General features: G+C 34.0%; 2 protein-coding genes, 1 non-coding gene and 1 pseudogene across 3 annotated transcripts; 3 read left to right on the top strand and 1 right to left on the bottom strand.

Annotated features, from left to right (window-relative positions):
• The first annotated feature begins 52,626 nt into the window (after positions 1-52,626).
• Positions 52,627-106,698, top strand: LOC145335072 (transient receptor potential cation channel subfamily A member 1-like). Its single transcript, XM_080180777.1, has 30 exons — positions 52,627-52,778; positions 69,502-69,560; positions 74,706-74,753; positions 76,171-76,225; positions 76,411-76,512; positions 77,339-77,414; positions 84,481-84,545; positions 85,075-85,151; positions 85,799-85,882; positions 86,410-86,541; positions 90,851-90,914; positions 91,692-91,805; positions 94,155-94,202; positions 94,759-94,850; positions 96,595-96,653; positions 97,241-97,344; positions 97,636-97,765; positions 98,402-98,583; positions 98,902-99,066; positions 99,474-99,526; positions 99,752-99,943; positions 100,324-100,416; positions 100,623-100,748; positions 101,234-101,344; positions 101,547-101,688; positions 102,191-102,262; positions 102,701-102,773; positions 103,181-103,290; positions 103,810-103,891; positions 104,750-106,698. The coding sequence occupies exons 1-30, from the start codon at positions 52,659-52,661 to the stop codon at positions 104,866-104,868; spliced, it is 2,949 nt and encodes a 982-aa protein (XP_080036903.1). The 5' UTR covers positions 52,627-52,658; the 3' UTR covers positions 104,869-106,698.
• A 3,807-nt stretch (positions 106,699-110,505) lies between these two features.
• On the top strand, positions 110,506-111,214 carry LOC145335134 (ras-related protein Rab5 pseudogene; annotated as a pseudogene).
• A 2,285-nt stretch (positions 111,215-113,499) lies between these two features.
• Positions 113,500-128,165, top strand: LOC145335181 (uncharacterized). The gene is made up of 14 exons (XM_080180911.1): positions 113,500-113,776; positions 114,395-114,526; positions 115,351-115,402; positions 116,626-116,682; positions 117,240-117,293; positions 118,182-118,298; positions 119,273-119,372; positions 119,765-119,910; positions 120,708-121,087; positions 121,557-122,356; positions 122,473-122,620; positions 123,391-123,445; positions 127,556-127,664; positions 128,034-128,165. The coding sequence occupies exons 1-14, from the start codon at positions 113,554-113,556 to the stop codon at positions 128,130-128,132; spliced, it is 2,472 nt and encodes an 823-aa protein (XP_080037037.1). The 5' UTR covers positions 113,500-113,553; the 3' UTR covers positions 128,133-128,165.
• Positions 128,166-136,761: 8,596 nt separating this feature from the next.
• TRNAR-UCG (transfer RNA arginine (anticodon UCG)) lies at positions 136,762-136,834 on the bottom strand. The gene has a single exon. It is a non-coding gene; the product is annotated as a tRNA-Arg (tRNA).
• Positions 136,835-141,255: the final 4,421 nt, after the last annotated feature.

The following is a 141,255-nucleotide window of genomic DNA, read 5'->3' as shown; positions in this document are numbered from 1 at the left end:
AAGCATATTCGCATGTTCGGAAGTGAATGCAATATCCCAGTGTAGCTTTGAAACCGATTAATATCCGCAGGATTAGATCCGGTTCTCAGCCATACAATCCGCGGAAATGTGTCTATAATACTATGCGATAAATAACTATTCTGAATTAGAATATTAATTGGTAAATTGATAATGCTTTATCTGCCTCAATAATTTTGTTCCTGACATGGAGGAGGGAGGAGACATTTGACTCTATATTGCACTGGTACCCAAAGTTTATAACCTTATTCGTTGGCTTAAAAACTTTGGGTACTTTTATTGAATTTTGATTGGTTCGTTCTAAACTAATAATGTCTGAACTCTTACACAAAACATTTTATTCTACTAATGAAGAATTTATTGGTTCACTATTTTAGGGATGTACATAAATTTATAGTCCATTGTCTTATCCCTTAAGATTCCTGGTTTCTGATAAAGTTAATCTAGGACAGGTAAATTATTTGCCTAACAAGGACAATTACAAATGTCAATTAAAAGTAGCGCAGTTATTTAGAAGTAACAGGATATCTATCTGTCTATGTGTCTGTCTGTGTGTACAAAAGGATATAGCTCTAACTGCTAAACCGATATGATTCTCCTTTACAGGGTAGCTTCTCATATTTCCTGGGAAGGTTTTAAACTATTTTGGATGGAGGGTACCATTACTCTTCTAATAAAAAACGCCCCTAGAAAAAATGCCCCCCCCCCCCTCAAGAAAAGAAATAACATTTGCTATCCTGTAGCTTTTAGATACTAGATTATTTTTAATTCCTTTTCTTATAAATCTTGCGTGTTATGACCGTTTGATGTGTTGCTTAACCTTTCGCTATCTTATTTTCTCGATTTAAATATATGTTATTTCCCCTAAAGCCAAAGTAAATAGAATATTTCTGCAAGGATCTAAAGGGATAAGACAATAATTAATAATGTACAATTACATTCCCAAAGATGTTTAAAGATTACAATAAGTGGTTGAAACGTTTGGAAACTCAACTTAATAAAAAAAACTATCAAAATTTAATGAAAGCCCCTAAAGCTGTTAAGCCAACAAATAAGAAAACAATATTATAAAACTTTTGGGACTAGTGTAATAAATATCCCCTATCTCCTTGATATTTCTGTTTTGATTTATGAAATGATAAAGAATGCTGCTAGCTCTATCTGTATAAAGCAGTGAGATACACGAAAGTATTACTTTGAATTGGGATAGCTAATAAACTATTTTATTCTGTCTGAATTGTTTGAATATATAAAGACTAGATGGACAATTACTTAATTGAACAAATTAAAGCACAGTCTCCGAATAATCCGTCTATATTTTTATGCATAAAGTGCAATGTAAAATAAGCCAATAAACAAAAATATTCCTTAGAATTAAGATTTACTTATAGAGATTCTTTTGTTTAAAATTTAAAAAAAAAATTGAGTAACAGAACTTAATTAGAAAATTAGAAAAGAAATTACTAGGGAGAGTGGCTTGCAAATGACTTTGCCAAGGGGGGTTGCGTAAATAGAACTCCACATTTTGACAACCTTCATGGATTTTTTTGGGGTGTGGACTACTAGAAAGGTGTATCCACCGTTTAATTTTACCCTCCTGTTGATGTAAATCAGTTAAAAAATTGCTTCAATACAGGATGCTTAATGATATAATCCATTCATTAACCCAACCAAGCCTTGCTTGTTTTATATAAGATCTAAAGGTTAGGGCATCATAAATTTTTCATGCTTTCACCCCCATACAGTATTTATACTTCACTTCTTATCGATGAGTGAGTACAGTACAGCAAAACAGATTTTTGGGGCAAAGTAGACAGATCTATTCATAGAGCTGCAGAACTGATTAGGATTTATGTCGTTTATTGTATGTATGTAGATCCCCAACAATATTTAAGATTAGACAATTACACTAAACAAAAATACAGAAATGATATAAAAATGTTAGGATCATGGAAAGAAAACAAAGTCATTCCTAAATTAGGACAGAAGTCACCTTCCTAGGAAGGACATAAGTAGCCTTCCTTAAGTGAGAATTTGTTAGATGAAGGGCATAACATGCCTCCCTTAACAAAGATTTTGTAAGATTGAGGACATAAGTAGCCTCCCTTCACCTCACAAAACCTAGCTTTTTGATTCTTCACATAGCAAAATCTTGCATAAAATTGGTTTTTGGTCCATCACATAGCAAAATATTGGAAAACTTAGCTTTTCTGTCCTTCACATAGCTAATTCTTGCAAAACATAGCAAATTCTTACAAAACATAGCAAATTCTTGCAAAACATAGCAAATTCTTGCAAAACATAGCAAATTCTTGGAAAACTTAGCTTTTCTGTCCTTCACATAGCAAATTCTTGCAAAACATAGCAAATTCTTACAAAACATAGCAAATTCTTGCAAAACATAGCAAATTCTTACAAAACATAGCAAATTCTTGCAAAACATAGCAAATTCTTACAAAACATAGCAAATTCTTAGAAAACTTAGCTTTTCTGTCCTTCACATAGCAAATTCTTGCAAAACATAGCAAATTCTTACAAAACATAGCTAATTCTTGCAAAACATAGCAAATTCTTGGAAAACTTAGCTTTTCTGTCCTTCACATAGCTAATTCTTGCAAAACATAGCAAATTCTTACAAAACATAGCAAATTCTTGCAAATTATAGCAAATTCTTACAAAACATAGCAAATTCTTGCAAAACATAGCAAATTCTTACAAAACATAGCAAATTCTTGCAAAACATAGCAAATTCTTGGAAAACTTAGCTTTTCTGTCCTTCACATAGCTAATTCTTGCAAAACATAGCAAATTCTTACAAAACATAGCAAATTCTTACAAAACATAGCAAATTCTTACAAAACATAGCAAATTCTTGCAAAACATAGCAAATTCTTGTAAAACATAGCAAATTCTTGGAAAACTTAGCTTTTCTGTCCTTCACCTAGCTAATTCTTGCAAAACATAGCAAATTCTTACAAAACATAGCAAATTCTTGCAAAACATAGCAAATTCTTACAAAACATAGCTAATTCTTGCAAAACATAGCAAATTCTTGCAAAACATAGCAAATTCTTGCAAAACATAGCAAATTCTTGCAAAACAGAGCAAATTCTTGCAAAACATAGCAAATTCTTGGAAAACTTAGCTTTTCTGTCCTTCACATAGCTAATTCTTGCAAAACATAGCAAATTCTTACAAAACATAGCAAATTCTTGCAAAACATAGCAAATTCTTACAAAACATAGCTAATTCTTGCAAAACATAGCAAATTGTTGCAAAACATAGCAAATTCTTACAAAACATAGCAAATTCTTACAAAACATAGCAAATTCTTACAAAACATAGCAAATTCTTGCAAAACATAGCAAATTCTTGCAAAACATAGCAAATTCTTACAAAACTTAGCAAATTCTTACAAAACATAGCAAATTCTTGCAAAACATAGCTAATTCTTGCAAAACATAGCAAATTCTTACAAAACATAGCAAATTCTTACAAAACATAGCAAATTCTTGCAAAACATAGCAAATTCTTACAAAACATAGCAAATTCTTGCAATAAGGGTCCCAAACTCAAACTTAGCTTTTCTGTCCTTCACATAGCAAATTCTTGCAAAACATAGCAAATTCTTACAAAACATAGCAAATTCTTGCAAAACATAGCAAATTCTTACAAAACATAGCTAATTCTTGCAAAACATAGCAAATTCTTGCAATAAGGGTACCAAACTCAAAAACGAATTTTCAGCGCGATCCGACCACTGGTTCTTGAGATAGGGTGACCTGGTGTCCTTGGTACCGATGGTAAGATTTGGGAAATGGTTCGAATCCTTAGTAAATTTGGCTAAGTCCAAAATTTTTTTGACACTTTGAATATTTTCGACCTGGTGTCCTCTCAGTAGGTACGCTTGGTGTCACCTTGGTATTTTTTCTTCAAAAATTTGACTAAGTGTCAAAATATTTTTGGACTTAGCCAAATTTACTAAGGATTTGAACCATTTCCCAAATTTTACCATCGGTACCAAGGTCACCAGGTCACCGTATCTCAAGAACCGGTGGTCGGATCGCGCTGAAAATTCGTTTTTGAGTTTGGGACCCTTATTGCAAGAATTTGCTATGTTTTGTAAGAATTTGCTATGTTTTGCAAGAATTTGCTATGTTTTGTAAGAATTTGCTATGTTTTGTAAGAATTTGCTATGTTTTGTAAGAATTTGCTATGTTTTGCAAGAATTAGCTATGTTTTGTAAGAATTTGCTATGTTTTGCAAGAATTTGCTATGTTTTGTAAGAATTTGCTATGTTTTGCAAGAATTAGCTATGTGAAGGACAGAAAATCTAAGTTTTCCAAGAATTTGCTATTTTTTGCAAGAATTTGCTATGTTTTGTAAGAATATGCTATGTTTTGCAAGAATTTGCTATGTGAAGGACAGAAAAGCTAAGTTTTCCAAGAATTTGCTATGTTTTGCAAGAATTAGCTATGTGAAGGACAGAAAAGCTAAGTTTTCCAAGAATTTGCTATGTTTTGCAAGAATTTGCTATGTTTTGCAAGAATTAGCTATGTGAAGGACAAAAAAGCTAAGTTTTCCAAGAATTTGCTATTTTTTGCAAGAATTTGCTATGTTTTGCAAGAATTAGCTATGTGAAGGACAGAAAAGCTAAGTTTTCCAAGAATTTGCTATGTTTTGCAAGAATTAGCTATGTGAAGGACAGAAAAGCTAAGTTTTCCAAGAATTTGCTATGTTTTGCAAGAATTAGCTATATGAAGGACAGAAAAGCTAAGTTTTCCAAGAATTTGCTATGTTTTGCAAGAATTTGCTATGTTTTGCAAGAATTTGCTATGTTTTGCAAGAATTTGCTATGTTTTGTAAGAATTTGCAATGTTTTGCAAGAATTTGCTATGTTTTGTAAGAATTTGCTATGTTTTGCCAGAATTTGCTATGTTTTGTAAGAATTTGCTATGTTTTGCAAGAATTTGCTATGTTTTGTAAGAATTTGCTATGTTTTGCAAGAATTAGCTATGTGAAGGACAGAAAAGCTAAGTTTTGCAAGAATTTGCTATGTTTTGCAAGAATTTGCTATGTTTTGCAAGAATTTGCTATGTTTTGCAAGAATTTGCTATATTTTGCAAGAATTAGCTATATGAAGGACAGAAAAGCTAAGTTTTCCAAGAATTTGCTATGTTTTGCAAGAATTTGCTATGTTTTGTAAGAATATGCTATGTTTTGCAAGAATTTGCTATGTGAAGGACAGAAAAGCTAAGTTTTCCAAGAATATGCTATGTTTTGCAAGAATTAGCTATGTGAAGGACAGAAAAGCTAAGTTTTCCAAGAATTTGCTATGTTTTGCAAGAATTTGCTATGTTTTGCAAGAATTTGCTATGTTTTGCAAGAATTTGCTATTTTTTGCAAGGATTTGCTATGTTTTGTAAGAATTTGCAATGTTTTGCAAGAATTTGCTATGTTTTGTAAGAATTAGCTATTTGAAGGACAGAAAAGCTAAGTTTTGCAAGAATTTGCTATGTTTTGCAAGAATTTGCTATGTTTTGCAAGAATTTGCTATGTTTTGCAAGAATTTGCTATGTGTTGCTAGAATTTGCTATGTTTTGCAAGAATTTGCTATGATTTGCAAGAATTTGCTATGTGAAGGACAGAAAAGCTATGTTTTGTGAGGTTTTGCAATGTGAAGGACAGAAAAGCTAAGTTTTGCAAGATGAAGGACATAAGCAGCCTTCCTAATGTAAGAATTTGTCAGACAAAGGACATAAGTCACCTCCCTTAAGTTAGATTTTGTTAGATGAAGGACATAAGTAGCCTTCCTTAGATCAATTTCCAGTGACTTCTGTCCTAATTAGGAATGACTTTGTTTTCTTTCCATGATCCAAATGTTATATACTATCCTTATATGTAAAGTAACATGATCTCTATCTGTGTATCTGTTTGTCAGTCTTTGTGTATCACACTGTTAAAAATAAAAAAAAAATTAGCATCAGATAATACTATATATTCATTTCATTACTGTATAGCATCATCCCATACGTTCTAGCAAAAAAACCTCATTACGATATAAGGAAGATTCCAATACTGTATTGAGTATTTCTTAGTGTTCTATGGAGTAATTTGTATTACTAAATAAAGAATATGCATTTTATAGTATTATCTGATACTCTCTATGGAATAAAATTCAATACGCTAGAAGGAAGTTTTTAATACTCTGGTTAGTAATTTTTGTTACTCTGTAGGGTAAGAATTGATACTAAAAACATAATATCTCTGTATATAATAGTTATTACGGTATATAGTACTACATGGTGTTATATATTCATTTTTTTTAATACAGCACACGTACAGGTCCAGGTCTAATACAACCCCAGCGTATCAATTGATACTAAATAAAAAAATTATTTTTTACAGTGCAAGGAAACTTGCTTACTACTGAACTGATATGGTCCGGGGAAGGTTTATACCTTTTTTTTGTGGTACAGTACCAGTCCCCCAAAAAATTGTATTCTTTTGAAAACTAAAATGTAAAGTGAATGTTTATTTCCCCCCCTTTCCATTATGTGCCACTAGAGGCCTGTAGGAACATAGCCTCTAGTAAGTGGTAAGGTTTTTTTTGTCTGTCTATTAAGATCTAGCAAACCATTTACAGAAAGTTTTACATAGTTACTGAGATGGTTTCGTAAAGCCTGGTAAATACAGAGAAGCAGCTTGTAGTGCCCATAATAAATTTATGTCATACAGTACAAATGACCATTGATAGGCCATTACACATTAATATTGACCGATGATAAATGTATGCTGGCCTATCCTTGGTTTTTTGTATTAGATGGCGTCATTTTTTACAGGATTTATGGATTTTTTGAGCTGCTTCAAGTTGGAACTGGTTATACAAAACTAATATGTTTACAAAAACAAGATATGCTAAACGATCTTTTTGCTGAAATAAACCCACTCCATCATATTTTCTCGCAAGTGTAAACAAGAAGATGTGTGAAAAGATGTTTTTGCTGAAATAAACCCACCCCATTATATTTTCTCGCAAGTGTAAACAAGAAGATGTGTGAAAAGATCTTTTAGCTGAAAGAAATCTTCAATTTTAAAATATATATTGTACGTTTTTACAGTATAGCTTTTCTATTATAAGGGAAGCAGCTTATAGTGTAAAGTAAAAAATGACGTCATACAATACAAATGACCAATGATAAGCCAGTGTACATTGTAATTGACCAATGGTAATTTTTTTTAAGGCACTAAAAGCTACTTCTTATAAGGGTCGGTCAATCTGTCTGTCCATAAATGATAGCTCATTAAATTGATCTAAGTATGTCAGAATTGTGATATCGATTTTGAAATTAGCATAAATATTCCTGTAACAGTTAGGTATGATTTAGAAAGCATCCCTAATAACTCTATTATTTATTTTTGCAATAATGATTCCTATAAAAACAAGGTACAATGTTATAAGCAAAGCATGCTGTCATCATTGTTTCTTTTTGTGATTCTTAGAACAACTAACAAGTATGTCTTTGAAAAGCTTTTCATTAAATTTTGAAAAAAGATTTACTGATTTTAAAAAAATCAAAATAATATTCTGTTTCTTTAAAAGTTCCTTCACTCTACAACTAAAATAGTTAGTTTATCCATCTGTCTTATTTGCTTTAGCTAAGATTTTGTGGATGTTGACATCCTAACATTTACTGCTTTTTTAAATTAAAATTTTTGGACTTCAACCAGCCAAATTGTCTGTTTGAAATTAACTCTAAGTTGCCATGGTCAAACTAATTTTAAATAAAACAAGGATTACACCATCCACAAAAGTGGAGCACTAAAATTTGTAGAAAGATAAACGAACAATAACTCTTAAAACCTAATAAGCAGAATATTAATTTTTAAGTCTAAACAAAATCATATAAAATTTTGTTGGTTTTCGTGTAAATACATAATGCGAGCAAGGACATACTTTAATTTTCTTATCTGATTATAGAGCACAATGCCATCGAAGGTGATTTGACTTTTGTGTCAGAACCTGAATTGGGACATAGTGCATTTCATTACCCTAGGTTAGGTAACTTCATTTCACTTTTCAATAAAATCTAAAATGCAGCCGTTTTTGCAGGAGGTACCATTTTCTGTGAAAATTTTAGAGGAAAATTAAACAGTTTTTAGTTAATTTCTACTTCTATTTTCAACTGAAGAAAAAATCCTTTTGTGTATATACAGAATCATTGTTGTTACTTAATCTTATCAAAAAAAAAAAATTAAAAACTAACCCATAATAGCCGATTTTTCATTTTGTTCAATATGGGTAAAATAAAAATATTACCATCTCCAAAGGGTTAAAATCAAAATTTCAAAGCTCTAAAATGTTGTCCATCAAAAATAAATAGCAGTTTATAAGGACTTTTTGCATCCATCTTCTCATTTAACAGGAAAAAAACCCAAAAATAGAATCTGTTTTTTCAGTGTTGACATAAAAAAAGCATTTGATTGAAAATATAAATAATAATTTTTTAGAGAAGTGCTAAAAAGTAATACAGACTATTCAACCTTACCTCTGAATTTAATTAGATGTAAAAAAAATCTATTTATTATAGCAGACAATTATGATAATTTGTTTACAAAATTTTCACCAAAGAATTACTGATAAATCAAGGACTTATTAGATAACATACTAAATGCTCCTTTGTAAAAAGATTCTTTAAAAAATGTATTCTATAAGAAAATCATGTTTTCAAATGGACATTTAAAATTATAGAGTAGCTTTTAAAAAGTAGAATCTATTTAATCTTTAAAGAATTAAAATAAAGAATAAAAAAGTTTTTGAATTTATATTGATATATATATGACTAGCATGGCAGTATATAATTAGAAATGTAGATTATTTTATAAATAGTTCTTGTTTAAACTCTTGAACTTGAAAAGTGTCGCTTAATTTAAACTATGTTATTCAAAAGTTGGATTCAGTAGAAAATGTGATGAAAGGTTTTATTCTACTAACCTTTCACTAACTGCTTTTACCTGGTCCCGGAATGATTTTAGAAATTTCCCCATCCCTTTGAATTAAAAGCTTCTAGATGCTAGTGGCGCATCCCCTAGTTTTACAAAATATGATTAAAAACAATGTTTTTCTGTCCGATTTGATCCCAAATAAACATAATTTAGAAATAGTCATAATTTTAATAATGAATGTAGAATATACAATGATACATGGATATTATGACAGGGGGAAATTGTCGTCAATTAAGCTTGCTAACACGAAACCCATGTATTGGTCAGTTTGTTCATCCAGAAAGAGGGGAGGATATAAATGTGGTAGAGGGGGAAATGTTAATTTAGCCTTATTAGAGAACATGAAAATCCAAATAATAATATATCCATTATTAGTAGCGAAGCTACTCTATAATTCCAATATCCGTTTATCTTTTTATATTTTTTAAAACTGGTTTACTTTAGCAATGTATATAGAATACATATATATATTAACAAGGGAAAATTTGTCGCCAATTTAGCTAGCTAATATGTACCTCGTTTATTATAGTTTGTTCATCCAGGGGTTGGATTGGGGTATTGTAACTTTAGCTGGCTGTGAGAATTACTTTATTAGAGTACACGAAAATCTGGTGCAACATCTGCACATGGTAGAGAAAGGTACGAATCTTAGCCTAAACAAATTTCATATCTAAAGACAAAATAAAGACCTACTGCTGCTCTGTCAGATGAGCGGTATCTATAGTAAAAGTAGGGGAAATGCCTTCTCTCAAAAACAAGTGCACCCCATAAACATGATCATGTTGGAAAAAGGGTATGTTACAATATAGTCTGCAATATTTTGGATCATAAGCATGCAGAAGGGGATGTATACAACCCCATGAAACAACATTTTATGAAGAACTGCATTTCCCTTTCGTCACCCTTGACTACAGAGAGAAAGAGATAGAGAAACAAAGAGAGAGAGGGAGATTGGTTGAGAGAGATAGAGAGAGAGGGAGCATAAGAGAGCGTGAGTTAGAAAGACAATTTTACCTATAAAATATACATTAAACATTCAATCTTGTCATTCTAATATACATACAGTACTAAGGTTTTTTGTCTGTATCCAAAATTCTCGGAAATCGCTGGTCCAACTTGGTTGCACTTTTATTTTGGTGTGGTTTTAGACTATTTTTAAGATCAATATCGCCCTAAAGCCAAAGGGTAAAACAACTCATGAATCTAAAGGGATAAGACAAAGGCCAATAAATTGATGTACATCCCCAATATTGAAACACAAAACTACCTTCTTTGGAGCTTAAGATTAGTGGTTGAAACGTTTGAACAGTCAACTTAATAAACTAACCAATTAAAAAAGTCCTCAAAGTTGTAAAACCAACGAATAAGAAACATAATTGTAAAACTTTAAGGACTAGTGTAATAAACATTGGTATCTCTCACTATGGGAACAGCTAATCACTTGAAGCTACTCTTTAATTTGAAATGTCCGTTTCAAAACATGAGTTTCTCATAGAATACAAATTTTTACTGGAGCATTTAGTATGTTATCCAATAAGACCTTGGTTTATCAGTAATGCTCTGATGAGAATTTCCATAAGAAAATTTATTTTAATTGGCTGCTACACTAAATTGACTTTTTTTACATCTATTTCAATGTCAGAGGTAAAGACTGAATAGTCTGTATTACTTTTTAGCACTTTTAAAAAAGAATTTTTTTTATAGTTTTTTATCAAATGCTTTTTTATGTCAACACTGAAAAAATAGATTCTATTTTTGGTTTTTTCCCTGTTAAATGAGAAGATGGATGCAAAAAGTCCTTATAAACTGCTATTTATTTTCGATGAACAACACTGTAGAGCTTTGAAATTTTGATTTTAACCCTTTGGAGATGGTAATATTTTTATTTTGCCCATATTGAACAAAATGAAAAATCGGCTATTATGGGTTAGTTTTTAAATTTTTTTTTTGATAAGATTAAGTAACAACAATGATTCTGTATATACACAAAAGGATTTTTTCTTCAGTTGAAAATAGAAGTAGAAATTAACTAAAAACTGTTTAATTTTCCTCTAAAATTTTCACAGAAAATGGTACCTCCTGCAAAAATGGCTGCATTTTAGATTTTATTGAAAAGTGAAATGAAGTTACCTAACCTAGGGTAATGAAATGCACTATGTCCCAATTCAGGTTCTGACACAAAAGTCAAATCACCTTCGATGGCATTGTGAGAGATGCCTCAATTATAATATTAAACCTTGTTGTACTAGGAATCACATTAATAGGATAATTATTTATACAAAATCAGAAAACAGTAAAAGTGTCTAACTATGACGTCAGAAAAAAATAACAATTAACCAATAAGAAGCCAGTATTCACTGTGGTAAAATATATAGCGGCCTCTTATTGGTTAATTGTTAATTTTTCCTGACGTCATAGTTAGACACTTTTACTGTTTTCACAAAATCAGCATGTTCTAAATAAGGACTTCCTGGTTACGATTATACAGCTGTTATAGGAATCACCATACAAACCTAAAATCGATAAGACAATTCTTATATGTCTAAATTAATTAAAAGAGCTAACCTTTACGACGGACCGACTGACTTAATTATAGAAAGCTACGCTTTTAATCAAAGAAACATAATAATAATGTCATAAAAAAATTATAAAATGAATAATTATTTACCATAAAATGACAAGCCCAGGGTCCAGTTGATGTAACTTCTAGTTTAAAAGGACATCCAATTTAGACAAAACTTATGTAAGCGCTTTACTCCTTTTTCAGGTTTCAGGACAAACGCAAACGTCGGAGTAGACAAACACAGGAGTGTTAAAATATTAATTTAATTAAGTATTTCTATGCATATTAGTTTAGGTTAAGATATTAATGTACAAATAAGCCCCCCGCAGGGGTTAGGCATTTAAAAAACCAATAAGATTGTATAAAATAGGTTAGGTTAGTGTCAACTCATGCGTTTATCCACTTCGACGTTTTGGGACCCCTGCGTTTGTCCTAGGAGCCTTTTTCATTCTCATTAAAGTCGGGTCCTATTTTCTCAAGGTCTGGAATTTGCTAATTGGCAGCAAATTTGTTTTTTTGCCGACCAAATTTCTTTTAAGAGTCAAGTCAATCTTAAAGTTGGGTCATACAATCCTTATTGAAAAGTAACAGGAAAGATCTCGCTATAACCGTTGAAACGATATTGTTCTCCTTTATAGTGTAGCTCCTCATAGGTCCTATTTTGTTGGAGGATACCAAAGAAATTTCGCCCCTGAAAAAAATTCCCCCACCCCAAATTATTGTATATTTTCTCTTTAAAGCCAATATTAAAAATGGGAAGGGGTCTACTTCTCGAGACCTCTAGGGGCGTAGTCGCTACTAAAGCTAAAATTTATCAAAAAGTATAGATAATATTAAAAACAAGAGTAAACAGTAGTAAACAAGTGATCTAAGTTTTATAACCATGTTATCTTATTGTTGGCTCAAAAACTTAGGGTACTTTTACTGAATTTTGATCCAAAAAAGGGGTAATTTTGTTTAACATTAATCCGGATGGATATAAAATTTATCCTCCATTGTCTTATCACTTAAGATCCTTGAAGGGAGCAACGAGGAATAAGAAAGAGGGGGGGGGGGGAGTAAAGTCTTGCGCTTTGCAATGCAATTTAGAGTGTGTGTTCATATCCACATATGTACGATATTATTATTCATTTGAATATCCTAATATATATTAAATCAATATGGTTTGTGTCTGTTTGTACCGAAGAATATCGCCAACAATATAGGTCGTTGGAAGGTTTTCAACTATTATTTAGGCGGGTAGGTATCTTAACCCACCTAATAAAAGATGACCACGCCCCTCCCAATTTTTAATTTTAAAAAAATCTTAAATTGCGAATGGTTGAAGTCGAATTTTCCCCCTACAAATTTTGAAAAATATTCTTAAGAGGATTCCACCCAATGTTTATGTGTGAAGACATGCGTAATTGATAACCCATCGTATTTATGCCCCCCGTCCTCCCCGCGACAACAACAATAGTCTCTCTCAGGCCGTTTTTCAACAGCTTCAGCCCGTTTTGTCGGATGTTGTTGCGCTCGAATATTACGCGAAATGATCCCCGCCCCCCCACACTTCCTAATAATTTTTCTAATGCCTAAATTCGATTCCCCCTTCCCTCCCCCCTTCTTAAATATGTTCATTTTATATCAATGAGAAATGCAACTTTTGCCTTCCCATTTTTATTACTGCCTTTCTCTCTCTATTTCTCTCTCTCTCTCTCTATCTCTCTCTCTCTATCTCTCTCTCTCTCTCTCTCTCTCTCTCTGTCTCTCTCTCTCTGTCTGTCTGTCTCTCTCTCTCTCTCGTATCTTCTCCCTATCTCTATCCTTTCCTTCTTCTCTGTCCCTCTTCTTTACTCTTTTTTTTTCTTTCATTCTAAGCCTTTTAGTCGCTCTTTCTCTTTATCTATTCATCTTCCTATTTTTTTCACTCTCTTTCTCCTAATTAATCTCCTTCTCTCTACATTTTTTCTTCTATCTAACCCTTTTTATTTTTTTTTTGTCTATTTTATCCCTTTTTCTCTATTCTTTCACTCTTTCGCTGTCTTCTTCTCCCGCTCTCTCTATTTATCTCCCTCTATCTCTCTCTCTCTCTCTCTCACTCTCAATTCCCCCCTCTTCCTCTCTCTCTTTCAAATATCTCCTTCTCTCTCTCTCTCTCTCTCATTCTCTCTTTCTATCACTCTTTCATACTACCCCCTCTCTCTTTCTCTATCTTCTCTCCCTATTCTCTCTCTCTTCTATCTCTCTTCTCTCTCTCTCTTCTTTCTCTTTTTGTCTCTGTCTCTTTGTCTCCCGCTTTTTCAAAAAACTCATTCTCTCCCCCTCTCTCTCTCTCTCTCTCTCTCTATCCCTCTCTTTCTTTCTCTCTCTCTCTCACTCTATCCCTCTCTTTCTCTCTTTCTCTCTTTCTCTCTCTCTCTCTTTGCAATGCCGCCAAGAAACGTCACAAGAAACAAAATCTTAGAAACACACACAACAATTTTAAATTCACATCTGGTCCAAAAAATGTTATTTTGCCCAATCAGACAAGGAATCTTACATCCTTGCAGCGAGGCTAATCATGTTATTGGTGAATAAAAATAATAGTTATGGCCTCTATTGTTATAAGTTATTTGTGATAAAGTGCAATTAAGATATAATAGTGTCTCATATGTAATAAGCTGTATAAAAACTTCTTTAATGGATATATAATTACTTGGATGTTACATAGTATTTTCATGTCTTTAATAAAGTGAAACTCACAGCGGGCCCAAATAATGAAAACCTTATTCACGCCTTTACCCCATCCTCTCCTTTCTTAGTGGATGGACGAACTGACCAATGCATAAGTTCCATGTTAGGAACCTAAATTGACAATTTTTCCTAATATCCACGTATATATTATATCTATTATTTTTATATACATCTTGTTATATATTTTGGTGTGTTATTCCTTTTATGGTTATACCATAAGTAATGCAATATGTATGTGAGTTAGATTTTTTCTTAGAAGTGATATCAAACCATATTTTATAGTTTTTTAGTGACTTGTTACTTAAAAAAAGTGATTTCTATGAAAAGTGAAAATGGTTATACGTATTTTTTATCTAAAAAAATCTAATTTCTGCACAAAAAAAGCGGCAAAAAATTGCAATAGAAAAAGTGATAAAAAGTTACAAGAAAACTTTTTAAAAAGCAATGAAAATGATTTAATAAGTTATATTTATTAAGTTTATATTTTTTAAGACTGACTAAAAATCAAGCAATCTATTATTTCAAATATTAACTAGCGGATGCGCTCCTAGCATCTACGGGCTTTGTATTTGAATGAGTAAGGAAAGTAGAAAAATAACTAAAACCAAACTAAGAATCAAATAGCCTAAAACCATCAAGGGACCTAAAAGAAGCTTCCTTAAAATGAAGAACTCAATCGGTTAATTAGTTATCGAAATCTTAAGCTACAGACAAAAATAATCACAATTTTTGAATATTGGTATAGGATGATTAAATCTAGATTTCTGAGAAATACTTAAAAATCATGCAAATTATTAACTGAAAATTGAATGCTTAGTTTTAAAATCAAATTTCAATGATATGAAACATTCTTAAATTTAAACAATTTTTAGATTTTATAAAATTTTCATAAAATATATTTTTTAAATTTCAGAGAAATTATTAAATATTTGTCTTATTTAATTTTTTGCAAAAAGATTTTATAATAATTTCATAAAATAATTTTTAATTTAAATTACAGAGAAAATTTATTAAATATTTTTTTATTTGCTTAAAGATTATGATATTTGGTTTTATTCAACAAATATACTTTGTTAAAAAAAACATTTGAATTAAGAAATATTTGGTATCAAAATAGCAGGCCTAGGGGGTGAGAGATAAGTAGCTATTTTATTTCATCATGTCGAATTTAAAATTAGGTTTTCAAATCTAAAATCAGCACCTTACTTTATGTGTCTGACCTCTTTAGGAATTCAATATTTTTTTAGATTTAGTACAAGATATTTTCTTAGTATTTTTTAATAAGTGTCTCCTTATATTGGATTGTTATGTTATTTGTTACAATTGCTTAATAATTTATATATTTTTTTTGCTTTGACTGTCTTTGAATATGATTTTAATTAATTTAATTAAACGTATTAAATGACATATTTTTTTCTCATTTAGATTCTAAACCCACAAAAAATAACATAAAACTATGATAATAGGGGTTCAGATGCAGTAAATAGGATTTATTTTGTTGGTTTTATCTCTGTTAAACTATAATTTCATCAATTATAATCTAAACTTTCAAATATATTTAGCGTGAGAAAAAAATTTTTGTCCAAGATTTTTAAAAAACTTTTTACGCAACGGGACAGTAAGCAGACTTATTAATTGCTATAAAAAAAGTTAAAAATCAACATGTTTTTTAAGGACGTACGGACTTTCTTTTTAGCGATAATAGAGATGCTACACTTTCTAATTCGTACTCCATCTGTTATTAGAATCGTGTTTGGCAATTTGGCAATTGTAAAATTTCTAAACTAACGTCAATACCTATCTGATCCGTACGGACTGACGTACAGGCCTGAATTATGAAAAAAATTGCTTTTAAATGAACTTTTTCGTATTTCCCACTTAATCCCTAAAATTTGATAAAATCTGCGTGAAATTGCAAACATTTTTGTTTTGCAAAATTTATAACGATTGACAAGATTCCATATTCAAAATATGTTTTAAAAGAGTACAGATTTATATAAATTCAGCTTAATACATAAAAGTTATTTAAAATAGTTACATGTCAGGGAGGGAGGGGACAATAGACAGTAAATTACACTTGTACCCAAAGTTTTATAACCATGGGCTCTTTTTCGTTGGCCCCAAAATGTTGGGTCCTTTGAAATGTGTTTGGTTGATTCCAAACACACAGTGCTCAAATGTGTCAACCAATAATTCTAATCATCAGAGAGGGTTATTATGTTTCTCATAATGGGAGTGTATATTTATTTATGATTTTATCTTATTAACCTTTAATATCCCTGGACACAAGTAGATAAATTATTCCAGGAATAAGGTATAGCCAACAAGCGAAATAAATCTTATGTTTTTTTTTTTTGGGGGGGGGGGGGGGAGATGTAAAGGTCGGAAATTCTACTATGTGTACATTTTAACACATTTGGGTTTTTTTTCTATTCTAAGACAGATATCCTAAAGGCGAGTGGTAGACCATCCCCATTTTAATTTTAGTTTTAGTTGGAGGGGGATATTTTTTTCTATGGGCGATTTCTCTTAAGATGGTTGTGGTTCCCTCCCCCAAAATAGCTAGAAACCTTCTCTGGACATATGAGAAGCTACACTGTAAAGGAGAACCATATCGGTTCAGTGGTTAGCAAGATCCTTTGGTACAAACAGACAAACAAACAGAAAGATAGACATTCTGTTACTTAAGGATTAAACGTATTTTGTTTAATGTAAAATTTAAACAGACATATCAATATTTGTTTAATTTATTATAACCTAATGTCTAATTTGAATTAAAATAAGCTTTTAGAATAACATTAACCATATATAAATAGCAACATTTAACAAGTAAAAATATATTTATATAGGACATAGGATGTCTCTCTATGTGTCTGTCTTTGTACCGAATTTTAATAAATGTACCCAAAGTTTAAAAGCTTAAGAATAAGATATTATAAATATACAACTTTGGGTACCAGCGTGATTTACAGTCCAATCTCTACCTATGATATATATTTGCTACTTTATATAATGAAATTCCAATATAAGAGGCACTTGAAATTTAGATTCAATTTGTAGTACAGCTACTCTATAGATAGGATGTATCCGTTTGAACATTTATACTTCGCTAACTATGGACATGACTATACTTATTTTTAGCAGCGAAGCTATTCTATAATTCCCTTTGTCTGTTTGCCAGTTCGTCACTCTGTCAGTCTGTCAGTAACGCTATGGACTGAAATGGGATTTTGAAGATAGACAGCTGCAATTTTCAGTGTAGAGTCCCATTACATATGCGCATTTATATATTGTTTTATCCGTCTGTCTGTCGGTAATGCTTTAAAAGACACAGATTCTTTCCTTTTCTTTTCTTTGTTTTCATCTGATCTATAACTCACATTTCCATTTATCCCTTCCATGATTATTTGTGCTACGCTGCTTATGGCTGTTTTCATCCTTGTTTTTATGAATAAATATTGCTTTGTTTACAGTTGACAATGTTGATGCTGTTACAAAATCTTAAAGTTTATTAAGCTATTTATTTATCAGGGCTCGGCAGCCGCGCTTAAACTATACTCTTATCAGGGCATGGCAGCCGTGAGTAAGCCACATATTGCAACTCGTTTTGGTGCTTACATCGATTTAATGTTTAAAACAGCGGTACATCCAGCTGACTTTTTATATAAGGTCGATTTTCCAGCGGTTTTGCTAGCTTACGCGCAGCTGCCGAGCCTTGGTTGATATTGTTAGAAAATCTCAGGGAACTAAATGGATAAGACAATGGCTTATAAATTGATGTGAATTCCCAATGATGATCTTAAAATTAGCCCTTATGTAAATTAAAATTAGTGGTTGAAACGTTTGGACACTTAACTTGATGAACCAACCAATTAAAATTCATTAAAAACCCACAAAGTTGATAAGCTAACGAATAAGAAAACGTATATATATAACTTTAGGCCTAGGGAATAGTGTAATAAGCAGCACAATGTCCCCTCCCACCGTGGAAAATCTAAAGATTTAATTTACTATTTATAATAGTACAATAAGTTTTTCTAAAGCAATATATGAGTTATTTTGTAAGAGTGAAGCTTTTTTGTATATATAGGATGTGTTTTTCTAAACTTCAGCCAGTTTATCCTTAATTTCTTAATTCAAACATATTTTAATTGAACATGCATGAAGATTACTAGGACAATAAAGCAAGGGTAAATGCATGATTTTAACCTTAGTTAGATAATTAGATAAGATAATAACAAAATTTCATACAAATAGACCTTAAAATTGGTTTTTATCCTTATATAAAAGTAACAGGTTGTATGCGTATGTGTGTGTGTTCAAGGATCTCGCCAGCTGGTTCTCCTTTGGAGCAACTCATAGTTCCAGGGAAGGTTTATATCTTTTTTTGGGGTTGGGTACATTCACCCTTCTAGGTCAATTGACCAAAGAAAAATTTCCCCCGCCAAGTTCTTTTGGTAACTTTTTTAGTTTTTAACTAAAGTTGAAAGTAAAGGTTAGATCTACCCCACTTTCTCTCAAGTGCCCCTAGAGACATCAAGGGGGCATAGCAGCTAGTTTTATCAAAAGCAAATAGATACATATTATTCAGGGATCTAAAGGGATAAGACAATAGCCGATAATTTGAGGTACCTCCCCGATAATGATACACAAAATTACCAATTCAGTAGAAAACAATTAGTGGTTGAAACGATTATTAAAGCCAATGAATAAAAATTGCTATTGCAAAACTTTTGGGACTAGCGTAATAAACAGCCCAATGTCCCCTCCCTCCCTGCATATTATTAATGAGTTTTGTTTGAGTAAAAATGTTTCAGCATATTTACAAACAAAAGTTGTTAAAAGTCATTAATTAACAGACTTTCTATGAGAAAATATTGTCAGAAAACTTTAACCTAGGACAACTATAGCCATTAGTAGCGCAGCAATAAGCAAGCTAATATTTTATATTTTTCAAAGGTAAGCTATTCTACATTTAGGATGTTTGATGTCTATTTATTGGATGTATAGGAAAGAAAAAAGCTGCATGTCAAGTATCAAAAATTAAAACAGTTCTGTTGTTTTAAATATTTTATTTCGAGATGAGTATGAAACAAACTATGAATTTATGGATTTTTATACATGCATATGAGATACGAATTACGTACTAAAGGATTGAGATAATAAATCTGGATGGTCATGTATCAGATCATTGTTAATAATTGGTATATTGGTAATTTTCTTTACAAATTGGGAACACATTAAAAGTGTCGGACTGATTATGACGAAACAAAAAAATAGCCAATGAGAGGCCATTATTGACTAATGGTAAAATTTATAGTGGCCTCTCATTGGCTAATTTTATTCTTTACGTCATAATCAGTCCGACACTTTTACTGGGTTCCAAAATAGTAATAGGACGGGGTATTTATCCTATGGCTATAACCTAAGCACTCACCCAATATACTTTTATTTAACCTGACCTAAAAACAAGCAAAAGAATCGTTTCAAATCATTTCACAATAATATTTCATTTATATTTTCTTGGAGGTCCTTTGAGTATTTTCAAAAAAGATTTATGTTGTCATCCTTGTTGTCTTTATTGCGGGATCTTATTAAAGATTTGCCCTAAAAAGGTTGTATAGTATAATGACTCGGCGAATATAATAATAATTTTTCAAGCTTTTCACTCAAGTCCTTCAAAGTAGCGAAGCTACTCACTCACTCTGTCCGTTTGTCTGTTAGTCTGTTTGATGTTTATTTTTTCTTATCAATGAGAAATCTAACTATAACTTTTGTATCTTGTGGGTTGGTCTTTTGAAGCCAATAGATTTCTGTAGAAAAAATGTGATTTTCTCAACTACTATGTGGGATATACCCTTATTTTTTGGTACTTTCACTCAAAGTACCCTATTGAGAACTGAAACCCCATTTCCTATTTTTTTAAATAAATCGAAAATATGTTTGTGGAGAGGGGGGGCATAGGAAAATAATTATTCCCCTCCTCGTTTTCAGTTTATTAAAAAAAATAAGAATGGGGCGGGGGGGGGGGGGTGGGAGATGTATCACCAATTTTCTAAACTTTGCAGTTTAAGTTTCCTAATATTTTTCACTTTGTATGTCCGTTTGTTCGTTTTTCTTTGTTATCTTTTTACCTTGCTACACAATTAAGCTTCGCTTCAGTTAAATGTTGTCATACTTGTTTAATTTTTATTGATAAAATAGATAAAATTAAAAGATAATTTCTATACTTAGATGAAAGTAAGCCATAAAATATTTTAAACCTCGAATACATTAAAAAAAATTTTTTTTATCAGATTGAGAGACACTTGGATGTCAAAATTTACTAGGTTTTTAACTGTTTTTTTTTTGGTTTTTAAATAGGGATATATAAAACAGCATAAAAAACAAAAATATATTTCAAGATTAATTAATAGAAAATAAAATAGTTTTATTTTCTTTTCTATTTTATTTTAATCTATTTATAATTTAAAAGCATGATTTTGATTAATCCCCACTTCAAATTGGATCGTGCGATCGTGAGCCTTTAATCAAATGGTGATACGAAAAAGCTTTTGATTCATTTTAATTGTGTATAGTTTTTTATCACCTCGCATGGTTTCCCGCGGAAAGTAAAATAGAAACTTAAAAGATTAAATCCACTTTTGTAAGTTCGTTTGCTTCCAAATTTAGGTACTTTTTGTTAAATGTCCAAACGTCCTACAAGAAGTGTCTACACAAGAGGTAATTTTGTACATCATCATAGGGGATTCAGATCAATTTAACATCCATTGTTTTATCCCTTTAGATCCTTGAACAGAACCTTTGAACTTAAAATTGATTATTGTTTAACACTGCCGCCTTTAAATCAATTTCTGCGAATCTAAGAGGAAGTTATAAAAAGGTTCCTACAATTTTATTATTCAACCAGGGATCTTAAGGGATAAGACAATGGACGATTAATGGATGTACAATGTACATCCCCAATGATCATATACAAATCACCCCCTGTGTAGATATAAATTTTTTGAGATAAAGAATAAGGCAAAACGTGGTTTTTATACTATGGGTATTTGTGTAAATTATAAACCAATGTCCCCTCCCTTCCTGACCAAATATATTTTTAACATGGGTTGATTTCTTTTTTCTCTATCCCCTAAAATATTTATGAATTCTCATACGACTGTAAGAAGCTTCACTGACATTGAGAACAACTTTTGCTCAGAGTATAGCAAGATTCTTCAGTACCCACAGACAGACACACATCCTGTTACTTTTATATAAGAATAGAAAGGTTTTTCCATTAATTTTATTATGTTCCACCTTCAGTTGGAGAGAAAATTCCATAAATTTTCCTAGAATACAATATTTTATATTATTTATTCATAATTTTAGATATATTTGTGGTCAAATATTGAAAATATATTAGTGTGTATTCACTTCCGCACATGTGTCACATTATCATATCATCATACCTGCATATTATTACAACAATTAATAGATTCAATGGAGTGAAACAAAACTCTTTTTATTCACAGTATTTATCTTGAAATATATTTTGGTGAACACAGCACCCTCATCAGACTAAATGACAAAAATTAACTTATTTTGTTTGCCCGTTGATAATATGCAGAAGTGATTGAACACCAAGATATTGATAGTTTAGTAATGACAACCTTTATAATTGATTTATTTATAAGCATTAAAATATTTATATAAATTTTATATGAAATATGGTTTAATTAAAATTCATAATAAGGAAAGTTGAATACATTTGTAGCTTAATCATAATAGAAAAGTCTTTTGCTGACAAAGATTCTCAATAAGTACATATGAAATATTTGTTTAATACGTGAGTTAAATGATTTAGTAAAATATAAGTTTACTTCTGATGCTATTGAAAATAGATATCTGTTCTTTGTTTTAAAATTTTGGGGAAATTCTTTGTTTTGACAATAATAATATTTTTCAAATACATCACATTTTCTTAAATATAATTAATTTTGAAGGTTAATAACTTTTTTTGGGGGAAGTGTACCATTACCCTTCCAAAAAAAAATTACCCCCAGAAAAAATGTACCCCATAGATTTTTATTTTTAAAATTAAAGTTCCTAAAGGCCTCTGGGGGCGTAGCCGCTAGTGTTTACATTAAGCACAATATAAGGATATATCCATATACCACAAATTAAAGCCTTTTTCTCACCCACCCTCTTTAAGGCTCTTACTAGACGCTTTTTATCATATGAAATCCCCTCTGGAGGGCAAAAACTGATAAGACAATAATCCAATTGATCGTGCCAGCCTAAAAGCATATGGACTGGGTAAAATATAGCAAAAACAAGGACGATTACGACTTATAGTTGCCATCATAAATAGATACAGGGGTATAAGTTTAGAATCTTTAGATTAGTAAAAGTAACAGGATCTGTGTCTGTCCGTACCGAAGGATAGGTTATAACTTTTTTTATAAATCACCATTAGAAATTTTTTTTATAAAAATAAGTTATAAAAAAAAAGGATGACAACATCCATAAGTAGCGAAGCACAAAAATATGTATAAGAATTTAGATATTAGTTGTCAAAACCATGTATATTATGAAAAAAATCACGAAACCTTTTCAACATTTGTTTTTAATTCCCTAATTTTTATATTTCAGTTCTATGACTAACAGACTGACGGTCAAAGTAAATTACATACTGGATGCTCAAAACAATGGGAAATTTAATTTTGATATTTTTAAATACAAAAATTTTAAAAATTGGACCATAAACACCAAAGATATGAGAAAAATGTGAAAAATATAAAAAAAAGCCAGAAACCTGCTAAAAAGCGGTTCTACCGCCATTCATGTTTTATAGTTAATTGTGGTCATGAATAATGGGAATGTTGTCAAAAAATTTCAGCTTTTTATCTTTTATATGAGCCGAGAAAATTACGTTTCCCCCAAACTAAGACGGACATACGGACAGATGGACATTTCAAATTATAGAGTAGCTTCGCTACTAAAAATAATAAAAAAGGGGGGGGGGGAGTCGAATTCAACCCCCCAAACACGTTAAGTGCTTTAGAGTCCTATGGTGGCGTAGTTTCTAGTCTAAACAAAGAGATGTATATATTTCGCAAAATCAAGAGAGAGGGGGGGGGGGGTTGAAAAAAAGGGGGGGTTTTGAAATACAGCATTTAATATTCATTATAAAATCGTCGCTAATTAAACATTACATTTACAACTTTACATTCAATGCTTAAATAGTCAATTTTTTTAAAGTATACATTCTTAAATATTTTTTGTAATTCCTTGTCGCTACTTGCAACTCAGAATAAACAATTAAATATTATTAATTAAATTTTTGGCTGTTAAAATATTGCTTGATAAACCCAAACTGAGAAACTGCAATTGTAGATTGATCAAACTTAAAAGCTTTAATAGGAAATAATAAAACCAATAATAGATTTAATTTAGGGGTAAAAAAACAGAGAGAGAGAGGGGACAATGGGCTGTTTTTACACAAGTCCCCAAAGTTTTATAATAACGTTTTCTAAGTCGTTGGCTTAACAACTTTGGGGGCTTGAGTAAATTTTGATTGTAAGGTTAATTAAGTTGAGTGTTCAAATGTTTTAATTACTAATTCTAATCTACAGGAGGTGTAGTTTTGTGTTTCATCATTGGGGATGTACATAAATATCGGCCCTTGTCTTATCCCTTTAGATCCCTGGTCAAAAACAGATACAGGGTGCGGCACATAAATCCGGACTTTTTCTAATTTTTAAACAAATGAACATAAAATCGTCAATTTTAAAGATTTTATTGAATTTTAAAAACTGAGAGGCAGAATAGGTATTTGACTAATAGGTTATTTAAAAAAATGGCTGCTAGTCTCATTCACCGCCTCTACCCGCTTCCTCAACCGCCGGCAGGCCCAGGTCAAAATGAACCTGTCCAAGCTGGCGAAGTTCTCCTTGATAGTGGCAATGAGAGAGGTCTTTGTGATATGGGCACGTGTATTGGTGCATGCTTCAAAGTAGCTGTAGGCCCAAAAGTCCATTGAATTAAGATCAGGCTGCTGGGAGGCCACATTTCCATAGGAATGTGAGTAACCGCAGGATCCAAATTAACCCAACTTTCGAGCTACCTTAGACACGGAGGCTCTCATTTGGACCACAGTTGAGCTATAACGACGTTTTTTACCTTTTTGAAATTGGCATAACAATTCAGCTAGGGTTGTCAGCGCAACCCATAGTCTAAAATGAGTTTTTAAGTTCCATATGGGTCCCTGAAATCGAGAACCGAGAAATATTCACAATTTTTCACGGTTTTTGACGTTTTTTACATCTCAAAATCTGCTCCATTTCACTTTGCTGGAGTACTACGGCCAAGCCATTTTAGATAGAGAGCTCTAGTCTTTTCAAGTGTCTTACTTGTGTATCTAACAATATTTCCAGCAAGTTACATAACTCTACCTCACCTACAGATGGGCTGAGGTCAGATTTAGTGGACCCTAGTCGAGAATCAAGATTAAACCACCTGCGCATTTCGAATCTGCCTTGCTGAACATATGCGCGGCCAGCTCGGAATACACGTCCATTTTCGTTCAAAGATTTTTTTGTGCTAAAAGGTCATTACCTAAGCTTTTTATAGTGGGTTTAAACGTCCTGATTGGTCGAGTAGTTTTGACTCTATGGCCGTTTTAAAAAAGTCCGGATTTATGTGCCGCACCCTGTATATAATAAATTTAATGCATTGAGAAAAAGTAAGAATTTATATATAATATAAAAAAGAGTTTCTTTGCTTTTTACAGGATGACTTGACTATGACTAGGCCAGTCTTAGGTCATTGTCCCTCGAATCCAGTCATCAATCCTTATAAAAAATTAACAGAATGTCTGTCTGTGTGTACCAAAGGATCTCGCTAACTGCTGGAGTCATATGATTATTCTTTTCAGTGTAAATTCTCATAGGTCCTGGGAAGGTTCATAACTATTTTTTGGGTAGGGTAACACAAACTTTAAAGGAAATTCACCCCTAGAACTCCCTCCCCCAACCAAAAAAAAGTTTATTTAACTATTTAAAAAAATAAACATGAAGTGGGTGAGGTTCGACCCCTCCCCCATTCCTCTAGATGCCTCTATTGGCATAGCCGATAGTGTCAAAGTCAAGTTGTTGGCTAAGATAGATATTGTTAACAGGCAGACACAAAGACTTCTAGGCACTTTGCTGGAATAAATTTTGTACCTGCTGTTTATACAGTGTGTTGGTCAAATCTGCTTCCTGTTCTTTCCAGCCTCTAGTCCTCTAGTCCCGGGGTTACCACTGTGGTGTCCAGGCATATGTTTCTGGATTAGGTAGGTCGTGGTAGTAGGGGGCAGGTTGATGTTGGTTAGCTAAAAATATTAAATTTTAATAAATGAACCAAAATCTTAAGCCTAAAGCTTTATCCTAGCTACCAGCCTTAGTTTTCCCTCCCCTTACATTAGGTACAATAAGGGGTTAGAATACAGTGTTAATACTTTATTAAAGAGAAATGGCAGCTCTACCTGTATATTGGATAGTGCCAGCCTAGATTTCTCTTAAGAGCCGGCGGACATTATAGATAGACAGTCTGAAAAAAGTTTTGTTTTTGAATAAATGGAAAAAAGAAAGAACCGATTATTTATAATATTTGCCGCAGTAGACTGAAAGCAACCTTCTGTTCTGGCTCGACCTAAAAATGGACAGCCGTTAGATTGGACAGCACACTCCGGGGAGGAAAGAAAAGAACATAGGGTTGCAAACAGACCACTGCATATTTTACAATATTTTGTTAGTGGGGAAAGGGGCGATACAAACCGGTCTTGAATACTTAAACCTTACAATATGAACAGTAAGGTATGTTTTAAGTTATGTTTTGTCTTACTTTGTCTTTTCATGCCAATGTATATGTTATTGTCATTTTTTTTTGAAATTTAACTTTGTGTTTTTTTTTTAGTATTACATCCATACCCGGTTACATATAAGTCTGAAAAAAATAGAATTGTGGAGCATTTAAATTTTAGGCAGAAATTTTCAAGTTTTAAAGCCTCTATCTCTGCCTTGGCTGTTGTCATCTCTGCCTGGACCTGATTGGCTCGTTTCAAGGCCTGCTTGGAGTTTTTTTTTACCTTCCTAAATTTCGTCAGTGAAATCTGTCGCCAGGGGGTCACGGCCTTAGGGCGTCTCCACGCCGGGGAAATGGACCAGTAAAAAGCCTCGACAGCCGGGCCCATCTGCATTGTCAGCCTAAACACTTTGTCCCCTAGGACATTGACCTCATACCTGGCCATTTCCTCTGGCATCCGGGGTGCCCAGTAGACCCAGCTATCCAGGTCCTCCTCTAGGCTGGAGAACTGGCAGGCATGGCTGTTCAGGTACCTTGCGTTCTTTTTATCCTCTGGGAATAATTTGGCATGGTTCTCCAGGCCACGATGGATCATCTCCATGGCGCCTTTCAGGTCTTGTACCTCACATTTTATATATTTCATATGATTATAAGGCAACTCAAGGGAGGACAGCATATGGAATGGTAAACTCATTTTTTGTTGTTTTTGTTCTGAAATAATCAGAATTAATTGCAGTGGAATAAAACTTAAAATTTAAAAACGGGATATGGAATATACATTTTTTTATAAAGATAAAAACACATGAAAAAACTATTATTTTTTTAAAAATCATGATAAAACTATTGTATGTTATATTTTATTCTTACTTTTAAATGAATATCTAGGCCGCTTGTTGGATGGTATCCTGCCATAGAAATCCTCCTGATATGGGTATTCTTGGCGGTCACAGCAGTCCTCTGGATACTGGTGGCAGTCACAGGGTGTGATCTATGCTGGGCCTTCAAGATGAGATGAATGGCCTAGAGTTGCGATTGAGCAGTTTTTGCCTTTGGATTAATGCTTTTTTAGTTATAAGGATTTTTGAAGCGCGCAACTCAAACGGGGTATTAACCTTCCTTTTGGTCACAATAACCCTTTTAGGCGTACGCCGGCGATGTACAACAATTGCAGAGTCAGATTGTGTACGTGTATTTTGTGGAGGGATGGGGTGGTTAATGGAGGGTAGGTGAAGGGTGTTATGCCTTGAGCTCCGGGCGGTTTTGTGACGAAAACTTCCCTCATTCCCCACTATGGATAGTTTTATTATATTTCTATATACTACCTTTTTGATGGTGATTATGTTTTGTTATTATTATCTAGGTACTGGTTGAGCAGAACCATCAAAGCTAATAAACAGGTGGGTCTTGCAAGTACCAGATGAAATAAAAGGGGGGGGGGGAAATGGATGCCTTTATCCAGACCATCCCTAAGTATCATACGAATCGGCTATATTGCAGAAAGAAAACATGTAAAGACTGCAAACATAAGTCAAACCCAACTCTGGCAACTTATGGTCTTCAAAAGAAGTCGTTAAAATTTGTAATCCGGCACCTAAACCAAAACCAGCACAGCGCCAAAGATCACTGTCCACAGAGAGACCATCACGGTGTCAAAAATCAGTGTCTCCAGAGCGTCCACAACACTATCACAACGCTGGACAGCACCTTCACCAGAGTTTAGGCAACCCTCATCACCCCCCAGAGAGGTCCACTATCAAGAAGAAGCTCAGTATTGGGCTGATTACTATCATCAACAGGAAAACCACCGTGAAAACTCTCAGCAGATATCCGAGTTTTCATATCAGTCGGACCACCAGCCTTATGGTCGTAGGGATTACCCAACGACCCATGACCAATATCGGGAGGAACATTATAACCCCAGATGTGAAGTTAGCCACCAATATCCTGAGGACCGATATGACCCCCGTGACCGCCGCCAATATCTTGAGGACCGATATGACCCCTGTGACCACCACCAGTATCCAGAGGACCGCCCCAGAATACCCATATCAGGAAGATTTCTATGGCAGGATACCATCCAACAAGCGTCCAAGATATTGATTTGAAAGTAAGAATAAAATATAATATACTATAGTTTTATCATGATTTAAAAAAAAAAAAAGATGAAGTTTTTTATGTGTTTTTATTATTAAAAAAGTGTATATCCATATCCCCTTTTTAAAAATTTTAAGTTTTATTCCACTGCAATTAATTCTGATTTTTTCAGACCAATAAAAAGCTAACAATGAGCATCCCGCTGAATGTTATGGCAGCCATGAACATGCCCTACCACTACGGTAATTTTTTAAGCTCACAAATCAGTGATATCCGCGGTACTCTCGAGACGCTCCGGCTCGGTGTAAAAACATTCTACACAAACTTCCCTGACAACTAAAGAAACAGCCGCTACCTGGCCACATTAGCCCGCCCCTTTTATTTGTTGGAAAATGCAGTAGATAGCTGGGAGGAGAGCATGGGCGATATGTCAGAGCAGGAAGTCAAAGCAATGCTAATGACCTTTAGAGCCAAGGCCTTTGAGCTGGCCACAAAAATGGGACCAGCCGCTGAAGCCTACAAGGAAGCTGCGGACCCCAGCTGGAACCAGCCAAATTAGCTTGTGCCATGGCGCCGAATTTCGGATAATAAGCTTAAAAAGCTGAAAAAACCTGTTGTCACAGGCCTGGGATGAGCTAAGACGCATGCACCTCATGGAAAACATGTACTTAAACCTGCTGGACCAGTCAAACCTGGAGCTGGCCAACCTGGCTGTAGCCAAGGAAGTGGCCCAAGCCTATAAGGAATGGGCGCAGCATGCCATACAGCAGCGGGACTGGGCTGAGGCTCGAGCCCGCCTGGCCGAATACCAGGCTGAGCAGGACACTGAAAGGTATGAAGACCAGCTGGCAGCTGCCAACCTGGCCTCTGAACAAGCCGTTGCAGCCAACAACAGGATCAACCAGGAGCAGGAACAGCTTCATCAGCGCCAGGCAGATATAGCCATTGAGAATTTCTGCCTGAAATTCCAACTATTAAAAATTTAAATGCTCCACTATTCTATTTTTTTTCAGACTTATATTTCATCATGTATGGATATAATAAAAAAAACCACAAAGTTAAAGTTAAAAAAAATGACAATAACATATACATTGCATATACTGTTCATATTGTAAGGTTTAAGTATTCAAGACCGGTTTGTGTCGCCCCTTTCCCCACTAACATAATATTGTAAAATATGCAGTGGTCTGTTTGCAACCCTATGTTCTTTTCTTTCCTCCCCGGAGTGTGCAGTCCAATCTAACGGCTGTCCATTTTTAGGTCGAGCCAGAACAGAAGGTTGCTTTCAGCCTACTGCGGCAGATATTATAAATAATCGGACTGTTCTTTCTTTTTTCATTTATTCAAAAACAAAACTTTTTTTAGACCGTCTATCTATAATGTCGCCGGCTCTTAAGAGAAATCTAGGCTGGCACTATCCAATATACAGGTAGAGCTGCCATTTCTCTTTAATAAAGTATTAACACTGTATTCTAACCCCTTATTGTACCTAATGTAAGGGGAGGGAAAACTAAGGCTGGTAGCTAGGATAAAGCTTTAGGTTTAAGATTTTGGTTCATTTATTAATATTTAATATTTTTAGCTAACCAACATCAACCTGCCCCCTACTACCACGACCTACCTATTCCAGAAACATATGCCCGGACAACCACAGGGGTAACCCCGGGACTAGAGGACTAGAGGCTGGAAAGAACAGGAAGCAGATTTGACCAACACACTGTATAAACAGCAGGTACAAAATTTATTCCAGCAAAGTGCCTAGAAGTTTTTGTGTCTGTCTGTTAACAATATCTATCTTAGCCAACAATTTGACTTTGACAGATAGTATATGAGAAGACATTATAGTTTTTTCATACTATTATCATGTAAATATGTCTTAGTGAACTCGTCCCTTAATTGAATTACTAATGAAATAGGCAAATAATAAAAGTTATGTTATGAATAATTAGGCATGAAATATCATGTCATGGCATCCCCCCCCCCTTCTACCCTAGGCTTCCCTTATCATTCCCTAATATAACCTCCCTACGGTTAAGATGATGGGTAAGAAAATGCCATTTCTTTAAGTAGTACGCAGTCATACGCATTATTAGAAGGGTGACTCAAATTTCAGATATTTGAGAAAAATGCATCTTTATAACTTAGCAATTTTAAAATTCTTGCATGCATCGCTTTTATCTTTTAGAGAAAATAAGTTAATTAAATAATATTTTACCGCGAAAATTGATATATTAAATTTGAGTCACCCTTCAAATATTACGTACGACCGCGTACAACCCTTAAAACAGTATTTTCTTACCCGTCACCCTACAGTTTATGTAAAATTGATAGAGCTTTAATCTTGCCAAATAGCACTGGTGTTGAATTTAACATGCTCAGCAATTGGTGTGCTCTCACGTCCACAAAACGTTTTACACTAAGCCACTAGAGGCCTCTAGGGACACTTAAAGGGGGGTCGGGTTTGGAGGGGGAGGGGGGTCCTCTAACTTCAATTGTATTTTTAAAACGAAAAAGTAATAACAATTTTTGGTTTGGAGAGTGGAGATACCCTCCCCCAAATTAGTCAAAAACCTTCCCTGGATATATAAAATGCTTCACTAAAAAGGAGAGCAGAATCGGTTAAGCGGTTATGATATTCTTTGCAGAAGCCAAAAAAAAGCTTACTTTTTTAATAGGATAATTTATAGCTACAGCACAAAACTCCTCTCCCTCCTTGTTTTAAAAACTATCAAGATGAGAAGCTACACAGCAAAGGAGAACCATATCAGTTTCTCAGTTATCGAGATCCTTTGGTACAAACATACAGATAGACTTCCAGTTTTTTTTTATATAAGGATTTTGTAATCCTGTACTTTGGACAATTTGCGGATTTGAAAGCACACCAGCGCAGTTTAATAACTAAGTGTTTGATTTACATTTTTCAAACTCAAATAACAAATCTTTTTTACGTTGCTTTACGAATTTTAATCAAATCTTGGAAAATTACATATTATTAGCAACATTATCAATTTATCATAATAGTCATACATGTTTAACGTCTCCATATATTGTGACCCTATTATAAGAATGTAATTTAAAATTAATTTAAAAAAGAAATAGTTTGAATTAGTCATGCGTTATGTTGATAGATTACATATACTAGCAAAGTTCTTATAATTGGAGTTCTCAATTTTTAGTAGCGCAGCTACTCTATTGTAAGCGTATGCCAGTACGTCCGTTTAGCTGTCTGATGCAAAAAGATTATTTAACAAAATTGACTGTGTAAGTTTTTGCTACTGTCAGATTTGACGTCTAATCTATCATTTTGTATAAAACATTTGTGCTAAAGTCAATATACTATACTACAGTATAAAGTTGTAAGGTTTTTTTTTGTTATTTGTTCTCAATCGTCCAGCATTTAGCGAGATCTTAAAAGACAGACAAACGACCATTCTAATTTCTATAGTACAATACAATTTAGTTTCTACTTGATTTTAAATAATTTGAAAAGATTTGAATCTAAGGAATGCCGAAAGTATTTAAGATAAAATTGCGTGAATTTACCTTTAAAGAAAGTTTTAAGACGATTTTTATTTAAAGGGAGTGTGAACATAACAATTTCTCATCTGATTATCAAATCTTAACATTTTCTAAGCACATTTCACTACATATGTAGCTACAATATGTATTGTAGCTACAATGATCAACCAAAAGCGTCCTATTAACAAAAATATCCAGGAATAATGCCTTGATTTTATGGTATTTTGGGAGGGAAAAATGAAAAAAACAGGGAAAATCTGAACGTTTTTGTTTCTTATAATGTTTGTAGGGATATTTAACTTGTCATATATAGTTTAAACAATTTACTTACTGTCAAGAATTTATTTTATGATATAAAATTGCCAATTATTTTTTTTTATAACGTAGTAATTAGGTAATAAAGATCTATTTTAAATTCGTATTATTGACAAAGAAATATTTAATACCTCACTGTATACAAAGGGTTGAATTTAAGAAGTTATTTAAAATAATAATATTCTTTTTTATTGTGTTGGACAATAAATAACCCACTTTGCACCTTTATTATTTACAAATTTGTAACTAAAGGTGGGCGATAGATGGGTAATCTAAAGTTACTTGGATACTAATAAAAAATCTGTTTCTAGCTTTGTTATTGTATTTGATTTTCAATAAACAAGGATGACAACATCCATAAAAGCGAAGCACTGAAACGGTAGGACAAACGGACATTAACACTTGTATAGTATCTGAACTGAAAAATCAGAACATAAATGTAGAATCAAAATTGTAGGTAAATTTGTTGAAAAACTGTTTAAAAACAGGATAATGTTTATGGACATACTTACATTTTTGGACTTGATTATAGAGTTTCTTCGCTTATACTATTGTTCTTTGTTGTCCCAGGAATCAATATACCAAAAATCAGATCAAACGGATAATTAAAACACTTGAAAATTTGTTGTTAAAAAAGTAGAAAAATCAACATGTTTAAAATGGACGTACGGACATTCTGGTAATGATTATAGAGTTGCTACGCTTTCTAAATCGTACCCAACTACTACAGGAATCATCATGCAAAGTTTGAAATCGATAGGACAATTCTAACATGCCTAAATTAATGAATAAAAGCTATCTATCTCAGACGGACGTACGGACGGACGTACGGACGGACGGACGTACGGACGGACCGTCCCTAATTATAGAAAAGCTTCGCTTTTAAAAATGTAGCTTATTTTATCAATTTCTAAGTAATTATACATTGGTTTAAAGCAAGGAATATGTTAAAAGTCAGCTTAACCGTTAGGAAAAATAGAGAACTATGTCAAAAAGTTTAGTTTTAGCTATAGAAGGAAAAAAAGACAATTAACTGCACATTTATATAGTCCGGAAATTTTCCCCCAATCTTGGACGTAATAAAAATCGGCGGAAAAAGCCGTTTTTTAAGGAAACGAGAGACAGTTTGCCCTATATTTGAGATTATATGAATCAGATGATGTTAAGATTTGATAATCTGATGAGAAATTTTCTCATTCACAGTCCCTTTAATTGTGTATGTTTTGATTATATCTTATAATATTTTTACTTGTAAAAGTAAAAAAAAATGAAAGGATGAAAAATGATCAATGCTATATTAAAGATTTATTTTCACTTAGTGAGCTGGAAATAAAATCTTTGCAGTATTTTTCTCAATATACTAACTACAAGGACATATAATCTTTTTTAGGGGGATTGAGGGGTAATCACCCCTTTACCCGGATTTTTATATTATGCAATTTCCATCCAGCATGATGTCAATCACAAACAAACATTTTTTTTTGAAATTGAAAAGTACTATTATGTTAGAACAGCCCAGTAGGGATAAAGCCACGTAGAGCTAGAGCCCATTGGAGGGAATAGAAACGTATTTTAAAAATATTAATTGATTTTGTTGCGGGGGGGGGGGGGGGTTGATAGGCCACTTAAAGCAACAAAAATTATTATCTTGATATGATTTTCTTTCAAATATCTCTCAAAGAAGAAAATATACATAAATGGAAACATTATGAAAGGAAAGAAAATATTATTTCTTATATTTTCTTTATACATTATTTTGCTTTTTAATAAAAAGAGAAGCTTTTCCATAGTTAGGCTCTGTCAGGCCGTAAGTCACAGCTATATTGTCGTTGAATTTAACATGTTAGAATTGAACTAACAACTTCAAACTTTAAATGATGACTCCTTAAACAGATAGGTACGATTTATTAGCAACTCTATAATCGTTACTAGAAAACCTGTAAGTCCATATAAAACATGCTGATTTTTTACTTTTGTAAAAACAAATTTTTGTGTGAACTTTATCCTATTCATCTGATTTTTGTAATATTGATTTCTATAACAACAAGGTACAATTTTATAAGCGAAGCATCTTCATAATAAAGGCACAAAATATAATTTTGTGTGTTTATTTGTAAAGAAGCTGCAAATATAACAAGGATAACAACATCCATAAAAACACAGCTCTAAAATCAGACGGCGGAACAAACGAACATAAATGCAGTGATTAAGGATATACTTACATTTTTAGGGCTTGATTATAGAGATACTTCGCTTGTAATATTGTACCTTGTTGTCCTAGGAACAATAGTTCCAGATTACGATTAAAGAATTGCTTTGCTTTCAAAATCGTTATAGAAATTATCATGCAAACTTTGAAATCGATAGGACAATTTAACATGCCTAAATTTATGATAAGAGCTATCCGTTACGCACGAACGTACAGACGGACGTACAGATGGACAAAGTTCCCTTGGCTTGTCAAGGTATTCATCATTGTATACACTTTTCAATGACCTTTTTTGTGAGCACTTTGTTGATTAAATTCAAGTATTATTTTTGATAGACTTCCTTATATGATAGATTTATTTAGAGCTGAAATATTACCTCGTTTTTTATTTGATGACATCATCCATATGTAGTGAAATACAAAAAAATCGTGGAATTGACATATGAATCAAGTGAGTAGATGTTAAGTTGTCATAACAAAGAAAAGAAAGTGCACTATTTCATTACAAAATATATTTTGCTTTAATCATAGCATTATTTTAAAAACATTTTGGGCAAATTTTGAATAAAAATTTGATATTTGGAAAACTTTATGGATAATGTCATTTAATGATATTCATTGAAAATTTGATATATGATCAGCAGCTACATCAGAGATAGGACAATGACTGTAAATTAAACTGGCACCCAAATTTTTGTGACCACATTATCTTATTTGTAAATTTAAAAAATTGGGTACTTTAATTGAATTTTGATCGGTTTGTTTCCATCAAGTAGTTTCAACACTTTTTTACTTTAACTTATACAAAGGGTTATTATGTTTATCATCATTAAGGACGTATATCAATTTATCGTCTATTGTTTTATCCCTTTAGATCCCAGGGTTTTTAGGCCTATGAAAGATGGTTCATACCTCCCAAAATTCAGGGATGGAGGGGACTGGTACCCAAAGTTTTGACAGACCCATAAAAGATGGTTCATACCTCCCAAAATTCAGGGATGGAGGGGACTGGTACCCAAAGTTTTGACAGACCCATGAAAGATGGTTCATACCTTCCAAAATTCAGGGTTGAAGGGGACTGGTACCCAAAGTTTTGACAGACCCATGAAAGATAGTTCATACCTCCCAAAATTCAGGGATTGAGGGGACTAGTACCCAAAGTTTTGACAGGCACATGAAAAATGGTTAAATCCTCCCAGGTAGGGAGAGGGGGGCAACACAATATCTTATTCATTGGGTCAACAAACATTGGTTACTTTTACTGAATTCTCATTGGTTAGGTCAAAACAAGTAGTGTACAAACATTTCAACCAAAAATTAAAATCTATACAAGGAATTTCGTCATTGGGATTTTATATCACTTTAATGTCCATTGTCTTATCCCTTAAGATCCCTGCATACATCCATAGAATAAGGAGGAATAGAAGTGAAAACCCTAAAAATTTCTGGGAAAGAAGTTGTATCAACTTTTTTGCTTTTTATTTAAGATAGCTAGCCGGTTCTTTCAGTAAGTAGTAGATGTAAAATTTTTCATAGAATTCAGATATGCAATCGGTTTTTTTTGTAGACCTCTTATTTTTTAAGTAATTTAAGTTTTTTAAAAAAATAATTAAGTCGGTTTTAAGGTACTAAAACGCAACAAAATAAAAGAAGAAAATAGCCAGTATGAACAAAAATAGTAAGATCTTTAATTTGACACCTTACTTTTAAAATTCTGTTGAGTAATTGTTGAAAAAATCTATTTTTTAACCTCGGTTTTTTCAAAACATTAAACCTAAATATTTTCTCATACAGACATAAAAAATATTGGTTCATATATACCATTAGAATGAGAAAAATAATATGAATCAATTCTAAGCAAAATTGAAAAAGTTAAAAAAAATTGTAATAAAAAATAAAAAAAATAAAAAGTTTATTTTAAGAATTGTAACTACTAAACTAGCCAATCACAAATTGCAAAAATTGACGAATCGTGAAGCTTAACCTATAAAATTAACCTATAGAATTGCCAGAAAAAAAGGAGAACGTTCATACAATATATACAATAGATACTACAATAAATATAGTGATATTAAAGAACATGTAAAGAATGAAAAATTATGAACAAATATGCATCAGTCTGTTTATAAACTTCAAAACAATGCAGTTAAAAATACATTATTGTTTCTTGTGTTTAAAAAATATCTGCTGCATTGCATTGTCTTTTGTTTAGGTTTTGTTCAGGTTTGGTTCAAGCTAACCCTTTAAAGCCGAAAATTATGATTGTTAAAATAAACTTATTTTTTTTATTATAGTTTTATATAACTTTTTCAATTTTGCTTAGAATAGATTCGTAATATTTTTCTGATTCTAAAGGTATATATGAACCCATGTTTTTTATGTCTGTTTGAGAAAATATTTAGGTCTAAAGTTTTTATCAAACCAAGGTTAAAAAATAGATTTTTTCAATAATTACTCAACAGAATTTTAAAAGTAAGGTGTCAAATTAAAGATCTTACTATTTTTGTTCATACTGGCCATTTTCTTCTTTTATTTTGTTGCGTTTTAGTACCTTAAAACCGACTTAATTATTTTAAAAAAAAACTTAAATTACTTAAAAAATAAGAGGTCTACAAAAAAAAAGATTGCATATCTGAATTCTATGAAAAATTTTACATCTACTACTTACTGAAAGAACCGGCTAGCTATCTTAAATAAAAAGCAAAAAAGTTGATACACCTTCTTTGAAGGAATCTTTGACTTGCGCAGTAAAGACAATAATGCTGAAGTACAAATCACAACGACTAGTTGGACAAAATTTAATTTTTATCAAAATCTAATATATACTATTAAAAATTTATTTGATCTTCATGATTTAAAATAATGTATTGTAGTGTAACACGCTTGACTTTAGAACTATTTAGAATAATTTTAAGCATTCAGAAGGTAATTATTAACCCTTAAACATAAGTATCTGATTAAGACTAACACCTATGACATACACCTCTTATTGAAGTGAGACAGCATTAGCTGCTTGGTCGATTTAGACAAAGATGAAAAGTTACTTAACAATATGTTGTTTTAATTTTGGTAAGTATGATTGACCACATTTGTAATTTTCAAGGGACAGTTAAATGGGTACAGCCCCTTCTTCCCCCCTCCCCCCCTACCACAAGTTAATGTATGGATGTAGTTGCTATCATGTATAAATCAGCTGTTTAAAAACATACAAAAGAGCGCAACCTAGTTTTATAATATAAATACCGAGACCAATATTTTTTGTAAATTTTCTTACATAATTAAATTTTTTAAGGCTTAAATGCACATCAAATTCCTTTTAATCCATTGTGAATAGGGAAGATAAAGCTGGAAGCTTGGCTACTAGGCTTTTAGTAAATTATTGGAATAGGAATTTTGAATATTTTTTCTGAATAATTACTGAAATCATGTTATTTACTAACAGCCTTGTAGCCGTTTTGGTCTTTCAAATGGTCCAATTTTATTTCAGGCTAGCCAGGCAGAATCTTCTACCTGGATTCTATTCTATACTTTATCTTCTTTGCATACCTATTAAAATTGTACTTGCTAAATAAGCAAATAGTCAGGGAATACGGATTTTGCATTTTTTTTATTTATAACATTTAAATCATAAGTACAATTTTACGAAAACACTAACAATTCATTATTTTTTTTTATTTGTCCTATCACAGTATCCCTGATTATATGTGCTCTTCTTTATAAGTATTTCTTTTTTTCTTATTCCCTCTCTCACCATTAGACCAATTCACTGTAACTTTTGAAAATATGCCAATCTTTATATAAAAGTAACAGGATGTGTGTGTTTGTGTCTGTCTTTCTGTCTATATCAATGTTATTCTACTTTACAATGTAGTTACTCATAGCTTTATATCTATTTTGGGGAAGGGTATCACCACTCTCCCAAAAAAATCAACCCCCCTCCCTCCCAATATTTTCTTTCTTTGCAAAACTAACATTTAACATGGAGTTTGTTTCCTTAGAGGTCTCTAGATCATTGGCTACTTTGAAAATATTAAAATAAATCTTCCCGTAAAAGTAGAAATATAAATACAGAATTTTAAGCTTTACTTTTCGTACTCCGTACTCGCAAGGACGGACGCCCAAAGGATATACCATAATAAGATAGTAGCTGCGTTATTTTAAAAGCCTTAAAAAGCTCACTCTAAAAATGCATCAATTGTCGAAAAATGACTGAATAGCAAAATCGTGATTTCCAATGCTAGAGTGTGCCTTCATTTCTAACAGGGAGGAAGGCCGGGGATTTTCTTATACGTTGCCTTAATAACTTTTGCAACATCTTGAATTTTTATTTGTTTGCTGATTAAGTTGTGTGTTGAAACGTTTCAACCACTAATTGTATCTAGAAGGGAAAATTTTGTGTATCTTTATTGAGTATTTGTTAGTTTAAATCTTCCAAGGACCTATGAGAAGCTGCATTGTACAGGAGGACCATATCGGTCCAGCGGTTAGCAAGATCCTTCGGTACAGTCGGATACACGCAGACATCCTGTTACTTTTATATAAGGGTTGCTCTTTTAGCGAATTCATTTTGATACTACTATGTGGGAATGTGGACACACCGTTGCTGTGAATAAGAAATATAACAATAAATGTTTATACAATTCTTTACTACTTTTTTAGTATCAAAGCTCCTCAATAATGAGGGCAGGTCCGTCCGTACGTCCATAACGGATAGCTCTTTTCGTTGATATAAGAATGTTGAAATTGTCCTATTTGTTTCAAACTCTCTTTTTTATGATTGGTAAGCTTTGTTTAAAGAATATTCATTCATTTTCACTGACTTTTATTCATTTATGAAATCTTCAACATTTTAAAATAAAATAAATGTTCGATTAATCTTTTTAAATCAGAACATGTCAAAAACAGTTAAATTTTTATAAAAATTTCACATTGGCTTTAATTTTTCTTGCATGTGATTATCTGAACGTTTAAAAAGTTATATATTCCCCCACTTCTAAGATAAAATATTTTGGTTTTAAAATGTAAAAAAATTCTAAAATTCAATTTTCGTTTTCTAATGTAAAAATAAAAAATAAGTTTTAAAATTTATGAAAATTTCAAGTAAAAATACAATCTTTTAGATTGAAATTAATTAAAGTTTTAAACTTTGAAAAGTTAAAAAACTTTTAATGAACTGAGTAGATTTATGTCCTGTCCTCTAGACTCTAGGGGCTTCACCTACCCTCGCATTAATTTTTATGTACTTTTCATCCGATCGACTTTTCGTTTTTGAAGATAGTAGCTACATCAACAATTTTCTTTAAATTTTTGCTACTTTATATATTAAAAAAAGGCTATGTCACTACTTAACTAATTGTCAATAAAACTGAATATCATACGAAATAAATCTGATTTTTAGAATAATGATTCCTAGGATAACAAGGTACAATATTATGAGCAAGTCCGAAAATTGTAAGTATATCTTGAAACAGTGTCCTGTATTGAAGCGAGTTTTTTTTTGAATTAGACCTAAAACTAAATTAATATTTTGCTTATTAAGTTTCATTGTCTAACCATCTGATTTCAAAGCTTTGCTTTTATTGATGTTGTCATCCTTATTTTTTTCCCCTAAGATTATTGCTAAAATGCCGAAACCTTATTTCTATTTGGGAGATTTACGATTCCCAGTCTGAAATTTATCTGAAGAATCCTCTTTATTGAATAGTGGATATCTCATACCCCCCCCCCCCCCCCTACATTAGATAAGTTCTGATACTCTCATCCTAAAGCATACTTAACTTGTGTGTGCATAATTAACTTGTGTGTCAAAATTAAGGCCTTGATCGATCCTTGTCCCTAATCGACTTTGGAATAACTTTTTTTAAAATAAAATTAACTAACAGTAAGCAAATATTAATAAGTAAATATTTTGTGTCAAAATAAAGACCTTGTTTATTAAACATTGTGCCTAATTTACTTTAGAATAACCCTTCCAAAAATCATGTAAATCTTTAAAGACAAAATTTATACCATGACAGTTTTAGAATTGTGTACAATTGTTGGGTTTGAAATCAATGGAACGCAGAATTTTCATAAAGAAGGTTATTGGATGTCCATTTTCAAATAGAAGGGAAATTACTGTAATCTTATAATCCCCTTTTAACCCTAAGATAATCAAAGACAGACAGAGCAATTTCTTTTATTTCTCAGAAACTAGATAAAATAATTGATATATTACAACATGGATGTAGCACCTGATTTTCATGCATTTTATTAAAGTGATTCTAACAGCTGGCTAGGCTAAAATACACATCCTTTACCCCATACTCTCCCCTTATACTGGATGAACGAGCTGACCAATAAATGCGGTCCATAAAAGCAATCTAGTTTGACGACAAATTTTCCTTTGTCAATATATCCACGTAAATGTTATATCCATTTCTCTCACATTAGATAAAATAGATAGGGTCGATAATTGATTGTTTTGGCAGTTATAGCATTCTTGTCAGGGATCTAAAGGGATAAGACAATTTGCCGATAAATTGATGTACATCCCCAATGATATTTCACAAATTTTTCTCTATAGATTACAATAAGGGTTGAATGCTTAGACACTCTACTTACTAAACCAACCGATCAAAATTCAGTAATAGTCCCCAAAATTGTTAAGCTAACGATTAAGAAAACGTCCCCAATTATAAAACTTTAGGGACTAGTGCCCAATGTCCCCGCATTGGCATTTGTGTCCAAATTAAAACAGATTGTTTTAACAGATTTTACACAAATTTTAATTTGTAGATTTTAGTAGCGCAAGCTTCTATATAAGTAGAGTTGGTCCATCTGTCAGAGTGAGTTAACAACAATTTTATATTCTCAGATGCTATAAAAGATAGAGGTAAAAAATTAATAGTTTAGATTCCCCTAACTATAAACACAATTGATATATAAGTCGACCCCTCTCTTTCTATTTTAGTTTTATTTAAAAAAATTATAGCAAAATATTAAGGGGGGGGGGGGTATTATTTCTAGGGGTGATTTCGCAAGGGAGGATGGAGGTAACTTTTCTAAAGCTTAAACAAGAAGCTTTACAGTTAGACATCCTGTTTTTTTTTATATGAGGAGTAGAAAATATAGAATAGTTATTTCTCGTATCGTATTATAAACGGCTTTCCGCGGATATAAAATGTACAATTATGAAAACTGGTTATAATACGGTGCTAGCTAGACATAGTTTTTTCGTATGGATGAAAACCGGTTTCTATCCACCGGATTCGAATGAATACAAGAAAAAACATTACATATATGTATATATTAATCGTTTTTAAATATATCATTTGAAAACAATATATTTAAGAACATGGATGACAACGTTCATAAGTTGCGAAGCATAGGAAAGAATAATAATAGAAATAATAACAACCAAACAATCGAGGGACAAATTACTCTCATAACATGTTCCCCAAATAGCATTACCGACGGACGAACCCCAAACTGTCCCAGTTTTGAGCAAGACGATTCCTGTGACGTCCCGAAACGTATATGACGTAACTGGAATCGTCTTGCTCAAAACTGGGACAGTTGGGGTTTGTCTACCGACGGACTGACAGACAAAGTGAGTTATAGTTATTCGCAAAATTTAATAACCCAATTTTCAGTCATCTAGTTCCTAAAGCGGCCTTTATGATTATACACGAAATTATCCTTCTGTTAAATAAATTTAGTTAAAACGTTTGTACACTCACTTTAATGAACCATCGAATCAAAAATCAATAAAAGATCTAAAAGTTGTTGAGCCAACAAATAAGAAAACTATACCATGTACCTTTTGTGACTTGTTTAATAAACATCCTAATGCAATAAGACACATTCTCAAACTGTTTTTAGACGGACATTTAGAATTATAGAATTGCTATGCTTGTAAAAGAAAACATTATCTAAGAAATATGTTAAACTATTTCTAATAATATGTTTAAGTCAATCCAAAGTTATTAAAGTGCAAGTTAAAAAATGTGTCAAATTAAAAGCTTAAAGTTTTTATATATAAAAAGAACAGTATACCTTTATACATCATAAGTAAGAAAATATTAAATCATTTATATTTTTTTGGTCTGAAACGTAAGTGCTCTTATGGAGTAGCTTCCAGAGATCTATATGCCTAAGACAAAGGCTGATAAATTGATGTACATCTCCAATTTAATACACAAAATAACCCCTTTTGTAGATTACAAATAGTGGTTGATAGTCCCCAAAGTTGATGAGTAAATAAATAAGAAAACGTTATTATAAAACTTTGGGGACTAGTGTAATTAACAGCCCAATGTCAACTTCCTCCCTAAGTAGCTACTATCTCATTCTGAAATACTTTACTATAGATGCTCTGCCCATATAGTTAACTATTATGAAGTTGTATGGCTTTGACAGAAAGACATAATTAATTATTACATGCATAATATATATATGTTGTATACATCAGTTTAGGGGGACACATAGTCACAGATTTTAATTGATTCAAATTATGTTATTCTTAATTATGTATAAAATTATTCAATTATTTAAGGTTAGAAAGTATGGCAGCGTTAAAATCAAAATAATAAATTTTGCTGTGGTTTTCTTTTGATACTATTTAGAGCATTAATCAAATTGTACCCCAATCATGCTGAACAAAATTCTTTCATAATAAGAACCTTCAATTTTTTAAATTGAATACACCATACGTTCTTTTTTTGTATGATTTGTAAAGTCTCGATGGATGTTTTCATCCTTGTTTTGGCAAAAAGTATCCAAGATTTATTACCTGTGTTGCCCTTCTTTCATTATTGTAAAGATAATGTTTAAATGCTTTTTTTCTAAAGGATAATTTTTCTTCAATTGTCACAAAAATATTTGGTAATTGCCCTTTCAGCTACAAGTAGAGCACAAAAAAACTTTTTAAAAATATACTTATAAAGAAAGTGTTTGACTTCTTTCTTCTTCTTTAATAATTTACTAGCGGATACGCCCCTAGAACCTTTAGGTTCACTTAAAGTAGGATGCGAAAAAGTCGACCTTCCCCCCCCCCATTTTTAAATTTTTTTTTTGGGGGGGGGGGGGGGAGGGAGAAACACATCTTTTAGTTTGAGGGTGAAGATACCCTCTCCAAAAATAGTTAAAAACTTTCCCTAGACCTATAAGAAACTTTATGGTAAAGGAGAACCATATCTTTTCAGCGGTTGGCAAAATCCTTCACTGCAGACAAAAAACTTACTACTTTATTTAAAAGGACAAAAAAAATTGGAGGGGGGGGGGCTTGTTTTACCCCCCCCCCCCCTCATTAAACTTTAAATCTAGGGGGAAATACCCCTGCAAGCTTTCTAGCCTATACATACAATTATTTTTTAACAGATTTACTTTTGGTCCAATAATTGTTAGAGGGAAAATGCCAAATATTTCTTCCAATTTTACGTAAATTGGAAAAATAAACGAAAAGAAGCTTTTTAAAACAAATCATTTATACTAAAGCAATACGTTTTTTATGGGTTCAGTGAGATCTCGTGAATGGCTTGACTTTTTGTTTAATAATTAGAAAAGTAATTAAGTAGGTTTTAGGCTATTTTATTTTAACTTTAATACAATAATGAATTTACATTTAAATAACGCATATATTGATATGACCAATAATTTTTTTCTTCATGCAACCTTATTTATTTTAAAGTAAATTCTTGCACGCAATACTGTCCTACAAAGCTTAGGTTCCTTTCTTTAGCATTTTGTGCAGATCAGCTACTCCATAATTAGTTACATCCGCAATTTAAAAAAAAAATACTGATTCCTAGGATAACAAAGTACAATGTTATAAGCAAGGCATCTTCATAATTAAGTCCTAAAAATGTAATATGTCCTTAAACAGTAACCTGTATTTACTCAGTTTTGCAACAAATTTACTAACTTTTTTTTGTTCTGATTCTGTACAAGTGTTAATGCTCGCTTGTCCTCCTGTTTCAGAGCTTCGCTTTTATGAATGTTGTCATCCTTTTTGTTATCAAATCTTCTTTGGTGATATATATCCTTGTTTCTAAGCTGCTCTAAATATATCAATAGATTTATTATTAATTGGATCTTACACCAGATTTCCATGTTCTTCCATAAAGTGAACCGTGTAGCTGGCTAAACTAACTCCTTCCCCTCTTTACCCCATCCTCTTCCCTCTTACTGAATAGCAAAATGACCAATAAATATGGTCCATATTGGCAAACTAAATTGACCACAAGTTTTCCACTGTCTATATATCCACATATTGTATATCCATTATCTATGTTTACATATATATGACAAGAGCGGAAACTAGTAAGAATAAATATTTTCTTATGAGGTCTTTACTAAAACACTAAGCTGACTGTTTCATTTAAAATAACGCTCATTAGTCTAGCTTTTTTTTCAAGTGCCTGTGTTGAAAAATAACCTAAAACCATCCCAATATTTAAAACTTTCCGGGGGCCTATGCCCTATATAAAGCTTCCCTTAAATGAAGCACCCAATTGGGTTAGTAGTTATTGAAATCTTAAGCTTTAAACAAACAAGGATGACAACATCCATAAAAGCGAAGCACTGAAACGGTAGGACAAACGGACATTAATACTTGTATAGTGTCTGAACTGAATAATCAGAATATAAAAGTATAAGATTCGAAGCAAAATTGTAAGTAAATTTGTTAAAAAACTGCTTGATACAGGATAATGTTTATGGACATACTTACATCTTTAGGGCTTGATTATAGAGTTGCTTTGCTTAAAATATTGTTCTTTGTTGTCCCAGGAATCAATATACCAAATATCAGATCAAACGGATAATTAGATCATATAAAAATTCGTTGTTAAAAAAGTAGAAAAATCAACATGTTTAAAATGGACGTACGGACATTCTGGTAATGATTATAGAGTTGCTACGCTTTCGAAATTGTACCTAACTATTACAGGAATTACCATGCAAAATTTGAAATCGATAGTACAATTCTAACATGCTTAAAATAACGAATAAAAGCTATTTAAAAAAGTAAAAAAATCAACATGTTTAAAATGGACGTACGGACATTTGGGTAATGATTATAGAGTTGCTACGCTTTCTAAATCGTACCTAACTACTACAGAAATCACCATGCAAAGTTTGAAATCGATGGGACAATTCTAACATGCTTAAATTAACGAATAAAAGCTAACTATCTCGGACGGACGGACGGACGGACGTACGGACGGACGGACGGACCGACCCTAATTATAGAAAAACTTCGCTTTTAAAAATATCTTAATAAGCAGCTAGGGGTTCTGCATTTGAAGAGGTGGTGGAAAATAGCCACAAATAATCCAAAGGACTAAGTGAAGCTTACCTATAGATCTATCTTCTATCTATCTATCTATCTATCTATCTATCTATCTATCTATCTATCTATCTATCTATCTATCTATCTATCTATCTATCTATCTATCTATCTATCTATCTATCTATCTATCTATATATCTATCTATCTATCTATCTATCTATCTATCTATCTATCTATTTATCTATCTATCTATCTTTCTATCTATCTATCTATCTATCTATCTATCTATCTATCTATCTATCTATCTATCTATTTATCTATCTATCCTCACATACATATAACCCCCGTTCCCCCAACATACACATTTTTAAAAAACTCTAACCATGCGGGTCTGCCATGTACCCAATGTAACCCAGCCTAACCTACTCAAAGAAACAGACAAACTAACACTAGAAACAACAACTTACCCACCTTATTCTTTTTTCTTCAAATATGGGGGGGGGGGGAAGCATTTCTGTTCTTGACTGACACTATGTGGAAACCTCCCAATTAATTTTTATTGATCTTATTTTTACTTTTTAGATTAAACCTTATGGACAGACGGACAGTCAAAATAAAGAATTAGAGAGTAGCTGTGCTACAAAAAGCTTTGGGTACAAATCTAAAAGAGAATGTTTAAACAATGTTATTCTCTAATTGAATAGAAAACTAATGTGAAACAAATCTTTGTGATGAGTGAAATGAATTTATTTAATACATGTTCAAACTAAAATTCCCTAAAGTCGAGTTTAAATAATAGTTATCGGGGTATGGGCAGCTTTTCGTAGATATTTAAATGAAAAATTATTACATTAAAGCCAGTTTTTTTAGCTCTGAGGGATCGAAGACCCAGGCTAACAAAACTGGTATTGATTTAAAGATTTTTGTTTAATGTTCGTGGAAAATTGTCTATAATTCAATGTTATACATAATTGTTTAGCATGGCTGGGAACCGGTTCTAATCCACCGGATATTTATCGGTTTAAAAGCCATACTGAAAATGTATTTCTGTCTGTACGTTTGTGTTCTAAGATATCGCTAACTGCTTGACCGATATTACTCTCTTTTACAGTAAAGCTTCATAGATGGTCCATTAAAGGTTTTAAACTATTCTACAAATAGAAACCACCTCCCTAATTATTTTACTTATTTAAACTTAAATTTTAAATGAAAGGTCGACACTTTTAAGGCCTTATAACAAGGATGATAACAACCATAAATTACAAAAAAATACTCAAATATTCAAAATTGAAAAAAAGTTTTCTAAGAGGATATTACATCTCTGTTTAATATAAACAACAAAAAGACTTTATAAAAACAAACTAAAGGGGGGAAAGAATAAAATACAAGCTTGTTATGTTTTTATTTAGCTATCAAAGTCAAAAATGTCTAAACAAATACGCCTAATTGGCTTAATTTAATAGCCTAATGAACAAATTAAGTATAGAATGACATAAAAGGTTCTCTTACATAAAAATGTTTTATTGCAAAAAGATTCAATAATTTAAAGGAAAAACTTATTTTCCTTCTAGATGTTATGTAAATATTATGAAATGGAACATTATGTGGTAAAATATTTCCTCAAAATTTAATTTTTAGTTAGTGACTCACCCAAAGCCACCCATCCATAATCTTAATAAAGTAATTTTTTTAGCTAAGCGTAGTTTATAATAGTGTTGAATTTTACTTTTTTAAAAGACACTTTAGGAGAGGGGCCGGGGCGGGGGGGGGAGTTAAGTTATCCACTTTCTAAATAAATTGTTCTATAGACTTTTTAGCAAAGTTTTGGTGGGACAAGAAATGTTCATTTCCACCCGAGCAAAATTATCATAATTTCACTAATATTCTATAATAACGAAATGTCCGTCTGTTCGTTAAAATAAGTTATGATGAGACAACAAGCTTTATAGGATTGGCGGGTGGAGAAAGTGTGTTACTCTAATACATTTTAATATAATTACAAAGATTATATACACAAATGTGTATATGTATGTAGTCTTGTAAGTTTCATTTCGTGCTTTCCCTCAAAGTGTCTGTTGAGCACAATTCCCCCCCCCCCTTATTTTAAAATAATAAATTCAAAATAATTGAGGGTGGTGGGGAGGGTTATTGTATTTTTTCCCTTAACCCTACAAAATATAACCTAAAGTAATAAACAAACAAACGAAATTCATACACCCTTTCCCTCTTTTTTTTTCATTTTTAATCAAACTAGGGAGGGGTGGGCATAGACGTCCAAGGGCGAGGGTAAAGAGGTGTTTACCCCGCTTCAAACTTTGAAATCTCTCAGTCTCACTTACCCCCTTAAAAATTTTTAAAAATTCATTATATTATTCCACAAACACCTTTGAAACCCCGCATTTTACCCCAATTAAGATAAAAATCTTGGACGTCAATCTGGGAGGGATTATTTGAGCTTAACAAGACAATTTAAGGGTTAATGCTGTTTCATTTGTATATAAATTACTACTGCAACGGAAGAAGATAGAACTAAGAGAAAGCTTATAATAGAATATATTAAGATATACAAAAAGAAAAAGATTATCTTCGGGATTTTGAATCTATCCTTTCCTTTGAGAAAAAAGGGGCAAGAGGTACTTTGAAATATAGATTATACGGGTACCCAAAGCATCTTGTCTCAAAAACTTTGGGTATATTAATTCAATTTTTATAGGTAGGTTTAAAACTAATAATGTCTAACCTTTCAAACAACTATTTTAATCTACAAAAGGGGTAATTAAGCTTATAACAGAATATATTAAGATAATAAGCATTTTCAATTAAATCTAGCCTTTACTTTAAGCCAGGGAGATAGGAAACATTGGACTGTATATAATTGGTACCCAAAGTCGTTGTCTGCACTTTTATTAGATCTTGATTGGTTGTTACAAACTAGCATGTGCAAACATTGTATCAAAATCTTTCCAGGGCGGGACGATTAAACGTTCGTATTTTTCAACCAATAATTACAATTTACAATTTGACTAATATTCTAATTTCAAATACAATTCATGTTGCTGCGCATATTTTAGATATGATAGTCCTATGTTCAGAAAGAAAATACTAAAAAAGGATTACAACATTCATAGATTTAAAGGGCTCAACAAAACAGACAAACGAACAGTAACAAATGTTGAGAAACAAAGCATTTAAACACTTTTGATAGGAGTTGAACAAAATTCCGTAGATATCTACCCCAAAATTGCCTTAATGAAATATAGCCTTACATTTTACGACTGTTATAGAGAAGCTTCGATTATAGAAATGATGTCGTCTAATCGCCCTAGGAATGAAAACTTCAAAAGTTATGTTTATATGATAATTTAATGTATTGGTTACCAAGCTTTCTTAATTGTACCTAACTGTTTCGAGAATCACCATGCCAAGTTTGAATTCTTTAGGACATTTCTATCGTGCCTTAATAAACGATAAAAGCTATCCGTATTGAACGTCCCTAAATGTTGGAAAGCTTTGCTTCCAAAAAGTTTTCCCACCATTTTATAATTATATTCTCCCCATTTATGCAGGGATCTTAAGGGATAAGACAATCTACGATAACCTGTTAATGACCCTAATGAAGATATTGAAACATTTAGACACACAACTTAATGAGCTAACCAAATTCAAAAACGAATAGAAACTGGATTATAAAACTTTGGTAGTAGTAAAATTAACAGTGTAATATCCCTTCCTTCTCTGCGTTTATGTAAATGTAAAGATATAAAACTATTTTATTCTGTTAAGCTTATTGTAAAGTTACAAATGGAATTTGTAATAGAATGTATAATGTATTTTCATTTTAGGTTTTCCATTTATGCTTTGCTTAGTTTATATTTTCTTTAGATGCGTAGCTTTATTTGAGTTACCGTGTCTGTCTGTGATGTAAAATATTTCCTGCAAGTTACTATTTTTTTTATATTTTTTTTGACATTGATCAGTGATCTAAAGGGTTAAGCCAATGGACAAATTTTTATTTATACACTCCAAATGATTATGAACTAAATGATCTCTTCTGAAGATTTAAATAATCTGTTGAAAAGTAAGTACTCTGCTAGTTTAGAAGCAAAAAATTAAAACTCAAAATTAGAAAGTTTATCCCTGGTACCTGGATGGTTTTAGGCTATTTGATATTTATACCTAAGTTTGGTTTTAGTTTATATTTAGGTGTACCTGGATTATCCAATGAATTATAGTTTGGCAATAGATTTAGTATATATAGATACATTCTCTCTAAATTAGCCAATCGGAAAACTGTGGAGGAAAAATCTTTAATATTATTGGTTACAAGGTGTACAATTATTTTTTCATTTCGTTCGTTTAATGAGTCAACTATAAAAAGTCGAGTTTCCCTCTTTAGGTTTGACAGATTGTTGGGACAGATATACCATCTATATTTTCTTTATATCTATTAGTTTTGTATTGGTTTCTATGGCAAATTTCCGATATTTTATCCAGAAAAATATTGCTACTGCTTTTAGTAATATCCTACCAAACTTATTTGAACCTAACTTTATAATTTACAATATGAATACATCGTATTATAAACAGCTTTCCGCGGATATAAAAATGTACAATTATAAGATTAAAACCAGTTTTTTTGGCCAAGAGAATCTGAGGGCACGGGGTAAAAAAACTTGTTTTAATCTTATTATTGTACATTTCTACATTCGAAGAAAACTGCATGGATATAATACGATGATATACATGAGTTTTCAGTATGGCTGAGAACCGGTTCTAATCCGAATATTAATCGGTTTCGAGGCGATACTGAAAATAAATATTCTTGTATGCCTTTCATAAAACGAGGTCCGTATGAACTAAATAGGAAAAAATTATTTATGTTCCAATATTGCTAAAATAGTCCTAAGCCAAAACATAACAGTTACAAAACAAAGAAAGATTTCTAAATATTTTATATACTAGCGGCTACGCCCCTAGAGGTCTATATTTGGGGGGTAATCAACCACCAATCTACAATTTAAGTTAGAATAATTTTTTTTTGTAGTTGGTTTGCTATTCTTTCTGTATTCGAAGCGCTAGGATGGAATGGAAGAAAATAGCATAAAGCCATCCTTATCCTTAAATCTTGAAATTAAATTGCCAAAAACAAACCTAAAACCAATGTGAAGCTTCCCTAAAATGAAGAAGTCAATCAATTCAGTAGTTATCAAAATCTTTAATAATTTGAATTTTTACAATGGGATTAAAAAAATAATCTATTATGAACTTATGAAATTATCTTGTACTAAAATTGCAAGTGTCAGTTGTTAATGTCTTTTGTGTGAAAATTTTAAAAAACACTTGTTGTTAAGTTTTAAAGATGTATTTGTTTGTTTGTCTTAAAAAAAAACAAGGATTACAACAAGAGACGCGAAGCTAAAGATTAGGCAGTCGGAATATAAAAGAGAGAGATAGAGAGAAAAAAAAAAAAAGAGAGAGAGAGAGAGAGAGAGAGAGAGAGAGAGAGAGAGAGAGAGAGAGAGAGACAGACAGACAGACAGACAGACAGACAGACAGACAGACAGACAGAAAGAGAGAGAGAGAGAGAAAGACAGAGAGAAAGTTAGAGAGATAGAAAGAGAAATAGTTAAGGAAAAATAAAAGAAGAGCACGAAAGAGATATAAAATTTAAGAGAAAAAAAGGAGAGAGAGGAAGAGAGAGAGAAGAAGAGAGAGAGGGAGAGAAAGAGAGATAAAGAAGGGATGAAAGAAGGAAAGAAAGAGAGAGGAAGAGAGAGTGACAGAAAGATAAAGAAAGGAAGTAAGAAAGAAAGAGTGAGAGAGAGTGAACCAAAAATATTTATAAAATTAATCAATGATTTACTCGGTTTGCTTAGGAAAGCCTAGGATCAATGCTTATTGTTTACAGAGTCAGTGTTCATATAAATAATAAAACACAAAAATAAAATAATTGAAATAATTTTCACAGTTTTTTTTTAAATATGAAAAAGAATAGGATAATGGAAAGTAAATGAAGTAGCGGGTTTTGTAGTATCACAATAGCTTTTGATGGGTTATTTTAGGTTAGGTAAATGTTAATGATAGCCCCGAAGGGTTAGAGCCCCCCGCAGTGGCTAGAAATAGGAGAAAAGCTTTGTTTATTTCCTCCATGATCCAAAGAATCTTAATGGTTTGTGTCGATCATATTGTAAATATTGATTTTTATTTCATTAGCAATCCTTTCATATGAAATCTTTAATATTGACATTTTGGAATTAAATAAAATTTGTGTAGTTATTTATTACATCGTATTATAGACAGCTTTCCGCGGATAGTAAAATAAAAAAAATAAAATTGTAATTACTGTATTGATAGCCTCGAGGGGCCTAAGGCCTAAAACTGGTTTTGATATGATTTTTATTTTATACTTGTTATGAAAAGGGTTTATGCCTTGACCCTTAAACAGGCAAACATTTCAATATATTATTCGGACTTGCAACAAAAGGTCTGCAATCAAAGGGTATATTTTTATTTTTGTGGCTATTTCACCATTTTGTCAGTTTTATGGGAACACCCCACACAAGTAAAGCAAGCCCAAAGTCAAATAAAGTCATACAGAAAATTATATGAATGCTATAGCTACAGTTTTATTAAACATATAACATAGAAATGGTTATAAAATACTGGGATCTTTTTGCATAACCTGATAAAATGTTTCTCCAAGCTGCCTAATATAACGATACCCCCTTCCCTTCGTGAACTAATGAACCGATTGAGTTATCTATTTCAGGAAAGCTTTAAATATGTCCACGGATTGATTTAGCCTACATTGTTTTTAGTTTTAAACATCAGGTTTATATTTACAAGGAATCAGAAGCTGTGATGCAGCAAATTAAATCCATTTGAAATTGCTGAAAATTTTAATATCTTTGCGGCGTAAAACTTGTTATGTGCTGTAACTAAATGGAAGTGGATAAGAAATGGGGAGAAGATGGAAGTGGTTTGTGGGGTTTTCACTTAGAATTATTTGTCAGAATCCTGGTCCCTTTTCCCTGCAAGTAATATTTTTGCTGATAACTAAAATGACAATTTGCTTTCAGAAAATAGAATAATGAGCAGATATTAATGAGTTATAAATGGATGCAGAGACTCGACCACTGATCCCCGGAGCCGCAGCCGCAATGAAGCATAACACGTCTCCAGCCGCCGCCGCCGTTAAGGTCCAGCGGATGCAAAGCTGCCTAGCCAGCCCAAAGGTAGGAGAAATTTTCCATGAAATTGAAAACTTTTTTGTTTAAACAAAGTTTTTTATTGCCTTTTTAAAGGTTAGGTTAGGTTAAGTAAAAGTATTAAAGTCATGCAGGACAAGAGCCTGGATAAGATAGGCCAAAAAAATAAAAGCTCCAAGAAGAGCTAAAAACTATGAAAATCATATCCTTATTTAAGGAAGAAAATTATATCTTAATCTAAAAAAGTTGGATGTATATCTGTTTGTTTTTACCTCATTATCTTGCTAAATCAGATACAGAGTTGATTCTTTTTTATTATGGAAGCTTTTTATTGGTTTGGTAGGTTTAAATTTCTATTGAATATTAATCAATTATTTTAATTAAAGTAAAAATGAAAGGTTTAAACATACTTTTAAAATCTATTTGATTATTTAAACTTAAAAGGTTAAAATTCACAACAAAATTGTCATGATTAATAAAAAAAGAGTATGTATAGAGTATAAGATTAAAATTTCTCAGGTGCAACAAAAACTTATTGAGAAAAAGAATAAATATGGAGAATTAAAAGTATTTTTTTTATAAAAACCTAAAAAACTATTCTACTATTAAAAGGTCCTGAAAATTTTTGGCGTGGGTATCTCCACTCTCCCAAGAGAAATCGCCACTAGAAAAAAATTACCTCCCTTCCAAAATATTTTTAAAAAAATTACAATTAAATATTTAATAAAAAAATGGTTTAGTGAATTCAACTCTCCTCTTCTCAAGTGCCCCTAGAGGGCTATAGGGGGCGTATCCACTAGTTATAATATACAAAAGCGAGGTAAAGCTAGCGGAATCGATATATAATTACTTGGATGTTGTGCCAGATTTTCATGTACTCTAATAAAGTGACACTCCCAGCTGCTAAAATACCCCCCTTACCCCATCCCCTCAACTTCGACTGAAGAACCAATAACTGATGACTATTTTAGCAACATAATTTGATGACAATTATTCCCCTGTCACAATATCCAGGTATATAATAAATCCATTGCTAGCGGTCATCTTTCATCATGTTGTGCTCCTAATTAGCTTAATTGTGACAAATTCTTTTGCAGGGAAAATATCTAACTTTTTAAATCTTTGTAGTTGTTTTTCACCCAGGAAGGGAGGGGACATAGGACTATAAATTACACTGGTACCCAAAGTTTTACAACCATATTATCCCATTGGTTGGCTCAAAAACTTTAGATGCATTGATTGATTAGTTCAAGAAAAGTAATGTTCAAACTTTTCAACCAATAATTATAATGTACAGATTGAGTAATTTTGTTTATAATGATTTGGAATGTACATGATTTTATTGTTTATTGTCTTATTCCTTAAGGTCCCTGTTCATTTCCCCTTTTAAATCCAGGGATCTTAAGGGATAAGACAATGGCCGATAAATTAATACCCAATGATAAAAACAGTTCCCTGTGTAGATTACAATTAGTGGTTAAAACGTTTGGACACTGAAATCCACTAAAAATTGATTAAGACAACGAGTAAGAAAACGTTATAAGAAAACTTTGGGGACTAGTATAAAATAAACAGCCCAATGTCCCCTCTCTCCCTGATTATTTCCCCTTCTGTGTCCCAGTGATTCAGGAATAGGACAAAGGAAAATATTTTTTTTTGGAGGAGGAAGGGGGGGGGGGGAAGAGAATCTAAAATATTTCGAAAAATTTTCCAAATTCGTTTTGAGGAGGGGATGGAGGAGCATTAGACGCCATTTTGCGGAAACGAATACACACCTGGAAAACATATTAATTAATTTGCATAAAATGTTTAAAAACATATAATTTTACTAATTGATTATTAAAGACAAAAGAATCCTACTACTAAGCACAGCTAGCTAAAGAGGGTTTGAGAATTTTTAACATAACAAGAACGGCAACATCCAAGTACGGCAAGTAGCAAAGCTTAAAAAATCATGAAATGGACAAACGGACAAAGTAAATTATAGAGCAGATGTTCAGTTGTCATACCAAAGAAATGAAAGCGAGAATATGCAAAAACTATAAGAAACTAAAAAATGTCTTTTGAATAATTACCGACAGACAGACGGACAAAACAATGTTTAGACTAGATGCGCATATGTCATAGGAATCTTCAATAAAAATATCAGCTTTCTATCTTTAACAGCAGTCGAGAAAATCACATTTCCTCCATAATGACTGACGGATGGACAAAGTGAAGTATAGAGTAGCTTCGCTACCAAAAAACTCTAAACAAGATAATCTTAAGAGATAGCAATTATTTTGTCTTAAATGTCCAATGTGTCTAAAAAGATAAAGTTAAAAGTATTTGGCTTAAAATCTGTTTAATTTTTTTCTAGTAGCGAAGCTACATTTTATATTTTACTTTGTCTGTCCGTCCTTCAGTTCGTCGGTAACACTAATAGGTAAATTTGATTTTCTCAGCTGCTATTTCAGTTAGACAGCAGAATTTTTTGGTGAAGATTTCTTATACCAATTAACATCAAGTATATAATTTTCTTGATCCGTCAGTCTGTCGGCCATGATTTAATAAACATAACTTTTTATTTATTTAAAGTTTGAATTTATTTTTATGAGTTGACGCACATCCTTTTTCTTTTTTCTTCATTTTTATGACACTGAACATCTGCAATTTAACTTACTTTGTTTTGTCCGTTTGTCCCTACATGGTTTTTGTGCTTTGCTACTTATGGATGTTGTCATCCTTGTTTGATTTACAATTCTGTGATTAATTTATATTATCATTTTTTTGACTAGCTGTTACGCCCCCCTTAGGCCTCTAGGGGCACTTGAGGTGGATTTTTTTTGTGGGGTGGAGCATTCCCTCCAAAATAGTTATAAACTCCCCCGAGACCTGTGAGAAGATATATTGTAAAGGAGAACCATATAGGTTCAGCGGTTAGCGAGATCCTTTAGTACACACAAAAAGACTTTCTGTAACTTTTATATAAGGATTATATCCGTATTCCTATACCTATGTTTCATGTAATATAAAACCTCTCGCAGAAAGATGAATTTTAGGCCAGGGAGGGAGGGGGACGTTGTACTCAAAATTACACTGGTACCCAAAGTTATTTAATAATCCTGAATGAACTTAATTGGTTAGTTTATTAAGTTGAGTTTCCAAACTTTTCAACCACTAATTGTTATAAACATAATGGACAATTTTGTGTATAATAATTGGGTATGTATATCAATTTATCCTCAATTGTCTTATCCCTTAAGACCCCTGTTTATAGGCAGAGTTACTATGGTAAGCCGAGCGTTCTCGGCCCACAGGGTAACGAGTTCGAGTTCAACGAGCCCTAGCCTTGAATTATTCTACCAAAACAAACTAGCAGGATTTAGTCATACAGAAATTATATATTTAACTGAATAATATTTACAAGCAATGTTTACTATATATATACAACAGATTATAACAATGGTTAGGTTTGAAGGGGGTGTGGGACGCTAGGGCTTAGCTCCCGGCGGTAGACAGGCTGTGGGGGCAGCGGTGGTAAAAGGGGAGGCAGCGCCTCCCGGTTGTATAATCGCGTGAGGGGCGCGTGATAGCTGCATGTTTGAGTCCCTCCCCACATTTAGGCAGGCCAGTTTGACCGCTAGATAGCGGGGTCAACATCGGTCATGAGATAGATGGTGATATAATAAGATTAGTGCAGTGGGTTTGTTATGATAAGTCACAGCGTAGCAACTCTGTAAACTGCCTGTCCGTCTGGTTGTCGTATTACCACAACCTCCCCTTCAAGGGTTGCGTGGCTCTCGAGCCACCAGGCCTTGAACCTGGGGATACGACAACCTATGTCTGCGCAGGACAGGCTCTTCCTGGGGCACAGCTCGATGGAGGACAGCTCGGGCTACACAGGCTCCACGGGACACTCGTTGCTCGGTCTGGCTGTGGTTGGATATCAGCATTGTCAGCTCCTGGTTGGCTTCTAGACGGGGGTTGGCGACGGCTAAGCCCCGGCGCTGGAAATTTTGCCTCGTCTGCAGGACTAGCTCTGCCTCAGCGGGTAGCTGGACACGGAGGCCTAGGCTAACTCTGGTGGTTCCCAAGGGGGGAATGACGATGGCTGAGGGCGCATAAAATTCCATGGGGGCGCCTGCTTGATTCAGGTTGCTTGGCCTCCTAGCTCCTACCCGGATAGGGATGGCTGTCATCAACAGGGGGCACATGGCTTCAGCTTCGTCCTCTGGGGCGGCCTCTTCCATTGCAGTAGCTGCTTCTCCTCCTACAGGCTCGCTGCTGGCTGGCAGGTGCTCCATGTCTGTATCAGGATTCCAGATGGCATCTCTGGGTGGCTCTGGAGCTGGCGGCGGCGGCGGTGGTTCGTTGGGTTGCTCCTGCAGGTCCTCTTCTACTGGGTCACGATCCTGGCCGCTGGGCTGTGGGGCGGCTGCGGCCGGCTGGTGCACTGGGAACTGTCCTGGGTCGCTAGCTGCGGGCGCCGCCGCTCCAACCGGCAGCTCGGTGGCATCCTCGTCGCCGTCCACGTCGACTTGAATGTCTGCTGGAATCTGGTGGGCAGTCACATCTCCAGTGTATTTGCGCAGTCGGCCTACATGCGCGGTAACTTCCGAGATCCTGGCTATTGGAGAGGCAGGTTTGATGACATAATGGACTTCTGTAGCTTTCCTCACTACCTTCCAGGGGCCAGTCCATCTCTTGGTAATCTTGGCTGCCTTCCATGGCACCAGGCGGGGGGCCAGGTACCAGACCAAGTCTCCAACCTCATACTTGGCCGTGCCTTCGTAGGCTGCCGCGCTCCTCCGGATGGCTCCCTCCTCCTTCTGCTGGATGGCCTCATACACTGCATGGTAACGTTGCAGGAGGGCTTGGACGTTGGCTGGAACCGAGGCATATTCTGTTTCTGGCAGCCGGAGCACCATGTCCACCGGAAGCTTGGCCTCTCTCCCAAAGAAGGCCAGGAACGGGGTCACGCCGGTAGATCTGCAGGCCTTGGTGTTGTAGGCGAAGGCAATGGCAGGCAGGTGGGGCTCCCAGTTGTTGTCGTCTCTGTCTAAGGACAGATGCATGCCTGTATTGAGCGTCCGATGAAACCTTTCCACTCGGTTGGACTGCGGGTTGTAGGGTGGTGGATGTGTCAGGCCAATCTCAAGCCTGGAGGCCAGTTCCTGGAATACCTGGCCGGTGAACTCCATCCCATTGTCGGAGTGGATCTTCAGGGGGCATCCGAACGTGGCCAGGTGGCGGTGCAGCAGGGCTTCAGCCACCGTGAGGGTGCGCTTGTTGGGGATGGCGTAGAGGCTGACAAACCGGCTGAACCCGTCTTGACAGGTGAGGATATAGCGGTTCCCGGCTGGAGTCTCTGGTAGTGGCCCCACCAGGTCGATGAACAGGACTTGCTGTGGATACCCCTGGCGGGAGGGCACATGTATCCCTTGCTTCAACCTTTCCTTGGTAACCTTCTGGACACATTCAGGACAAGTCTGAACCATCAGGCGGACGTCACGGGCCAGGTTGGGCCACCAGAAGTGCATGGCAACGCGGGCGATAGTCGCGTCCATCCCAAAGTGCCCGGCCATGGGGGTCCCATGGGCTAGAAAAAACGCGTCCTGCTGGAGGGCCGAAGGCAGCAGGTATCTTGTCCGTTCCCCTGTCAGGGTCTGGTCAGTGGTGGTGAGGCAGCCATGCTCGTCAAGTCCCAGGGCTGGGAAGCGGCTGGCGTACTGCTGCTCGTCTCGTTCCTTGCCGCGCAGCTCAGCCTTGGTTGGGGCTCTGCCATCAGCCACCCACTGGCGGACACGGAGCAGGAGAGGGTCTTGTGTCTGGGCTTCTAGTACTCTAGTTGGGTCCAGTCGGGCGGCAGGGGGCCGGCTGGCTGCGGACTCCCCTAGCTGGCAAAGGTTATGGATATACTCAGCCTGCTCTGCTAATTCTTCGGCGCTGGCCATTGGCATGTTGGCGTCCTCTCGGCGGCTGAGGGCGTCAGCGTTGGTGTTCTGGGTGCCAGGACGGTGGCAGACAGTAAAATCTAGGGCCGCTAGCTCCTCTTGCCAGCGGGCCACCATCCCTGTGGATGTGTTCAGCGACTTCATCTGCAGCAAGGCTGAGGAATCAGTGTTGATCTGGAAGCTGCGGTAGGACAAGATGCCGTGGAATTTCCGGATTCCATACATAATGGCGGCCATCTCTCCCTTCCAGGACGGGTAGCGAGTCTCGGGGTCGGTTGTCTTGCGCCCCACGGCGGCAATCAGCCTCTCCTTGCCGTCCTGGCATTGACTCAAAATGGCAGAGATGGCGCGGCTGCTGAAATCTGTGGTGAGCTGGAATACCGCTGGCAAGTCAAACCTGGGCGGCGCTCGGATGGGGGCTTGACGGAACTTGTCCTTGAGCTGCAGCAGCTGGGCTTCCATCTCAGGTGTCCAGGCTAGGGTCTTGGCCGTCTTCTGCCGATTCATCTCGTAGGTGAGGTCGGCATACTCTGGGATGAACAGGCGGTAGTATCCAAAGAACCCCTGAAGCGCCAGCAAATCTTTGGGAGCTGGGGGCCGGCCAGTCCAGGATACGGTCAATATAATCCTCTTGCATGGCTATCCCCTCACGGCTGAGGGTGTGGCCCAGATAATCCACCTTGGCTCGGAAAAGCTTGGTCTTGGCTGGCTTGAGGCGGATTCCTCCCCGACGGTGGGCTTCCAAGACCTCCCGGAGCCTAGCCAGGTGGGCCCAGGTATCCTGGTGGAAGGTCAGGACGTCGTCAAGGTATGACTGGAGGTTTGCTGTGCCTAATGGGTTTAGGACCCCTGCAATAAATCTGGAATAGACAGATGGCGCCGTAGCTAGGCCAAAGGGCATCCTTTTCCATTGGTACAAGCCCCTGGGGGTGGTGAAGGCGGTGCAGGGCCGGCTGTCCTCAGACACACGGATGGTGTAGTATGCGGCCACCGCGTCTAGGGCACTGTAGACGCGGTGCCCTCCAGCTCGTTCTACCAACTGCTGGATCCTGGGCAGAGGGTAGCTATCCAGCTCCAGGCACTTGTTGAGGGCTCTGTAGTCGACGGCCCAGCGGGTGCTCCCGTCCTTCTTCTTGATGGGCACCAGGGGGCTGCTCCAGGCGGAGTCTGACGGCTCTATGACTCCCTCCTGTAGCCAGGTGTCCAATTGTTTCTCCAGCTCAGCCTCCTGCCGCGGGTTCAGATCCCTAAATCTCTGGCGGATCGGCTGGGTCCCTGGCTTGAGGCGCAGCTGCAGCTCGACTACATCTGTGCAGCCGGGGGTAGAGTTGGAGAAGACGTCCCTGTATTCTGATAGCATGGTCCAGACCTCCTTTTTGAGCAAGGGGTCCTTGCGCAGGAACTCGTTGTCTTCCATCTCAAGGGCCTCCCACAACTCTTGCATGTCTGGGGGCTCAACAGGCTCTTGGAACGAGTGGAGACTCGGGGGAGGCTTATCAGAAACCTCTAAAATGTCAGGCTTGACCAGCTCCCCTGCCACTGGGAGGCCAGCGTCCAGCAGGAGGGGCGTCTCCCCTTCATTCACCACCAGCACTCAAAACACAGTGGCGGATCCAGGCCTGTGGGCATACAGGCCTTCTGGGATGACAAGATCCTCCCCAAACCTCTGTTCTGGGGCAGCTAGTTGGATGGCATCCTTGGTGCGGTGGCCTACTAGCTCAACAGGGACCGCCATGACACCGCGGCCAGGCAAGACCACCCGCTTGGCCGTGCGCAGTTGGGGTGGCTGGCCGTCAGTTGGAGTGACAGCGCTTAGCCTATACGTGGCTGGTGCGGGGTCAGCTTCGGCTCCGGGACCCACCGGCCGCGACTTGACGGGCTCGGCCTCGGGAGGGGCTGACGTGTCGGAGCCAGGTGTGGCTCCGAGGGCGTCCGGCCACGATTTGACGGGCTCGGCGCTGGGAGAGGCCGAGACGCTGGGTCCAGCCTGGGCTCCGTGGGCGTCCGGCCGCGACTTGACGGGCTCGGCGCTAGGAGAGGCTGAGGCAGCGGAGCCATGCGTGGCTCCGGAGGCGGCCGGCCACGACTTGACGGGCACGGCGCCGGGAGAGGCTGATTCCTGGGAGTTGAGTGTGGCTCCGGGTGCATCAGACCGCGACTTGACGGGTCTGGACTCAGGCTTGGCTGGTTGACTGGCTGGAGGTCCCAGGTAGAGGGGGCCAGGTGGACACGGCTGGCCGTTGATAAAGGTGTCGGCGGAGAAGATTGGTTCTGGAGGGCTGGCAATCTCAGGGAACGTTGTTGGCAGGTTCTCCCGCGGCACCTTGGGCACTGGGGGCAACCCCATGGCTAGCAGGTTGGCCCCCCTATGGGCGTTGAGCGCAGCATCCACCCAGTGCGTGCCTTTCTCGACCACACGCGGCTGCTCTGGCAGTGGGCCTGGCAGAGGCCCCTCATAACTCAACTCTCTCTCGGCTGTCTCCCGGTCAATGGGGACGCCACAGAGTGGGATAAACTCCCCACGCACCCACAAGCAAGGTGGTTGCATGTCGAAACAGAGCCTAGTTCCGAACTCCTTGAGAAAATACCCTCCTAGGTTCAGAGGGTGTGAGAGGTTCCGGACCACAGTCACGTGGTAAAGATGGAGTATAAGGGTGTGTGAGACTGCCATATATAATTCTTTCAATTTTCCTATTACCTGGAGGGGCTGGCCTTCCTCGTTAGCAGTCAGGATTTGGGTGTTGTCCGGAATCAACATGCGTTGCACGCCCATTGCGTGCATGAGGTGTTCAGAAATTACAGCAGACCCTGGTACACGGTTGCCAGAATCGATCATGGCATCAACCTGTACATGCTGGGCAGGGTCAGGAGTAGGAAACCTCACCCTGATATGGCAGGGGAAGTGGAGGTCCTGCCCTTGAGACAAGGGGGCCTCCCGTTCGGCTGGGGTTGGCAGAAACTTCGGTGGTGGCCGAACCGCAGCTATGGTGGTATCGCTTACCATGGTGGCTTAGACTGTAGCTTCGAATCACTAGAGCTTATTAATTATCACTGGGTCAACAATTTTATATTTATTTTTATCACTTGGTTGACATTTATACACACTTATGTGTTGTTATCACTAGGAGCTCTAGGTGTGATTCTGGAAGCACTGGCAGCAGGGAATGTCCGTCCTGCAAGGTTCAGAGGGGTGACGGCGGTAGGGAATGACCCGTCCTACAGCGCCGCTGGTTCGAATCCCGAAAATGGCGGCAGGGAATGGCCCGTCCTACAGCGCCTCGGGTTCGAATCCGGGAAGGCAGCGGCAGGGAATGTCCCGTCCTGCCGTGCCTGTGGCTCAAAATCTGCTATCCGTCGCAGTGGTAGGGCTTACTTGTGTGCTGAAGCTTTGCAGCCACACATTGCCTTCTCAAGGAGACCAGCACCCAGCTGTCTGTCTCGTAGGTTTGGCCTGGGTGTCCTGGGGCTTGTCCCAGCTACACTTGCCAATTTAGACTCAGTTCTGTAGCCGTCTGAGCTAAATTATCCGATTACCGTGGCTGCGCACCTAGCGCTACTCCTACACGGTACGGAAAAAGCGTCTTAACTGGCGCTTTTAGCAGGCTAAATCTGCTTGCCGTAGGCCAGAGGCCCACATATTGCGTTCAAAGTGATGGAGATTCGACCTAAATAGGCCGTCTCACGGGTCAGTTGGCTTCTCAGTTGGCGGCTGATTGTCCCCTTACTTGCCAAAGGGTCCAATCAGAGGTAGAATAGGCTAGTTTCTGTAAGGCTCGATTGAAACACGCTGACACCAAGTTATGGTAAGCCGAGCGTTCTCGGCCCACAGGGTAACGAGTTCGAGTTCAACGAGCCCTAGCCTTGAATTATTCTACCAAAACAAACTAGCAGGATTTAGTCATACAGAAATTATATATTTAACTGAATAATATTTACAAGCAATGTTTACTATATATATACAACAGATTATAACAATGGTTAGGTTTGAAGGGGGTGTGGGACGCTAGGGCTTAGCTCCCGGCGGTAGACAGGCTGTGGGGGCAGCGGTGGTAAAAGGGGAGGCAGCGCCTCCCGGTTGTATAATCGCGTGAGGGGCGCGTGATAGCTGCATGTTTGAGTCCCTCCCCACATTTAGGCAGGCCAGTTTGACCGCTAGATAGCGGGGTCAACATCGGTCATGAAATAGATGGTGATATAATAAGATTAGTGCAGTGGGTTTGTTATGATAAGTCACAGCGTAGCAACTCTGTAAACTGCCTGTCCGTCTGGTTGTCGTATTACCACATTACGTTTCATTTAATTTTGCATTTACAAGACGATTGGGGAAATTAAACATTTTTAATACAAAGTAAAATGATGTCTGTCCGTTTGTCTGTCTGTCCGTCTGGATGAAATTTATGATCTCGCTAATAAAATGGCTTTTGATTAGTTTTAAGATTTGTTTTGAATTTTATCTTTTTTATGTAAATATCTTATATTGAAAAAATCTATTGTGCTTTTCAGCAAAATACCCTAAAATCTGAACATGATAAATATAAAAATTGCCTGAAAAATGTAAACATTGGTACATTTGTTTAAGAAATATTACTGCTCACATTATTATCATCCATTGTCTAATCCCTGAAGATCCCTGCCAAGAAATACTGTATGAGATATATGGACGGACAAGCTATAAAATTCAGGGAGGGAGGGAGGGGACATTGGGCTAGCTGTTCATTACACAAGTACCCAAAGTTTTATAACCAAGTTATCGTTAAAAACTCATTTAAAGCTTTTATTAAATTTTGATTGAACAAAGCTGCAGACGGGGTAATCTTGTAAATGTATATCAATTTATCTTCCATTGTCTTATCCCTTAAGATCCCTGAAAAAATTAAATCTAATTAAAACTGGGGATAAACAGAAAAGAAATGGCAAAGCGCACAGAATTTTTAGTAGACTGAGCCGTATTATACTTTAATCAGCTAAGATGTTTAAAAATCTTAACATATTAAACTTGTTAAGATAAACTATCGGATATGCCCCTAGAGGCCTTTATTATGGGATTAACTCCACCCAAAAATCAATTTTAGCTTCATAAATAATAAATCAAAAATAATTTTGGGGTTACATTTTTTCTAATGCATATATCCTACCTTTAAACAGTTTTTACCCTTACCAGAAATTATGAGAAGCTGCACTGTAAAGGAAAATCATAACCGTTCACAATTTAGCGAGATCTTTTGGTACATATAGACATATGGACATCCTGTTACTTTTATATGACAATGAGCTTTTTTTGCAATTAATATACTGGTTTATGGACAATACCTACCTCAATTAAATATCCTACACTTAATATAATCCAACAAATTTCTTTTAAATATATTTCAGGGGCCATATCACCCACTCATTTTACCCATAGCCTAGTTTCAACAAATATAACACGACTCTGATTTCAAGACATTTGAAAACATTCGCAGAATTAAAAACAAAATTAGATAAAATCAAAACAAATCCTTTAAATGCTCGCGAGGAATGATCTTTTGCCCTTTTAATTTCTCCTGTTTTAGTAGCAAAGCTACTCCATAATTTACTTTGTCTATCCGTTCCTAATTTTCGTCCGTCCGAAACGATAAGGGGTAAATGTGATTTTTTATTGTTATTTAAGATATTTAGGTGGAATTTTTAGTGATGATTCCCTGTTCTAATAAATATTAAGTATACTATTAACTTGTCGGTCGGTCTGTCAGTAATGCTTCAAAAACATTAATACTTAATTGTCAATTAATATTTCTAAAGACAACTGAACATCTGCTTTAAAACTCGTCTAGTCCTTTTGTAGGGTTTTTGTTGTGCTTCGCTACTTCTTGATGTTGTCATCCTTGTTTAATTCCTTTTATTTCCCTTGCCAAGGACAAAATTGTTGACAAGTAGTGCAGTAATAACAAGTAAGTGGACAAAACCATTAAGAAAAATAATGATTTTAGATGAAATAAGGAAAAGATGTTCTAAAAATAAGGCGGTTTCTCTCAAAGTACTTAATCGAGCACAGAACCTTACTTTGAAATAAGGGGATGGCGAGGGGAGGGGCTTAGCATATCGTTTATTTGTTATTTTTTTTTAGGCCAGGTTATATTGGGTATTGGGTAGCTCCCCCACCTTATTCTCTATTTTCTTAAAAGCCAAGTGAGGGAGGGTGGTGGTCAGTGTTTGATAAGCACTTTTAAGGAAATCACCCACAGTAATAAAATTGAATCAAAATGAATTAGTTATAGATTTATAGTTACGTGTAAGGATTTGAGGAAATACGGACAAACAGACATACAATTATTAAGGAGTAGCTGCGCTACTTAAAAAGTAAGGGAAATTTCAAATGTCCAATCCAGCCCTATAACAAATTTATATCAAGAATTAAGGAATACATGAAAATTATAAAAAAAAAATTATTTCCAAAGGCTCGGGGCAAAGCCTGAAAGTGAAACGAGATAGTTACACCTAAACTTTCAAATTTTGAATACCTATAACTTACATTGACATCTGAAGAGTGCAAACATGCACGAAACAATTTGTAATGTCTCAATAAATATGTAAAATTCATATTTTGTTTGTGAGTTAACCTATTATATAACTTAAAAGGCATATTTTTAAAGTTATAAGATATATTCTAGTAAAGTGATACTCGCAGCTGGATAAAATAGAGATACCCCCAATCGACCCTCTTTACCTCATCCTCTAACCTCCTACTGGAGGAACGAACTGACCAATAAATACGGCCTATGTGAGCATCATAAATTAACGACAAATTTTCTCTGTCAATATATCCATGTATACTATATATCCATTCTAATATAACATGTAAGGAAAAGTTTAAGCTTAATTAATTCACCATTGTTCTATTCCTTTACCCCTGAATATTATTTAATTCAAGAATTTGCCTCTAGTGCAAGAATTCTAATGTTGTAAGGAATTATAAATTCTACATTATTTCCCAGGAAGGGAGGGGCACATAGGACTGTAAATTACACTGGTACCCAAAGTTATTTGATCAAGTTATCTTATTTGTTGGCTAAAAAACTGGGAGTACTTTTATTGAGTTAAAGTGTTTAAACTTCTCAACCACAAAATTTAATCTACAAAAGGTGTGATTTAGTTTATCATCATTGGGGATCAGATTATCGTACATTGTCTTATCCCTTAAGATTCCTGGGTTTTATCCCATTCTATGAATTTAAAGTGTATAAGGGATTTATTATCAAAAGGTTGGATAATTAATTAATACTAGAATGAATTATTAATTACTTGCTGGTACGGCCCCTAAAAGCCTCTAGGGGCATTTAAGATATGGGGGCAACAAAGTCGATGCCTCCTTTTTGAAATTTAAGTTTTAAACAAAAAGTATTTATTGGGAGGGTGGAGATAACAATACCCAAAATGGTTAAAAACTTTTTGGACCTATAAGAAGGTTTACTGTTTATAAAAAAAAACATATTAGTTCAGCGGTTAGTCAGATTACTTTACATAATAGGTAAACCTTTGAAAAATTAAATGTAAGACTTTTCTGTACCTTTATTGCAGTAAAATCTAACATGTTAATAAATCACCATTTACGTGAATAATGCTGTCAATTCCCATATTTAAATTAATAGAATTGTAATTATACCTTATGTAAATTCTCAATCTGTAGGTAAATAGTCTTATAATAAGTAGTGGAGTAATTTAATCTTAATTCATACAGCACGTTTTAATTAATAACTTTAGAGAAGCGCTCTTTCTTTACAAATTCAGGGAATTAAAGGACATACTTAAATTTTTAGGACTTGATTAGAAAGATGCTTTGCTAATAATGCTAATTGTACTTTGTTGTCAGAGGCATCAGTATTCCAAAAATCAGATCAATTGGATAATTATATCATATAAACATTTGATGTTAAAAAAGTTTAAAATGTTAGAAATGCGAAGTTCGAAATCGAGAGGACAATTCAAACGTACATAAAGTAACCTCAAAAGTTATCCGTTCAAGACAGACGGACCGAACCTAATTATAGAAAAGCTTCGCTTTTAACAATAAAATTCTTAATTTTCTTTATGTTAAAGAAATAATACTCTTTTACTACAATGTAACTTTTCTTTATTAGGCTATTAGAGGATTGTTCGATTTTCATGGGATCTTAAGGAATAAGACAATGGACGATAAATTGATATACATACCCAATGATGATAAACAAGATTACCTCTTCTGTAGATTTAAGTTAATGGTTGAAACGTTTGAACACTAATGGTTTTGAACTAACCAATCAAGATTCAGTAAAAAATACCTAATATTTTGAGCTAACAAAGAAGAAAACGTGGTTATAAAAACTAGTACTAGTGTAATTTACAGCCCAATGTTCTCTCTCTTCCTGACTATTTTTTTAAAACCAAATGCTTTCAAGGAAAATTTTAAATACACAGACCCCTATCAAATATAAAATGAATAAATCACTTTTTTGCTCATTATTACCCTTTTATGTATGCTTTATTATGGCCTATTGTATTCAGAAATGAGTTGGGTTCGCAAAAAAATTGGAAAGAAATTAAAATGTTTTTTTTTTGTACACTTTCTTAAAATAAAAAATATAGAGGCGTTAATTATTATTTTCGATTTTGAAATATTTTTCACATCTTTATTATTTAAAGTACTAAGGTTTTTTGTCTAAAGCTTAAGATTTCATTAACTACTGAACGGATTGAGTTCTTCTTTATAGAAAGCTTTACATGTAATGGATGGTTTTAGTTTATATCATTTTTTAGATTTAATTCTTAGGATGATCTAGGCAATTTTTCTGCCCCCTTTCTACCCCTTTGAATACAGAGCCCCTATTAGATAGGGGTGCTGCTGCTTTTAAGATAACAAGGATGACAATATCCATAAAATCGAAGCACTGAAACGGTAGGACAAACGGACATTAACACTTATATAGTATCAGAACTGAATAATCAGAATAAAAATATGTAAGAGTCGAAGCAAAATTGTAAACAAATTTGATGAAATACTGCTTGATACAGGATAATGTTTATGGACATACTTACATTTTTAGAACTTGATTATAGAGTTGCTTCGCTTATAACATTATACTTTGTTGTCCCAGGAATCAATATACCAAAAATCAGATCAATCGGATGATTAAATCTCATAAAAATTTGTTGTTAAAAAAGAAAAAAAACAACATGTTTAAAATAAACGTACGGACATTTTGGTAATGATTATATAGTTGCGACGCTTTCTAAATCGTACCTAACTGCTAAAGGAATCACCATGCAAAGTTTGAAATCGACAGAACAATTCTAAAATGCTTAAATTAACGAAAAAAGCTATCCGTTACGGACGGACGGACGGACCGACCATAATTATAGAAAAGCTTCGCTTTTAAAAAGTAAGGCAAAAATCTCAGAGATTTCATTATATAATAACTTCAGATGGATGTTTAAACCTCTCCCTAAACAAAAAATCCAAATTTCGTTTTTTTTGCACACAATGCGGTGGTAAATTTGTGGTTAATGTGCGAACTTTCCTATTGTATCTTTTTAAAACCCACCCCAGATAGGCACATTAAGAAATATACTTGTGTAATGTGTATAAATACATTAATGGTCATTGCTTTATGTTTATTTAACTTGGGAGGTATCTTTATATAAAAGTAACAGTGTGTGTAATATGTGAGTGTATGTCTGTGCAAAATGAAGGTTCTCGTTAACCGCTGAACCGATATGGTTTTCATTTATAGTGTAGCTTTCATAGGTCCTGGAAGGTTTTAAGTTAATTATTTTAGTTTTCTTAATTTAAAAAAAAATTGGAAAGTGTAGGGTATCGACTTAACCAATCCTTTCTTTCCTCAATTGTCCCTAGGAGGCTTCTAGGAGGGGGGTGTTATTGCTAGTATTTAATAAATCAATGAAGAAAAAATCATGGATGCGATTATAGAAAAGGAGATTTATAGATTACATACTGGATGCTTATTAGTATAGAAAATCATCGTAATATAGAGTAGATAATATAGTAGCATGACTGACAGACCGACGGACAGAACACAGTAAAAGTGTCTGACCGATCATGACGTAAAAAAAAAAATTAGCCAATGAGAGGCCGTTATTGACCAAATGGTAAAATTTTTAGTGGCCTCTCATTGGCTAATTTTTTTTGTTACGTCATAATCAGTCAGACACTATTACTGTGTTCCGACGGACAAATTAAATTACATACTGGATGCTCATTAGTATAGAAAATCATCGTAATATAGAGTAGATTTTCTACTAAACAAGGATGACAACATCCATAAGCTAAGCTTTAAAACGGTAGGACAAACAAACATTAACACTTGTAGAGTGTCAGAACTGAATAATCAGAATATAAAAAATAAAAGTCGAAAATAAATTTGAAGTAAATTTATTGAAATACTGCTGAAATACAATATAATGTTTAAGGACATACTTACATTATTAGGACTTGATTATAGAGATGATTTGCTTATAAAATTTTAATTTGTTGACCTAGGAATCAGTATTCCAAAAATCAGATTAATCGGATAACTATATCACAAAAACATTTGGTGTTAAGAAAGTTGAACATGTTTAAAATGGAAGTACGGACATTCTGGTAATGATTATAGAGTTCCTACGATTTCCAAATTGTACAAATTTTACTGCAGGAATCAATATGCAAAGTTTAAGATCGATAGGACAACTCTAACATGCCTAAATTAACGAAAAACCGGACGGACGTACGGACAGACTGACCCAAATTGTAGAAAAGATTCGCTTTTAAAAAGAACTGAATATTGTTTTTCTAATTTCAGGAATGTGCACTAGATGCGTGGCAGAACAAAGAGTATAAACTCTTCATTGATGCTATCAGGAAAATATTTCAGTATCACACAATTTTGAAATTAACTTTATATAAAAGTAATAAAATGTCTGTCTATGTGTACCGCAGGATCTCGCTATCCGCCAAATCGATATGGTTCTCCTTTACAATTTAGATTCCCATAAGTCCTGGGAAGGGTTAAAACAATTTTAATAGGGTACCACAAACCTGATTTACCAAGAGAAATTACCCCATTTTCTTCTTTTTAGAAAAAGAGTTAAAAATGTGGGGTGATATTTTTTTAAGGGGTGATTTCTCTAGGGATGGTGGTGGTACCATCCCCCCAAAATAGTTATAATCTTACCACATAGAATCCACATTGTAATATGCATCGGTATAGCGGTTTAAGAGATCCTTCGGGACTCACAGACAATCATCTTCTTACTTTTATATAAAGATATGTATTTGTACATATTTTTAGAAAGACCATATTATCTTTTAAGATTAAATATGTTGTGGTTTTCTCAGTTACAGGGAGGGGACAATGATTGATAATAAATACCCCAACCCAAATTTATTTAATCTTTGTTGTTTACTTATTTTTTCCAGTGGGGTTCGAAACCAATTAATATCCACTGGAATAAAACCAGCTGTAAGCCATACTGAAAAATCATGAATAGCATCGTATAACAGATAATTTTTCACAATTATTAAAGTAAAATAAAACGGTACACCGACAAACGTCCTACCGCGACAAACGTCCTAATGCGACAAACGTCCTAAACGACAAACCTCCTAAACGACAAACGTCCTAATGCGACATATCTTAAGTAAAACGTCCTAATTTAAAAAAAAATTAAATCACCCTAATTTGTTTTAAAAATGTTCTAAGATAAGAGGCAATATATATTATTTAAAAAAAAGGTCTATTTTTCAGTTAAAGATTATTTTCTTGTGTTTTATTGCCATTTTGAATTTTATATTGATAATATTCTTACAATTAGAGGATTTTGTCCTTAAATTTGGAAGATTTTTTTTATTTAATAATTTTTGAAAAATTTTAGGACGTTTTACTAAAGAGATGTCGCATTAGGACGTTTGTCGCATTAGGACGTTTGTCGTTTAGGAGGTTTGTCGTTTAGGAGGTTTGTCGCATTAGGACGTTTGTCGTATTAGGACGTTTGTCGGTGTACCAATAAAAGGTACAGTTTAAATCTTGTTATTTTTCATTTACTATTCGCGAAAAGCTGTCCATAATACTATTCCCTCCCTGCCTGTGTGGTTTTACATGTAATGCTTGGACGGTGGGAATTCTCCAGGGATCTTTAGGGATAGGACAAAGAACGATAAATTGGTGTACATCCTCATTGGTGATGAACTAAATTATCCCTCTGAAGATTAAATATATTGAGTCAAAAGTTTGGACACTACTAGTTTGAAAGTAACCAATAACAATTCAATAAAAGTACCCAAAATTATTGTTTATATAACTTTGGATACCAATGTCCTTTTCCTCCCTGGAATTTCTGTCTGGACTTTGACTGTCTCTCTCTCTCTCTTTCTCTCTCTCTCTCTCTCTCAATCTATCTCCCCCATTTCTTCATGGGAAATGATTTTGTATGAATCGCAGAAAAGTCTTTGGCCAAATCTAATATTAGTAAAAAGAGAAGGTATTAGTAGCCGCATCCGCAGCTTTCCGTAGCTGTTTGCCATCCGCAGCTGTTTACCTTCCGCAAAATTAAACCAACATACATCAACACAAACTGACTATACTTAAAGCCATTAAATTGTCCTAAAACTATTCAAAGATTAAAATTCAAAAATAACCATCCCCGAAACCTATGTGAGGCATCCATAAAATATTTTAAATTTTTTTTGGCAATTATAAATGTATAAGTATAGATATGTAATCCAGACAACTGCCTGTCCAAAGTGGCAGAGACCCTTTTAGTCTGCTAGCAAATTGTTTACTGTTATTTTGCAGGGACTTGGCTTTTTATATATTTCCGATGCTATTCGTTGATTTTAAAGACCCAATACAATATTGATACGGTGTTCTCACACATAAACATAGGAGGCGACTGCTGAGCCTCCAGAAATATATGCTGGACTTTTAAACCAGCAATTAAAAGCTAAATGTTCATTACTAGCCATTTTATAATCAGGAGATGTTATTTTAATAAGATGATTATAATAGAACCAAAAATGTTATTATGTTATTACAGCTTATATTAAAATAAATAGATTATGGCATTAAAACCAGTTTTGTTAGCCGAGCCTTCAGCCACTGGGGGCTAACAAAACTGGAATTAATCTTACAATTATTCAATTTAATATCAGCGGAAACTGTCCATAATAGGATGCGGTAAATTGATTATCTTTTTATAAAAAAAAATTGTGATTTCTTATTATTGCTGCGCTGATTATTAACGTAATTATTTAAAAAAAAAAGTATTTTCTCCAAAAAAAACTGCAGATCTTTTGTTCTTCCAATCTTGGTGAGACTTATGACTTTGTGTGTAAGTTGATGAGAAATCAGGAATAAAGGGATAAGACAATGGATGATAAACTTATTTACATTCTAAATGATGATAAATTAAACTACCTGATATGTCGAATAAAATAAAATCGATAAAGTACCCAACGTTTTTGAGCCTACGAATAAGATAACGCAGTTGTAAATCTTTAGGTAACGGTGTGTAATTTATATTCTATTGTCTCCTCCCTTACAAGTAAGTTGAGGAGAAATCAGGACCATAGTGATAGGACAAGAGGTGATAACTTTATCTCCGAACCCCACACCCCCAAATGAACTCGCGAATGTTGCTTCAAATGTAATCTTGGCCGCTCATTGTTTGGAAGGTTATCGGTTTGAGACTAAGACAAAACTGCATCCTAACAAATAAAGAAAAAAATTATTCAAACTGGTACTACGAAAGACTTCGATAAAAGATTAGGGGTAATACTTTATTATACTTTAATACTCACTACTATACATCACATATTAATGCAGTTGGTTGACATTAAGACCATAGGTTTGCAGAAGGGGGTTGTAGGAGAATGTATGTAGGGTTGTAGATTTATTTTTAGGGTAATATCCCTTCCTCCCTGGTGAGAAATAATGGAGACTATAAGAAGGGGGAATACATTACACACACATTACTTATAATGAGGTGTGCATTTACTTCCGCATAAAAAAATTACCTCTCAAACAACCCCTCCCAAATTTGTTTTTTCTTTTTAAATATAAAATTGGGTTATCGAAATTAACTCTCTAGTCCTCAAGTGCCCCTAGAGGCCTCTGGAAGCGTAGTCGCGAGTGTATATAAAGTAGTAAGATTTTTTCGCCTCCAGTTAAGATCTCACTAACTACTTAGGTGATTGACTACATTGCTCCCTGAGTGGTTTTTGTCTATTTAATTTGCCCTCTATAGATGTTAGTACACAATAAGTAATCAATAAGAAGTTTTGGGTATAAAGCTATTGTGACATTGCGTCTTAAGGGGCGTTTCGTCGTATTTCACAGTATATTTTCTCCTATTTCTAGCCCCTGCAGGAAGCTCTAACCCTGCGAGCAATCACCTAACCTAAAATAGCTTATTAAAAGCTGCTTTGAAAATACGACTAAACGCCCCTTAAGAGGCGATGTCACGAAAGGGAATGCCCGAAGTTTTTTTACAAAAGGTTTCATAGATTTTTCATTAGAATATTTCAATGTTTTAAATGAACATTATGATATGTGTCAGAGGGGAGATATGAACTTTCTGGAAGGAGGGAGGGGGGGAGGGAGTGAAAATTAGAGGATTTGGTAAAACCATTTCTAAGATTGTATAACTTTCATTACGTTTTATTACATTTATTCACATCTATTTTACTACTTCAGAAAGAAGAGTGACATGTATTTTTCTCGTATTCATTCGAAACCTATTAATATCCGGTAGATTAGATTAGTTTTCTACGAAAACAAAATTGTTCAATCATAAGATTAAATCAAGTTTTTATAATTAAACATTTTATATCCGCGGAAAGCTGTTTATAATACGGTGCGAGAAATAACTATTATATATTTTTGTAGCATAAGTGACAGAACGATGAACCAAGTAAATTAAATGCTCATCACAAAAAATTTCAGTTGTCAATCTTGAATAGCAGCAGAAATAATTACATTATTCCAAAAGTTTTTTCTTGTTGTTTTTTGAGAAAATTTAAATTTAACTCATACCAAGAGGATTTAAGAAATCCCACCTCTCTTTCCTAGGCAAAACGTAGCTACCATTATGCACTAAAATGAAATAAAGAAAAGTGACTTGATATAACTAAAATTAAGCAATACATATCTATAATACAAAGTAGAATGATGTCTGTCCGTCCGTCTGTCTGAAGCTTAAGATCTCGGTAACCACTGAACCGATCGGATTCTACTCTGGGAATATGCCTTCTGGTCCTGTGGTGGTTTTAGGCTATTTCTTGGGGGGTGGGACACAGCCAACCTCCCCAAAACAACCCACCCTTTTTTGTTGTTGTTGAAGATTTCCTTGGTCCTTTTACGAATTTCGCTTTAATTTTTTTTATCACCTTTTGGGGTAAAGCCCCTAGAGGCTAGGGGCGAAGCCGCTAGTACAATATATAAAATATAGCAAAACCACAAAAAATGCAGTTTTACAACCTTTTGTCTAAGCCTTTATCAGGAATTTTAGAGATTAAAAACAAAATTTGCAATATTTTTTTTTGAAAACTGTTTAAATTTGTACTTCCAGATAATGGAAGGGGGGGGGGGGAGGGATAAAGTTATTTAATTAATGTAAAAAGAAGTTTTTAGAAAATAATCAACTTCTTTCCCTCATATCTATGAGTATTTTAATGTTTAAATTTGGTTTCACACGTTTTAATTTGTTATTACGTGCATTTTACAGTTATTTTATGTTTTAGGAGGTAAAGATATTGAACTATTTTGGACGGCCAATCATTTTTTAATGTGGTTTAGGGGGGTGGTAGGGATTTTTAAAGTTTTTTCAATTGCCATGCTTAACAGTTGGTTTTAGGCTATTTTTCTGACCTCTTTACCTCTCTATGTAATAGAGAAAACTGAATGCTAGGGGCACAGCCGCAATTATAAATTATGTTTGAATGTTTTTCTTCTTTAACCAAATTTTAGCACATAAAAAAATACTGAAATGATTTTAAAAATAATCTTAGTGAGGAGGGATTCGAACCCAATGACGAATATGGCGACGATCTACCAAAGTAAGTTCTATTTAGTAGCGTAGCTACTCTTATAATTAGGTATGTACGTCCGTACGAATAGCTCAGTTACGCATGTTAGAATTGTTATCAATATCAAACCTTTCAGATGATTTCTACAGCAACTATGAAAAGTAATAAAACTTTTTTTTATCATCTAAAACACTATATATAATCGTCTTATAGATCACCATTTCAGATAGTGTAAAAATTAAGGGTTAATTAAGGTAAATAAAACATGTTTAACATGTAAGATTGGTATTTCCACTATGGCTTCGAAACTGATAAATATCCCCTGGATTAGAAACAGTTCACAGCCATACTAAAAAATCGTGTATAGCATCGTATTAAGAACAATTTTCCACGTAATATACGAAAAAAAATCTTAAAATTAATATAATTATTTTTCATTTACTATCCGCGAAGAGCTGTCTATAATACGATGCGATAAATAACTAATATATATTTACATACGTTACGGACAGCCAGTCTATAATATGAGAAAAAGCTTTGCTCCTAAAAATGTGTAAAATGTTAAAAATGATGTTAATAAATGGATATAAAATTCGTGGAAAGTGTGAGAGATTCTCGCATACACTGATAATATGCTACATCCAGCTGGCTAATATAACAATATACCCCATTATCCCATCCCCTCCCCTCCTACTGGATTAACGAAATGATCGATAAATGAGACCTATAGTAGCAACCTAAATTGAGAACAAAATTTCCTCTGTCATAATATCCACGTATATTATATCCATTTGTTTATAAATTTGAGCGGCGCTAATTGACATCCAGCTTTCACTCATTTAGAGTTGAAACAACATAATTTTACATGCTTAGGGCAGGGAGGGAGGGTACATTGGGCTGTTTATTACACTAGTTCCCAACGTTTTATTATAACGTTTACTGTGTCGTTGGCTCAACAGCTTTGGGGACTTCTGTTGGACTTAAGTTGGTTCATTTAGTTGAGTGTTTAAAATGTTCACCCACCAATTTTAATCTAGAGAAGGGTAATTTTGTGGATAATTATTTGCAAAGTATGGAAATTAATTTATCGGCCATTGTCTTAGATCACTGGCTTAAAGGACATGGATTTAAACTCAGACATTTTAATAGATTTTAAAAAATGCAATTCCTATACTCGATCTTTTCAATAGATGTTTTTGGCATTCTTTTACTTTAACAATCGCGGTTACGCCACCAGAGGCCTCTGTTGTCACTAGAGGGAGGAAGGAAGTCGAGCCCCCACCTCAATTTTAGTTCTAGAGAGAAAAAGTAAAAAAAGGGAGTTTATGTGGAGGGAATGAATTTCAGTTTTTTATTATTTCAGTATTTATCACTTTAAGTGACGTTCAGACTCATCCCAGTTATAGAGTAGCTTCATTTCTAATAATAACAATTGTTTTTTTTCTAGAACTCTGGCACATATGATTATAGAAGAAGCTGTCAAGAGGGATATCTTTCTTTTGGTAAGCACTATTTTGGCGGTGTCCCCAAAATTGCTTTTGGAGCATATGCGCCCCTCCCTGCTTCAGTTATATAAAACGATGGAAACTAAGAGATGTGGGAGGGAATTTTGCGTTGGTTATAGTATTTGTAGGTAGTCTAGGTTAGTGAGCAACACTAGATATTAATATAATAACTATTTTTGTAGGGGTTAGTGAAACAAGGTGGACGGACAGACCTTGTGAATCCAGTTCTGGAACAAGTTCCATTCCACGAAGCCATCAGGAAACATGATAGTGCTCTTCTTAAGGTATAGTTCTATTCCATGAAGCCATCAGGAAACATGATAGTGCTCTTCTTAAGGTATAGTTTTATTACATGAAGCCATCAGGAAACATAATAGTTCTCTTCTTAAGGTATAGTTCCATTCCGTGAGGCCATCAGGAAACATGATAGTGCTCTTCTTAAGGTATAGTTCTATTCCATGAAGCCATCAGGAAACATGATAGTGCTCTTCTTAAGGTATAGTTTTATTACATGAAGCCATCAGGAAACATAATAGTTCTCTTCTTAAGGTATAGTTCTATTCCATGAAGCCATCAGGAAACATAATAGTTCTCTTCTTAAGGTATAGTTCCATTCCGTGAGGCCATCAGGAAACATGATAGTGCTCTTCTTAAGGTATAGTTCTATTACATGAAGCCATCAGGAAACATGATAGTTCTCTTCTTAAGGTATAGTTCTATTCCATGAAGCCATCAGGAAACATGATAGTGCTCTTCTTAAGGTATAGTTCTATTCCATGAAGCCATCAGGAAACATGATAGTGCTCTTCTTAAGGTATAGTTTTATTACATGAAGCCATCAGGAAACATAATAGTTCTCTTCTTAAGGTATAGTTCCATTCCGTGAGGCCATCAGGAAACATGATAGTGCTCTTCTTAAGGTATAGTTCTATTCCATGAAGCCATCAGGAAACATGATAGTTCTCTTCTTAAGGTATAGTTCCATTCCGTGAGGCCATCAGGAAACATGATAGTGCTCTTCTTAAGGTATAGTTCCAATCCATGAGGACATCAGCCGTTATATATGAACGTACAGTTTTTTTAATAAAAATAATCTTTGTGATTTTGTAGGTTTGTCTGTTGGGTGTTAAGGACATCAACGTCCAGGATGGAGAGGGCAGCACAGCTTTACATGTGGCCACTGAAGGTAAGTTGGAGGTTTTCCATAAAAGTGCCTAGTCATGCACAGAAAACCCACCCCTCTAAATTGTAAATTATTGTTGGTTGAAAAGTTTGGACACTATTAGTTTTGAACTAATCAGTCACAATTCAAAGCACCCATAGTATACGAGCCAGCGAATAAGATAAAAGAGATATACATTTTTGGGTACGAGTGTGATTTACAGTCCAATGTCACCTCCCTCCCTGATAATTCATATTTGTTCATAATATTATCCTTGTCGCAATGAAACTCAGTTGAAAATGATTTATTTTTAAGCATGGCAAAAAAATTCAATATGTTCAATTTTAGCGTCCCTGCTGGAAGCCTTTTTAAAACACGAAGCTTTTATATACGTCTGGCTTATGGGAGGGACATTTGATTGTAAATTACACTGGTACCCAAAGCTGTATTACCTTGTTTTCTTATTCATCGACTCAAAAACTTTGTTTATTTTTTACTAAAGTACTAAAAGTTCGGTATTTTTTAGTAGCGAAGCTACTTCTATGACTTTTGGGGGAAACTTGATTTTTCCGGCTCCTATAAAAGATAGAAGGGCGAAACTTCTTGTCAATATTCCCATCACTATGGAGCAAATTAAGTGTAAATCATCCAAAGCAGTCGGACTGCTTTTAAACAGCTTCTTAGACGCTTTAATATTTTTCTCAGATGATTATCTCGGCTTCTGTTAAGGACATACACCTTATTTTGTTTAATTTTTAGTGATTTTAAGGTTTTTGCAAAGTATCTCTCTTTCTTTTCTTAGTTATGATAACAAATAATCTGCTTTACAACTCATTTTGTCAGTTTGTCTATTTCATACTAGATTTTGTGCTTTGCTGCTTACGGATGTTCTCATTATTGTTTATGCAAAAAGAGGAATTTTCTCTCTTTTTCTAAATATTCTTTCATGTTAGATGTAAAAACTTTTTCTACATAACACAACTATGCCAATAAAAAGGCTTTTATCACACCAACTTTAAGCATAAAAACCAGGGATCTAAATGGATAAGACAATGGCTGATAACTTGATGTATCATTGTACATCCCAAATTATAATACACAAAATTATCACTTCTATGGATAACAATATATAGTTAAAACGTTTAGACACTCAACTTTATAAATTATCCAATTAAAATTCCCTAAAAGTCATTGAAAGTTGTCAAGGCAACGAATAAGAAAACGTTATTATACAACTTTGGAAACTAGATGTAATAAACAGCCCAATGTCCTCTAACTGCCTGATAAAAACATACATACGTGCAAAAATGTCAAATAACACCCTTTCAAGTCAAAATATATAATTTTCGACCCTAGCTACTCTATAACTATAGAATGTCTGTACGTCTATAAATGACCGTCTTTTCGCTTTTATATATCTCTTTATCAGATCAAAAAATATTTTGTATTACTCAAGTATTTTTGAACATAAAATTTATCTAAACATGTTTAGTATTTGATTACAACGCTTTTGAAGCTACTATATAATTCAATTTGTTTGTCCGTCAGTCAGTCCGTAACGCTCTAGAGAAAATATTTTCTAGTTTGCTATTGAAGATAAGCAACATAAGTGCAACTTTTCTATACATTATCAAAATCGAGGGGGTGTAATACAGACAACAGAAGGTGTGTTATTTTATTGGAAGGGGGTGGGAGCAAATTTTTGTAAGGGGGGTTTGACTTTATACCATGACTGTTCTATGGGGTGTAGTCCCACGTCAATGGGTGTGCAAGAGGGTGCACACATCCTAAATTTGCCTAGGGCTTGAATACACCTCACCCCTTCTACACGCCTCTATGTACATCTCATATCTTTGATAATATTTGATCCATATAAAATATACATTACATTACATGCTTAACCTCTTATACATATCTAGAGGAACAAGTCTGATTTGTAACGAAGGATATCTTTCAATAAGTTTAAGCCTGGTTAAGGCCAAAGGATGCCAAAGCTTATTTTTCAAGGGGGGGGGGGGGGGAAGAAAATCACTCAGGTGTCTAAAAATTTATAAACATGTTATCTTATTCGTTGGCTTAAAAACTTTTTATTGAATTTTGATTGGTTGGTTTTCAAACTATCTTTTCAACCAATAGCAGCTTAGATAAAAATTTCTTCTTATTTTAGTCTTGTTCCTATACATTATACAAATATGAAATAAACCTTTCATCTCAATGGATAATCTAGGCCAGGAGCGTGCATGCGCGGGAGGGATTAAGGTGGGTAACTTTGATTTTAAATGTCGCTTATAACAGTTAAAATGCGAAGTACTCCAAGGTCTCTTAAACCAATAAGATTAGATGAATTATATTTCAAGAATGATCAATTTTACAACTATTATTTAGTTATTTTGTTCTGAATTTTATAGAATATACTTTTCTCAATAGCTTAATATCGGGACTTTTACACCAAGTACCCTCTTAAGCATTGATAAACCACCTCCCCTGTATTATGCACAACAAAAAAACTAAACCTTTCCCCGGTTGCTGTTCTGTTATTTTTGTTCTTTTTATGATTTGTTTAGTTTTGCTTTTATGGACGGTCATCTTTGTTGTGAACATTATTTGGTTTCAAATATTTGGTACCACTGTAATTTACAGTGCAATGTCCCTTTCCTCTCTGAAACCATAATCTTTGTTGTGACAGGGATCTTAAGGGATAAGACAAGGACGATAAATTTCTATAAACCTCAAGTTATGATGAAAAAAATTGCACCTTCTGTAGATTAAAATTATAGTTTTGACACGGCTGGTTTTTACCATCGAATAAAAAAGATATAAAAGTCCACAAAGTTAATAAAGAAGCTTTGGGGGACCAGTTGAATTTATACTCCAATGTGCTCTCCCTCCTTAGTTCTTTGATTCTTATTATAATACTCTAAAATATGTTTTTACATTGAAGTTTAATAAATTTAATAGCGCAGATTCTCTATATTATAAACATTACTTTTCTGTCTGTGTGTCTATCAACACAGCAATTCAGAGAGAGAAGGGTCATTTTTTTCAAGGGGCGAATTGTCTTATGAGGATGCTGGTTACCTGCCCCCAAATAGTTAAAAACCTTCCAAGTAACTATTAAAGCTACTCTTTAAAGAAGAATCATATCGGTTCAGCGATTAGCAAGATCCTTCGGTACACAAAGACAAACAACAAACATCCTATTATTTTTATATCAGGATAATCAAAATGTTTTAAACCGTTCCAACTTCAAATTACGCTAATTTCAGAGGTTTCTTTTAACAATTTTTTGGAAACACTTCTCCTCTGATCCATATAATACTCGAGGAGTCGAGATATTTGTATATGGAGCTAGGTAGAATAATAACGCCAGATTATAATATCAAAAGGATGACACAATTCATAAAACAAAAGCTCCTTCACCCCCAAAAATAAGGAAATAATAAAAACAAGCAAGAAGAATTTTTTTCGAATTTTAATGTATCATTATATTGCTTATCGGAAAAAAAACATTAACTGTTGTAAAAGTGCGTATAATACATGATATTTACAAAAAAAGCTAAAAAGATGTAACATGTTATTTTTGATAGAAATCAGTATTTCTAAAAGTAAAATAAGCAAAGAAAAAGACGTACATTCTTTTTGGTAATAGTAATGCTACGATTTTAAAATTATACCCTGTTACCAAAGGAATATCCAATAAAAATTTGAACCCTATGTGATTATTATAAGCTTATCAATACTAGTGGCGCCATTCTTAGTATACTTTAATAGCTTGGACTCTACGGGGATGAAAAAAAGGGAGGGAAGTCATTCCAAATTTTAAATTTAAGTGGGAGTTGGACCCCATCAAACCTTCAAACGCCACTGCATTAAATTTAACTTGAACTTTGGATTCTGGTGGTTTGTTCAATTTTGTTACATGACGCGAATCTGACTTCTTAACCTCTGAAAGAACCCTTTTTTAGCAAATAGTGTGGCTTAAAAATAGCATATGTCTAAAAAATGTAATGTCCTCGAGTTTAGAGCAGCAATTTTTTATGTTTTGTAACAGCTTGATAGTTTGTGCTACCTCAAAGCATCACTATTATTATTTATATTTAGTCATAGATTTAAAGTTTGCAATGTCAGAGCAGCACTATTGTTATATTCAGTAATAGCTTGATAGTTTGTGCACGATTTGAACTCATTTCAAAGATATTTTAATCAATAGATTTTTAAAAAGTTTCATTGAAACAAACTAATGAACTCTACATTTGAATATTCCCTGAAATGCTTAACATAAGTTTTTTTTATAGTGTTCAACAGATATTTTGCTACAGATAAGAAACCTTTTCAAATCATGATTTTTTATATGTATTTTTACGGTTTTTTGATACATTGTTTTAATTAAAAGATCTATATACTGTAATAATCTATGAAACATAAAATCGGTAAGGCACGCATCTCTTCTCTACACTATATAGTTGTAGAGTAATCAGGGAGGGGGGACATTGGGCTGTTTGTTACACTAGTCCCCAAAGTTTTATATTAACATTTTCTTGTTCGTTGGCATAACAACTTTTTGGTAATTATGTGTATCATGATTGGCGATGTACTTAAATCTATAGACTATAGTCTTATCCCTTTAGATCCGTGAGAGTTAACAACCATTCTAAAATAATTTTGAGCTCGGTAGCTATTATTTTTCAAGGGGCTTTTTTAAAATTGGGGTTAGTCATATGTCCATCTATCCGTTAAAGACAGCTTAAGTCATTGATTTAAATATGATAGAATAGAACTATTGATTTCAAACTTTGCATTATTATTTCTGTAAAATTATTCTGAGCTTTAAATCCTTTTTTATTGTGACGTATCCTATTTTTAAACAAGGATGACAACATCCATAAGTAGCGAATTGGCATCCGAAAAAATAAGCATTATACTTGATAACATAAACTAAGAACCGAATGCACATCAAATTTGACCAGGGAGGAAGGGGACTTCGTACTGTATATTATTATGATGCCCAACTTATACAACTGCTGTGTCTTATTTGAATTGCTCAAAAACTTTGGAGACCTTTATGAAATTTGAGTGGGTAAATATTTCTTTGAATTATTTTGGAAATATATCAATTTATCATCCATTCTCTTATACCTTAAGATATTTGAATTTGACAGGGTCTATTATTTATCATTTAGATACTATTCTTATTGATCATCAAAAGGAGGTCCAATCACATATTTTAAAATGTTCGTCATTCAAAACGGCAGTTTTTTCTGATCAGCCAAGTCTGTCTACACATTCAATTAATTCTCGTTAAGAATCAGGTAGGGAGGAGACATTAGGCATTAGTCCCCAAAGTTTTATAATAAAATCTTCTTATTCGTTGGCTCAACCATTTGGAGACTTTTATTAAATTTTGATTGTGGTTGAGCGTCCAATCGTTTCAGCCACTAATTGTAATCTACCAAATATGAAATTTTGTGTATCATCATTGGGGATGTACATTAATTTATCGTCTATTATCTGATCCCTTTAGATCCCTGCGGTTAGACAGTAGTGGGATTGACATTGTAAGTTAATCGGGGCTGTATTTTTAATAGTGATCTTTACAACAAACGAAAACCTTATTTTAGGTTGGGTTAAGTAAAGGTTAGGCGAGACCCACATGGATAATACTCCGTTGGGACAGAATTTCCCGCAAGGCTAAAAAAGTTTTAAAAATAATTTTAGGGGAGTTTTGATGGAAAATAAATTGGTTTGATTGGAAGCACGCTTTTCTGCTATTCGAAAATATCAGCAGTATTTTATAAACGCTTTGAGATTTTCAATATGAAAAAGCAATTACATGAAGAATGATTTGATCTGATATCAAAGTTCTTCGCATTTTTTTTTACAGGAAATCTACTCTATAATTGAATGGAATGATTTTTATTTTAATGTATTTTTTTGTCTGTCTGTCTGTCTATTGGTCTGTCTCTCTGTCTATCCGCCCGAAGCTTAAGATATCTGTAACCGCTGTACAGATAAGGCTCTACTTTTCAGAGAATATAAATACTGGTCTTAGAGTGGTTTTAAGCTGTTTCTTGAGGGAAGGGACCGTTAAAGGTTAAAAACGATTTTATATAGGAGGGGGACTTCCCATTACTTCTTGGGGCGAAGCCACACGTCACTTATATAGTAACATCGTTGCTTTAAAAAAAGCATAAGGATCAAATCTTCAACCTATATGTTAAATATCCTTGAATGGTTTAGTGCTATTTTTCAAGCCTGTGTAGATAAGACATCATCTCATATGGAATGCCTTATTCAGAAGGGATACAGAGATTGGTCAAAGGATGAAAAATAAACCTCCCCCCCATAACGTATCCTACATGTGTAACATTATGGTTTAATTATCTTACAAAATGAAGGGGGGGGGGGGGGTAATTTAATTTATTATCGCATCGTGTTATAGACAACATTCCGCGGACAGTAAATTGAAAAATTGATTATGAGATTAATTTTAGTTTTGTTAAACCTGAAGGACCTTAAGCCGTCCTTTTTTTGTGCTTCGCTGATTATGGATGTTGCAATTCTTGTTTTTTACATACTAAAATTTTTAGAAGCTTCGCTCCTTATAAATATTTTGAAAGGTCTTCTAAAATATTCTTTAAAAAGGCCGCAAAACAAAGCATATCTTAAGGCGATTGTTTTCACAAAAATAGAATAAAAAGTCTTTTAAATTCTTTTTAAAACTTCAGAGGGATGAAACAATAGTACTTGTATTAATTTCTACCAATATGGATATAGAATATACGTAGATATATTGACAGGGGATTTTTTCTACCACCTTTTCCCTCAAATAGTTAAAGAGGAGAAAGCTGTCTATAATACGATGCGATAATAGTTATTTCTCACATCGTATTATAAACAGCTTTCCGCGGATATAGAATGTACATTTATAACATTAAAACTAGTTTTTTAGCCCGTGCCTTTTACATTTTTTTATTCGTAGAAAACTGGACATAATACGATGCTAGACATAGTTTTTTCGTATAGATGAGAACCGGTTCCTATCCACCGGATTCGAATGAATACGAGAAATAACGATTATGATATTTTTAAGGTTTATTGGGAGCTAACGAATCTGAGACGGACAACCTTGTCGACATTTTGGCCATTCTTCTACAGGTTAGTTTTTATTACACTTTTTTTCATTACCAGTTGCTTTGCCCCTTGCTTTTAAGAACGGTTGTAAAGTCAGAAAAAGACTAAAGCCATCCAGAGATATGTGGATCTTTAGGCTCAACGAAGCTTGCTTTTTTATTTATGGAATATTGTGACATGGGAAATTTTTGTCATCAATTTAGGTTGCTAATATAGTCTTCTGTTATTGGTAAATACTTTTCACCATGGTCAAGAGAGGAGATGGGATAGAGCCATTAGTTGGGGGAGGGGGGGGGGGGGGTATCGTAAAATCAGCCAGCTGGGAGAAACATTTTACCAGAGCATGCAAAAATATTTCACAATATCCAGTGAATGCATTAGTTGGGTTTTCGCAACCCAAGTGAAACCCAACTATGAAATGGAGGGGCCACCCCTAAAAAGGAGGAGAGGGGCCATCTAGCGCCACTGAAGAGCTGAAAAGTACTGAATGTATGATCCACGTATTCTATATCAATTTAAAAATTAAACAACTCAACTTTATAAATTCTTTTAGGTTCAAGGTATTGATTTGGAGTGTGAGGATTTGAAGGGTGAATGTACCCCCCTGTTTTATGCAGCTACGGCCGGATGGTAAGTATATTTCAGGCTGGGGGGGGGGGGGGGGGGCTGGGAGGGGGGACATTAAACTGTAAATTACACTGGTACCCAATGTTTTAAAAACTTATAATCTTATTCGAACATTGAGGGAAGGAATATTGACTTGTAAATTACACTGGTACCCAAAGTTTTAAAAACTCATAATCTTATTCGGACAGGGAGGGAGGGGACATTGGACTGTAAATTAAAATGATACCCAAAGTTTTATAAACTCATAATCTTATTCGCACAGGGAGGGAGGGGAAATTGGACTGTAAATTACACTGGTACCCAAAGTTTTCAAAACTCATAATCTTATTTGGACAGGGAGGGAGGAGACATTGGACTGTAAATTACACTGGTACCCAAAGTTTTATAAACTCATAATCTTATTTGTTGGCTATCAAATCTTTATTGTTTGTTTTGCCTCTAGGGCACTTGAATTATGAGAGGTGGGGGGGGGGGGGGGGGGGCTGGGAGTCGACCATTGAACTTTCAATTTTAGTTTGAAAGAGAAATTTTCGAGGACTTTTTCTGTAAGGCGATTTATCTTTTTAGGGTTAAGGTACCTTCCCCCAAAATTACAGATTATTTGAAAAAGTTTGAGGACTGTCAACTAAATAATATAAATTTTATTTTAGTGAGAAAGCAGTTGATTTGCTGCTGTCATTCGGGGCCAACCCAAACAATGCAAACTCTGGGGAATCTATTGCTGACGTCATTAGGTAATTTTTTTACTTTCAGTACCCAAAGTACTTCCAGTACCCAAAGTTCTAGTTGGGTAATGATATCCCCTCCTCCTTAATCGGAGCCAACCCAAACAATGCAAACTCTGGAGAATCTATTGCTGACGTCATTTTTAAAGGTTATTTTACTTTCGGTACCCAAAGTACTTCCATTACCCAATGTAGCCAAATCCCTACTGGGACCCTGTTGCGGGCTGTGAACCTAACCTAACCTTACTTATCGTGATAAACAAATAGGATAGGGCGCTTCTCTATGGTTTCACTACATTAATTTTAGGATCATGGAAAGAAAACAAAGTAGCGGGTTTTGTCGTATTTTAACAGTAGCTTTTAATAGGTTATTTTGGGTTAGGCTATGTATATGTTAATGATTACCCCGCAAGATAAGGAAATTGGCCCCGTAGGGTTGGAGCTCCCGCAGCGGCTAGAAATAGGAGAAAATTTACTGTGAAAACATGACGAAACCCGCTACTTATTTTTCTTTCCATGATCCAAATTTTATTTAGACGCAACATACCTGGATTTGACCTGGCTAACTACCGCCAGACGCGGGCAGGAAGACCTGTCAAGAACGTCCTGTTCAACCTCATCGAGCTGGCCGACAATGTCGACGGCTTCAAGAACTATACCCAGGGCAGGTGAGAACAAGCGATGAATATAGAATACGTGGATATTGTGAGAAATTCTCACCATACCCTGGTAAATAATTTCTCCCAGATGACTAATATAACTATATAAATTTGATTTTGGAGCGCAGCTGACCTTTAACTAGGGTATGCATGAAAAATTTAAAGAAAAAAAGCCTAAATCTTTATTAAGAAATCTATACAAAATACAGAATTCTCTCGAAGAAAATAGTTATATTTTAGATCTTTACTATAGAAATGCTTTGCTTATAATAATGTATATTGCTGTCCTAGGAATAATTGTTCCAAAAATCAGATGCAGAGAATAATTATATCATACAAATACTTGTAAAAAGGTTTTAAATGGACGTACAGACTTCCTAGTAACGATTATAGAATCGCTTTCTAAAAACTGTTACAGGATCTGGAAGTTTGAAATCGATCCGACAATTCTAAGATGCCTAATTTACAAAAATAGCTAACAGTTACGTTCACTTTTAAAAATAAATTTAACGTTAATTTAGACATGTTAGAATTGTCCTATCGATTTCAAATTTTGCATGGTGATTCCTTTAGTAGTTAGGTACGATTTAGAAAGCGTAGCAACTCTATAATCATTACCAAAATGTCCGTACGTCCATTTTAAATATGTTGATTTTTTTACTTTTTAAAATAGTTTTTTTCGTTAATTTAGGCATGTTAGAATTGTCCTATCGATTTCAAATTTTGCATGGTGTTTCCTTTAGTAGTTAGGTACGAGTTAGAAAGCGTAGTAACTCTATAATCATTACCAGAATGTCCGTACGTCCATTTTAAACATGTTGATTTTTTTTACATTTTTAACAACAAATTTGTATGTGACCTAATTATCCGATTGGTCTGATTTTTGGTATACTGATTCCTGAGACAACAAAGTACAATATTATAAGCGAAGCAACTCTATAATCAAGTCCTAAAAATGTAAGTATGTCCATAATCATTATCCTGTATCAAGCAGTTTTTCAACAAATTTACTTACAATTTTGCTTTGACTCTTCATTCGCATTTTGATTATTCAGTTCTGACATTATACAAGTGTTAATTTCTGTTTGTCCTACCGTTTCAGAGCTTCGCTTTTATGGATGTTGTCATCCTTGTTTAAAATGAATCCAATGCCAAAAAAAGTTTGATAAACAAAGACATATAAATCAACATCTAAAACAGGTTTAAGGATACTTTACTATCAAAGATAAAATTAATGAAATGGGAAATTTTGTTTAATTTGTTGGGATTGCTTTTAATGGCTTTAGCCAGTAAAAGTTTGGTGTACATTCGATTCCGCATATCATCACATTTGCATTGTGTTTCATATTCATATGTTTCTAAAAGACAAAATCTATAACACAAAGTAATACGATGTCTTCTGTGCGTCTGTATGAAGCTTAAGTTCTTGCTAACCAATACTCCGATAGGGTCCTCCTTTACAGTAAAGCTTTATGTAGTTCCAGGAATGATTTATAACTACATGTATATTGGGTAGGAGTGCCTCCAACCCAAAAAGATAAATCGCCCCTGGAAAAAATACCCACCAAATAATTTAATCAACTTGAAAAAGCATTGTGCTGTTGTAATAATATGCAGGGATCTAAAGGGATTAGACAATTGCCGATAAATTGCCAATGATAATAAACTAAATTACCCCTTCTATATATTACAATTAGTGGTTGAAACGTTTGGACACTCAACTAAATCAACCAAACAATCAAAATTTAATAAAAGTCCACAAGGTTGTTAAGCCATCGAATAAGAAAACGTTATTCTAAAACTTTGGGGACTAGTGTAATAAACAGCCCAATGTTACCCCCCCCCCCTTCCTGAATAAAATGTTGTTCTAATGAATTGATTCATGTGCAGAAATAAATGCACCCCTGAAAATTTAACACTAATCTAATCAAATTAGATTTAGTGGAAAATATAATTTAAAACAATTAATAAAAATTACCAAAGATGACAACATCCATATACAGCGAAACACAGCATACAAATATTATTAATATTGAATGCTGTAATGATAACTTAATAAGGGGAATAATCACGCTTAAAATTCCATCTGTCTATCTTTAATAGCAGCCAAGAAAATCATATGTTTCTGTCTGTCTGTCTGTCTGTGTGTACCGATTTATCTCGCTTATCGCTAAACCTTTATGTTTTCCTTTATAGTGTAGCCTCTCATATTCTGGAAAGGTTTACAACTATTTTGGCGAGAGTGCCACCTAAAAAACAACCCTCCCCTAGAATAGAATTACAGTCTTAGACAAAAGCGCAAATCAGTTAATAGAGTAACTGCGCTACTTATGTATAATTCCCCCTATCAAATATCCAAACGTCATGGCATGGACAAATTGAATGATAGAGTAGCTGCGCTGGCTATTTATAATTTCCCCTATCTAATATCTAAACGTCATGGCAGTGACAAATTAAATGATAGAGTAGTTGCGCTACCTATGTATAATTCCCCCTATCAAATGTCCAAACGTCATGATTTATATTTTGTTGTTTTTCACACCACAAAGCAATGCAAAATATGAGGGATAAACAGCCACCAAAGAGCAGCCGCAGAAAAGCAGCGGGTTTTTAATCTTAGCCTGTATCAATGACAGCCATGGAAACTTTTTTTTGTGAAGAATCCCAGTGAAGGATGGGACATTGGGCTGTTTATTACACTAGTTCCCAAAGTTTTATAATAACATTTTCTTATTCTTTGTGTTATGTTTCTTGAATTTTGATTGGTTGGTTCATAAAGTTCTAAAATTTTCAAGCACTAATTGTAATCTACAGAAGGGGTAATACTGTGTATCACCATTGGGATTGTACATCAATTTATCTATTGTCTTATCCCTTCAGATCCCTGAAATGCTTTCCAGCAGCCTATGAATAGTTTTGTCCTTGTACTGTATAGGAAAATTAGGCGATTGGGGACCTCTGCAAAATATTTTCAAGTCAGATCCATCAAATGAAGTTTTTTGTTTTTCAAAATTAGACAACAATACGTCGCTCTGGAGGAATTTTAGCTGTCTCTCAATCAGGGATCTTAAGGGATAAGACAATGTACAAATAATTAATATACATTATACATTCCAAATGATGATAATAAAACTAATCCCTTCTGTAGATTACAATTATTGGTTGAAATGTTTGGATACTGCTAGTTTATGAACCAACCAATCAAAATTTTTAAAACTTAAGAAGCCATCCAATGCCGAGAGAAGTTTGGGTACCAGTAAAATTTTAATGTCCAATGCCACCTCCCCTTCCTCCCTATGTGTCAATTAAACAAGGACGACTATGTCATATGGTTAGATAGATAAAGGAGAGAGAGAGAGAGAGAGAGAGAGAGCGAGAGAGAGAGAGAGAGAGAGAGAGGCAGTACACTTTCATTGGCGTGCAAAGGGTTTTATTGTGGGGAGTATTTCATTAAGGGGAGTAAAAAATGGAAAATCAGGCATTCTAACTTAATTTTACGATGTTTTTGACAACCCTCTACTCTTTAGGCGAGCAGAAAATATATGTAAAAAAACAAAAATACTATTTTCCATATTACTTTATGTAAATGTAATATATGTAAGACACTGGTTTATTCAATTATTCACTTGATTAAACAATAAATGTTATGGGGCTTTTACATGATCCTATTTCTTGACCACTAAAATCCACCGGGAACTCTCAACATGCTACCTTATTTAAAAGTTTAGAACAAATCACATTTCTAAATTCTAACTTAGCCTTTTCATGGGGCTTTAAACCCTGCGGGAACTTAACCCTATGGGTACTAGCTCTTAAAAACTTAACTTTACCTAATTATAGAAATAACCAAACAAACGAAATCTACCCACTCCCCCTTTTTTCAATTCATTCCAAAAAAGAAGGGGTTCGGTGCTCAACAAGACACTTTGAGGAAAAAAATGCCTAACCTAAATTACAATAAACATCTAATATACTTTTCCAACCCACCAAAAAGGTTGTTTTTGGTCCAAATTCGCTATACGGTAACTTGCCAAATGTTTCTTCTCTTCCAAAAATGTCACACACAGAATATTTCTCTTGGGCATACAAAGATGGTTATAAAAAAAGAAAAAAATCATCACTATGAAAATAAACGTACGTACTTTTAACCTTTATAGAGTATCAACGCCTTTTGAAATTGTACCAAATTGTCATACAAATCATCATGCCAAGTTTGAAATCGATAGGACAATTCTATCATTCCTAAATTTACGGATGGACGTACGGTTAGACTCAATTTTTAAAATTGCTTTGGTAAAAAAAATATTTTTAATTTTAGGAAAGACGTGGATTGGAACTCTGACAATGGACAATTTAGCCTGTTACAGTATGCTGCGGATCAGGTGCGTGACAACAATGGATTTAAAATGATTGAGATATCATTTTTCGAATAAAAAATGACCTCATACAATACAAATATCCAATGATAAGCCAGCATACGTTGTAATTGACCAATAATAAAATATATACTGGCCTATCATTGGTCTTTTGTATTGTCATTTTTTCTAGTGTAAATTCCCCTACATGGGGTATGTTTATTTATTTATAACATTAGCAGCCAATCTGCTTTTTAGCTGCTTTCATATTTTGAATTCATTTTACTTTTTCTCAGCTTCTATCAATGATAGCCCCCTGAACTGTTTTTTTTTTTGTAGATTTCCCTAATTCACTATTTTATAGAATTGCCTACCAGATCGATACATAACTCCTATTTTTTTTCTGCTGAAATAGATAAATAATTATAAAAAGAGGGTCATTTTATCTTGTATTTTCTGTAAAGTTATATATGTTAGCGTTTAGTCAAATCCGCTTATTAAGTCAAACTTTTCTTAAGTTTGACCATTTCATAAATATTCATTTGGTAAAAATTAATAACAGTTTGACTTTATAAATGCATTTGACTAAACGCTTACACACAACTTTATAAAAAATACGCAAAAAAATTTCCCATTTTTTAACGAAAACTAGATTTAAAGGCAAATAATTGAAGCTATAAGCTATCAATTGCATTTTTTACACACAACTTTATGAAAAATACGAAAAAAAATTTCCCATTTTTTTAACGAAAACTAGATTTAAAGACAAATTATTGAAGCTAAGCTATTAATTGATTTTTTCAGGGTCGACACGGGTTGGTACAATTTTTACTGGATGAGGGTGCGAATCCAAATCACACCGCCCCTTCAAATAGAACGCCTGCCCTTCTTATAGCCGCTTACCACGGCTACTATAAGGTGATGTATATTCCAGTATGGTTTTAAAACCGATGAATATCCTATAATAGCTTTTCTAAAATTCCAAATTGGTTCAGTGGTTAGTAAGATCGGACAACCAAAACACTTTGGTAATAAAATTAGCGGCAACGACCCAAGAGGCTTTCCAAACCTCCAAAGACCTATGAGAAGCTACACTGAAATGAAGAATCATATCGGTTTAGTGGTTAGCAAGATCCTTTTGGTGCACACAGACAGACCGACACACACACACAGAAAGACATCCTGTTACATTTATTTGAGGAGTAATAGAATTTATTTAGTAAGATGAGAGTTTGTGTGATCAGGAAGGGAGGGGACAATGCATTATAAATCACATTGGTACCCAAAGTTTTATAAATACACTATCTTATTCGTTGGCTCAAACGTTGGGTACCTTTATTGAATCATATTGTAGTGTGAAACCTTTTCAATTAATAATTTTAATTTACAGAAAGGATAATTTTATCTATCATCATTTGGGGATGAATATAAAGTTATCGTCCATTGTCTTATCCCTTATCTCCCTGGAATTAGAAGATAGTTTGTGCTCTTGTAATTGATAAAATTGTCACGTAGGTTTTCACAACTTCTTCAAAAGGAATAGGAGACCAAACGTACATGTACATACGGTATTCAGAATATCAATTTAAAATACAATTATCATTTAAAAAGTAACATGATGTTTGTCTGTTAAGAAGGATTTCACTAAAAACTGAAATGATATGTTTTTTTTTCTTATGCCAATGATCTCAGAAATTGAAGTATGGGTTGCAAGGGTAGTTTTTGGCTATTTTCCAGCACTGCCCCTTCCCTCTTACACAAACACTACCCTAGATGCTAGGGGCGAGGCATAATGACGAGATTTTAAAAAAATTTTACAGATCTATAGTATGGATGTATACCTCCCTTCATTTTTCAAAGACCTCTTTCTTCCTCTTCTAAATTATTTTCTGTACTTGTCTGTGTTAATATAAGCGACACCATTGGTTGATTTTCAATGACCCGATAGGAAGGTTGCACAAGGCGGTTGCGATGGGGAGACACAGTTATTTAAATCTTTCTCCCTCTAGTATTTTACTCTAATAGAACAATCATCACAAAAATAGCCCTCGATTAATGGAGATTTTCTGCTAGCCGTATAGTAAACTGACACAATGAGTTATAGAGTAACTACTTTACTGTTTTTAGAATATTTTTGATTCAATTTCCCCATCCTTTTAAAAATGGAAAATATTTCGTTCAGAGAATCTGAAGGGGATAGGTTTATGAAAGAAAAATTTATTTCTTTATTTTCAATTAATTAAGAGTCAATTTATCTTATAAGTTACTGTCCCTGTTTCACTTAAAACGTTTGGAAACTACCAGTTTTTAACTAAATCAAAACTTTTTAAAAGTATCCAAAGCTTCTGAGAAATAATATAGTTTATAAAACTTTGGGTACCAGTGTAATTAATCGCCCGATGTCTCCTCCCTCCCTGTATTTTCCAGAAACTTTTCGTAGATGTGGGAATAATTTCATTATACCAAATGGATTTTAAATTCAAGGGAATCCTCTTTAAGAATTTCATAAGCTTGGTTAATTAAAACTCTATATATGTCTTTCGGTTTTTTTTAATAAACGATTATTTATCCTTCACTAGCTACGCCCCTAAAGGTCCTCCTTGAGTCGACCAGACCCCATTTTTAAATTTAGTTTTAAAAAGAAAAATATTGTGATTTTTTTTTAGGGGCCATTTATCTTGGGAGGGCTTTAGTATCAATTCCATACCCTCAAGAAAAACTATATAAGACCTATGAGAAGCTTCATTGAAAGAAATGACCATATCAGTTTAGAGGGTATCCATCGGTATAGACAGATAAATAGATATCCTGTTACTTTTATATAAAGAAATTTATTCCACCGATATCAAAGAATCAAGTGACAGAAATTTAATTTCAGATTTGACATTGTATTTCAAGTTATCAGGGAGCTAAAGGGATAAGACAATTGATGATAAACTAATGCAAATCCCCTATGATAAACAAAACTATACCTCTAGACACTAAAAATGTTAGATGAAGATATAGGACACTAATCAATCAATATTCAATAAAAGTACACAATGATTTAGAGCCAACGAATAAGAAAGCATGATTGTAAAACTAAGGAACCAGTGTAATTTCAATTCTTTGTTCAGTTACCTCTTTATCCCATTCATTTCTCTCCTCATCCCTCATTTTTATGACGTCAGAATTTTTTGAGCGACTTTCTTCACTCACTCTAAATTGGCGAGAAAAAAATTCACCTGTCATAATATCCACGTGTAATATATATCCATTGTTTTTCAGGTGTTACAAGTATTCTTCAGTCACCTCACAGATCAGCAGTTGAAAAAGGTTTTTAATTATGTCTTAGCAATTCATCAAATATCACGCAGTATTTGGGCGTTTTTTTATTTATCTAGTCTCTAGGAGCACTTGAATTGGGGTGTGGGGAGAAGGAAGTCGAATCCCCCCTTAATATTCTATATTTAAAGTTAATTTTCAGGGGTTTAACTTTATGGACAATTTATCTTGGGAGGGTTTTACCCTCCCACAAACTAGTTAAACCTTTCCAGGACCTATGAGAAGCTACGCTGTAAAGGGAAACCAAATTTATCGGTTCAGCAAAATAGTTATTTATCGCATCGTATTATAAATAGCCTTCCGCGGATATTAAAATAAAAAATTATAAGTTTAAAACCAGTTTACCAAATCTGGTATTAATTATATGATTTTTTATTTTAATATTAGTGAAAAATTGTCTGTAATACGAGGCTATACATGATTTTTCAGTATGCCTGAGAACCGGTTCTAATCCAGCGTTTCGAAGCCATTCTGTGAAGAGTATTCATTAGAATCGCTGCTACCATATAATTATTAAAGACATAATTAAACACCATTTTAAAATAAGTGTATGGTGATAACTGACGAGTACCATAGCAAGAAAACTATTCTACATCAGATTGTCCGCCAAAGCTCACCAAAACTGGAAAATCCTTACAGGTAAAATCATTGGTTGCAACGTTTGGACACTTCTGGTTAGGAACTAACCAATCACTATTCAATAAAAGTGCAGAGCTAGAAAAAGTAAAATTAATGATCTGAATGGATTAGACAATGAATGATCAATTAATGTACATCCCCAGAATTGATAAACAAAATTACCCCTTCTGCAGATCCTAATTATTGGATAAAAAGTTTGGACCCATGGTTTTTAACCCAAGAATAAGATAACGTGATTACAAAACATTGGGTACTAGTGTAATTTATAGTCCATTATCATGTTATATATATTTACTTTAAAGTTCCAAAGAAAAGGTTTCGTGATTTTATTATTGTTGAATTATTAAATATTTTTATACAGAAATTTTTTTTAGTATTTATAGTTGTTTGAAACCAGAAATATCTAATGAGTTCCTAAATGAAATGCATTCTATGATTTATATATTTATACATTTTTAAAAAATCATTCTCAAAATAAGATAAAAGTTAAATATGATATTTTGAAAAATCTTAGATTAAATATAATAGTTACTGCAGAAAGGGAAGGGTAAAAATAATAATAATATAGAAAAAGTTTTCTTGGCACCTGCAATTAAAGTCTTACAAAGGTAGAATTTTTACAAATTATAGCCTCCTGCTAAAGCTTGTAGCATTTTGTCGACATACACTTTCAATAAAGTTGGTTATGATTGACATATTCTTTTACACAGCTAAAATTTTTTCCGGTATGGGTTTGAAACCGATTAATATCCACTGGTTAAGAAAAAATAGGTTTATTGTTTTTCTGAAAATACGACGAAAGGCCCCTTTAGAGGCGATGTCACAAAACTGACAATACCCCAAAATAGTTATAAACCTACCCGGGACCCATGTGAGGCTACATTTGTAAAGGAGAACCATATCGGTTTAGAATATCCTTCTGCACACACAGACAGACACAAACACAGTTAGACATCCTGTTACTTTAATTATTATTCCCTTTATCCCTGATATGTAAGTGACATTTCATGCTGGAAGTTGATGAGACTTTTGTGATATTTATACTTTAATTGATCAAAAGTATGAAACAGTTTAACTCTCAATAGTAATCAGGGAACGAAAGGGATAAGACAATTGCCAAAAAGTGTATGTACATCCTCAATGATGATACACAAAATTACCCCTTCGGTAGATTACAATTTGTGGTTGAAACGTTTGGATACTCAACCAACCAATCAATATTCAATAAAAGTTCCGAAAGATGTTGAGCCAACGAATGAGAAAATGTTTTTTATAAAACTTTGAAGACTAGCTTTGAGTAAAAAATAGTCAAATGTCCCCTCCTTCCCCGAAATTAATATTAAATATTGAATTATAAAGTTTTGGTCTTTGTTTGAAGCTTAATATCTCGGAAACTGCTGGTCTGATTGATTGTTCTATTCAGGAAAGCCTGCTAAATAACTTAAATGGTTTTAGGCTATTTTACTGCCACCAAGAAGCTAGGAGCAAAGCAAATTTTTAGCTTTATCGGTTTAAAGGTTTGAGGGGGTAATCTTATTTTTTTTTTTTAAATGATTGGTTTCAAAGTTTGAGTTGGGTAAACACCCCTTAACATCTGCGTGGGGCTCTAACCCAACGGGGCCTATTTTCTAACCCTGCGGGGTAATCATTAGCATTTACCTAAACTAACATAGCCTATGAAAATCTACTGTGAAAATACAACGAAACCCGCTACTTCGTTTTCTTGATCCTTTTTTATTTTTAGGGGCACAGACTCAGATTACGCTGAGTGTTTGAAGCTTTTGTTTGATGATAAGAAACAAGGTACGTTGCAAGCAGTGGCGTGCACAGCCATTCACCGCCAGGGGGGGTTTAAACCAATATAGGGTCGAAAAATAGGAAGGCAAGCCTTCTAAATTTTAACTTTAAAGTGGTTATTAACACATCTTACAACCTGTTGACACAGATGTAACAAGGAAAGTTGTACCCACAAGTAGCGCAGCAACAACAAGGCAATAAAAAAGGATAATCAAATTAATGCAGTTAAAATACAGAAACTAACATATTCATATGGTATAATTCCGCAAACTTAACTGAATTGACGCCACTGAAACGGTCTGATTATTTAAAACAACGATTAAGAATATAAATGAATTATTCACCTTGAAATAACAAAATGGAATTTTATATAAAAGTAACAGGAGGTGTGTTTGCCTGTTGCGAAATTTTACTTTACAGAGAAGTTCCTTATAGATCCAAAGAAAGTTTACTACTGATTGGTGGGTGGGTACCTCCTTCCTCCCAAGAAAAACACCCCACACCCCCTCCCACTAGAAAAAACTTCCCTTCCCTCAAGTGCCCCTAGAGGCCTCTAGGGGGCGTAGCCGCTAGTATATATTTCTATATCTCAGGTGCTGGTAAAGCTAGCTATGCCAAGTATACACAGAGAATTATAAACTTCCGCGATTCCAACGGCGAAACGGCTCTACACTATGCTACTCAGCAGCCAAATCAGGTCAGTTTATTTATTCTCAAGTAGCTGTCATTTAACATGGGTATGTCTGGCCGTCTTTTAATACTCTACTTAAAGTAAGTCAAACCTGAGCTTTCACAGAATCAGCTAGGCGAGAGCTCAACAGGCCGATATCAATTTGAAAATAAATAACGTATAACGTTAATTTTTGCACTAGATGGCTAACTAGGTTCATACAACAAAAAACGAGATATTATAGGTTAAGTATTGTTGATTCCAAAAAAGTAGTGTCCACACATTTCAACCAATAATTAAAATGTTGTTATAATGTAGGACATAATCAAGCTGCTATTGAAGCATGGAGCCAATATGGGTGTAAAGAATAACGAAGAGAAAGCTCCTGTGAAAAGAATTCTACCTGACACTCTACATGAGTTCCTCGATGACTGCATTGAATCTGAAGGTAAAATAGAAAGGATAAAAATATTTAAAAAGGTAATATCTGCATCTGCCAAAAGGGGTTTGAATGTTAAAGACTTGGCTTTGAGTTATCCGTCTGTAATTGCTAGCCTAAACAGTTATGGATGATTGAGAAAGAGTAGCAACTCTATCATCGTAACCAAAAAGTTTGTGGAAAATCATGTTAATTTTTGGCTTGACTAAAGAAAACAAGTGTAAAATAAATCTTTTTCGCACATTTATGTGTGCTACATGATAACTGTGCGAATTATTTGTATGCCTTATTTTATTGGTTAAAATTATGTACAAAGATAATATATAGGTTCAGTCGTTTGGCCGTTATCAGACTTTAAGGTTCATTGATTTTTGTAGATAATCGATCCCTGGAACATTTTACCGTGAACTGTACTGGTTCCTTTTCTAGGCGTTATAACAAACGACGACTTACGTATCATATTCGACTACGGGTTTCTAGCTCCACCCCCATCATCCCCAAAATAGCTATAAACCATCCAAGTAGTTATGAGAAGCCACATTGTAAGGGAGGCCATATCAGTTTAGGGATTAGCGAAATATTTTGGTACACAAAGACAGACAGACATTATGTTACTTTTACACAAAAAAGGTAATTTTTTTCTAGGCATTATAACGGACGACGACCTGCGTATCACATTCGACTATGGATTCCTAGCTCCACCCCTACTTGATGCTGAAGTCCTGCTGGACTTTGAGAGGACCTGCAAGGATTTGGAGCGAAGCGACTCTACCACACGGCATGCACGTCCAGAGGCAGAGGCGCTCTGGTATATGAGCCAATCACAGGTTGGCAATTTAATTATCTATATATTAAAAGGATCACTCTGTGTCTGTCTGCACCGATATCAATGGTACTCCTTTACATGTAACTTCTCATAGCTATTGGGAAGATTTTTAACTAGTTTTGGGGAGGGTACCACCACAATCCTGAGAGAAATTGCTCTGAAACAAAAATGTCCTACCTTTAATTCTTTTCCTTTTTTTAGAATTTAGTCCGGTCGACTTCCCAAAGTGAGAGTGGGTACCATTACCCATCAAAAATATTTTTGGCTCTCTAAAATTTTTAAAATAATAAAAAGCATACTGAAGTTAAAACTTTTTCAGGAGCACCGCAGCCTGTTGAAGCACCCCGTGATCTCCAGCTTTCTGCTGATGAAATGGCAGCGGATTCGAACCTTCTACATCCTGTCCCTGCTCATCTACCTGGCCTTTGTATTTTTCCTGACCGGCCTGGTCATCATGGAGTACGGAGGCTGCAGCCTCATCCAGGTAGACATGATTGTACAACTTGACCGCTCGTCGTCGCGGGTGGGTGAAGGATATAGAATATGTGGATATTGTAACAGGGAAATATTTGTCCCTAACTTAGGTTATAATAAAGTCCACGGAAGTTGGTCAATATGTTCCTTCATGGTCAGAGTAGGGGATGGGGATAAGTCATTTGAGGGAAGAGTGGAGACTATCGTAATATTAGCCAGACGGAAGAAATATTTATCGGGGTATACAAAAATTACTTAATTACGATATCCATGTTTGGGTGTCGGGTTCAAGCCATAAACAGGTGCTACTAACTGCTATGTACTAGTTTAACTTTATTAAAACCGTTAAATTACCCAGGGAGTAGGGCTACAGACAGATATACATCCTGTTACTTTTATATAAAGATACATTTTTAGGGAACTATTAATAAGACGGAAGTTACCGATTCAAGTAAAACGGATGATTCCAGGTAAAATTTAATATTTTCATGAGATGTAATAGAAAAATTAATCATTGAAGAATAGCTTTGTTTCAGTTGGTTATATATCAAAGCTTTACCCTTTAGGGTGAGTAGTATGTTCATTCGTTTACACGTCTAAGTAATATACAAATCGATTTAGTTTCAGACATAAAGACATCCTGTTACTTTTACATAAGGATATATTATTAAACTTATATACATATATCTTTCCAGTTCTGCAGACCCTACTTCGTCCTGCCGGGGTAACACCCTGTTCTGGAGGGTTTCTGTGGGCATATTCATCATCCTGCTGGCTATTGTTGAGGTTGTCCAGCTGCTTGTGTCAGTCAAACGGTACCTGGCCTCCCCGACCAATTATATCCAAGTGGCAATACTTCTGGGAACAGCGATTCTTATTTTTGACATGTAAGTATTACCCAGGTTGTTCGTTGTATAAGGAAAATCTTTTTTTTATATATGTTGTATACAAGACTTTTAACCATCTTAACACGTAAATGTTAGTAGAAAACGCTCATGACAAATTTAATTTATATCCAAGTGGCCATAGTTCTGGGAATAGCTATTTTGATTTTTGACATGTAGGTATGTTACTAGGTTGGTCGTTGGAGCCCTGAAATTGCCCTATTCTCCTAGAGTACCTCTAACCATAACCAGCAGATAGACAGAAAAATAATGTATAGACTATATGCACATATGTCATGGGATTTTGAACTGAAGCTTTGCTACAAAAAAATCTGCAAAGCCATACTCCATTGGTATCTAATTAACATTTAAAACATTTGTAGACCAAGTGAATGGGAAGAAAGACGACATTTGGCAGCTCTGCTTATTGTTTTCTCGTGGTCAGAGTTTATTATCCTCGTGGGACAACATCCCAGGTAACTACAGGGTTTTTTATTTTAATAGGACAAAAGTATTGCCTAATATAATTTTAAATTATAAATTAGAGTTTATCATTAATTAACCATCCCCCAAATTTTTATATCTAAAAACTAGTATCACTCTACCAAAACAGCAAACATTAAGTGCATCAATTGGTTTGATGTTATTAATGATACATTTGATTTTAAGAATTTGATTTTAGTTTGAACGTTAATGTAACCATGTTGTACCGAGTTGTGTCGACATTCTTCAAGTTCCTGTGCTGGTACATGGCCTTCATCCTGGCCTTTGCCCTGGCGTTCTACATCATGTTCCATACCGACCACAGGTAATTCTTATATAAAAGTAACAGGATATTTATTTGATTAAATGTTTTAACTGTACTAAAGGATTTATCTTACCAACGAAACCGAAATGGTTGACCTATACTGGTCTGGGAAGATTTATTACTACATTTTTTGGGGGAGGGTACCCCACCCTCCAAAACAAAAATCGCCCCTTAGGAAAAATCGCCACCTAAAACTTTTTTTTACACTTATGTTTATCTATAGCTTAAGGTATACTATTGAACTGATTGAGTTCTCCATATAGGGAAGAATCAGGTCCTGGAATTATTTTAGATTACTTTATTTTTATACTCAAGTCTTGATATGGTTTTAGACTAGTTCAAGAAAAGTATGTATTAGAAAAACTTTAAATGATCATTGATTATCCCTACTGTAGGGGGGAAGGGGGAAGAATAAAAATAAATAAAAAGTCGGTTAGTCTGCATTACAGTTAACCCTATTCTAATAATGAAATATTCATTTTTAGTGGAGGGGAAGCGAACCCAGACTACGTATTCTTTGATACCATCGGCACCTGCTTTGTCAAGACCAGTGCTATGTTTGTTGGAGAACTGGAATTCAGTGATATTCCTTTCAGGTAAAAAAAGGTTCTACCCATCTCAAACTTTGAAACCCCTCAGTTTAATCCGTCAAAATTTTTTTGAAAATACATTAGTTCACCCCTCTCCAAACCTTTAAAACCCCTCATTTTACTATAGGTAGGCCAAAAGCGGTAACTTCTATCCACATTTTCCTAGGGCACTAAACACAACTACTCCAATTTGTTTATTTTGTTGCAGCTCTAACCCCATCAGCTACCTGCTGTTCGTGGCCTTCATCTTCCTGGTGGTGGTGGTGCTGATGAACCTGCTGAACGGTTTGGCCGTCAGCGACACCGGCCTCATCAGGGAGGAGGCGGAGGTCATCAGCTTAAAGTCACAGGTACACAAATGGATATAAGATATGTGGATATATTGATAGGGGAAAATTTGTCAATTTGTCAACTTGCTAATATGAACGTCTTTTATTGGTCACTACACTCCTTCAGTAGGAAGGGAGGAAATGGGGTAAAGGAGGTTGATGGAGGGTATTGATATTTTAGCCAGCTGAGAGTATCACTTTTTGGAGTAAATGAAAATATGGGGTAACATTCAAGTAGAATAAAGATTAGTACAGAGGTTGCGTGATTTTTTTTGGCGTGATAGGTTTCATGAATATTGGCTGCAAAACTGAACATTTTTGTGTGACTCGTATCAGTAGCCTAATTAAGCAAGTAGCAAGTTTTTTTTGCTGAAAATCATGTATAGCATCATATTACAGACAATTTTAAATGAAAAATGAAAAAAAATCACAAATTGGTTTTAATCTTATAATTTTTAATTTTAATATCCGCGGATAGCTGTCTACAATACGAGGCGATGAATAAATATTTCTTATTATTTAGGTTGATCTGATATCGTACTGGGAATCAATCCTGATGAATGATCCATACAACTTTCTTACAAACTGGCCTAAGGTAAGGTTTTGTTTGCATATTAGATTTGTCCTATTGAGGTTGAGCTCTACGTCAAAATCTATAGATCCTTTAGATTTTGAAATATTTGTAATCACAACAAAGATATTTTTTATATATATTTTTCTCCAATTCATAAAGGGGTATTTTTTCAGGGAGGAAGGGGACAATGGCCTTTTTATTGCACTTGTCTCCAAAGTTATCTAATAGCGTTTGCTTAATAGTTTACTGAACAACTTTGGAAACTTTTATTGGATTTTGGTTGGTTGGTTTGTTTATTAAGTTGAGTGTTCAAATGTTTAACCTCGAATTGTAATCTAAAAAAGGGGTAAATATGTGAATCATCATTGAGGATGTACGTAAATTTATCGGTCATTGTCTTGTCTCGTTAGACCCTTTATTTTTTTCAATTTTCAACTAATTTTGTGTTTTTCATTTTAGTTTTTGTCAGCTTTCCCTTCATGCTCATGTTGTTTCTGGGTTAAGAAGATTCCTCTCCTTAATAAAGTTTCAGGTAAAATAATTTATTTAATTTTTAAAATCATATTGTAAATGATTTTTAGAAGTAAATCTACTTTATAAGTGTATGTCTTTTTAAATGTTTAAAGCTATTTTCTCATTTGTCAAATGTACTGTTGTTTAATTGGATTTAATTCTAAACTAGCAGTGTGATTGGTCAAACGCATACACTTATGTTGACCTTCTCATTAGTCAGCTGAATACAAACATTGTTGTCTGATTGGTCATCAATACAAACCCACTCACCAAACTAGCTCTCTCATTGGTCAACCACATAGCCATATAGCCAAACTCTCTTGTCTGATTGGTCATCAAAACAACCTCACAGACGTTTTAGTTAGAAGAAGTTTTCTAGTCCACAAATGAAAAACTTGCTATAATCAGTTTGTTGTTGTTGTTTAGCTGGAACCAGAATCTTGTTGTTCTATGAGTGCCTGCCTGGTAAAAGTGCCACTTTCTATCCTAACAGCAACAAAGCTATCTCCTGTATACCTTACAGAAAAAGAATTCAGGTTCATTCATTTTTTTTTACTATTTGCTCTAACCAAATAGTTAAGCTGGTGATAAATCTACATTCAAATTTAGATAAAAAAGTAAGAGGTATTTTTTATAGCTAGCAGTTTATAAGATCTGAATAAATATTCAGACAAAAAACAGAGCGGATAGACGACTGACATGTTTGCAATAACTTTTATTTGTCGGTTTAATTTGATTGGTTGGTGCACAAAGTCGATTGTCCAAACGTTTCAACCACTTATTGAAATCTTCAGACGTCACTTTAATTAATCGGCCATTGTCTTATCCATTTATTTCCCTATCTATCAAATGCTTTATTAAGGTCAAAAGAGCGCAAATATAAAATTTTTCTGCAATTACATATAGATTATTTGCCTTGACTATTTGTAATTTTACAAACTGGTTTAAAATTATACAATCGACGTCAAATTTAATGCAGGAGGGTTGACAAATTTCAAAACTCTTATGCTTTTTTATTAATATTTCATATATGATTTAATTTTAATTAATTTTAGGTTGAGCCGAGTGCAATAGCAAACACTCCAACTTTGCAAGTCAGGAAGGATGTTCTAGATCAGGCCAAGACCATTATTCTTGGTAAGAGCTTCATCATAACTAGCGGATATACCCCTAGAGGCCTCTAGGGTACTTTAGGAAGGGGGGAGTTAAATTCGACCTTCCCATTTTTAGACGAAGCCCATTTTGTTCCGAATTTGTATCACTTTTGAAAAGTGCGACTCCAGTTACGTCATATTTTTCTTTCCCGAAAAAGGGAAGGGGGGAAGAAAATCTCTTCAAAAGAGATGGGGAAAACCCCCTTTTCTCTCATCTCTTTTTTCTTCCCCCCTTCCCTTTTTTTTCTTTCCCCCTTCCCTTTTTCGGGAAAGAAAAATATGACGTAACTGGAGTGGCACTTTTCAAAGTGATACAAATTCGGAACAAAATGGGCTTCGTCCCATTTTTATATCAGTTCTTGAACAGAAGAGAAAAAGTAGAAAGAAAAAAATTGTTTTTTTTTCGGGGGGGGGGGGGAAGTTATTTATGTCGACTACCCCACATTTTAGTTAAAATATATTGGAATAATGCATAACTTAAACATTCGTTTTATTAAGCCGTGCATTCCACGTAATTATGGTTATAACAGATTATTATTAGGCAAAATTTAACAATTATCTGCGTTTCATACACCCCCCCCCCACACACATATGCAAGCAATTGTAGCAAGCCAACAATTTGCCTCATAAACAACTAGTCTAGTAATTTTATGGCTTTGAAACCGATTAATATCCGCTGGATTTAAACTAGATCATATATATGGCATCGTATTACAGTTAATTATCTACGAATATTAAAAAAATAATAAAATTAATACCCGTTTTGTTAGGCCATTTTTCATTTTAATATCTGCGGAAAGCTGTCTGTAATACGATGCGATAAATAACTATTATATTTTAGAACGTGAGAGAGGAAGTGAGGAGGGAAAAGTTTCCGAAAAGTTGGAGTCCATGGAGAAACAGCTGAAACAGCTGACGGATGCGCTCAATAACTTTCTACAAAAGTCGGGGCATGCTTAGACAGCCCATCACCCCCACCACAAAAAAGAAATATGGAGGGAGAAAACAATGTAAGATGAATGATTCTACACTCAATTCTATCCATCACCCCTCCACTACCAACAAAGAGTTTTGAAGAATATTGATTTATCTTTCATTGTCTTATCACTGAAAAGTTTCTGAAAAGTTGGAGTCCATGGAGAAACAGCTGAAACAGCTGACGGATGCGCTCAACAACTTTCTACAAAAGTCGGGGCATGCTTAGGCAGCCTTTACACCCCCCACCCCATCATGGAGGGAGAAGACATTGGCAAATGAACTATTCTTCCTCCAAACCCCCCAACCCCTTCATTTTTTTTCAACAACTAAATAAAAATTTGGAGGAATGTTGAATTCATCTTCTATTTTCTTATCACTGAATCACACTGTGTACAGTTTGTGTAACATATTCAAAGATTTTTACTTTATTTATAATGTTTTATAAAAGTTGTTAGGATGTTTGAATGGATATAGAGTACATGGATATAGTCAGAGATTCCCGCATACCCTGATAAAATATTTCTCCCAGCTGACTAATATAACGATACTTCCCCATTTTCCCACCTTTCTATGACATTACAACGGACCATGGAGGAACGTATTTACCAATATCCGAGGACTATATTAGCAACCTAAATTGACTACAAAAATTCCCTCGTCACAATTTCTATATCCATTTATGTATGCAAGTCTTTAATATTTTCAATAAACGAGGGTCTAATTTGTATCTCGTTGTTCAGGGAATCCTCAAAATGATCCTCTTTTTTTCTGGGCGTGTTTTTTTTTTTTTTGGGGGGGGGGGTAAAAATCACCTGGGAAATAGCTTCATAGTTCCGAAAGTAAATGATTGTCATTCGTACGTTCTCCCATGATTAATCTCTTAGAGACTACGGGCGCAGCCACTAGAAACATATAACCTATTATTTATTTACCAGTGACAGCTTTAATTTAAATTATATAATCCCCCAAAAAGTTATAAAATATTACGAAAAATTTACAAATTAAAACATTCCAATAAATTTTGAAAAAATGATTTCAAAACTTTTATGTTGATGTAAGCCATAAAAATCACAATAAAACCCTTTTTCCGTCCTATAAATATATTTTTTAAATTTTTTTTCCAGTTTTGTTTCGAATCTGACTAATATCCGCTGTATTAGAACAGGTGCTGAGCCATACGGAAAAATTATGTATATTATCTTGTTAGAGGCCATTTTTTAATGAATAATAAGATTAAATCTTAATATTGATTCCCTTTTTGTTAGCCGAGGCCTCTGGCTAATCAGAGCCAACAAATCAGATTTAATTTTCTATCCGCGGAAAACTGTCTATTATACGACAAGGTAGAGAACATTTTCAGAATACCAAAATACAAAAAAATTTGGGTATTAAATTAAAAAATTCTTTTAATCAATTTAAAAAAAAATGCAATTTCATGCAGTTTTTTTGTTTTTGTTTTCCATCAAAATTCCACTAAAATATGTCCAATTATGTTTGATTAAGTAAAAATTGATATTTTCATCAGATACTATTTAGATTAGAAACAATTGTATCATAGGTTATTCTAATAGTTTTTCAATACATCTAATTTTATAATCTATGACAGATTTCTCATTTTAAATTTAAAACAATATAAGAAATTGTTTTCTCATTTTAGATTTATAACGCTATAAGAAATTGTTTTGTACACTTATGTGAAAAAATGTAATTTAATCTATAATAATGTATTTTATTGATGTGTACTTAAACCTAATCTTTAACATTAATTTGTGTATCTTTTATAAATTTATGAAATATATTTGTAAAATAGAATTTTATATCTTTTAAAACTTATATTTGCGGGAACTTTAGTTTAATGAAATCTTCCAATTTTTAACATTTACAAAACAGCCTGCTTAATTGCATCAAGATCCATGGCAGATCTATATAGGAAATAAATGTCTCTTTATAAGCTCAAGTTTTCCAAGCAATAAATATTTAAAACTCATAGTGCTCCAATAATCCGTAATAAACTCTCATTGACCAGAACGATAAGACCCATTATTTTACTGTATGAAGAATAAATTCATTATTTTTATTTAATGTTGCTATTTGAATTATATTGAAGTACTAAATTTCTATCCATAAAACAGATAATTTAAATTTATAATATAGTAAATAAAAGAAAACTTTAAATAATTTTATACTATCGATACGTGCATAATGTGATCAGATATTGAACTAAAATCTAACAGTTAACTAAACATTTTAACCCTTACATGACGATAATTTGAAATAAAAAATATTAAGATCCTAAAATAGTTTAAAGAAAGAAATCGTCAGGGAGAAGATAATGGAAGAATAGGGTTAATAGTCAGAATTCAGATAACCAAAAGAAAGTAAATAAAACATTGAATAAACCTAGCCAATAGCGAGATAATTATATCGAGCCCAGTTCTAGTCTATAATATTTGCCGCATTTTCAATGCATGATAGATAAATTATATCTAGATGGTCAAACTGTCTTTATAATCCGTCAAAATTTAAAAAAGAAAGTGTTAGCAGACAAAGATCTTTCCCTATTTTTTAACCATCCCAAGACATCTAAAAATCTTTACTGAAAAGAACATTAAAAAACACACACTACTTTAAACATTATAGGTTGTTTGTCATTTGCTGTACGTTATACAATTCAAGGAATTTTTACATGTCTTTATGTCTTTTTTTATGAGAACTTTTTTTACCCCACTTACAGTTATCAGAATTAAATGATTAATGGCTAATTCTCTTCGTTTTTTATAACCATTGATAGATAAGCAAAAAAATATTTAAGTTTTAATGTAGAAAGTACAGCAAATTAAAAAATTCAAGACTTAGTTGTCAACATCTAAAAATGGTTTTAGCGCATTTTTCTTATGATGAAATCTTCTACCCTTTGCAAGAATGGCTGCAAAACGCTTCAAAATTGATATATAGTGCTAAATATTGATACAGATACTATTGGTGACATGTACTAGAACATTGTAAAGTTTGAAGGCCATAACTCCACTAGGGAGGGAGTTTTGGCCCCCCAAAGTACTCCCTTCATTCTTGCAAAGGGTAGAAGATTTGAGAATAAGAAAAATGCGCTAAAACCATTTTAGATGTTGACACCTAAGTTTTGAATTTTTGAATTTACTGTACTTTTTAAATAAAAATTTAAATATTTTTATGCTTTTCTATTAATGGTTATAAAAAACGAAGAGAATAAGCCATTAATCATTAAATTCTGATAACTATAAGTGGGGTAAAATTGCTTTCAAAAAAGTTCTCATAAAAAAAACACACTGTATTTCATTCTCCTCTTAGAATTTTTTTTTCAATTTTGAAAATTTGAGTATCCCCCCCTCCCCCCGACAGCGACAACTATATTAGGTGAGGTTAGGTTTTAGGCTAGGGAGCCGAGCGCTGCGGCTGGGCAGGCAAGGGGGTCAAAAAAACAAATTTTCTAAGAGGATATTACCCATTATTAGTAGCGAAGCTACTCTATAATTCACTTTGTCCGTCAGTCCGTCCGTCCGTAACGCTATGGGGGAAATGGGATTTACTCAGTTCCTATAAAAGATAAAATGCTGAAATTTTTTGACAACATTCCTATCATTAAGGAGCACAATTGACTATAAAACATCAATGGCGCGGACCGCTTTTTAGCAGGTTTTAGGCTATTTTTAAATTTTTCACATTTTTCTCCATAACTTCAGTGTTTATGGTCCGATTTTCAAAATTTTTTCAGTTATAGATATCAAAATTAAATTTTCCGTCGTTTAAAGAAAACAACTATGACGGCCAGACTGCCTTTTTAGCAGGTTTTAGGCTATTTTTATATTTTCACATTTTTCTCCATATCTGCAGTGTTTATGGTCCGATTTTCAAAACTTTTTCAGTAATAGATATGAAAATTAAATTTTCCGTCGTTTAAAGAAAGCAACCATTTTTGCAGGTTTTTGGCCATTTAAAATTTTTCATGCATTTTTCCATATCTCTGGTGTATATGGTCTGATTTTCCTAATTTTTTAAGTTAAGGATAGAGAAAAATAAATTTACTATCATTTTAAGATAACAACTATGGCCTTTTATCAGGTTTTTGGCTTTTTTTTTTATATATTTAACATATATCCCTATATCTTTGGTGTTTTTAGTCAAATTTTTAAACTTTTTTGGGATATCAGTATCAAAATAATTTTTCCCATTGTTATGAGCATCTTTTATGTAATTTACTTTGATAATCGTCATCATACAAAATAAAACAAGGTTTGGTGTTTATTTTATCCAATAAATCTATTCTTGATTTTAATAAATACACTTTAAATCTACATGTAAGTATTCCCATCCATGATTTTTGTGCTTCGCTACTTATGGATGTTGTCATCCTTGTATAATTTAGTATTTACCAAAAAAATTATATCATAAGAAATATGTATGGTGAAAATAGACATAAAACCATGATGATTCCAGGTAATTTTTTTTTTAATTTTAAGTTCTGAATAAAAATGGAAAAAATTATGAAAATCTTTAATAAAAAACAAAATGATTTTTAAAATTTTTTACTAAAAGATACAAACAACTTATATAATTACTATAAGCTTTAAAAATTTGTAATTTTCAAATTTATGCCTCCTATTTAAATGTTTTTAGAAAAAAACCTAACAACAAATTCTAACATATTTCTGATCAACATGGCAATAAATAGCAGTTACTAAAGACTTTTTTATTTTATATTTAAACTTATTCTTTTCACATTTTTTAACTTTGAAGATTGATTTAAAAAAAATAAAGGTTGCGTGTTTTTTTATTCATAATTAATTCTCTAATTTTGAGATTCAGACTAAAAACCTTACTACTTTATATCATGGGATACTCTAATAGCAGCGGCTACGCCTCTAGAGGCATATAGGGGCCCTTGAGTTGAGGGGGAAGTCGAACCCCTCCTTAAAATTACAGTTTTTTAAAGAAAAAGTTAAAAACATTTAATTTGGAGGGGGTCATTATTTTCTAGTTGTGATATTGGGATATTGGTGGTACCCTCCCCCAAAATAGTTTTAAACCTTACTAGGACCTATGAGAAGCTACCATGTAAAGGAGAATCATATTGGTTCAGTGGTTAGTGAGATCCCTTGGTGCACAAAGACTCACATAGAACCTGTTACTTAATTATAAAGATAAATATATACAATCAGAGTATGTCTGTTAGTTCATCCGTCTGTATAAAAACTATTCAGAATATAAGTAATTGGTACTAGCGGCTACGCCCCTGGAGGCCTTCAGGGGCACTTGAGAGTGGAAGAAGGGGCTGAATTCTACAACTAGATTTTTATTTTAGGCTTAAAAGAAAATTTTTTTTTTGTTTGTATTTTTGGGTTATTAGTTACAGTTAGCTAACAGAAATTTGCGGTAATACAGTTGATTTGGATTTGTTGAGTCATATGCTATAATCAAAAGTAATTCCAATTAATTATAACTTTTGACGTCTTTAGAAATGCAAAGCTATGATAAGACAAAAAATGGAAAGTAAATTTATCAACTTTAATTCAATAGTTGTTTTAGTCTGCAACTTGCAGTTGACTTATTGCTTTGATCACTTATTTTGTGTAAACTGACCAAGCTAAATCTGCTTGATTTACTTCACTAAGAGGTAAAATGGCTTTTGGACAGAGACCCAGTGGGGCACAGTCTATAGTTTGTCAATTTAAGCTTGTTTTGTTAGGTGAAGCAGCCGTTGGAAAATCTTCTTTAGTCCTGCGGTTTGCCAAAGGCCAATTCCATGAAAGTCATGAATCAACAATCGGAGCTGCATTTCTTACTCGAACAGTATTTTTAGATGATACTATAGTTAAATTTGAAATTTGGGACACTGCAGGAAGTGAGAGATTCCACAGCATTGCCCCCTTGTATTACAGAGGAGCTATGGCCGCCATAGTTGTATATGATATAACCAACACAGACACATTCGAAAGAGCAAAGGCATGGGTTAAAGAACTCCAAATACAGGCAAGTCCAAATATTGTGATTGCTTTGGCCGGAAATAAGGTTGACCTAACAACAAATAGGGTGGTTGAGTATGATGAAGCTTCTACATATGCAGAAGAAAATGGACTTTTGTTCATGGAAACCAGTGCCAAGACCGAATTGAACGTGAACAAAATTTTCTTTGCCATCGCCAAGAAGCTACAGAAGGACGGTGATTCTGGCGGTCATGCCACTGGGGGGACCCGCCTTACCAAGACTGGCAATACAGAGGGTAACAAGATGGCAAATTGCTGCAGTAAATAAGGTATAACAAAAAGAACTACCCAACAAGCCATTCAACATCCTGACCAGGGGCGTCCAAGCTTTTTATTTTGGGGGGGGGGTATTTACCCCCCCAAAATTGTTTGGGGGGGGTAAATACCCCCTCCTAAATGGTTGGGTGTGCCTACGGCACCCCCAGGGTAGGGGTAAATTTTGAATGGGGGGGGGGGGTAAAATGAAAAAATCGTTTGGGGGGGGGGGGGGGGTAATCGCCCCATTACCCCCCCCCCCTTGGACGCCTATGATCCTGACCTAACCAAAATACTGAACTGATAACATTCATACAAAGCATGGAACACCAGATCCAACATATTCAACTTTACTCAGTGATAATCAAAAAAGACTCCTTTAATTCAGCAACTTCCCATAAACGGGTATAGTCCCTTTCGTGGCAACGCCTCTTAAGGGGCGTTTCGTCGTATTTTCACACTAGTTTTTATATGTAATTTTAGGTTTGGTTAGGTGATTGCCCCGCAGGGTTAGGCAATTGGCCCCGCAGGGGCTAGAAATAGGGTAAAAGCCATTAAAAATTCGATGAAACGCCCTTTAAGAGGCGTTGCCACGAAAGGGACTATACCCCCATAAACAATCAACAAAATTATCATCCCTACTTCATGAATGTATAAAATAAAAGTGAGCTAAGCTATTTTTAATAATAGCATCCTTGTTAATATCAACCATATGGTTGATAATTACTGTATCCTACTTTACTGTGCTCTGCTACTGTGCTTTACTACATACCAATGTCTAAATAACAATTTTATTGCAACTTATTTATATTTTCTAGTATGGCTATAAAAACGGATTATTGATATCCGCTGGATTAGAGCCAGTTCTAAGCCATACCAAAAAAATTATGTCTAGCATTGTTTTAGAGACAATTTTTCATGAATATTAAAATAAAAATAAATTGAATAAGGTTAAAACCAGTTTTCTTAGCCTCGGTTTTCGGTCCCACGGGGCTTATAAATCTAGAATTAATCTTATAGCACATAAATAAGGCACTTTTGTATATTTTTATTTATATTTCATTAAAATCTAATAACGAAATTGTAGTAACATAATATAGAAACAATGATGACAACATCTATTAAAGCGGAGTTCTGAAACGGTACGACAAACGAACATTGACACAATCAGAAAAAGGAGATTATAAATGTATAAGTCAAAACAAAATTGTAATTAATTTTGATGCTAAAATAATATTTCAAATATCAAATAATTATATCACATAAAAATATTTTGTCAAAAAATGTTAAAAATCAACATAAACGTTTGGACATTCGGGTAACGATTATAGAGCTGCTACGCTTTCTAAATAATACATTTAAATGCTATAGAAATCAACATGCATAGTTTGAAATCGATATGCCGAAAAAAACTACGGACGGACGGACGGACGTACGGACCAACCCTAATTATACAAAGGCTTCGTTTTTAACAAGTTTAAAAATATCTTAATACAAACAAATTTAAAACAGTGTATTTTAACTCAGGGAAAAGACAATGGACGGTAAAATAAATTGATGCACATCCCCAATGATGATTCACAAAAGTATCCCTCCTGTGGATGGATGTAGTGGTAAAAAAGTACAACTAGAGTTCATGGCTGCTAGTTTAAAAAAAAAATTTATTAACTTTTTAGCCATATGATAAATATATGTATAATTAAATGAACTTTTATCCCAATATAAAAACGACAGGTTTTTGGTTGTGTATTCGATGTTTTATTACTTGAATGTTACACCACATTTTTATGTACTCTAATTACTCACAGCTTGCTAAACCAAAGATGTTATTGTTAGGATGTTTTTTACATCAAAGTTTTATTATAACACTTTATTTATTCGTTGGCTCAACAACTTTGGGGACTATACTACTATTGAATTTTGATTTGTTGTTTCATCAAGTTGAGTGTTCATATGTTTCAACCATTAAATGTTAGCTATATATTGGGTAATTTCTATAATATCATTGGGATGTACATAAATTTTTTCGGCTATTGTCTAATGCCTCATCTCTTTAAATCTTAGAATTATAATATTTTTAAAGATAATCCTTCAAAGACGACATTTAATCACTCAATATTAAAAAATCTTCCAACCAAAAACTAAAAAATCCTCCAAAAATATTTTTATCACAGATTTTAACTAAAAAATATAATAATAAATACCTATGTTGTATTGTGATTTTTGGATTAACATAAAAAATGATTACTTAGTGAATAAATGAATAAAAAAATGTAAAACAAAGTTTATTGACAACTTCTGATTAAAAAAATCTTATCTTCCTGACACTTTTTGATTAAATTAGTCAGTAGTTTCAATTCATTCAATGACGTTGTTAATTTAGATTCTTAAAATGGAGTTTTATCATTTTTTAATACTTTTAATGATACATGTGACACATAGTTCTAGGACAGAATATCTTGCAATAAAACAAAGTGACATTGGAAGTTTTAAAAAGTATTCTCAGTTAAAATCTTCTGTTGTTGAGGATGGCACCGATCAAATAATTGAAGTTTTTGATTCATTAGTGGGTAACTTTACTAGCGAGGTGTCGAGAAACTCAGAAATCAACTATGGTAAGAAATATATATTTCAACTTTTTAAAACAAAGCTTTTCTATATTTAGGGTCGGTCCGTCTGTCCGTAACGGATAGCTCGTTATTTTACACATGAAAGAATTGTCCTATCGATTTCAAACGTTTCATGATGATTTCTATAACAATTAGGTACGATTTAAGAAGCGTAGCAACTCTATAATCATTACCAAATAGCCCATGCGTCAATTTGAATTCTGATTTTTGTCTTTTGACAACAATCTTTTATGATATAATCATCCCCAAAATCCAATTTTTGTTATAATGATTCCTAGGACAACAAAGTACAATTATAAAAGCAAGGCATCTCTATAGGCAAATCCAAAAAATGAAAGTATGTCCTTTTACTGTATCCTATACGGAATTTTGCAACAAATTTATAAACAATTTGTTTAGAATTACCAATAAATGTTCTTAATCTGATTATTAAGTTCTGACACTTTACACGAGTTATTGATTGTTCTTTTTTCGCTTTTATGGATGTCGTCATCCTTAATCTATAAACCCATAAATTTAACACTCTCAGGTGTGTAGCCGATAGTTAAAAGAATAAAACAATTTTACTAAGGAAAAACTTTCTAACTGATTGAAATTATCTAGAAATCAAACTGCCAAACCTAGAAGGATATTCAATAACTCTGGAGACTAAACTAATAATGGAGGACAATTATGTTTCTACTGACACCATCAACAACAACAATCATACTTTTGATAGTGTTACAAAGCCAGTAGGTAGGTAGTAGATTCTGTGTTATGGGATGGATTAATGCGTTTCATCTGAGGGTTAGCCTTCCAGTGAACAACTAAGTAGCTGTCTTTCTATAGTGCCCTAGCTAAATGGGGAAAAATGTCACTGCTTTTGGCCTACCTATTCTATTGGCGTTAGGAAATACCCTATACCCCAAGTCTTTTCTAGGGAGTTTCTTTCCTTCTTCAATTTCTCTTTTCATCTACTATGACGTCAATAGAATAGGTAGGCCGAAACTGGTAATACATGTAAATCCCCATTTTCTTAGAGCACTAAACTTTGCTGCGACAACTAATTATCGTTTTATACTTGTTTAATAATTACCATAATAAGTCCCAATCTATTTCTGTTTTGAGAATAAAATTCACAAACTTAAGATTGTAAAAGGTAAAATAACCTCTTGACTATTTCTAGGTAATTGTTATATTTTATACACTATATATAGCAACTTCAATAAATTTTATTGAATGTCTTTCATTTACTTTAAGTGGGCTCAAAGTTCATGTTGAATTTGATTTGATAATCTGCTTTAATTCAGAAATGTTAAAAGTAAAAATATTAATTGATACTGTTTTATTCAAGTATTTTAATGATACTGAATTCAAAACTTTCATTTAAACTTATTTCATTATTATCTTCAAAAGCATTTTCAGCTGTTTATGTATGCTAAGAGATAACTGTGCATTATTTAGTAATGGCTATTCGAGATTATTTATAATTTAGATTATTGGAGATATTCGAAAGCAGGAATATTTGCCGTGAACTGCACTATAGCTCCATATTACATCTTTTAATTAACTATTTTAAGAGTTTTTGGTTCATCTGACACCCAGCGTTTCCTATTGGACACTCTCTCCAAGGTAATTTATCACTTACTAGTTCCTTCGCCCCTTGCATCAAGGAGAGGGTGGAGGAGGTCTGTAAATAGCCTAAAACCACAACAATAAAGCTTCTCTGAAAAGTACAACAAATTTAGACCAGTATTATCGAGATCTTTAGCTTTAGACAAAAAGAATATACCTGCAAATTTAAGTGAATCTGTTATAAATAAGTAGTGGATATGCTACTAGAGGCCTCTAAGGGGAATTAAAGGGGAAGGGGGAGTCGTTCCGCCTTATTTAAGTATAAAAAAGGGGATATTTTTTTCTAAAGACGGGTGGAGTTACTCTACCATAAAATATCTATAAACCTTCCCAGGACCTATGTGAAGCTACATTTTAAAGTAAAACCATATCGGTTCAGCGGTTAGCGTTATCCTACGGGAAAGACAGACAGACAAACAGACCCTGTTGTCAAGGTTGTATAAATGATTAAAAGTTCAAGTTTTAAGTGTTTTTGTAAGGAAGCTACTATATAATTCAATTTCCTTGTCCGTCCGTCAGTCAATCCGTAACGCTATGGGGTAAATGTAATTATCTCAGCTGCTATTGAATTTTTTTAAAAAAGAACAACCAGTATGTAGTTTACTATGTCCCTCGGTCTGTCAGTTATGCCACAAAATATAAAAATATTTTATAATGGTTTCGTGATTTTTTCGCCAATACATTTCTATTCTTGATTTCAGCAAGTAGTCTTTAAATCTCCATGTCTTTATTTCAATTCACGAAGTTTTGTGCTTCGCTATTAATAGAGGTTGTCATCCTTGTTTTGACATTACAAAGCTTTTATTACTGTGCTATTCGTAACTATTAGTGTCCTTGACAAGAACACAGTAATAGTGTCTGACTGATTATGACGTAACAAAAAAAAATTAGCCAATGAGAGGCCACTATTAATTTTACCATTGGTCAATAACGGCCTCTCATTGGCTAATTTTTTTTGTTACGTCATAATCAGTCAGACACTATTACTGTGTTCCTTTGACAAAATCACACATATTTACATTTATATCAGGGCTCAGCGGCCGCGCGAATAAGCCTCAAATTTAAACCCGTTTGTATGCTTTGGATTTTTTTAAAAGCGCGATTGCCAATTTCTTATCATGTTTAGATGTTGATTTGATTTTTAAAATGGCAAAGATTGATTTCCCTGACGCTTACACGCAGCTTACACGCTCGGCTGCCGAGCCCTGATTTATTTTCAGGATTGGTGAAGAGTTTATCGAGAGAACCCTATGTCCTCCAAATGATGATAAACTAAGGTAAAGACTTGCCAACAAAAACAGTTTTTAAAACCTATCTTATTAGATCAAGTATTATTTTTTTCGTCTGTAGCGAATGATCTCGTTAACTGCTGAAACGACATAGTTCTCCTTTACAGCGAAGCTTTTTATAGGTCTATGAAAGGTATATAAACTTGATTGATAGAGTTTATTTTTAACAACTGCCCTCTAGGTGGTTTTTAGGCTATTATATTTTTAGTTTTAACTTTTAAGTCTTGTGATGGTTTTAGTCTATTTTTCTTTATGCTAGTTTTACTTAAAAGTAGAAATTTTTTTAAAAATTCAACAATCCAATTCTATTGTAACCAATGTATTATTATTTGGATGCTGCACCAGATTTTTATGTACTCTGATAAAGTGATAATTCCAACTGGCTAAAATAACAACATTACATAGACACTTCCTTAACCCCATTCCCTTCCATCCTACTGGATGAACGAACTGAAATGAGTGAGGTCCATGTTAGCAAGCTAAATTAACGACAAATTTCCCATGTCAATATATCCACGTATATATTATATCCATTTTTATTTTAGATTAACAGTTTCTACTTCAAATATTTCACCTTTGAGATTTTACATTGCTATTAGGTAAATTAAATATTTTATTGTATACATATAAGTACAACAACATCTATAAAAGCGAAGCTCAGAAACGGTAGGACAAATGAACTTAAAAATTGTTGTCAAAAATCAGCTTTTTAAAATAGACGTTCGGACTTTGTGGTAACGATTTAAGAGGTGCTACGCTTCCTATTCGTAATTAACTGTTATAGAAATCATCATGTCAAGTTTGATAATTCTAGCTTTGGGTACTTTTTATTGAATGATAGGTTGGTTCATTAAGTTTAGTGTCCAAACATTTCAACCACTAAATGTTATACACAGAAGGTGTAATTTTGTGTAGGGTCATTTAGGACGTACATAAATTTATCGGAAATTGTATTTTCCTCTTAGATAAGTGTGATGGAACAAATATTATCTTCTGGTTTTATTAGTAGCGAATATATATATTTAATATTTCCCTTTGTCTGTCCTTCTGTCAGTAACGTTATGGTGGAAATGTGATTTTATCAGTTGCTATTCAAGATAGACAGCTATTATTTTGGTGAAGGTTCACTAAACTAATTAGCTATTTTGTAATTTACTTCGTCCGTCGGTCTGTCCGTCATACTACATAAATACAAATATTAACAATATAAAAAATATGTTAGAAAGGTTTTGTGATGTGATAAAAGGTGTCGTGATTCTTGATTTTAACTAATACTCTTTATATCTCCTTGTAGTTTATTCCTAAACAATGATTTTCTTGTGCTTTGCTAATTATGGATGTTGTCATCTTTATTTTTTTACTTTATCTCGTTAGGTAGGTATTCTCGTTGATTCTTTATCCCGATATTATTAGGTCACTTTCACTTGATAGCTAAGTTTAAAAGTGCGTAGGAACAAATATAATCTTCTGACATTATTTAAATTAAGATTGTATGAATATGAGTTGAAATTAAATGAGCCTGTGGACCAGATAATTCTCCACTCTAAAACCAGAAGTTTTTTCTATTACAAGTTTCAAGACGACGTGGAACATATAAATATTAGGTAAAAAATATTTCCCTAAATTTTTTTTTAAATACGCCTTCGCTAAAATAGTTATTTCTCGCATTGTATTATAAACAGCTTTCCGCGGATATAGAATGTACAATTATAAGATTAAAAGCAGATTTTTAGCACCGAGGTGCCGAAGGCACCGGCTAAAAAATGGTTTTAATCTTATGATTGTACATTTTTATATTCGTAGAAAGCTGGATATAATACGATGCAAGACATAGTTTTTTCGTATGGATGAGAACCGGTTCCTATCCACAGGATTCGAATGAAAACGAGAAAAAGTATTATTATTATGTTTTTATTTTATTATATTATTCGTAGGAAATTATCTGTCATACGATACAATACATAATTTTTTTCAGTATGGATTAGAACCGGTTCAAATACAGGGGATTTAAAATGACCTTATCTGATATATACGTAATTGGATGTTAGACCAGATTATCATTTATTCAAATAGAGTGATGCTCCCGGCTGAAATATAAACAACTTTTTACCCCTTTACCTCATCAATGCCCCTTCTACTGGATGAACGAACTGACCAATAAATAATGTGTGTGTTGGCAACATAATTATATAAAACAAATTTTTCCCTGTCAATATATACATATATTTTATATTTTCATCACTTTTCCAATTTATATAGGGTAAAGAGTGAAGGGTATCCTACATGATATTATATATAGGGTAAACAGTAAAGGGTATCAATGATATTAAATAGGGTAAACAGTTAAGGGTATCCTACATGATATTTATATATAGGGAAAGAGTGAAGGGTATCCTACATGATATTATGTATAGGGTAAACAGTGAAGGGTATTATTTATGATAATATAAGGGTAAATAGTGAAGGGTATAATCCTTTATGATATTATATATTTATAGGGTAAACAGTGAAGGGTATCCCACATGATATTATATATAGGGTAAACAGTGAAAGGTACGCTACATGATTTTATATATAGGGTAAAGAGTGAAGGGTATCCTACATGTGGACTACTGTATGTTCAACCTCATAACCAATGTCTAGATCAAGAAATACCAGAATCTAGTTTGGACATCCAGGTTATATTTTATACTTATACCAGCAGTTGCGCCTCTAGAGACATCTAGGGTAATTGTTGGGTGGAGTGGATGGGAAGTCAATCTCCCCTCTTTCATCTTTAGTTTTAGAAAGAAAAGGAAAAAAATTGGGGAGGGGTATTTTTTTAGCGGCGATTTCTCTTGTTGGTGGTATCCTTCCCAGGACCCATGAAAAGCTACCCTGTAAAGAGAAACCATACTGGTTCAGCGGTTAGCAAGATACTTTGGTACAGACAAAAAGAAAGATAGACATCCTGTTACTTTATGATAAGGATATATGTATAAGAAATTCATATTAACGGCTATGCCCCTATCTTATTATCTGTGGAAAGCTGTCTATAATACGATGCAATAAATATGAATAACTGTTCCAGGAGGACGAAGGGACGAAGCATCTGACATTTCTTGAGAAAGGCCTCATACCATATTCCAGATCTAGACAAACATCTGGTATCCTGGTGGTTGTGTACAGCTACCACTCACAGGAGAGCTGCTACAGTACCTTGGACTTCCAGGACAGGTACAATTTATTAAATAAGAATAATAAGTCCAATAAACAAACATATCATTTATAATACAAAGTAGAACGATGTCTGTCTGTTTGTTTGTGTGTTTGTATGTTTGTTTGTAGCGAAGGATCTCGCTAACCGCTGAATCGATCGGGTTCTCCTTTACAGGGTAGCTTCTCATAGGTCCCGGGAAGGTTTATAACTATTTTCTTGGGGGGTGGGACACCCCCAACCCCCCCAAAAATGAAAAATACCCCCCCCCCAAAAAAAAAATAATTTTCTTTTTAAAACTAAAATTAAAATAAAGGGGTCGACTAAAGCCGCTAGTTTATAATATAAAGTGGAATGATGTCTATCTATATGTCTCTCTAAACCTAAAGATTTCGGTAACCGCTGAACCAATTGTATTCTACTCCTCAGGAAATATATCTACTAGTTCCGTGGTAATATTAGGCTATTTTCTTTGGGGGGGGAGACATCCCCCCCCCCACTAAAAAATTTCATACCTCTTAGAGCAAAGCCACTAGAGGCTAGGGGAGAAGCCGCTTGTTTATATAAAAGTAACATGATCTTTGCCTGACTGTCTGCTGTTTGTACAAAAGGATCTTTATAACCGCTGAACTGATATGGGTTTCCTTTACAGTGTCACTTATTTGGGAGAGGATAATACCATCCAACCAAGAGAAATCAACCCTAGATGAAATGCCCATTCCCAAAAATTTCTCTTTTTAAAGCAAAAATTGGAAAATAGAGGTCTCAAGGGTCATAGCCGCTAGTTATGTAATAGTATTATCTTAATATATTTCAGTGACAATCCCAACAATACTATGCTGACATTGGTAGTGGAGGAAAGGGTTGAAGATTTACTTTCTTCAGTGTTGGCTGTCTCAATAACTGCTGTCATGACTGTTCTCATTGCCCTGACAGTCAGCTTCTTTATCTACAGAGAAAACCTTCAGAAGAAATTCAAAGACCTAGTTTTAGAGCTGAAAAAACGTAGCGAAGAATCTAAAAATTTAAGCAGTGATGCAGAAGATGATTTGACCGAGACTGATGATTCTGTTGAAATAGTTAGAAATCCTTCAGTTAGTGATTATTATACAACAATGATAATGCTGATGGGAGTTTTCTATACCCTTCCAACTCTACAACTGGTGTTCAATTATCAACATACATTTAATATTAAAGGTATATTTGTTTTAGTTTACAAAAAGAAAAAGAAAAACCTTTTGGAGGTGATTTTTTTTGCTTTTTAGGGGCTGTGGGGATATCCCAACCCCCAAGAAAATAGCCTAAAACAATCACAGGACGAGTAGGTATTTTCCCTGAAGAACACCATAGGTTCGGCTATTACCGAGATCTTAAGCTTTACACAGACGGATAGACTTACATCATTCTACTTTGTGATATAGACTAGCGGCAATGCCCAGCTTCATTTGTATTTTTTTTTGTGGGGGGGGGGGTATTTTTAGTGGTTACAGAGACTCTTGGGACAGACAGATAAACACACAGATCCTTTACTTTTATTTAATACCTATATTTGCGAAAAATTTTATTACATGGAAGCTTCTAGTTTTAAAATTCGCAAAAGGGCTTGTATAACATATATTTGCGTATCTTATATACTGTCTAGCTAAGATTTTCTTTATAATTTCAGGTGATCTTGATCTTTGCTACTACAACTTTGAGTGTCTGTACACAACCATTGGCTTGCAAGACTTTGGCCATGTCTTCAGCAATATTGGATACATCATTTTTGGAATAGCGTTCAACATTATTGTCTACATCCGTCACAATTTTGACAGTAAAGCGACCAATAACAGATATAATGATGGGGATAGAGTTCAGCGTGGAGTTCCTCTTGATACTGGCATATACTATGCTCTGGGTGCTACCTCTATTGGAGAGGGATTTCTGAGTGCCTGCTATCATGTCTGTCCGACAGTTGTTAATTTCCAGTTTGATACAACTTTCATGTACACAATGAGTTTGCTGATGCTACTCAAGCTGTACCAGTTTAGACATCCTAAGGCCACACCAACATCATTTCAAACATTTGGTCTACTATCCATGATTCTTGTCATAGAAGTTGCGGGTTACTTCTTCATAGCACTTTGGTTCTATATAGTTTTTGTTTTAACGCACGCACTTCTAATGGCCTATGCAGTGTACCATATCCTGAAGAATATCAAGAAGGTTAAACTAGATATATCAGTGCTGTGCTGCCACAAATGTGAGACCAATTGTCAATGCTTAACTCTGAGACTGACCCTGCTAGCTGTGCTGGTAAACCTTGGTCTGGATGTGTATATCCTGATGGAAAGAACACCTGGATGTTCGTCTTATATCCTGTTAATTATCATGACAAATATGGCAATGTATAATTTTTACTATGTCACCAGGAAATGGATATATAATACTTGGATATATAATGACACAGTAATTTTAGGGTTGCCTATATAGTGTTTATTTATTGGTCAGTAGGTTCCTCAAATAGAATGGGAGGAGAGAGTGTAAAGGGGATAGGAGTATCATTATATTAGCCAGCTGGAAGTACCATTTCATTAGGGTAGGCGAGAATCTGGTGCAATATCCAAGTGATTATATATCGATTGGCCAGGAAACTGTACTGTTATCACTTGAAAGGACTCAAGAATGAACAGATTGGAGTGGATAGCTATGCATATATAGCCGGAGCTGCTGTATGTGTTGTATTTTCAGGTATTCGCATATACAAGTAACAGGATTTCTGTCTGTCTGTCTCTTTGTGTGTACAAAAGGATCTCTGTAACCGCTCAACCAATATAGTTGTCCTTTACAGTGTCGCTTCCATGGGGTCCTGGAAAGGTTTTTAACTGTTTTGAGGGAGGTTACAACCACGTCCCTATGAACATAAATTACCCCTCCCACCTCAAATTTCCCCCAAAACCTATACTGGCATAGCCGCTAATAACATAGAATATCTACATTGTAAGCTGACATACTCAACAAAACGTAGATTAGCTTTACAATAAAAAGAATTTAAAAAATATTCTGATTTACACATAAAACAAAAGCTTAATTTTACCCCTATAGTTAAACCAAAAAAAGCAAGGACGACAACATTAATAAGTAGCGAAGCACAAAAATCATGGATTGGACAAACATAAGTGAGTTATAGAGCAGATGTTTAGTTTTTTATCAGAATAGGCAATAAATATGAAAATGGTGAATTCTTTAAGAATTAAGGTTAATGTATTTTTAAGAATGGCTGACAGATCGACAGACAAAACAATGTGTAGACTAGATGCGCTTATGTCATAGGAATCTTTACTTAAAATTTCTGCTATCTATCCTATATTGCAGCCTAGAAAATCACATTTCCCCATAGCGTTACAGATTGACTGATAGACAAGATATAGAGTAACTTTGCTACTAAGAATAGTTATAGATAAGCAGAAAGGACTTGAAAATGTATAAAACCCAATATCATTGAATTTCTTAATATTTAGGGAAATATTACACTGATATAGAAAAGAGCACTCTAGTATCCCCGGCAGAATCAAGGTATTAATCAGGGCTCGGCAGCCGCGCGTCATCCGCTTGAAAGCCACATGAAATCAATCTTTTACAATTTTAAAGATCAACTTGAAGTCTCAACCTGACAAAACTGTTACAATCCCTCTTTTTCAAAAAAAAATTTGAGTAATCAAACGTGTTTAAAATTAAGTCTTACTAACGGTTGACTTGCGGCTGTCAAGCTTTGCTTTTTCTTTCATAAAAATGTATTATTTAAATTAATTCGTTGCCACCTTGAGGTTGGGCAAGAGGGGGGGGGGGGGATGAGCAAAAATATCATAGGAGTTATCACAATAAAAAAGCAAGTTACTTAGAAATATAAATATTTTGATTAAATGTATACCAGTGGCGTGCAGTATCAGCATATACCAATAGCGAAATTAATCTGGAAAAAAATCACGAAACCTGTACGTGTTTTCAGATGTCGTTGGGGGGCAACACTTCGTAAAATTGACGACCTCTCCATTTGCCCCCCGAATATTTTTTTTGATTTTTTTCGCTTGTTGATCATACCTTGTACCTGATGCAATATACATTTAATTAAAATTATAATTGGGAAGGCCTACTTTTCCTTTCTTCAACCCCCCGCCCCCAGTTTTAAATAGTTTTAATACCCCATGGGATATCCCTGGGCACGCCACTGCATGCTTCCGTGTGTAGTGTATTGTTAATAGCTTTAATGTAAATTCATAAATAACAGCTTTTTAAATTTTTTTTAGTAAGCTACTATTTAATGCACTTTGCCTGTCCGTCCATAACTCTATGAGAGAAATGAGATTTACTCAGCAGCTATTTAAGCTAGACTTATGATTTTTCTTGTCATCTTACTGGACATATTTGAATACATAATATCCATAGCAGTCCAATTGATTTGAGGCAGCTTTTTTAACCATGATATCTGTTTAGAGAACTGACAAGCAGTTGCAAGCTTGGCATATTTAATAATCATGATATCTGTTTAGAATACTGAATAGTGGTTGCAAGCTTGGGATATTTGACAACCATGATTTCTGCTTAGAGTACTGAATAGCAGTTGCAAGCTTGGGATATTTGACAACCATGATATCTGTTTAGAATACTGAATAGCAGTTGCAAGCTTGGTATATTTGACAACCATTATATCTGTTTAGAATACTGAATAGCAGTTGCAAGCTTGGGATATTTGACAACCATGATATCTGTTTAGAATACTGAATAGCAGTTGCAAGCTTTGGATATTTGACAACCATTATATCTGTTTAGAATACTGAATAGTGGTTGCAAGCTTGGTATATTTGACAACCATTATATCTGTTTAGAATACTGAATAGTAGTTGCAAGCTTGGTATATTTGACAACCATTATATCTGTTTAGAATACTGAATAGTAGTTGCAAGCTTGGTATATTTGACAACCATTATATCTGTTTAGAATACTGAATAGTAGTTGCAAGCTTGGTATATTTGACAACCATTATATCTGTTTAGAATACTGAATAGTGGTTGCAAGCTTGGTATATTTGACAACCATTATATCTGTTTAGAATACTGAATAGTAGTTGCAAGCTTGGCATATTTGACAATCATGATATCTGTTTAGAATACTGAATAGTGGTTGCAAGCTTGGTATATTTGACAACCATTATATCTGTTTAGAATACTGAATAGTGGTTGCAAGCTTGGTATATTTGACAACCATTATATCTGTTTAGAATACTGAATAGTAGTTGCAAGCTTGGCATATTTGACAATCATGATATCTGTTTAGAATACTGAATAGTGGTTGCAAGCTTGGTATATTTGACAACCATTATATCTGTTTAGAATACTGAATAGTGGTTGCAAACTTGGTATATTTGACAACCATGATATCTGTTTAGAATACTGAATAGTTGTTGCAAGCTTGGTATATTTGACAACCATTATATCTGTTTAGAATACTGAATAGTGGTTGCAAGCTTGGGATATTTGACAACCATGATTTCTGTTTAGAGTACTGAATAGTGGTTGCAAGGCTGGGATATTTGACAACCATTATATCTGTTTAGAATACTTAATAGCAGTTGCAAGCTTGGTATATTTGACAACCATGATATCTGTTTAGAATACTGAATAGTGGTTGCAAGCTTGGCATATTTGATAATCATGATATCTGTTTAGAATACTGAATAGTGGTTGCAAGCTTGGTATATTTGACAACCATGATATCTGTTTAGAATACTGAATAGCAGTTGCAAGCTTGGTATATTTGACAACCATGATATCTGTTTAGAATACTGAATAGTAGTTGCAAGCTTGGTATATTTGACAACCATTATATCTGTTTAGAATACTGAATAGTAGTTGCAAGCTTGGTATATTTGACAACCATTATATCTGTTTAGAATACTGAATAGTAGTTGCAAGCTTGGTATATTTGACAACCATTATATCTGTTTAGAATACTGAATAGTGGTTGCAAGCTTGGTATATTTGACAACCATTATATCTGTTTAGAATACTGAATAGTAGTTGCAAGCTTGGCATATTTGACAATCATGATATCTGTTTAGAATACTGAATAGTGGTTGCAAGCTTGGTATATTTGACAACCATTATATCTGTTTAGAATACTGAATAGTGGTTGCAAGCTTGGTATATTTGACAACCATTATATCTGTTTAGAATACTGAATAGTAGTTGCAAGCTTGGCATATTTGACAATCATGATATCTGTTTAGAATACTGAATAGTGGTTGCAAGCTTGGTATATTTGACAACCATTATATCTGTTTAGAATACTGAATAGTGGTTGCAAACTTGGTATATTTGACAACCATGATATCTGTTTAGAATACTGAATAGTTGTTGCAAGCTTGGTATATTTGACAACCATTATATCTGTTTAGAATACTGAATAGTGGTTGCAAGCTTGGGATATTTGACAACCATGATTTCTGTTTAGAGTACTGAATAGTGGTTGCAAGGCTGGGATATTTGACAACCATTATATCTGTTTAGAATACTTAATAGCAGTTGCAAGCTTGGTATATTTGACAACCATGATATCTGTTTAGAATACTGAATAGTGGTTGCAAGCTTGGCATATTTGATAATCATGATATCTGTTTAGAATACTGAATAGTGGTTGCAAGCTTGGTATATTTGACAACCATGATATCTGTTTAGAATACTGAATAGCAGTTGCAAGCTTGGTATATTTGACAACCATGATATCTGTTTAGAATACTGAATAGTAGTTGCAAGCTTGGTATATTTGACAACCATTATATCTGTTTAGAATACTGAATAGTAGTTGCAAGCTTGGCATATTTGACAATCATGATATCTGTTTAGAATACTGAATAGTGGTTGCAAGCTTGGTATATTTGACAACCATTATATCTGTTTAGAATACTGAATAGTGGTTGCAAGCTTGGTATATTTGACAACCATTATATCTGTTTAGAATACTGAATAGTGGTTGCAAGCTTGGGATATTTGACAACCATGATTTCTGTTTAGAGTACTGAATAGTGGTTGCAAGGCTGGGATATTTGACAACCATTATATCTGTTTAGAATACTTAATAGCAGTTGCAAGCTTGGTATATTTGACAACCATGATATCTGTTTAGAATACTGAATAGTGGTTGCAAGCTTGGCATATTTGATAATCATGATATCTGTTTAGAATACTGAATAGTGGTTGCAAGCTTGGTATATTTGACAACCATGATATCTGTTTAGAATACTGAATAGCAGTTGCAAGCTTGGTATATTTGACAACCATGATATCTGTTTAGAATACTGAATAGTAGTTGCAAGCTTGGTATATTTGACAACCATTATATCTGTTTAGAATACTGAATAGTAGTTGCAAGCTTGGCATATTTGACAATCATGATATCTGTTTAGAATACTGAATAGTGGTTGCAAGCTTGGTATATTTGACAACCATTATATCTGTTTAGAATACTGAATAGTGGTTGCAAGCTTGGGATATTTTACAACCATGATATCTGTTTAGAATACTGAATAGCAGTTGCAAGCTTGGTATATTTGACAACCATGATATCTGTTTAGAATACTGAATAGCAGTTGCAAGCTTGGTATATTTGACAACCATGATATCTGTTTAGAATACTGAATAGTGGTTGCAAGCTTGGGATATTTGACAACCATGATATCTGGCATTTCTTCTCTTCCATGGGAATATTTCTGACCTTCATGTTCCTGCTCACTCTAGAGGCATGGATATATTATTAACTGGATGTTACACCAGATTTTCATGTTCTCTAATAAAGTAAAACTTGCAGCGGGCTTAAATAACACAACCCCTATTCATTCCCTTTAATCATCCCCTCCCCTAGTACAATAATTATCCTGATATATTATTAATGGATGTTGCACCAGATTTTTATGCATTCTGATAAAGTAATACTCACAGCTGGCTAAAATAAAGATACCCTCCATCCATTCCTTTACCCCATCCCCTCCTCTACCCTCTTACTGGATGAACAAACTGACCAATAAATAAGTTCTATGGTAGCAACCTAAATTGAAATCATTGTATTCCCTGTCATAATATCCACGTATATTATATATCCAAATGTTGAGGACAAGAATAAGACAACAAGAACAGAGCAGATACAAACTTGGAATAAAATTAATCCAAAAAAAGGGAACAGTATAAAAAAGGCTGAAACTATAGTTTAAATTTAGAGTAAAGTTAAAAGAAATGTAAGGAAATAAGGATGGCAACATCCATAAGTAGCAAAGCACAAACAAAATCGTGTACAAACAGATAAAGTGATTTATAGAGCAGTTCCTATAGCAAAAAAAATAATACAAAAACTCCAAAATCACGAAACCTCAAAATAATAACGTTTACATCTTTTAAAGCATGACCAACAGACGGACAAAATAATGTATAGATTAGATGTGCATATGTCATTCGATTTTTCACTAAAAATATAGCTGTCTCTCTCTGATAGCAGCCGAGAAAATTACATTTCTCCATAGCGTTACAAACTGACTGACAGACGAAAAGACATAGTGAATTATAGAGTAGCTTCGCTACTACTAAAGACAAATATTGATTTGTTAAGATGCTATTTTATGTTTATTGAATTTTTTCTTAGTTTTTGTTATATTAGTTGTAATTGTAAATAATTTGTTCAAATATAAATTGTTTAGTTCTTGTATAATTTCATGCACAATATGGTACACTCATTTAACAAAGATGATAACATCCATAAAAGCGAAGCTCTGAAACGGTAGGACAAACGAACATTAACACCTGTAAAGTGTCAGAAGTGAATAAGCAGAAGATAAATGCATGAGTCTAAACAAAATTGTTGCAAAACTGCTGAAATATAGATAATGTTTAAAGACATGCTTACATTTTTAGGACTTGATTGTTTAGATGCTTCGCTTATATCGTTGTACCTTGTTTTAATAGGAATCAGTTTTCCAAAAATTAGAAATAAACAGTTCAATCCATAAACAAAATGAAGAACTACGAACTGAACTTAATATAATAAAGGAAGATGATCAGAATATTTTTAAAAAAATATATTTTATACAAAAATTATTTTGTATTAAACATAAAATATCGATTATAATTCATGGAATTTGAATACAATTCACATATATGTATGTACATATAACAAATATATTATATTCATACATGGATATTACACTGGATGTTAAATTAATTTTCTTTTATTGGTTTTTAAGAATATGTTGTCTTATTTAAATTTTTCCTTTCAAAAATTATAAGCAGAAACAAGTTTCCGGTATGACTTTTAAACCGATTAGTTTCGGCTTGATTAGAACGGGTTCTAAGCCATACTGAAAAATCATGTATCGTATTGTATTATATCCAATTTTCTATGAATATAAAAATGTACAATCATAAGATTAAAAACAGTTTTGTTAGTCCGTGCATTCGGTATCTCGGGGTTAACAAAACTGGTTTAATTCTTATAATTGTATATTTTTTATCCACGGAAAGCTGTCTATAATACGATGCGATAGATAACTATTAACAATTCTGATTTGTAAGATTCAATTAACTAGTTGCTAAGAGCGGGTGGATATATCTGGAATACAGCCTCAAACCGACCCCCCACCATATCGTAAAACTTTCCTGACGAGTATAGCTTATTCGGACCAACAATTTTTAGACTTTCAAATTTAAATTAAAATCAAATGATTAAAAATTTCAAAAAAACATTTAGATTTTATAGATAGGTTTTCATTTTTTTGGAAGCTAGTAAAATTGGCAGCACAGATCATGACGTCAAAAAAAGTTAACCAACGAGAGGCCACTATAAATTTTACCATTGGTCAATTACAGTGTATACTGGCCTCTTATTGGTTAATTTTTTTGACGTCATAATCTGTGCCGCCACTTTTACTAGCTTCTTTTTTTGACATGTGGTCACGGACAGACAGACAAATATTACCTAATAATTGGCCAGTATACATTGTAAATGACTAATGGTAAAATGTATACTGGCCTATCATTGGCCAATGTATTGTATAACGGCATTTTTTATTAGGCACTATAAGCTGCTTCTCACTTTGTCTGTCCGTCAGTCCATAACGCTATTGGGGAAATTTTCTCAAATGCTATTCAAGATAGACGACTGAAATACTATGTGAGGATTCCCTATACCAATGAGCATCCAGTATGTAATTTATATGGTCCGTCAGTCATCCAACAAAAGTATACATTTAAAATACTTTGTCTGTTCTCCATCCATATTTTTTTTTGGTTTCGCTACTTGTGGGTTTCATCTTGTTTTGATTAGTTTACAGTTTTATACGCAGGAATCTAAAGGGTTAAGACAATGGCCGATAAATTAATGTACATCCTAATGATGATACACAGAATAACCCTTTCTGTAGATTAACATTATTGTTTATTGGTATGAACCAACCAATCTAAATTGACTAAAGTCCCTAAGGTAGTTAATTCAATGAATAAGAAAACGTTATTATAAAACTTTGGGGACTAGTGTAATAAACAGCACATTGTCCCCACGCTCTCTGGTTTATACGAAACCCAAAAATTTTGTTACGGTCCACTCGATCACAATAATGGACATAGGATATAAGTGGATACATTGACAGGGGAAATTTTGTCGTCAATTTAGGTTGCTAAATGGACATCATTTATTGGTCATTTCGTTCATCCAGTAGGAGTGGAAGGGATGGGGTAGAGGGGATTGATGGAGGGTATAGCCAGCTGTTAGTTTCACTTTATTAGAGTACACGAAAATCTGGTGCAACATCCATGTAATAATATATCTAATATCACAAGATTATTATTGTGGGACAAAATTTATTCAGAACAAATTATCACCTTCATGTAGCCACTTTCTTCATAACTTTTTATAATACATCCCCATTGATGCTAAACAAAATTACCCATTGTGTAGACAATATAAGTTTGGAATCAAACAATCACAATCTGAAAATGTACTCAAAGTTTTTGAGCCAACGATTAACGTGGTTAAAACTTTGGGTACCAGTTCAATCTTTAGTCTATTGTCACCTCCCTTCCTGATCTAAAATTAGATTCTATGAAAGCAAGTGCGTGCACAGGGTTTGCCAGCACCGGCCTTGGCTGTTTAGGACGATGTATTGGGGGGAGGGGGGTGGTTGGGTTGTAGACCCTTGAAAAGGGGGTATATCCCCTTTAGATCCCACTTTACCTCCCCCTCTGAACGCCGCTGACTGAAAACCAAAGACAACATCTTTTTTTTCAGAAGTCTTCTTCGATGTCGTTAAAGTCACTTCCCCTAACACGGTTTAAATACCTCCAACCCCGTTGGGGTATGTAAACAAACATACTAAAATTAGAGGGATCTTAAGGGAAAAGACAATTGAGATGATTTGATCTCTAATAATTACATACACATTATCACCAGTTTAGATTACACATGATGGTTGAAAAGTTTAGACACTACTGTTTAAATAATATTATATGACTTTGGTACCATTACATTACATAGTCCAATATTCCCTTTTTCCCAGAAAAGGTAGCTCCATATGGGTTAAAACTAAGAGAAATGAAATCCTATTATAGGAAGTAGAAAGGATTTTTGTAAGAAGATAAGGATCTCCGAAAATGCTGGCCCAAACGGGTTTACATTTGTCATGAAATTGTTTTAGGCTATTTTAAGCCCTCCTCCGTGATCCCTTAGAGGCAAGGGGCAAAGCAACTATCAAAATATTATTTAAGAAAGTTGACTCTGGTTATAAGATATTATAGTGTATCATTATTTTCCAATCTATATTGAGTTTTGGAATCTAATTCATCTTGGTGTTAAACATCAATTTCTGACATATATCAATTTTACCCCCCCCCCCCCCCATCGCATTCTTAGAATAGTTATTTATCGCATCGTATTATAGACAACTTATAATTAATTAAAAATTATAAGATTGATTCCAGTTTTATTAGCCCCGAAGGCACGGGCTGATAACTGGTTCTAATCCTGCGGATATTATACGGTTTCTAAGCCATAATGGAAAATTGATTAGTACGTTGTTGATATGCTATTCACTTGAATTTTTAAATGTTGATTCCTTAGACAACTAGACATAATATTAATGAAACCGATTAATTTCCGCTCTTTCTGAGCAATACTGAAAAAAAACATGTATCGTATTGAATTGTAGAAATGTTTTCTCAGATAATGAAATAAAAATCATGAAATCAATACCAGTTTAGATGGCCCGGGCCGTCGGAAAACTGTCTGTAATACGATGCGATAAATAACTATTGTGGAATTTTGGTTCTGACCCAAATAAAGTTGATTACTTGATTCGTTGTTACTCTATAGTCTATACATATGTGTTAATGTTCGTTTGTCTGACCATCATATTTGCATTATTGGATGGTGTCACTTATTTTTACCAAATTAAACTAGTACCTAAAGTTTTATAACCACCTTATCATATTCCTCGGCTTAAAAACTTTTGGTATTTTTAATGATTTTATTTTTTTGTTCTAAATTGAGGTGTGCAAACTTTTCAACCAATAATTTTATTCTAAAGAAGGGGTAATCTTGCTTGTCATCATTTAGGAAGTTTTACAATTTTCAAGAAATTTCTAGAAATCTTGGACGGGTGTTTGGTGTGGGGTTCAAAATAAATTTAAGTGGATATTTATGAAAGCTCCATCTTGAGGTTAAATATGCGTTTAACACAATCTGAATTAATCATCCAGTCCTATAAATGTGTGTTTTATCAAGGAGGGAGAGAACATTGGGCTGTTTATTACACTAGTTTATAACACCGTTGGCTTAACAATTTGGGGGTCTTATATTGAATTTTGATTGGTTAGCTGAAGTGGAGTGTAAAACGTTTCAACAAATAAAGTCTAGAGAAATGGTAATTTTTTTGTATCATCATTTGGGATGTACACCGATTTATTGGCCAGTGTCTTATCCCTTTAGATCCCTGTTGTTTTAAAGATCCCTCCCATAGATAGACTGGCATGTAGTTAATTCTGTAATAGTTGAGTGGTGGACAGACAGAAGGACAGACAAAAGCACCTATATGAAGTATCTTTGCTATGTAAAAGAGCCCTACAAGGCAGGAATGTAGCTATGTAGATGGGGCTATGTAGAATTTGAGCATCCCCGCAGTGTTAATGATAATAAATGTAAAGTATAGATGTATAATCTAAACAACCACCTGCCCCTTTTCGTCTTTAAATTATGCTTTGTTATTTTGTGTTCATATTTCCCACTCTATTAGCTGATTTCAAAGACCCAATTCAAAATCGAGACAGAACCTTGTAATTTGGGCAAAGTTATTTAAAGCTCATACCCAGTCTATTCTTTAGCTTAAAATTTATAATTACATTTAAAAAATTGTAAATAAGAAAAGTGGGGGGTGATAAGACCAACAATTGTTTTTTTTAAGAAAAATTTTTCCCTGTAAAAGTAAAATGGTCACGTTCCTAATGTTATTATAGTTAATTTAAGCTAATTGGGGTACTTAACAATAAGTTTCCCCTAGCTAAAAAATTCTCATGTACCACCGGATTTAATAAAAAAAACAAGGATGATAAATTGTAGAGTGTCAGAACTTTATAAGCAGTACTTTAATTTGTTAGTCTGAACCAAATTGTACATAAATTTGTTACAAAACTGTTCTCCTATTTTGGAAACATGTGGTTTTATTCCATTCTATTTTCTACATTTAAGCCTTAGGATGGTTTCAGGCTATTTTCTGCCTCTGTCTTAGCCCTTTCAAAACATAGCTCCTAGATGCTAGGAGCGCAGCTGCTAGTTACTTTATATAATATTTCAACTTTTAGCTTGCAACAGAAAGATAAGAAAAACAGAAAGTTTTTTAAAAAAAGAATGTTGTGCTCTAAATTTTAGATTTTCTACAACATAATTATAAGCACAGTCAATAACTGTAGATTAGTTTTGCCGAAGTTAAATGGAATTAATAAAAATCTCTTACTATTAATAAAACTTAGACCCCTATCTTTTTCAGAAATAAAGTGATTTGAAATTGAAAATTTATAATAAAAATAGGAAAGCAGCTTGAAAAATAAGAATTTTTTTCTCCAGATTGCTTCGTAATATTCGCTGGATTAGAACCGGTTCTCAGTCATGCTGAAAAATCTTGTATCGTATCCAGGGATGTCCATGGGGGAGGAGGGAGGGGTAAATTTCCCCCAAATTAATTTTTTACACCCCACACCAAAACTAAAAAAGTTGTGCTTACTTGATCGTATCATATAATATACAGTTTTTTTACGAGTATAAAAATGTGCAATCATATTATTTTTAAAAATTGTTTTAATCTTATAATTGTACATTTTTATATCAGCGGAAAGCTGTTTTTAATAAGATGCGATAAATGACCATTATTATTTGTGGTTTTACTTTTGATTATTTAAATACTTAAAAAAAAAAAAAAACAATACCTACCATTCCTGATTACTAATTGAGTGTGAAAACAGTGATTTCTTCAGTAAAATACTCGAATGTATTATAATGTATTGGGATGGAAGTCGAAAAATTTTTTTTTGTAGAAAATGGGGATCATGGAAAAAAACAAAGTAGCGGGTTTCGCCGTATTTTCACAGTAGCTATTGATAGGTTATTTTAGGTAAGGTTAGGTTGGTGAATGTTAATGATTACCCCACTACTGTGAAAATGCGACAAACCCCCTAATTCGTTTTCTTTCCATGATCCGAAAATTGTTTGTAAATAGAGTAATTGCTACGGCCTTATGTGCCTCTAAAAGTACTTTATAACCCCTTCAAAAAAAAGAAAAGCCCCTTTGGCACTTTTGCACGCCACTGTCCATAACAAAGAAAATAATTAGCAAAACCATTCCAATACACAACAATCCAATAGTTTACCAAACTGTTAAAGCGGAAATGAAGAGTAATATTTTACAATTAAATTGGGGGGAAAAGCAATCGATTTATTAATACTTGGATGTTGCACCAGATTTTCAGGTTCTCTGATAAAGTGATGCTCGCAGCTAGCTAAAATAAGCCTATTCACTCCCTTTTCTCCATTCTCTCCTTTTTACTGGATGAACGAATTGGCCAATAAATGAGGACAAATTTGCCCCTGTCAATATATCCACGTATATTCTATATCCATTGAGGGAGGCGAAAGCATATTAAATTTGATACCTTTGTGCCACATTATAGATCAATTTACACCAAATTAGATTTTTAGTAGCGAATCTACACTACAAGGCAAACATTTATGTCAGTCTGTGTCTGTCTGTCAGTCAAATACCGGTGTGCTATCACTTCAGCTTCGCCTCATGAGAGGAGAAATCAAAGAAAGTTGCACTTCATGTGAACCTATATTTATATCAAAAAAATTGTGGAGGGTTTATTTGTTATTATATATCTTAACCCACTGCATAATAAGGTCGGTCTGGCGGTCATAGACATAGCTCTACTTGTTATAATTGACCCACTAAGATTTAAAAACTCGTTCTGTCATTTGTATGACCTGAACAAAGAAATAATGTTCAAACTTTTCAACCAACGTTTATCATTTATCGAAGGAGGGATTTTTTATTATATCTAAAAGGTCCAAGGAGTAAAATCAGTGAAAATTCCCATCCTAAGTGGTAAGGTTTCTTTTTGTTTGCAGCTTAAGATTGTAATTTATAAGATTCACAATGTTCGCAAGATTCTTTAAGATATTTATTTTATTAAACATTATTAAGTCTTGAGATGGTTTTAGTCTTTTTCTGATTCCTTCTTACTCCTTTGAATGCAGAGCCACTAAATGCTATGGGGGGGGGGGGGGGGGCATACACTTGTTTATGTTAAAGTGAAGGCTTTAGAAAGCTATCTAACTCTAGGACGTAGTTGTACTTGTTTAATGGTCAATTACTTAAATAACAATAGGAGTGTAAATAAACGGTAAATAGTGATAACAAGGATAACAACATATATAACAAAACTAACAAATTAAGTTACACATGTGTAGCACTTTTTTTTAGGAAGGTAGGGTACGTTTTTACAATAGTTTTATATTAATATTTTCTTATTTGTTGGTTTAACAACTTTGGAGACTTTTATTGATTTTTGATTGGTAGGTTCGCTAGGTTGAGTGTCCAAACGTTTCAACCACTATTTATGATCTACTAATTTTATATATTATTTTTGGCATAAAAATCAATTTATCAGCCATTGTTTTAAAACTTAAGATCCATGGTAAGTTACAGATATATAGTAGATACTTATTGGCGATAGGAATCTACAAGTTAAATTAGTCATTTTTTCATAGAATTTATATTTAGACTGTAGATTTTTTTTTTTTTTTTGGGGGGGGGGGTGGCCCGTGGGCGCCTCCCCCCTAAGTTTTATTTTTTTTTTTTGGTTCAATGGTTAGCGAGATCCTTCGGTACAAACACACAGACACACATACATCCTGTTACTTTATTATAAGGATTCTCTTTGGCTGTCGATTTGTATTTTACATTCCTTGAAAAGAACATCTACATATATACATACAAACGGAGTTATAGAGTAGCGTTGATACTGAAAAAAGTCTTGTTGAAAAATCATTAGTTATAAAGTCACACAGAACATATTAATTTAATTTCTTACATCCATTAGAAGTTATTAATTTAATATTTAGTTTTTAAAATATGTTTTTATTATGGCCCGGACTAACTAAACTAGTATTGATTCTATGATTATATTTTATTAGTCGTGGAAAATTGCCTATTTTACTATACGGTACATTATTTTTCAGTATGGATCAGAACCGACTAATCCAACGTTTAAAAAAATTGGGTACTTTTGTTAAATCTTAATGCATAAAAACGAGCGTGACAGGACTCGAACCTGCAATCCCCAGATCCGAAGTCTGGTGCCTTATCCATTAGGCCACACGCCCTTCTTACATTCAAAAAAAAAATAGGTTTATTCAAAAGCAACATCACGTATTGCGAAAAATGTTGAAATTTTATAATCACGAAACCTTCTACTCAACAAGAATAAATTTTTAAAAGCGAAGCTTTCCTGTAATTAGGATATGTACGTTCCTATATAACGAATAGCTCTTATTGTTAATTTAGACATGTTAGAATTGTCCAACCGATTTAAAACTTTGCCTGATGATTTAATAGTTATTTCTCGCATCGCAATATAAACAGCTTTCCGCGAATATAAAATGTACAATTATAAGATTATAAGTTTTTTTTGCCCAGATAACAATTGACATAGTTTAGGTGGATAATATGGACCTCATTTATTGGTCAGTTTGTTCCTCCAGTAGGTTGGAGGAGGTTTTTTAGCCAGCTACTTTATTAGAGTACATTAAAATCTGGTGCAACATCAAAGTTAAAACCATATCGGTTTACATAACCTAACAAAAAGTAATTTGGTCAAAAAAATACAACGCTTTAAGCAAGCTATTAACTCTAACAGAAATTATAATGTTAAGTGATTTTGAAAATGGTGTTCAAACGATACGAACAATCATTATCAAAATAGGATTGATGGCTATATGCCAGGGGTCTAAAGGAATATGACAATGTTCGATAAGTTGATTTACATCTCCTATTATGATACACAAAATTTCCCTTCTGTAAATTACAATTAGTGGTTTAAACGTTTAAATACTCAACTTAATTAACCAACCAATAAGAATTCACCCAAGTCCCCAATGTTGTTATGCCAACGAATAAGAAAACTTTGGGGACCAGTGAAATAAACGGCTCATTGTCCCCTTTCTCTCTGGCTTAATGTGTTATAAACATTTTTTCGCGATTTTTTAATAATTTTAAAATAATTTTAGTTGTTCTTGATATTATTGCAAAAATAAGTTTATTGGCGAGATTGTTGTTATACCATTCGGAAAGCTTAGGCATTGCTAGGGAGAATCGAGTGGGCGGCGGCATAATAGTTGGCCGAATAATTGGCGTTTCCACATTCTCGTTAATTTAACAATTTAAAAGTTTTCGCATGATCAAAACGTTTTAAATTATAGCCTTTTAAATACAACGCGCAGCTACTTATAGACGTTGAAATTCTTACATATTAATCAATTTGGGAAAGGTCTTATACAGTAAAAAAAAGGGTTGGTTGTCTGTTGGGCGTCGCCTTACAAGATGACCCTAGCCAAGGTTACCATGTACCCACAACATGTAACTTTTCTAACTTAACCTTACTCACACATAACTTGTTTGCTTAACATTTTGAGGACTTTTAATGAATTTTGATTGGTTGGTTTATTAAGTTAAGTAATCAAACGTTTCAATCACTTATTTTAATCTACAGAAGGGGTGATTTTGTGTGGCTTTATTGGGGATTTACATCAATTTATCGGTCATTTAAGATCCCTGTTAGCTGTTAGATTCAAGATATTAATCTGCAGTATTGGATGCCCACCAATATTCATAATGTTTTGTGTATGTGTGCCATAAATAATTACGCACTCATAAACAAGAACAATTACCTCCATATCATATTTTTTGGAAAAAAAATAAATAAATGGTAGGAGGTAGCTGGTCTAGATAGAGGATTCTAATGGTGGTAAGAAGGGGGGGGGGAGGAGGTTATCCACCCTCAACTTTTAATTTTGGTGGTAAATTTTTTCTAGAGGCGGTTTCAATAGGAAATTTAAAGGAACCCCAATGTTATTACACAAAATTACCCCTTAAAGTTAATCTACTTACAATTAGTGGTTGAAACTTATGGACACTCAATTCAATAAACCACCAATCAAAATTCATTGAAAGTCTCCAAAATTGTTAAGCCAACAAATAAGAAAACGCTATTATAAACTTTTAGGGTGTAATAAACAACCCATTCCCTTCTCTATCTGCAACCCTTCACTTTCAATTTTAGTGTATTTTTTACAGAAGCGATTTCTCTTAAGAGTAATAAACCTTCCCTGAACCTGCGAAAAGCTTCACTGTAAAGACAAACCATGTCGGTTCAGTGGTAAGCAAAATTCTCCGCTACACACAGACTGACATACATCCTGTTACTTTTATACTTTTATAATACATTAACATTAACACTTGTAGAGTGTCAGAAATTAATAATCAGAAGATGGATGTATAAAAGTCAAAATAAAATTGAAAGTAAATTTGTTGAAAAGCTGCTTACTTAGCCTTACATACAGGATAATGTTTAAGGACATACTTACATTTTTAGGACTTGATAATTGAGATGTTTCGCTTTTTGTTAAATGTTAAAAATCTCAATGTTTAAAATAGACGTACGAACATTCTAGCAAAAATTATAGAGTTGCTACGCTTTCTAAATACTACATGAATCATCATGCTAAGTTTTAAATTGACATGCCTAAACTAACGCTTTTAAAAATGAATGAATCCTAAGCAATAAAGAACACAAATTGCATTGAGAGATGAAAAAAAAATAACTTGACTACACAAGAGAATTTATCATTTGAAATTTTTTCTCAGGGAGGAAAGGGACATTGGACTGTTTATTGCACTGGTGCCCAAAGTTTTATACTAAAATTTTCATATTTGTTGGATAAGCAACTTTGGGTAGTTATTGAATTTTTAATGGTTGGTTTACTAAGTTGTACAAACGTTTCAACCACCAACTGTAATCTACAGAAAAGATAATAAATGTGTATCATGATGGGGGATGTGCACCAATTTATAGGCCATTGTCTTATCCCTTTAAATCTCTGAATTTTTGTTGGCTTTCTTTGTGAGTATTTAAATCCTCTGTGTGTTGATTGTTGGGCACTTATCCACGGATAGGGGATAATTTATGACTTTATAGCGGTTACGCCCCAAAAATTCTCTGGGGTGAGGGGGTGGGGGGGGGGGGGGTGGGGTGGGTAAGAAATTGAACGGTAGAGGGTGGGAGCCAGGATTTTTTCCAGGGACGATTTCTCTTGGGAGGTTGGCGGTATCCTCATTCAAAATGGTTATAAACCTTCCCAGGACCTATGAGAAGCATCTATGCTTTAAAGAATACTAATATTGGTTCAGTGGTTAGCAAGATCATTCTTTACAAACAGACGGATAGATGATCATCCTTTTACTTTTGTTAAAGGATAATTTTAATTTACTATAACTATTTATGAAAAAGCAGCATTAGGAACCATTTTTAACGTCTTTAGTTATGACACGGTGTCGGGCCAAGATTCGAGCCTATCCATATTCCCTGTAAACTGAGTTTGGCAAACCGCTGAGATTATAAGCATACTTATATCATCAGAATTATAATTTCCAGGGCGAGAGGGGACGTCGGACTGAAAGATTAAAAACACGTTGGCTCAAAAACTTTGGGTACTTTAATCGAATTTGGATTGATAAGTTCCATCCTTATAGTGTCTAAATTTTTTATCCAAGAATTTAATCTACAGAAGGGGTAATTTTGTTTATAATTATTGGGGATGTTAATCAATTATCTTATCCCTTAAGATCCCTGATAATTTCACACACAAACATTAGCATGTAGCATGGCTCAAAAAAATGAATATAAAATATATCTGGATATAATGACAGAGGAAAAATTGTCTTCAACTTAGGTTACTAACATGAACATCACTTATTGGTCAGTTTGTTTATTCAGTAGGGCAATTCGAGTACATGATTATCTGGTGTAGGCTCCAAGTATTGAAAATTTCATTCTCAAAAGTGATAAAATTATCGCGTTTTTCCTACAAAGTTTTCACCAGAAAAACTTGTTAAAATTATGAGTGCAGAGGGGGAATAAACTTAAACATCACATTAAAATTCTCAAGAATTAGACCCATCTTACAAAACTCTGTGCATACAACTTCATAAAATTCATGAAAATAATTTCAAAAAAAATTATACCAGGCTAATATGTGGCTTACTAGCCCGCGGGGCAATCATTTGAATCATTTCTATGGTTAAGGGAAAATTGATGCTGCCCACTTTTATATTTGGGATAAATGGGTAGATTCCAGGGATCAAAAGGGATAAGACAATAGACGATCAATTTATATAATTCCCCAATGATAGTAAACAAAATTAGCCCTTTATGATGAAATGTAATGGTTGATTCGTTTCGACATTAAAAGATTTAACTAGCCTGTCAATATTTAGCCTAAAAAAACTATGTTATTATGCCAACGATTAAGATAAAAACTTTAGCTACCAGTGTATTTTATTGTTCAATGTCCCCTTCCTCCCTGGGTAAAATCAATCTGTATTACTTGCAGATTAGACCCATAGCCTCTCCCTCTCAACGAAAATTTAAACTCAAGAACACATTGTCAATTTAAATCTATAATAAAAAGTAGAACGATGTCTGTCTGATTGGGTTCTACTCTTCAGGGATTATACCTACTGGTCCTTT

The sequence above is a fragment of the Acartia tonsa genome, chromosome 13, assembly GCF_053477335.1.
Source record: "Acartia tonsa isolate MP-2025a chromosome 13, ASM5347733v1, whole genome shotgun sequence".
NCBI lineage: Eukaryota > Metazoa > Arthropoda > Copepoda > Calanoida > Acartiidae > Acartia > Acartia tonsa.
Note: the sequence above shows the minus strand (reverse complement) of the source record. Positions and strands in the feature narration are given on the sequence as shown.

What these genes read in the sequence shown, in the direction of transcription:
- LOC145335072 (XM_080180777.1), top strand. Translation starts at nt 52,659, where the DNA reads ATGGATGCAGAGACTCGACCACTGATCCCCGGAGCCGCAGCCGCAATG. An exon ending in TATGCAGCTACGGCCGGATG is followed by an intron (nt 85,152 to 85,798) that starts GTAAGTATATTT and finishes ATTTTATTTTAG; the next exon opens with TGAGAAAGCAGTTGATTTGC. An exon ending in GGTATATGAGCCAATCACAG is followed by an intron (nt 98,584 to 98,901) that starts GTTGGCAATTTA and finishes AAACTTTTTCAG; the next exon opens with GAGCACCGCAGCCTGTTGAA.
- LOC145335181 (XM_080180911.1), top strand. Translation starts at nt 113,554, where the DNA reads ATGGAGTTTTATCATTTTTTAATACTTTTAATGATACATGTGACACAT. An exon ending in CCAAATGATGATAAACTAAG is followed by an intron (nt 116,683 to 117,239) that starts GTAAAGACTTGC and finishes TTTTTATTTTAG; the next exon opens with ATTAACAGTTTCTACTTCAA. An exon ending in CAGTAATTTTAGGGTTGCCT is followed by an intron (nt 122,357 to 122,472) that starts ATATAGTGTTTA and finishes TCATTAGGGTAG; the next exon opens with GCGAGAATCTGGTGCAATAT.